At 47.7% G+C, this 143,044-nt stretch overlaps 1 protein-coding gene and 2 long non-coding RNA genes across 12 annotated transcripts; 1 reads left to right on the top strand and 2 right to left on the bottom strand.

Annotated features, from left to right (window-relative positions):
* Positions 1-29,183: 29,183 nt before the first annotated feature.
* LOC122456219 lies at positions 29,184-71,942 on the bottom strand. Its single transcript, XR_006274965.1, has 2 exons — positions 71,665-71,942; positions 29,184-31,429 (listed from the first exon to the last, which is right to left on the bottom strand). It is a non-coding gene; the product is annotated as an uncharacterized LOC122456219 (long non-coding RNA).
* Positions 51,745-71,041, bottom strand: LOC119862150. Its single transcript, XR_005295164.2, has 3 exons — positions 70,334-71,041; positions 67,914-68,004; positions 51,745-62,279 (listed from the first exon to the last, which is right to left on the bottom strand). It is a non-coding gene; the product is annotated as an uncharacterized LOC119862150 (long non-coding RNA).
* Positions 71,943-73,955: 2,013 nt separating the features above from the next.
* Positions 73,956-121,758, top strand: TLE3 (TLE family member 3, transcriptional corepressor). 10 transcript variants are annotated; one of them, XM_038418280.2, is made up of 20 exons: positions 73,956-74,683; positions 75,102-75,202; positions 75,864-75,927; positions 77,092-77,136; positions 91,779-91,841; positions 92,441-92,515; positions 102,689-102,890; positions 105,814-105,830; positions 108,750-108,869; positions 109,157-109,207; positions 109,919-110,071; positions 110,522-110,654; positions 111,410-111,600; positions 112,586-112,662; positions 113,181-113,430; positions 113,629-113,876; positions 114,600-114,747; positions 117,587-117,737; positions 118,628-118,704; positions 119,182-121,758. In XM_038418280.2, the coding sequence occupies exons 1-20, from the start codon at positions 74,660-74,662 to the stop codon at positions 119,287-119,289; spliced, it is 2,298 nt and encodes a 765-aa protein (XP_038274208.1). In that variant the 5' UTR covers positions 73,956-74,659; the 3' UTR covers positions 119,290-121,758. The 10 variants fall into 10 exon arrangements, with proteins under 10 accessions (XP_038274208.1, XP_038274205.1, XP_038274210.1 ...); XM_038418277.2 differs by having other exon boundaries at positions 92,441-92,545; XM_038418282.2 differs by having other exon boundaries at positions 73,957-74,683; positions 111,410-111,585.
* Positions 121,759-143,044: the final 21,286 nt, after the last annotated feature.

The raw sequence follows: 143,044 nt of genomic DNA, 5'->3' as shown, positions 1-143,044 counted from the left end.
CTCACGAGTGCCTGCAGTGCAGTCTCAACGCCTGGCTATTCCGCTTCAATCGTGTAAAATCAATGGGATGCAATGCAATGCAAAATCATATCATTAAAGTCAGGGGACATTCATCGCCACCTGGTGCCCCTCCCACCGTGGCGTGTGCCCCCAGCAGGGATAGAGATAAATGAGGTCACAATGCAGCCCGCAAGGCAGTAGCTGCGGAGACCAGGCTGCCACGTGGCTCATGCAATGTGCTGGTCTTATTTACCTCTGTCCTTGCTGTGCCAGAGCTCCTAGATTTTCAGGCTGAAATAGGCTCGGAGCTTGACCGGAATCTCAAATGTCCCATCTCACCTTTGTGCCACTTAACTAGTCGCAAACTGCCCTGCCATTCGTTATTCCTGCTGAACTAAACTGCTTGTAATTGATAAATGATGCAAAAGTGTCTGCCAATTCTGAAATGTTTCGCTGGTATCAGCCCACGTAGGGGGCCTTGGTCTTATTTTATGTGCCCCTCGCATTGTGTCTGGGCTGCTTTCTGGAAGTTGTATTGAGGTAACCGGGCTCCTGGGAATTGGTTGATTTTTCTAATTTTATCCTCCAGATGAAATTAATCTGATAGAAGTCTAATGACTCTATTGTCTGCCCCAGCTAGCATTGCAAGGCGGAAAGACGGGTCCTTAGTTTTTTCTGATGTCAACCTAAAGCATTTTGAGGGCAAACCCAGCCCTCCTTGTGCGTGTCGGGCTCCTCTTACAGGGCTGGGGAGTCTGATTTAGACTAGCTGAGGGGCTGGCCCACCTTGCAGTTCTGCTGCGTGGATTGTGGTGAAAGGGTGGGGTTCGGGAGGACCGTCGCCTTGCGAAGGGGCAGCCAATTGCCTGGTTGGCACTCAGCCCTGTGTGCAGCTCACTGTTTCCTCTCCTGCAGAGGGTTTGGTGGAGCAGCAGTGGCCACGTGCGGGGGCGGGCAGAGGGTCAGTCACTACATGGATGTCACGGAGCCTGTTCCCGTGGAAGTTGCTGGGGCTCTGCTGAGCTCCTAGGGATGGGTGCAGCTGGGCAGAGGGTTTAGCTCTGGAAGTCTGGATCTGCACTATCGTGGAACCACGTAGCCAACTCGGCAAAGCATGAGGGCAGCTCTGCTAGTCCCCATGGGCTCAGTGGGACGTGTGGAGTAAGGTAACTACTTCATGGGAGTAAAGGGGGCAGAATTGGGCCCTGGGCATTTATTTGCCCAAAGGGTTCCTATTGCTGGACTAAGGGCTGCCCCAGTGATCTTTGCCCTTTTACCAGTCCAACAGCAGAGATGATAGGTGACATCATGGTCAGTGATCATTTGCTGGGGCTACCGACTGAAGACATGTTGCTGGTTTGGGGTCTGTTTTCTGGACACTGCGCACAAGGCTGCTGAGCGCACAGCCTGCTCAACCCACACGTGAATGCCGCTAATAAGCTTTGTTTGTCTTTTCTGGACTCCGTATCATGGCCCATTCCATAATTATGCTGTGTTGTGCTGGTCTAGCATACTGGGTTAGTAAAATCTCCCAGCAAGGCACTTATCCTGCACTCTTCACGTGGGTAAAACTCTCATCAACTTAAATGGAAGCTTTTGCCAGAATACAGAATGCAAGATTGGACCTCCAAATAGTTATTTCTCATCTACTAGAGACAGAGAGAGAGAAAGATGCTTAAGTTGATCTGATGAGCCAAAGATGAAATTGGCATAACATAAATGTTAGCACAAAAAAGAAGCTTATAAAAAGACTAAGGGTTGTACTTTTTTTTATGCTTGTTCAGTTCTGCATGAGGATATTCTATTGACAGCATAATGGAAGAACTTGATTTGTGCAGCAGGTAGATTTTAATAATCTTAGAACTAGACATCTTTCACTGCAGCAAATCAAACGGTGTTACTCCCCCTCCCGCCAACACACACACACACACACACACACACACACACGTATTATGGGAGAATTTGAAAGGTTATTACATTCGAGTAGAAGGGGAATCTGAAAAGCGACACACTAATGCTCACCAATTAACGTCTGTGGTCCCACCTAACTGATCGTAGAAACGCTTGGGGAGGGGTGTGTCTACATTGTCAAAAAATAGTCAATGGATCACCGCTTGCCTGGGAGAGAATAACTGTGTTTAGCCCTGTAGCTTCTGACGTGTGGAATTCTAAGGGCTGGGTTGAGCCCACCTTGACCTGCATGATGAATGGAGAGGTTAGAGAGGAAGGCTACCCCCATTTGCACTAGTCTAGGGCTGGGTTCCGTTCCCTGCTTTGCCACATACCTCCTGTGTGGCCATGGGCAAGTCACTTAGGCACAAATTTTTAAAGGCATTTAGGCACCTAGTGGGATTTTCAAAGCACCTGAGCATTGGAATCCATAGGAGTTAAGTGCCTAGGTGCCATGCGAGTACCTACAATAGAGTTGCATAGATGCCTTGCTCCTAGAATACAGACTAACATGGCTGCAAAAAGAAAAGGAGTACTTCATGCATCCGATGAAGTGAGCTGTAGCTCACGAAAGCTTATGCTCTAATAAATTTGTTAGTCTCTAAGGTGCCACAAGTACTCCTTTTCTTTTTGCGAATACAGACTAACACGGCTGCTACTCTGTAACATGGCCGCTATTCTGAAATCTTGCTCCTAGAGCAGCCCTTGTTTGCCAGAGAGGATGTCACTAGCTGACCAGCCAATTTGGTGCTGGGGCATGGTAAATCCATAGTGGGAATCCTTACCCACTCCCTGCCCCTCTGCAGCCCCCTGGAGCCCATCACCTTCCCATGCATCCAGGGTTTGTCTCCTGACCAAGCCTGCATGCATCCACAATGCAACACCAATGGACGACCTTGCCCCGGGGGAATATCCCAGCTTAGTCCCAAAGGTTTGTCTGCCTCTGAAAAACTAACTGAGACGTAAGGATAATAATAGAGGGTGTTTCTAATTTAGCACTGATACCTGCTCATTCCTTTCAGAGCCCAGCCAGATCCCATGTTTCAACAAAACAATGAAAGCTAGTTTCAGCTAAGGCCGAACTCAGTGGCTGGCGATGGGACACAGCATCTATCTGCTGCAGGGTCAGATATTACTCACCCTCCTGACAAAAGCTCAGTGCCCATAACCAGTTCCTGGGTGCCCGTATTGAACAAAAGCACCATTGCCACTAATGGGCGCCTGCTTGCTAGACTTTTTAGCAAGACCATGGACTGAAGAAGATGGGCACTGTGCTATGGCACCATCTTGACCTCCGTATGGAAGTCAATGGGAGTATTTCCATTGATCTCAGAGAGAGCTGGGTCAGGCATGGAATCGCCAGCATAGAAGATTGGTGCCCAGTGGGGACCTTGTAGTGCCACCGTTTTCTGTTTATTGTATTATAGGGGTCACTCCCTGAGGGGTGCTGGGAGGCTGCAGTATTCTCTGGAAAGTTCTCGGCGATCATTAGATGAACGCCTTCTGTACCCGTGCAAAGCGTTGTTCATTATTAACTCCAGCAGTGCCATGGTGCAATGCTTTGCCTTTTTCATTTCATGGGCCTTGCGTGTCAGAGCAGAGGTAGTGTTTCAGAAGACATTGTCTGTGAGCCCTGGGTCAGGAAATAGGCACAAAGAAGGTACAGAAGGATCCTTTATTTCATCTCCGCATTTCATTGTTTCTGGGCCCAAGGTTTTAAGCTTAGATCCAGCCAGCAGGACAGATGGGCTATGGCAGGTGTCCCTCAGAACACTGTCTGGATGGTGCTCCCAGAAGAGGAAACACTTTATCAGCCATGAGACAGGACTCTCAGGCTCCAGCCAGGCTTTGGATCCATCCTGAGCCCCTGTCAATCCACCAGAACCATACTGGGATGGAAATGTAGCAGCAAGCAATGTCCTCTTCCTGTGATTTCCTAATCAAATGGGTTGGGCTGAGCTAATGCATGTGGCCAGCCTAGGACAGCCGTGCTGGCAGGAGGGAAGGGGCCAGTCTAACAGAACTCTTGTTGCTATGATAAACCCGGCAAGCACATTTTCATGTGAGAATTCTGCATAACTTGTCAGCGCATTAGGTAGAGTTACCCTGAGGCTAGCTCAGCTATTGTTTTTTCTCCTGTTTTAAATGAATGTGCATATTTTACTACTTAGAACTGGAATCCCCCGAACCCTGAGGGGTTGTAACTTGACAGGTTTCCATGTGTTAGTCCTGTTACATTGAAATATGCTAACTTTAACCATACAGGTTTCTGGAGTGTGGGGCAGTGGCACTCCGGACGGATGGAGTGAACTGGGAGTTTTCCTGCTTGGGCATCTAAACCCAGCAAAGGGCTCTTTATGGAGGGCTGAGTCAGGAATGGGGAAAGGCCTCGTTCTGCTTTTCCCTGGAGGTGTAGCCAGTCTGACTTTCTGCAGGGTGAAGTTGACTCCTGAGCAGAGGGCCAGCAATGGGCGCATGTCCCACTGTAAGTCTCACATACACCCTATTTAGAATTGCAATCCATGTATGCTGCACACAGGGCGGATCAGTTTTCTGAACTGGATGGTCTCTCTGGCAGGGGCTGTGTCCGATACAAGTCTCTTTCCTATTGATCAGAACTCCACTAAAGAACACACTGATCATGCCTTACTATTCAGATTCTGTTATGATCTGAAAATTGCTATACTCCCAAGAGCAGGCTGAGAATGAGAATTCGTGGGGTTCAATAAATATGATTAGAAAACTGAGTTCTAATTATTGTCTCTATTCCAGGGCCTGCAATTTGGGTCTGGCGATGAAAGTTCTCGTGTTGCTAATTGTCAGGGCGATGTTATTATGAGCACAGGTTTCCCTATCCAAAGTAAAAGACCAGGTGTCTATTTAAGAAAGCACCTGTTTTTTTGATGGCATATTAGGACCGTTTGTCTGGTGTGCTGGGTTGGGCTGGCTTGCAAGGGAAGATTTAAAAGAGCATAAATAAATAAATAAATGAAATAAAATCAAAACCTTCTGTGGCAATTCACCCCCGCCCCCTCCACAAGACCCTTTCTCTTCCAGACAGATCACAGAGACAAATGTCATGCTCGGTGGTGCCTCAAAGGCAGGTCCTGCGCTGGAGGAGGTTTGAAGGCAGGTGGTCTCAGCAGCAGAGCTGGGAATCATTAGCGGGTTCATGTCTAGAGGTTCCCAGCTGAACCGATGGCCCTGGGGCCTAGACCCTGTCCCCACACACACTATGGTAAGAGCAAAGCTCTGCTCCGATCAGCTTGTGAACTAAATGGACAAAGGAGGGGAAGAGAAATCGAGGTGTGCAGTGACTCACCCAGGTCAACAGTTGTGCCAGGAATAGACCCTCCATCTACCAGTATACTGCATTGCCTCTCCGAGCACCTCTTCCTGCTCCCACTGACTTAATTGCTTCCCTGAGTTTCCAGGGGACCAGTTGTTGCCTCGTCTTTGAAGAGGGCACAGGGTGCGTTCGTCTCTGATGTCCGCTACAGAGGAGTGGCCCTGTTTCTACCCAGCCACTCTCAGTGTGGCTAATGCCATGGGAGCCAGTAGCTAGCCGCAGTCCTTATTCTTAAGAGATCACAATGACATGTCTTGTGGCTGAGCCCTGCACAGGGATGCAAGGATTGGGAGAAGCTTCCCTCATGCTCCCCTTTCCTTGCACAGCTGCGAGAAGCTGAACACGGTCTGTCAATCAAGGGCACCAAAAACTCTCTTGTTTTTCTTGGTAAATAACTTCCTTGTGACTCCAGCTTGGAATGTGTCTGGGAGAAACTGCAGGGCTATATAGGGGAAAAACCAAGCCATGATTTATTTCCTGCTCAGTGTAAAAGATACTGCGCTGGGTCTACTGAGCTTTGAGTGTTTGTGTAAATCTGTCTCCTCAAAACATCTCAAAGAGTTGACTGATGGCCCATATAATTTAGAAGAAGGCTAAAAATTTGAATCTTACAACCTGCTGAGAGAGAGAAAATACAATACCATTTGTGCCATGCTCAGCACTACACTGCAGGAAGCAGATGCCAGAACTATACTTTGGAAGGTGAACAAAATACAGTAGATTTTTGCTCATTCTTTCATAATTCTGCAAATTAAGTGATCCTCACCCCAATACTAACGGTGAGGTTTTTCCACAGGACTCCTGCCTCACTCAGTGCATAGGATGGACGGTGCTCAATTCATGAGCAGCTTTTCAATATTTTTTTCCTCCTCATTATTCAATGTGTGGCCCCAGGCCTTAATTACTGCATGCTATTCAAACCCTGCTCTGAAGGCAGAATTGTAAATTTCCTCCTGGGCTTTTCAGTGGCACTCATCAGTAGAGCAGCTGAGTGTTCACAAACATTAATAAATGTGAGATGTATTATTAACACCTCCATTTTACAGCTGGGGAACTGAGGTACAGAGAGATTAAGGTCAAGTGTCCACTAATTTGGGGTGCCCAATTTGAGACACCTAGGACAAGAGGTTTTCAGAGTACTTACAATTAAACAGCACTCAACTGCCATTGACTTCATTTGCCGCTGTGAGTTCTCAGCACTTATGTAGATCAGACCCAGGGTCTGAGGTTGGATACCTAGAACATGAGGAATGCACAGTTAGTGACCGCCTGTGAAAAGTCTGGTTTAAGTGGCTTTCCCAGCATCAGATAAGGCCGCTGTGGCATAGGCAGAGATAGAAACGAGTTCCCTGACAGCAGTCAACTGTCTTAACCTGTAACCCATCCTTTCTCTTCCTGCAATCCCCTGTCTCATTCACTATGAATCTTCCAACTTCTGTCTGTAGGAACCCTGCCTCTTTCATTACAAACTGTCTCCTTCACTACACAGCTCCAATTCATCCCTGGGGCAGGGGTCCTGAGAAAAAGCACTGTGTGATCATGCAATCAAAGAGTGTATCACAATGCATACACACAAGGGGGCTGAATTAAGGTTTTGTGAGTAACTTAAATTCTGGCATCGCCTAGCTTTGAAGTGCTTGACTGTGCAATCTTAATAATGTCCTTTTAATGTAGCTTTTTATGTGTTGTTTCCTAGGTTTTTTTATAGTGCAAATAGAAAAATAAATTCCATTTTGTGGCCTCATATAGGCACTTACAAGAGTCACCGGCAGGGTTGGAACCTTTAGATCCACCATACAGACTTCTGCCACTTCAGCTAATGGGGTAATTGGTAGCAGTAGTAGGTTAACATCCTCTATGTTGTCTAGCACTAGAGGGGGCTGGGACTATTTTTTTTGTCCAGTGGGTTTCATAGATATTTTCTGGCAGCAGAGGAATGGTGAGGCTCGGGAATCTTGGGTTCTGTTGCAGGATTTGGCAGGGAATGTACTCTAGCGGGTATCAACTCTTCTGCTCATCTCCTCCCAAGCTTGACCCTCCTGCCCCATCTCTTTGAACACGTCTCTTGCTCACCCCTGGCTCCTCACCCTAGTCCCATTCTCCTCACCTAGCCAGTCCCCACTCCTCCAGCTTCTCATCCCCAGTCTCCTTGCTCAGCTTCCAGTTCCACACACTCTCCTCCTTTCCAAAGCCCCTGTCTCAATCTACTCCTCCTGTCCCCCCACCCATCTATCTCTTGTTTCAAGTGCCCGAGTCTGGACACTGTATGGCTCACAGCAGCTATGGGCTGGAGCATGCCCAGTTCAGACAGAATCTTCAGAGTTTTTTGTTGCAACACTGTAGAAAGTCTTTACTGAGCATGTGCAAACTGCTTTTTTCAGAGGCTCATACCTTTGCCACGCCTGAGTGGATTTTCATGGGGATAGCAAAAGGCACATCCCGGTCTCGTAGGCCACCCCCCTGCCAAATTGCAAGTCCCTGCTTCAAAGCATGGAGAATGGCAGAGCTTTCCAAAGAAAAAATTACCAGAATTTTTAACATAGGCGACATAATGCATTTTCCCTGGCCTTATTACTGGAAATGGCTGAGCACTTCTGTGTTGAAATTTTCCAAAAACAGTTCAGCCTGAGGCAGATCCATGGCATGGAAAATTTCAGCCCAAATAGTTAAGGTTTAGCGAAGTTATAAGTAACTGAAAATGGGGTCTTATAATGGGAAGTATCGGGTGACCTAAATAATGGGTGACCTTAATAACAGTTAATAATAATAATAATAATAATAATAATTAATAAACTACCCACTCTGCCTGTTACACTGTAAGCTTGCACAGAGCTGAATTGCTTTTAAAAAAATCTTTCATTTTAATTGGTCTGCTTTTGCTAGCCCATATGTTTGCCTTGAGATGGCAAGATTTCCCCCTATAAATAGACATTTCAGAACAACTTTTTGCTGCCAGTTATCCATCCACACAGCATTAGCATAATTATCACTGTGAATCTCTAATCTCTGCCATGACATATTCAGGTTTAAAATGTGGATTGGGTTTCATAAATTGTATAATTTGGATCTGTCCTTAACTAACAAATCTACAGGCAAATCACACTGGAAAGTTATGAACTTTATATAGTTTTAAGCCATAATTGCTTGCGATTTGTATAATGACAAGTGAGAAGGGAACTATGAATAATGTCTGCCACATATCCCTGAGGCAGAAACATATCACAGCCTAACTGATGGCTGTCAGGATAACTGTGCATTAATCTTTCATCTTCCTTATTTTGTTTGCAAATGTCTCTGAAGGACTGTGCTGTAATTGAGCTGGTGACAGTGGCAAAATTGTCAGAGGAATTTCTCTGACAACTTCTCTGAGTTGTTCCTCTGACAACTTTCTCGGAGACTTGGGCCCTCCTGTTTCGAGCCCAGCACAAATTGTTTCTGATGTTCTCCAGGGACCCATCTAAGGTAGGGGCCTATTTTGTTTTGCATTTATAGGCTGCTTCTGCATGTTGTTATCCAAGTTCATGGTCTCTGCTGCCACTGATAGCACCAGGAGATGTCTCTTGGCCCCTCAAGAGCCAGCGATGGTCTTCGCTGCGGGGTATAATTGTCTTTCCACAGCAAGGCTTGGCTATCTAGCCTCTTCCTTGCATTAAAATTCCACTAAGAGATTGCTGATTTGGGCCCCCTTCACTCCCCTTCTCTCCACCCTTAGTCATCCCCTGTCAGGGAGCTCAGTCTTCCTGTGTTCAAGCTCATTATCTTGGAACCTTAGAGGCTTCCTTTGGGGCCTCATAAAGACAGTGATTCTGCCCGTGCTTATCTGAGGGTTGTGTCCCAGCTGAACCTCCTGCTCTCTTAACAGGATAGAGTCTTTCTTTCCCAGGTTTCGCTGTGGGTTTACACTGAATGCAGTATGTTTTACTCCAGAGGCAATGAGGGTAATTTATCTCGCAGTGCAGGTGAATGGGCTCCCCTGGATTCCATGTGGACTGCTGCTGGTGGTGAGAAGTTTCTGGGAACAGATAAAGAGAATAACGAATGTTAAAGCTTTCAAAAGCTCCGTTATCTACCTACCTGGGGGGAAGGCCTACGTAAAATAAGCCTCCTGAGTTAATTTTCTCCATGTGAAAACAACCCAGCTGTTATCCAGAATTGGGTTTTGAGCCATCATGTTTGGGAGTGAGAGGAATTGCCTGTCCGAACAGTCAGTTTCTGGCAGACACAGTTTTGCTGAAGGATTGAAAGGCTGCACGTGTGCAGGCTTTAAATGGGCAGCGAAGAAAAATACATGAAGCCATAAAGGCATGTGTGTTCCCTGCCCAGCCTGTGAGTGATATAGGGCTTGGTATGATGGTTTTAGTGGTTAGGTGACTCACAACCTCCTCATCTTGTGGCAACATTTCTGTAGCACTCAGACTACAAATGAAGGGCTGGATCCTGCAATCACTGCTCTGGCAAAGCTCCCATTAACTTCAGATAGAGCAGCTGGTTTGTTTTTTCTGAAGATTTTAACTTCAGTGGGAGTTTTGTCTGAGTAAGGAATGGGAATGGGCCGAAGAAATGAAATCATGTTCCTTTCCCAGCCGAAGGTCTGGAAATGCACTAGTGTAAATCAGGAGTACTTCAGTTGAATTCAGTGGCCTTATGCTGATCTAAAACTGTGATATGGCAGAATCAGAGCATTGGAATGAGATGGAGGTCTCTTTAGCTCTTTCTATTTAATTAGGGGGTTATTCTGTCCCCGCTGTGCATTTGCACAGCTCTCGTTAGCATTAATGGGATGTGGGGGGGTGTGCGCGCACATGCAATGGGAGAAGAATGCATATTCCTACCTGGAGATCCCCCCAGCTCTGCTGCCCCAAATCACAGTTCTTGTAACTTGAACAGTGTTTGCGGCGCATTGCCCAGGTCTGCAGTGTATTGGCAGAAAGAAACCTCATATCATCAGGATTTTAACCCCCATCAAAAGATAAGGAACAACTGGGCTAAATGCATCTCTTCTGATCTTCCCTCTCCAAGAAAAATCAATACCCATCTGCATTTTTGCAGCGTTGATGCAGTGAAAATATGGAAGTGGGAGGGCCAGGTATAAAACCACTCCACATCCCAAACTCTCGGTGTGCGTTGGAATGTTTTCTGCCATACGAGGAGGGAAGAACATAATAAAATGGTTCTAGCAATAGCTGGAACATGAGCAAATGTTTATATTCAGGGTTCCAAGAGCCTGAGACTAGCCTGGTAGTACACAGCAGAAGATATGACTGTTCTCTGGAGCACAGATAAGAGACCAGGGGCTTTCCTGTATTCCAGGTGTTGTCTGATTGTGTGAGCTGAAAGAAGCGCTGACATGGCCAGCCAAACCCATGGGATAGCCCAGAATGCATAACTTGATTGCAATGTGCCGGCACAGCGCCCCCAGTGTTATGTCTGCCCTTCAAGGGCTTTGATCAGGAAACCTCCAGCTAATTTTAGAAAGGCTGCAAATAACCCTAGAGAGGAGCCAGCTGCAGCTTGCACAGACATGATGGCGTGAGAATGTGGCACCCCATGTGGAGCTGTCCAATAGGGGATCGCTGGGCCGTTGGTGTAGGCCGACATTGTGCAAGCAGGAGTTTATCCCCTCCCCCTCTAGGATTCATCTCCCCCCCCGACATATTCTTCACCTCCAACCCCTCCACCTGATCTGCTGACCGCATGCCCTCATGGTGGCTGGATAGCCTTCCCAGACTCTCCCGTTCTTCTCCCTCTCCTTCCCCTCACAATACAATCATGGCCCAGCCTCTCTCTGCCCTCAGAGTACGGCTACACTGCATGGCCCTGGCCAGCTGACTTGGGCGCTTGGGCTGTGGGGCTAAAAACAGCAGTGTAGCCTGGCTCTGAATCCCACAAGGGAGGAGTGGGTCTTGGAGTCGGCTCCAGCCTGAGCCCAAATGTCTACACTGCTGCTCTTAGCCCCGCAAGCCCGAGTCAGCTGATCTGGGCTCTGAGACTTGGTGCCATTGGAATTTTTATCACAGTGTAGACAGAAAGCCAGCCCTTGACCCCATCTCCCTCTCCAGTTTCCTTCCCACCTCTGCTCTTCCTCCGAGCTCATCCAGTGAGCTCCTGTCTTGCATTCTCTCCTGTAGCGCCATCCTGAAGCCCCTCTGATCCAGCTTCTGGCCTCTCCACGCCAATGGAGCTCCTCTGACTGCTTGCTGGCCACATCTCCGGGCTTATGGTCCATACTCAATCCCCCTTAACCCCTAGGCTGTTTCTGCTCGGGGTGATTTGTTTGCCCCTCTCTTGGCTCTGTCCTCTCCTGCTTCCACCCTTCTGGCTGTTCCTTCCGAATCTATCTTGGTGGGTCCTTGTCCTCTGCTCCCTTTAGGCCCTTTCCCTGGGTGATCTCCTTTGTGCAGGCAGTTTCAACCGCCATTTCCTCACTGGTAATCGCCAGACCTAGCTCTCCACACTTCAGCCTGCATCTCTGACGCCTCCTCCGAAACTGAAATTCTGGCATTTCCTCTGCCCCCAAGCCCATAACATGAGGGTCACCTTTGACTCCCTCTCTCCTTTGTACCTCACACTCAGTCCGAATCCTACCCAATGTTTCTAAGATCTGACCATTTACTTTTATCCTCGCATCTTAAGCTCTTGTCCAGGCCCTCGTCGCCTCTGGTCGTTGCTACTGCAACCTCCACCGACCCCAGCCATTCTGTGGCAAGAACCCATATTCAGGGCTGGTGTGTGTGCGAAGGGAGTTTTGGAAGCTGCTGCTACGGGAGCGATAGTTAAGTGGCCAAGGGAGATCCCGAGCGGAATCAGCAGGACAGCAATGTGCTGTTCGATCATGTCTTTCCAGTCATCCCGCTCCTTAATGATTACATCCATAATGCAATAATTAGTGAGACAAACATTTTTGCAAGTGGCTGGTTAAACACAGGGCGTGTGAGGATGATGACTAAGGACATTAAAGAAATAAAGATCCTGGAACATGAATTGGGAAACTCTAAGTTGCCAGGTGAAATAGAAGCCAGCCTTAGCATTAGCTGCTTTTCTTTGTTTCTGCCTGCCTGCTTGCAAATGACAATGACCCCTGACTCCACAACCACTTCCTCTCCCCTTGCAGAAGATGTCTTCCATTTTGGAGTACCTGGGCTCTGCACCAAGCAAACTCCTTCTCACTTGATTAGGAAATGTGACATACCCTATTGCAGCCATTCTGCTGAGTCTTACAAACTGAATTGGAAATAAAAGGAAAACAAACGACTTCATTCAAATCTGCCTGTGTATCCCAAAAGAGCATCTCCATAGATTAAAAAACTATTTGAAAGGTGTGTCTCCACCTCCCTGCTGCCAAGATACTGCGTTGAATCATTACAATTAGTCCTGTAAATCCCAAGGGAATTGATACCTTGCAATCCACTGAGACTCAGGCAGGTATGGCGCAAGAGAACCCAGGTCTTTCATAGGCATTACCTGCCTTTCCTAAACATGACACTTTTACAGCTTTGGTTTCATTTGAACTTAGCTGATCTTAAATTTCCCTGGAGATCTCCCCAACCTCACGGAAGCAGTTAATTACAGAAGTGGCTCACACAAACAGTCTGGGCAGCGATGCCAGGAGCTGGCGTGGCGTTCCTGACAGCTCCTGACACAATATGTAGCAATGATAATGTGGCAAAAAGGGGTGTGATGAGTTTTTATTTTTCTCCTTAGGGCTCGTGTAGCCTCTCTGGCATCTCTGACAACACCCTCTTCTGTCTGGTGCTATCATTCTGGAAACAAGCGGTAAATCTTCCCTTGATGTTATGTAGCTCCCGAATCTCTTGCCTCACCGGAGCAGCCGGTGTTAAGAAATAGAGTGTTGAACATATTGTGAGCACTAATTTTGGGAAGCCACTGTTTTAGCTACGGAAGTCACAGTCCGTAATTCTGTTGGTGGAGCTACTAAAGTCTGTGTAATGTCTTCTTTTCCCTTCAAACCCGGTTCAAGTAGCTTGATGTGCTTGTGATGCTGTCATCGTATTTCTTTTTTTTGTTATCCTCTGGCAAAGTCATCCAGCGGTATTGGGAGAAAACACCGCAGACGAAGGAATGCTGCAAAACATAAAAAAAGTTGCTGTTTTGATATTTTTGTCGTAATTTTGCTGACCCATATCCACCCTTGTTCACAAGGGCTCCCAGTCCTGTCACTTTCACACCTGCTACCATTTAATTCTCTACATCCCAACTGGCTCTGCTGGTTTCTGTTTGTCAGTTTCATCTGCTCTGAATGTTCCACTCACCCCTCTCCCGGCTCCGTGAAGCCTTTAATCTTTGGGAATTTTTTCCCCCCTGACATCTCTGATTCTCTTGTGAAATGCAAATTAATTAGATTCTAATTACTCACTGTGTGCTGTTTCTGTTTCACTCTCTTGTTAGGTTAGTCTAACATCTTTGTTGTCAGCTGTATGTTGTATGTATTCAGTCCGTTAAAAGTGAGCCTCGTTCAGCGGGAGACAGACAGAGCAAAGAGACAGTTTCTTCCCCTCCTGCTGGGATTTTGTCAGGAGCAGCTTTGTCAGCAGTTCCAGGCAGCAGCTTAAAGGCAAACCTTGGCTCTTTTTTTTATTGTTCATTTTTCTCCCCATTTTTTATAACCTTGTGAGTTAAGCAGTTTCCACATAACGTTTAGTGAGCATCAGTTGACACTACAAAGTCACCAGGCACAATTCAACGCAGTATTTTTCCCAAGCCAGTCTTTGTTTATTTATGCAGAGGGGACTTTTTTTCCCTTCAGCTGGAAACCATGATAATTCTGTGCTGGGAGCCCCACTAGGGCAGCCTGGTGGAGAGCCTTTAAGCATCCCAAAGCACTTTTAATTCTCTGTGTATGCACAGCCACTGGAGTGCAGCCACACTCGCAGTTGTAGAAGGCAGGCAACGGATACCCAGCCTGCAAGCAGCCATGGCATCACCCCCTCTTGTTGCAGAACGGTCATTGGATCCTGAATGCTCATGCAGAGCAGGTGGGACGTTTGTTCAGAAGGCTCCAGCCAGAAGAGCCTGACCTAGTAATAAACTAGACGCTCTTTGGTTTCTCTACCCCAGAAGGGCCGAGATGATAGTGTGGTGTTGCTGCAGTCAGAAGAATTCGCTTGCATGCTTTATTAAAGCTAACTTACAAGGTGTAATAGCAATGTTTACCCCCTCCCCCTTTTCTTGCTGAAGGTCCCTCTAGTGTTCCCAAATCTGTATTGCATTTACTCAGTCTGGTCTGTCTACCTAGCCCGGTACAGCCGTTGTTCTGTATATTTGTCATTTGTGGTAGTGTCTGACACCCGGGCATGGACCAGGACCCCGCTGTGCTAGGCGTTGTACAGACAAAAGAACAAAAAGCTTGTCCCTGCCCCAAAGAGCAGTTGATGCTCTCATGAGATGCAGGTGAGGTTCTAGGGAGTCTAGTTACTACTCACCAGGGACCAGACTCGGACCCTGCTGAGCTGCGAGGTCAGAGCAGGGCCCCAGCCCAGGGAGGCTCCATGCTGGTGAGAGATCTCTGGCTGAAGCTGATCTATATCCAGCTGGGTCCAGGTCCTCCAAGGTATTTAGGTGCCCCGTTCCCACTGAATTCCATGAAAGTGAGGTGCCTAAAGCCCTTCTGAGAATCTGGGCCCTAGCTCTATCCCACCCGCAGTGACAAACACAACCAAAGGACTGGAAACCCATTAGTGGAAGTCCCTTCCCCTCGCCATGGCTCCATACCCGTTCTCTGGACTCTTGGGATGTCAGTGTTGCACTCGTCCTCTTGTCCTCAGTCTGCCAGCTGAGAGGAACCTGAATTTTTAGAGCACAAAAGTCCAACAATCCCCCTCCTCTAGGCTCCCACGCCCACACCCTCTTTATCCATTCAAGAGTGCAAGGTGCTTTGATACTAGCCGATGGGTGCCAGAGACGTACCAGAGATGGCCAGATCAATACGTCATAAAGAAACAATGCAGGGCACAAGTCCACTTTATTTTCCTTTGCAAGTGGCCCTCAGTCCCCCACTTCAAGCCCAACTATCAGGCTCTCTTACTAAGCTAACTGGACTCTTGGCAGGTGGGGGCCTGTGGGATTTTCAGCGCACAGCCTGCTACGTCGTTCTTACGATTCCATGTGTCCAGTCATGGTCCTCGCAGCCATCAGTACAAACCGAACAAGAAATCACAGAGACCCAGAGTCTGGAATCAAAGCACAAACTGATCAAAACTAATCCAGACTGCTCTATATATGCTAGGCAGAGAAGCAAGAGAATACAAAACCTTGTTAAGGCTGGCTACGATACATAACGATGGAGGCTGCCAGTTGGTCTTTATCCAGAGCGCAAGAAATTGGAGCAGAGGAATATTTAAGAAATGTGCTAGGAATGGAGGCTGGTCAAATGGATTCGTTATATCCAGACGTAGCAGGTACATCTAGCTGCACTGAACAAGTGGAGAGAGTACAGCCGTCAGCTGTGAAGTGAATAGCAAAGCTGGCATGTCCGTGATCATAATTCGCCTGGAAGGTTCACACCCTTTCAGATCAATGGGGGTGAACGTTCGCACCTTGAAGAGCTTATTATTTCAATCTGCCTGGCTGAAAATGATTGGTTTAAAAATTGTGGGCTGAATACCTGCTACCTGACTATTTAGTCTCATTATGTCCTTTAGCTTTGGCATGATTCTCATTATGACACTTAAAGTTACTAAACGGGAAGGCCTAGCCTAAATTGTAGTTTGGTTCCCTACATTTTTGACCCTCATAAAAGATGTTGATAATTAAATGAGTGTTTATCTCTGATAGCGTTTTCTTTTTAAAATGGAGTACTGAGACATTTCTGTTTCTCTGTATTTATAAATTGTACATGTTTCCTACAGGCAAAATTGTTGAGACCAGATTAAACGAAAACCCAGGAATATTAATAAATGGCTTTCCTAGTTGCATCTGTGATCTGCATGGCCCACGGTTATGGGGAGATATTTGCCATCATTCGTATCATGGTAGAGCCTGAACACCCCAACAGAGATCAGAGCCTCACTGAGCTAGACACTGTGTAAACGCCTAGTAAGAGACAGCCCATGCACTGACGATACATAGATTATAAAACCAGAACAGATCACTGTGATTATCTAGTCTACCTGTTGTATAACACTGGCCATAGGACTTCCCGGAATGAATTCCTGTTTGAACTAGAGCCGATCTTTTGGAAATACATGTTAAATCAACTTGAAATGTTGATTTAAAAAAATTGCTGGTGATGGAGAATCCACCACAACCCTTGGTAAGTTGTTCCAAGAGCAGACAGACCCAGGCTGGGAGAAAAGGCAAGCTACTATGCCCATTTTACAGATGGGAAATAGAGGCACAGAGAAAATCAAGGATGAAATCCTGGCCCCAGTGAAGTCAATAGAAGTTTTGCCCTTGACTTCAATGGGGCCAGGATTTCATGCTAAGCAACTAACCCACTGTCAAAGAGGCAGCCCTAGGAGGTGACCCCAGATCAGCCTAGTGCAGTGGTTCTCAGCCTGCAGCCAATCAGCACACAGCTGCAGCCCATGTGACATCCTCCATACGGGCGGTATATGTATGGTGTGGATGCAGTCCACATAAAACAAGATTGGCAATGTTTAATCAACTGGAGTATTGATACAACAGCCTGTCCTGCTGCCTACTATTGTCCCATTGTTTCCCTGTGCTCTCTGTCTGCAGCCACCTATTTTGTCTTGTCTTTTATGTTTGACTGTATGCTTTTTGGGGTAGGGACTGTCTCTTGGTGCAGTGTCTGTACAGCATCTAGCACTGGGGCCCTGTCCATGAGCACCCCAGGTGCTACAGTAATCCCAATAAATAATACCAATCCAGACAGAGCAATGGCTTGAACATGTCCTGTTAGTGATGTGAGGTTTTTGGCAGGGCAAGAGGGAGACAGGCTGGGGCGTTGGGATTTTTAACTTTATGGGGGAGGTTAGGGTAGGAAGGGATTAGTTAAGTTGAAAGACTGGCCAGGGGAGAGAGCACTAATGGGACACGGATGGGGGGGTGGAAGGAGGGATGCATGGAGCACATGTGGACTGAGGCTAGGGGAAGAGAGGGAGAGGACAGGAATGCAGCACATTTAAAAAACCAGAAGGATGGTTCTTCGGCTCAACGTGTGATGATTGTTTGATTCGGAGAAGCATTCCAAGCCCGCTGGCAGTGAGTAACGGGCAACAGCTGCCGGCCTGGGGACACACAATCCCTTCCTTGTTGTGGCATCAACGGAAAAGCAAATAGTGCAGTTCTGTCCACGGGACCACATGTGCAAATTGCCCCTTGGCAGACACCTGCACTGCAGACACAACCAGCCAGTTCACTTCAAAGTCAAAAGGCCACAAAAATGAGAGCAGATTGTTCTGGGAACTGGAGCTGGCACGTTTCTCCCCAATGCGAGGTGAAGTGTTTGCTCAGGTCAGAGCTGCTATATCGAGCTGTGCTGCCAGGTGATCTCCCAGATGCATCCTACTGTGGAGATACTGGCGCAACTTGGTCCAGCTGGTTTCAGTGGGGGATCCTGATTCACCACCAGCTAAGAACGGTGGGGCAGGCACTGTCTGTCTCCTGTGTTTGTGCTTAGCACAGTGGGGCCCTGGTGCAGGGGTGAGGTTTCTATGTTCTGCTGCAATACAGATAATAAAGAGCAACAACTACTTACACTGCACTTGGACAGATTTTGTCCAAACACTAATTTGGGAGAAGTGGCTTGCAGAAAATAAGCACTCTGGTCCACTAATTACAGGCCAGTGGTTGAGTCAAATTCTCCTCTCTGATCTCTTATCCACTCTGTGAATTTCTGTCGCATACTGTGTGCCTCAGACTTCCCACTGGCACAAAGTGCAGGCTTTTCAGAATGTACGCTCGGGATTTGGGTGGAGGAGAGAGTAGTGAGGCAAGAAGGGCTGACTGTGAGCTAAATGGTGGTGGTTAGTTAGTAAATAAAATGAAAAGTGAATGGGAGGTATTTTTTCCGCAAGGCCTGAAGGCAAGGTCTCCCATCTCCAGCAGTAATGCAGTGGGGCAGACTGGAAGTCATTTGATATTGGTATCTGATGGAACTGATCTGATATTGACCTCTCACAAGGCAGCCAATGTCTAGGATCCAACGCACTTGCAGTGATGTGTACTGGGAGCTGAAAGCAGCCGACCCTGAGGTGGTATATCCTTTATTCTAACTATTTATTAGAATAGCTGGGCTTTGATTGCAGGGCACAAGAAGAAGTGCAGTGAGAAAGATACCCTGGGTCAAAACTTAGGCTTTAGTTTTGCTACTAGGCAAGAGCAACTTGGACCCAGAGCCTCATAGAGCTTCAATGGGAGTTAGGTGCTGAAATATCTTTGCAGATCTGGGCCTTGATGCCTGTCCAGGAGAACTTTAAGTACCGCAATATAGGCTCTTCTCTGCTCCCTGCCCAGCCACGTTCACCTTTTGCTTAGGCATACGACACTGCACACCTGTGCTGCGCTGCAGAAACCTCCAGTCCCTGGTTTTCAGGAAGGTGCAATTTCTATGATCTTGATTCCTGACCGGCCTGCTGAGTGGGTAACGGTAGCGGAGTACGCCCAAGGAGCTTACAAATTCCTTCCGAGTCCAAAGTGACAGCATGCCGACAAGACGCTGGGGGGCTGTGTTCTGCCGGGATTGCGGGCGGGGGAGGGTTTGCAATTATTCATGTGTTCAGAAAAAGGAGACTAAATCATTTTTCAGGCTTGTTGTTTGTCCTGCACCGAAGGACCTCCATTGTCAGGGGAAACCAAAGTCACTCCCCCAGTTTCTGCTGAAGTTTCCCTCCCACCATCCCCAGGGAGGGCTCTTGTTATGATCACTCCTGCCAGCAACTCCAGCTTGGGGTTGGATAATCAGAAGGAGACAGCAACTCAAAGCCAGTGGATGCTGTTCCGTTACCATCCCAGAGAGAGAGGTGTGGGCTGGGGATCTGAACCCAGGTGCAGGCATCAGCGATTCTTGAGCTCTAGCCCTGCCCCTGGCAGCAACCCCTTGGTGGCCTCCAGCCCCCCCCCCCCCCCCCGTCTTAGCGCCTGGTCCGCGGTGATCGCACAGGGGGCTGTAAGGAGCTTGGAAGATGAAGAAGTCCTGACAAGTCCTGCCCATTGCGCTGCCAACTTGCAGGATAACTGACAGGGTTTCTTGTGAAAGCTGAACAACGCGGTGACAGAGACATTTTTGATGTTGCTAGCACTGCCAGGATGGCCAGCCAGTGCCACTCAGGCCGACACAGCCACAAGGTACTCCTGGGCCAGAAATACTACAAGGGAAATGATGCTTAGTCCCTATGCGTGAACTACAATGTCTGTGCAGCAAAACAGATCAAAGTTTTGCAAAGGTTTTTCTTTTGAATATTTTAAAGTCCATAAATAATGTTAAAACCCAACCTGAATCTTCTCCCGCCCTGCTATTTTTCTCCTGGAGAAAGCATGGATACATCCTTCTATCCTGAGTTTGTTGCCCTAGGAGACACACTGACAAGCATCACAAGCTTTGAAAGTCAATTGCTCGCTGGAGTTGAAAATGTGTTTTCAGGTATCTGGCTGATAGATCCTCTATGAGGAGTATGTGGCTTGAATGTTAAGTGAAGTAACGTTGAGTGCAGCCCCTAGGGCAGCGAGAAGGGGAGATTGCTGGGCTGTGATTTTCAGTGATAAAATATTCCCGTTCCAAATGACCATAATCTCTGAATTTGAAGTCCTTGCTCAGTCACTTGATAAAGAAGGCACAATTTATATTTAAAAGCACTATAAACTTTCTGCTATTGCAGAAATTATTTCAACTGAAAATGAATGAAGATTAAAAGTTTCCATCCTCCCAGGGAAATGGTTGTGACTTTGGGTTTTACATTTACTGCTGCACACAGGTTGCAAAGCTTCCCAACGTCCGCTCCATAAACTGCAAAATTGCCAGCTAATGATCCAGGGGTTAATTCACCAAGAATTTCACTTTCGGGCCCTGTGGCTCCTGTAAGGTGCCAGGCTGAGAGCTCTGATGTCCTCTAGCCAGTGGTGAGCTGGAGCCGGTTCGCACTGGTTCGCTAGAACCGCTTGTTAAATTTGGAAGCCCTTTTAGAAGCGGTTGTTCTGGAGGGAGAACCGGCTCTAAAAGGGCTTCTAAATTTAACCGGCCAAAAGTGGCGCCTTAGGCGCTGACTCCATGGGTGCGCCAGCCCTGGAGCACCGTAGGGGAAAATTTGGTGAGTGCAGAGCCCCCACCGGCAGCTCCCCGCCCCACCCCCGGCCCCAGCTCACCTCTGCTCCACCTCCTCCCCTGAACGCGCCGCCCTGCCCTGCTTCTCAGCCCTCCCCGGCTTCCCACCGAACAGCGGATTCACGGGAAGCCGGGGGGGGGGCGGCGCGTTCAGGGGAGGAGGAGGAGCGGAGTGGAGGTGAGCTGGGGCGGGAAGCTGCTGGTGGGGGCTCTGCACCCACCAAATTTTCCCGGTGGGTGCTCCAGCCCCAGAACACCCAGGGAGTCGGCGCCGAAGGCGCCACTTTTAATGTGATCAGTGGGGGGAGCAGCCGCTCCCCCTGCTCCCCCCCAGCTATGCTCCCCCGCCCCTAGGAGCCAGAGGGACCTGCCAGATGCTTCCTGGGAGCTGCCCCAGGTAAGCACCACCAGGACTCCCCACCTCCCCCCCCGGCAGGTGCCTCTGGCTCTTAGGGGTGGGGTGGGCACCCACTACAGTGGCCCACGAGACCCTCCTGCCCGGTTCTGGGGGCTTTCAGGGGACAGGGGAGGAGGGTGGATGGGGCTGGGGGGGCGTCAAGGAATGCGAGGGGGTTGGATGGGCAGGAGTCCCGGGGGCAGGGGTGGGCAATGACCCCTTTGTGGGATGAGGAGGGAACCCATTGTTGATTTTGGCAGCTCATCAATGCCTCTAGTTACCAGACAGGTGCTGCATATCCACCCCCCAGAATGGAGGTTTCCCCAGTAATGTGACTCAAGCCTTTTTGGCAGGGTTAAGGAGATAATGTCTCCAGGGCCATCACTCCTTGGCGTCTCTGCTGAGGCTGCCAGTTTGGTTGGGAGTGTTGTGATTTCAGGCACTTGTCCACTAAAACCTGAACTGTAATTACCAAACTTATTTCACATGAGTCATGAAACACCTGTCAGACCCAAACAACTCAGGGGGGCTTCTGACCTGAGCTGGATTTGAACTGGTGATCACCAAGGCTATGTCTACACTGCATGCCCCCCACTCCCAGCCACGCATATAAATAGCAGTGTAGACGGTGACGCACTGCTTAGGTGAGCAGGACACAGACCCAGCTGAGCCTTCGGGTATGTACCCACATGGGCTTTCTACACACCCACGCTGTGCCTAGTGGAGCATTCCACTCTTCACTGCAGCATATAGCTACAGGTACCCTGCACGCCAACACCGTCAGTGTAGACAAGGTGCAAGAAGCGATGGTTGCTGCATTGCCTCAACTCCCATCTCTTTCCTATTTCAGGCATCTTGGTAGTTTAGGATTTGCTGTAGAGCCCCTGGTTAGAGTATTTGAACACTGAGGGAGAGATTTTCAAGTGCTTAAAGATGAAGATAGATTCCTGCTGGAGTTTACAGAAGTGACTGTTCCTGGGTGTTGGGCCGCTCATCAACTTGGGTCTTTTGCCAGTCCCACTAGCTGCCCATCTGCATTTGTAGGCCCTGGGATCCGCAATTCCTCCAGTCCTTCCATATTTCTATACAGTCACGGAATGTACCCCAAGACCTCTGCTTACCATTATTCCCAATAGTATTTTAGTTTGTAATCAGTGGGGAGAATAGAATAAAGGCTGGATTTATTCACATGCAGGGATGCACCATTTAATTAGGTCTATGGCTAATGCATAAAATCTAAAGCCGTGTACCAGAGTACTTGTGTTGGTGGGAAAGAAAATGCAAACAAACCAGCAGTGCATGTTTGATGTGGTTTAAATTAATCTCGATTGCTGTCTAATATTTTAAAAAGACACTTTTTATAACATGCAAGAATAATGTAGGAGAACTAATGTTCCCGTATGAAACACCTTTCAGAATAATGATAAAGGTGCTCTTTAATCTACTGTGAGAAGTCTTTGTTATGAGAGAATGTCATAGGAACAGGTGGAATCATGGAATAAATACAATAATTAATGAGGGATAAATTTGCATCTCCTGACTTTTGCACACCTGTTCTTAGTACAAATGGTTTGGTTTGGTTTTCTGAGTGAGTCAAGAGAATTATAGGGGACTCGAGCTTTGTCCATTGTTTATTTATACTTCCAAAGACAATAAAATGTCAGAGAAGTGCTGCATGTGAACAAAATGCTCCATTAAATTTTCCCTCTGAAATTAACCATGTTAGTCTAAAATAAGAGCTACAGCCTAATGATGGACTGATGCAAATTTAAATTTGCATAAATGTGCTAAAGCACTCATTCTTACTATATACTACAGGCCCAACGGGCAGGGAAATATTAACAGGGAGTGCCTGGACTTTCATTAACATACGCATCCAATAGGGAAGACTGGAGGGAGTCGATTGAATTCTTAATTGTTCCTTGAACAAATATGGGCTCCCAACACGACTGAGAGAGAAAGTGTTTCTTTCGGAGCCGGGGAGAACATTTACAATGATGTTCCGATACCGTGGAGGAGGCCTGTATTCCGAAAACATGCTGCATTCTAGATGAAGGTCTCCAGGGCCTGGCATGCTGATTCAAACACATGATGGCTAGTAGATGTGATGATGAGACCCAAGGCTCTGCTTGCACTTTCCTTCAGTTTCCCCCCCACAACCAAGAAATTCATGGGGCGGTGAGAGACACCTGAGTTTCTTGAGTTTCTTTAAAGGCATGCCAGAAGTGAGCACCCTTTAAGGAGCTGGCATCATTAATCAAGGGCCCAATCATGGCCCAACCCATCCGTGCAAAGCCCCAAGAACTTTGATGGTATTAAAAGGATTGAAATGGACCCTGAGACTGTTTTCGCTGGCTGGTGAGACGCTGGCATAAGGGTTCTATACCAGCCCTTCTCCCATCCCCTGATGTATGGGGCAGACCAGGGGTGGGAACAGTGGAGCAGGTCGTGACTGAAGCACAGCGAGGTCTAACCACTCCCTGCTTCCTAGGGCCCATGCAGAGCCGGGGAAGCAAAATGTTAGAGCAGCTCTGAACACTGGGAGTGCAATGGTGGCTGAAAGCCACTTCTGCCTTCCACCTCCTGAGCACAGTAATGGCATAACACATGAAAATCTGTGTGCCGGGAATACTGCAGCAATAACAACAATACCTAGCTCTTGGATGGTGCTTTTGAACAGCAGAGGAGGTCAGTATGATTATCTCCATTTTATATATGGGGAAACTGAGGCACAGAGCGGAGACTTGACTTGCCCAAAGTGGTCCAGCAAATCAGGGGCAAAACCAGATCTCCTGAGTCCCAGTCAAGTGCTTGTCCAGTTGACAACACTGTTTCTGCAGTTAACAGGTGGGAATCCATGCACTGCGTAAATATCTTGGCTTTTTTCTTTTAGGATTGTGACAAGGTCAGGCCAGATGGCTACTGGAGAGTAATAGAAGGAAGCTATATTAACCCCAGGTTAAGTAAGTCCCTTTTCCCTGGGTAAGGTAACAGGGAAGGTTCCAGAACAATCAGGAACCTTCTGGAGACAATTAAGACAGACAGGCTGATTAGACACCTGCAGCCAATCAAGAAGCTGTTAGAATCAATTAAGGCAGGCTAATAAGGGCACCTGGGTTTAAAAAGGAGCTCACTTCTGTTTGTGGTGGCTGTGTTTGAGCTGGGAGCAAGAGGTACTAGAGTGAGAACTGAGCTGAGAGTGAGAACACGGACTGTTGGAGGACTGAGGAGTACAAGCGTTATCAGACACCAGAAGGTAGGTCGGTCCTATGGTGAGGATAAAGAAGGTGTTGGGAGGAGGCCATGGGGGAGTAGCCCAGAGAGTTGTAGCTGTCGCACAGCTGTTCCTGGAGGCTCTCTAGACAGCTGCAATCCACAGGGCCCTGGGCTGGAACCTGAAGTACAGGGCGGGCCTGGGTTCCCCCCAAACCTCTCAACTCCTGGCCAGACACAGGAGGAGTCTGTGGGTTCAGAAAAATGGCCAAGCTGAGGACTGCCATGAAGCTCCAAGGTGAGTAAATCCGCCAATAAGTGCAAGACCCACCAAGGTAGAGGAGGAACTTTCTCACAGGATGTATAGCACTTTTGTGTTTGTGATGTGGATTAGCACCCAGAATTTGCTTGGTTTGTGATAAGAAAAAAAATTGAAAATTTGTAATTAGTGAATTTCAGCAGTGGGCTCAGAGAGCTCCACTTGGCCACTAAGAACACTATTGCTTGGCTCAGTGAATATGCAAACGCTAAATAAATGACTAAGAATAATATGAAAGTAATGGCATAACAGAGAATCAGAGATGTATGGCAAGATAGGCTGCTGCTAAAAGACAAAGACTGGATCTAGCCTTCAATAGGAAAGGGAGCAGTGCTCAAGTGTGCATTTTCTCTCCCTCTCTGGAAACAGCCACTGGTGTAAAGAATCTGCCTCACGCCCTGGGTGCTGTCAGGACTAAAGGAGGCACTGACTTGCTGGTGGTCTGAAGCTACAGCTCCCTCGAAAGAGCCGGGGAGTTCTGTGTCTCTGCGTGCATGAGCTGTAGGCTGGTGTACGGATAGGGGTGTTGTGATTATCGTTGTGTGTGCTTTTCTCCACCATCTTTTGCCTACACAAACGCAGCTGCTGGCGGCTGTTGGGAACCCCAAGCAGGGGATTAAGCAGAAAGTGCAGGCGGCATGTTATCTTGGTACCTGCCATGTCTCTCTTATACTTTCAACACTCTCACCACAAAGTCTAAACCCTCCCAACTAGCACAGAAACCTAAGGCAACACAGCAAGGGCTGTGGTTTTGAGTTGGGACTCTCAGAGCTGCTCCCTGGGCCTCGATATTATCGCTACAACGGGTCAGCAAATTTTCAGTGAAATATATTTTTATCGGAAAATGCCAGTTTATCCAAGCCAAAACCTGTTGTCCAAAAAGGTCAGCTGTAACTGGAAAGAACAGATTGTCCAAACGTTTCCTTTCAACCCTTTGGAAACGAAAAATTCTGGCTGGCCAAGACTTTTTGTTTAGAAATGTAAGCTCATGATCATACAAAATGACCAAAATTGAAACCTTTCAAAATGATCAAGATTAAGCATTTTGAATAACACAAACTGATTTTTTTTTCCCCCCCAGACTTTCAGTCAGTGAAAATTTTGGGGATTTTGACTTTTTGTCCCAATTTGGAATGGGAAAAATCTTCAAATTCTCCAAAATTTCCACAGGGACAGAAAAACGGTTTCCCAGCCAGCTCTGATTATTTCCTGATTTGAAGGGAACCTTTGCAAAGTATATGGGCACCAAGGAGTTGGCAAACTGGCTGAGCCCCATCGCCCATCCAGCCCTGTCTCCTGCAATAGCCAGCAGCAGACGGTTCTGAGGAATATAATGACATACCCACACTACTCCTGACTTGGAACTGTGGGAGCCTAAATGTTTGGGAAAGCTCTTCCCCTCCCTTCAACGCCAGAAGTGTGTGTTTTGGACACTTCTCTGCCAGGCTGTGGAACTCCTTGTTTTTTCTCTTGTGTTTTGCTAACCACAGCATTAACTTGATGCAAAGAACCACGTCATGCATTAGCACAGAAATGCTTCTTTTATCTGTCACCATCATAAGCTTGCTACATATAAGGTAGCAAAGCACAAAAGGCTACCAGTGGTTCTTGCTAGCTGAATCTCCTTCCTTAGAGGTTTTTAAGGTCAGGCTTGACAAAGCCCTGGCTGGGATGATTTAACTGGGACTTGGTCCTGCTTTGAGCAGGGGGTTGGACTAGATGACCTTCTGGGGTCCCTTCCAACCCTGATATTCTATGATTCTATGATATTTGACCAGCATATGGGGGCAGAATTAGGCAGTGGGCTATTCTAGTAATTGATCGGCCCTATGGATAGTTCTGTACCTCTCAGCAACATCCAGTAAGTCCAACGTTGTCACAAGTGACTAGTGACTTTGGGTGCCTTCAATTTTCAGTGCCCAGGTTGAGATGCATGAAAAGGGACCTAGATTTCACAAGGTATTGAATGCCTTACCTCTGAAAATTCAGGGCACTGGCTTTGGTGCCATTAGTGTGCTCTCAGAATGAGAGTCACCCCTGTTCAGTGGGAAGAGAGACTTGGAAAGCAATGTGGTCCAGTGGGTGCAACACTGGACTGGGAATCAGGACAGTTGGGTTCTTTTTCTGGCTTGACCACTGGGTGACCTTGCACAAGTCACATGCCCCCTCTGTGCCTCAGTTTCCCCATCTGTAAAATGGGGATAAGGATACTGACCTCCTTTGTTAAGCGCTTTTGAGATGTACAGTTAGCTAAGGGGCAGCGATTAGTGTTAAATGGAGAATAGGCCCTTGTGTAAGCTGTCTGCTCAGGGGTGAATTGCACCCGCAATCAGCGAGAGCTAACTTTCTTGGTTCTACAGAACTGTAAAAGGGTGCGTCTCTCCTCTCCGAGCAACACCGTACAGAAGCCACAAAGCTATCTTCATCCTGTTCTGACAGGAGATTCCGTAGTTCTTAATTATCTCATTAGCTTTCAATGAGCAGGGGGAGGATTTGTGTTAGGAATGCACTTTATTCATCATTATTAACGCTGACAATTGTGACACACTTTTCATTGCCTTGATAACACCTTCAAGAGTAAATATAAATGCTAATCTATTATTTTAAAAAAAAGCAAAAGGTGGCTCTAGAACAAAAGGTGGCTCTGAGAACTGTCACCTAAATATGACAGATGAATCCAACGGCGATGCACAGGCAGTAGAACACGGTTACACTCGAAGAACTGAAATAGCTGCCGCACCACCTGAGTCAGCGCTTACTCACAGCATACCTGGGCTGCTGGGCTCTGGCCCGGCCTGCCTGGGTGCAGTGTTTGCCACCCAGCTTGCGTACCCACCTACATAAATGTGTAGATGGGGGGGACTGAGAATTTGGAAGGGAGCTTTGCAAAATCTCTTAGGAGACTTACGTTCTAGCATGTGCAGCTACCACGAAAGTGCAAGTGGAAGCTGGCTAAGATGAGGAGGCCAATACAATGAAACCAAACTAAAACACCTCGTAGACCTCGATTCCAGATTCCTGTGCCCCACACATGATTGACTGTAACTGCCACCCATCACTAATTTCCAGTCCCAGTCCTGGGCTGAATGACTCTGGGGCAGCATTCACCCAGGATGCCCTGCAACGCCGCTCCGCGCCTGCCCGAGGCTCAGGGTGGGTGGGGGGTCTCAGGTGGACCTTAGCCCCCGCTCACCATGAGGCCTCCTGTCTTCCCCCAAGGCCCTGCTCCTGACCAGGCCAGAGCGGGGCAGTAGTAAGGACCAGAAGCCAGGGCCACTGTGGGGAGTCCCAGACCCCCCACCCGCCCTGGGCGGTGTATCCCAGGGGCAGGGACACGGGCCGGGGGCTGCTGTCAGGCATCCTTGCCCTCCACCTGCCCTGGGCTGCAGGGCTTCCCACAGCGGCCCGGGCTCCCTGGGCAGCTCGAACCACTTCCCAGCTCCTGCTTCCGGACTTTTGGGGGCAGGGCCTGAGGAGGAGGGGGTGGGGCCACATGTCCCACTTTTGCATTTTGAAAAAGGTGGTCACCCTCAGCATTCGTGTATGTAAATGTAGGGCCTCATGCCCTCTGCGGCTGAGCGTCCATACCCCCCATTCTCACTGATTAGACTTGAGACCTGAGGGGCTCATCACTTCCAAGGACTGCTCTTGCTGGCTCAGGCGTCAGGGAACTAGCTGAATGCCACCCTAGCTGAGCTGTGACACAGTCACCATTACCATCTGAAGATCGTTCACTGGCCTGTATGACATGCGGCGCTCTCAACCCAATCCCTGAAAGTGCCTGCCTCACCAAAAGCCTGGATGGGCATAGGGGTTAGACTACCCTCTGGCCCCTAGAGGTTGTTCCTCGTGTTTAAGGGTAAGAAATAAGGGCCAAAGGGAAACAGAAGGCCTGCGGAGGTTGCATTCTGGCAGCCTGTGTTGTTCCCATTGCTACAAGCTTCATGTCTCCAGCAGGGAAGGATTAGCTTCATGCAGGGAGAAGCTTTTCTTTTCTTCAAATCCAGAAGGCTTGCAAGTATAGGGTGAGTTTGCAAAGGTCATCAGCTTTAGACACTCTTTAAAATAAACGTGTGTTGGTGTTTTTAGCTAGAAGGAAGCTGTGCTCTCTATAAGGGACAGAAATATCCCCAACAGGGAGGCTGGCACAGCTGGCTGGGCTGCATGAGTTTGATCTGTTCTTTGCATTTTTCCAATTGGAATTTTTTTTTTTCAGTCCCTCCATACTTGGTCCCCATTCCACCTGTTCTTTGCCATTTCTGACCTTGTTTTTATTGGCTGTTTTCCTCTGCATCCTTTCCTTGTGCTCTCCTCGGTGTCTGAGTTCTAATCCAACCATCAAACTCATCATGTCTGAGCAATTTAGGCATTTTTTTTAAAAGGAGTCCATGGGCAGATCCAGAATTAGTGCTGGGCACAGATGTTACCAAGAAGAGATCTAAGACCCTGATTTGCAGGCACAGGCTCCAACTCCAGCTGAAGTCAGTAGGAAAACTCCCATTGACTACAATGGGAGCTGGAGCAGACCCAGATGTCTAAACTATAGCTTTGGCCGCCACTAAAATGGAAACTACTTATCAAAATCGGGCCCGGTGCATTTTCTCAGCTCTAGTCTCCAGCGCTACCACTGCTTCAGGAGCACTTAGAAGGCACATTTTCAGCTAGCTTGCTGAATAGCCTCTCTGACTGTGGGTGTAATTTTCTCCTGCGCGCAAAAAAAAAAAAAAAGCCTTCATTTATTTCCATCTTAAAATGAATTGCAAGTGCAAATCTTAGTAGTTACCCATCTAACTACCTGACTAAGGGTGGAAATTAAATGTTAGATATTTAAGATCAGTGACTGCAGTTCAATTGTATGTAGGGTGACCAGACAGCAAATGTGAAAAATCGGGACGGGGGTGGGAGGTAATATGAGCCTAAATAAGAAAAAGACCCCAAAATCGGGACTGTCTCTATAAAATCGGGACCTCTCATCACCCTAATTGTATGTCCAATAATGCAGGTGCATTTTTTTCCCCCACGGCATCGATAAAGGGGAAACCAGGTGATTAAAAATGTATCCAAAAAGACTGAGGGGGAAAGTGGTTCTTCTGGAATGTCTTAGCGAGAAATGTTGGGGTCTTTGTAGATGTCACGTATTAGTCTCGGTGTTCTGTATTAGTCTTGGCTCTGTTTCAACACCCTGCTTTGCCTTCTAGCTTGTAATTCAAAAGAGCAAATGTATAATCATGGAAATTCTCCGTGTTCATAGTATGTATTTTGCAAATAGAAAAGTGTAGCACTGTTCATTTCTCGTGCTGACTCAGACCTGCTTGTCCGAGACAATGTCAATGGCCACATTAAAGATGCCCCCTGAGAAGACAGTGCATGACAAAGAACTCGGGAAACACGACCATTCCATCCCACCACCATTGGCCACAGCTGGCTTCCCAGATCCCTTTGCATCAAAAATCCATCTCTTAGACCTTACAGGGCTGGCACTGTGTTGGCATGTGCTGCTGTTTGAGGCTGTATATGTATCTTTTGTTAACCTTGGTTCAGCTCTACTGTTGATTGCAGCAGAAGTAGCTCTAGTGTAGACAAAGCTCCTGCAGACAGTGGTGTTTACACCTTCTCTGAGCAGGTCTTCTTAACACAGTGTAAATGCCAGTGGCCTCTGACATCTTAACTAGCACTCCTGCCTCTGCCATTGGAGCAATGCTGGTGTTAGCAATAGCAGGGGAAAGTTCAGGAAAAGGCAAGGCCTGAGGTTCCGACAGATCCATCGTGAAAGGGACACCCCACTTGGTGCCAAGTTGCAAAGGCCACATGTTCTCCACATGCATGAGTGTTCAGAGCAGACAGGTCAGAGTGGTGCTTTGGCTCAGAGCTGGCTGTGATTGCCTCCTGGCTGGTTTCCTAGGTGAGATGCTTTTACCCAGAAACGTGAGCAGACCGAGTCCAAAGTTTCCTTTGGCAGGAAAAAGGTCTTCCTTTCCTGCTCTGTATGGCCCACATCCTGTCCTAAGTTGGCCCTGACACTTTCTTCCTTTAGTCAGTGAATGGTTGATGTGCCAATGCAATGACATTCCATATTCACACCCACCTACAAACAGTCCTGGTGAGAAGGCTTAGGTGGTAGAGTGGAGCTCCTCTCCAGGCACTAACCATTCTTTATTAGTTGGACTGTGTTGTGGTGGTGGTGGCCTGCGATGTGAAGAGGTCAGAGTAGGTAGACGGGTGGCTCCTTCTGGCCTTAAACTTTCTGGTTTGATGATTCTGGAATTATCACCAATGAAATACTGTCAGAGCTAGGAAACTTATGCATAAGACACTTATTAAAGGAGGAATTGCAGACTCTGTTTAACTTGGGCCTTCATAGCACTAATAATAGTGCCTCACACTCCCATAGCACTTTGCAAACATTAATTCTCACAACACCCCTAGGAGGTGGGGGCGTAACTATTGGCCTGGGTGTATAGATGGGGAAACTGAGACCAAGAAGTTGCCCATGGCCGGAGTGAGTCATTGGAGGAGTCCCGGTTAGAACTCTGATTCACCCGTCGCTGTTCTCAGGCAAGCAGGCTGTGTTCCCCGGCTCTGATGAGCTGTGCAGTCAGATATCTTAGGCAAGAATCTTGTTCAGTGCGTTAGGGCAGAGATGCAATTGACCTTGAGACTGCTGATCCATGATGATGCTTTCTTAGTCTTTCAAGGCTGTTAGCCCTTGTAATACAGATTGACTCATACACACAGAGGATAAGGAGAACCTAAGGCTCCAGTCAACTCCTGTCATGAACTAAATGGGGAATTTTCCAGGGACCATAAGTCATTTGAGTCCACAGATGACCTCAATATTTTCATTGCAAATCAGCAGTTCTACGTAGTTCAGTCTATGCTGTATTTGGTTTTCAAGGCTATGATGTCAGAAGGTATCAGCTGTCTGTTTGTTTGCCTTCTTTTGGGATCTGAGGTTACACTCTGAAAATGGATCAGAATTCTCATTTATTGAATGTTATGTGAGAACCTTCATCATTTTGTGTCCCCCTCTCCCCCCCCATCCCCACTCCAAAATTTGCTTTAGGCAGATAGCTATTTTCACATCGAAACCATGAACTTGAGTTCCAAAATGGGTCCTTCACAGTCAGATGGGTCTGTTTTCCCACCAATAAATGGCAAGCCTTAGAATAAATAGCAAACAGCAGAAGCAATAAACAGCAGAAATCAGAAAGCTTATTTTTATCACGGGTGTAAAGAAATTCATGGAAGGTAAAGAAAATAAACACAGCTAAGGAATTGAATTGATAGCCCTCCTCCTGCTCTCTGGGAGCTACTCAGATGGGGTCTCCTGTCCCTCTGTCACTGCTTAACAATACAGGAGATGTTCGAGCAGCTCTGCTGATTATTAACAAATAAGCACTTGTTGCAGCACCTTTTGTCTAAAGAGTGCAAAGTGCTTTAAGAACAGTTTGGGTTGCATTCTGCTCCATTCAAGTCAATGGGACTTTGACTTCAGGGGGATCAGGATGGGACCTTTATTTTTCACAATATCCCTCTGAGGCCCAGAACACCTCACTTTGCTGATGGGTAAACTGAGTCACGGGACAGGTGACAGACTGGCTCCAGGTTACACTGAGTATGTCTGTACTGCATTGTAAATATAGGGCTGTGGGACCTGATCCTGTGGGTGAGTTGTTTCCAAGCCCATGCTTGAGTGATCACACTGCATTGCTGGACCCGGGTCTCGCAGCCCCATATTGCACGGCGCAGACCTTCTGACTCAGGTCTGAGGCTTGAGCTGCATCCATACAGCCAATGATAGGGCTTGGACCTGAGTCATTGTGGAACTCTGGCTTGAACCCATCCCCCAAGGTGGGTCCAAGTCTTGGGTCCGAGCGCTTGCCAGAGTCAGACAGATTTGTGTGTGGATGGTAGGGGGGTTGGGGCTCAAACCTGAGTTTACAGTGGGCTGACAACACAGTGTAGACACACCCACTGAGTCAGTGACTAGGCTGGGAACAGAGCCTTGGAGATGTGAATCCCTACCTACCTGCCTGTGTACCTCAGGTATTTGGTAGCACTCATCTCCACAGTACCTAAACACCAGATTTTCAAAGGTATTTAGGCCCATGATGCAGAAAGGCACCAAGGGGGATTTCAAAAGCACTGGGTACCCAACGCCCATTGATTTCAAGGTATTTAGGTTCCTAATGTCCTGTGAAATCAGTGTTCCTGAGCCTAGGTGCTTACCTACATCTTTAGACTCTTAAATACCTTTGAAAATCCAGCCCTAAATTGTTTTCAGTTAAACGAGATCCACAGAGTCGACTTCATGGAGTCGTCTGTTCTTCCCTGGTTATACGAGAGTTTGCTTCTAGGAATGGTTAATAACCGATACCCACAGCCCCAGTTCAGTTTCAGTAGTCAGTCAGTAACAGCAACTGTCCCCCTTAGTTTGCTCTTTACATTTGCAATGCCCTGGACAAACCAGAATTAAACAATCAATTAACCAATTTATCCATTAATTGTGATCGGCATTTGAAGAACTGGAGACTGTTGCCATGTAACAAGAATACCGTCTCCACATTTTGTGACAAATGCTTTCATCTAGTAAATTACCAGTTATAATTTGCACGAGGGCTAAAATGCTATTTTAGGCATACGTGTGTTTCCAAGTGATTATAAAAAGCAGACATTATAGTGTTCCACTTAGACATTCTGTGACTGGTTCTTAAAAAAACCTTTCTTTTTGTAAATGGCATTAGTATCTTCGTTAGGTATTTAAAGCTTTTTAAAAAGTAACTGATTTCCTTGAAGTCATTAAAGTCTAACCTTTAAACTCCAGGAGTCTAATGGTTCAAGCCAAGCATAATGTTGAGGCACATCTGTGATAAATCTGCTTTTAATCTCCACAAAGTGCTTTTCATAGATTCCAACTTTAACGTATTAGGTGTTGGATGAACACACTGAGTGCTAGTAAAATACACTCTATTGTAATCTATTGCCTTTTACACAAAGCGGCATTTGGTTTTATTAACTATTGAAATATACTGAAAACTGTTTAAAAAGCACCATGTAAATCTTTAAGATTCATGCTGTTTAATTTTATAGAAGTGTAATTCCTTGCAAAAGTAATAGGCGAGTAGTTCTGCTGGTGATTTAATACATTGTACTCGATTAACCAAAATCTTGTGTCTAATTTCAGGGAAGCTTTGATTAATACAACTTCTTTCCTCCCTGAAGGAAGGCCACAGATGCCTAATGCAGAAAAAGAAAATTCCTTTCAACGTTTAGTAAAGAGCCTCAAGCTGACAAAAAGAGGTGCTGCAGTCGGAGTGAATAGCACTGGCTGCTTGCTTCCTATGGCTTGCACCATCGCAGGGGAAGGATGCTCTGCTCGGGATCCGTTAGGCTCCAGTTCAGCAAAGCTCTTAAGCAGGTGATTGACTTTAGGCACACACATAAATCTCGTTGAGTTCAAAGGGATGCTGATGACTTTGCTGAGCTGGGAGCTTAAATGGGCACCTCTTGAAACTCCAGTCTTCCCAGAAAGAAAGGAGGCACTGGGACAGCTCTGGTCTCTAGAAGTGCATGGGAAAGCCAGTCGGCTAGATGCAGAGCCAGAGTCGCTCTTGAATTTGTCCTGTTACTGAGAGCAAGATCCACCCTTCTACGTGCATATCTCATAATGAATGACTGAGACTCAATCCCACCCCAACTGCTAGGCGTCACTCAGAGGACATGTCAGAAGCGCATCCAGCACCAGCGCCATCCTGCTGGTGCATGGTAGGATGACTCAGGGCAGGTGGCGGTGACCCTAGGATGAGCAGTGAGGGTCTCAGCCACACTATGGCACAGGCGCTGGGATCCCAGGGGCCTGGCCCTGCCCCAGGAGAGCAAAGAGCACCCCCAAGGGGCCAGCCTTCCAACCTGGTGAGTGCTAGGTTGCCAGCTGGCTCTACAGCACAGCCCCTGCTTGTGCACTCTCACACCTCAGGGTCAGGATTAGGGTTAGGGCTAACAGCCTGCAAATGGGGGGAGGTCTTTGGGGGCCCTTCCAATACAGAAGACGCCAGGGTGTTATTGAAGGGAAGACCTGCACCGTGAAGGGGGAAGCCTGCCTAAGTCCCTTTGGCCTTAAGCTGTTGTAGGGGGAGCCCTAGAAGAGCCCAGCTGTCTCCCAGCCCCATCCACTCCTGCAGAGTTGGCACCCCACAGAGCCCAGTGTGATGGGGGACGGGGGCTCCGTGGGGTGAAGGGACATAGAGCTTGTCAAAAAATGCCCATTTTTTTCCCCACAGAAATATTGTTTGTAATTCTTCCCCTCTCCCCATCCCAAAACTTCCTCTGGACATTTGGGGGGGGGGGGGGAGTTGTTTAAAACAAGAATGAAAACACTTCAAAATTTTAATCTTTTTTTGTCAAAGTTCAAAGGAAATCAACATTTTCCTTGAAAAATCGTAGTTTCCTTCGAAAAGCCATTGTTCATCCAAAAAACAAACAAAAAAACCCACCAGCAAACAAGCCGTTATTTCCCCAGCCTATTCTAAACTCACAGAGCCTGTGACTCCCTCTGCCCGTGGGGAGATGCAGGCTCCAGATGAGAACAGGTCTTGCAGGAGATGAGAAAATGTCTCTGCTTCCCAGCACTCCTGGCTTATTGTCAGCTCTAAAATAATGGGCTCACCTGGAGCGAATATTTCCCATGGCGGTGTCGCCCAGAAGCCCCCGTGACAAACTGCGGGACCCTCGTGCTGTTATTTTCCTGGCTGTGCTGGGATCCAATAAGCATCGGAGGAAGGTTCAGGTCGGAGTAGGGTCGGCTGTCAAAGCCTCAGAAGCCCCCAAGTTTGCCTTTCATCAAGGAGACTAAACGAAAAATGGTCTCGAGCTGAGTGTTAAAGGGCTTTTTCCCAACCTGGCTAGTCTGTGACAAAGAAACCTTTTGGCTGTAAAATCCACTGAGATCTCGGCTCGCCTTTCAAGAAACCAACGTGGTCAATTTGGAGCCTGCGGCATTTCTTGTTCCCGCAGAAATGAGGCGGGAGAAAGAGAGCTCTGTGCAATACCTGTGACTGTTCTCCACTGTGCCGGGAATAACGTCAGGTTCCTGTCACGGAAAGCACAGGGCACTCTTGACACTAGGACATGGGGGATGCCCTAGTGGATATATGCTGCACCAGTTTGCGCTAAAAGCACTCAAAGGGGCTGATGCCCAGCGTTGTCACCTCTCGCCTAGCCTGTCACTCTTCTGCTGGTCTCTCAGCCCTGACACATCTTTCAGTTGCCTTGCAGCTTGTATGGGCAGCACTCGACTGCCTGATTTCTTATGCAGGCTAGAAATTCCAGTCGCTATCTCGGCTCACGTTCAGCTGTGGCCCAGGACCTGCCATCCCCTGGATTCCACAACATACTGGGCTAGATCCACTTCCAAAGGGCCAGTTTTAGTCGGCGCCTCAGCGCCTGTCTGGGAGAAGGAAATTGTTCTATGTGCACTGTGTGGGCAGAATTGTTGTCCTTCTTAGGTTGGGTCCCTTCAGTCTTTGGCTTAATGTAAAGGGCCCGATTTTTAACCTGGCCTCTAAAGTTGTACCTCCAGTGGTGATTGCACCAGGGTCTGCAGCCATGTGCCTATGGAGCTTCTGAACTTGAGAGTGGCTAGATTTATGGGGGCAAGTACAGGTCTTAGCTTGGGTGCAAATTTACCGGTGCAACTCTAAAAGAGGCCACAAAGTTGGAAAATTTGGTCCTAGGTGTATTTGGATCAGTATCAGGCCTCCAGAAAAAATCAGTTTGCTCCCACAGGCAAAGTAATCCCTGAACTGTGCAGGGCTGAGTTACTGAAAGGCTAGAAACGTGAACCATTTGGGTTAAATTTAGGGCTGCTGAAAAGCCAAAGAACGTGGCCAAAAATCCATGTTTGAGTTCCCTTCTTTGTCAGTGTCCAAGTCATGCCAGTCAAGAAGGGCTGGTGTAGTGGGGGAGCTTTAAAATAGATCAGACGAGAGCAGTGAAAACCAGCACAGGAATGGTAATTGGATTGAGGCTAACTGCCCAAATTGCCCAAACGCTTTGTGCTTAAGCCAGGGCTTCTGCACAGCCCATCATCTTTCCTGGCAGTGTCGGGTGACTGTCCAGCCACGTTCCTGATCACTGGTGAACACAGCGAGCGTCTCTACCCAGGCAAAACTCCCTGTGACGTCGGTAGGAATCCGGACTGTGTATGAACCCTCTGGGAGGAAAAGCAGAAGAGGAGCTGGGAGCTAAGGCGCTTGCATCCAGGCACAGATACCTTCGGGAATAGCAAAGGGAATGCAGGCAAAGGAGTCTGAGAGGGACTGGATTAGACTCCCTGTGGGATATTTCACTTATTGCTATTTCAGTGCCAGCAGGTGTCCCTGCCAAGTGACTTCACATGCCAGTCCCTGCTGAGTGGCTCGGGGCACAAGTGCCAATGCCTGGACTCTGCGAGCACTGCCTCTGTCACAGGCTGACTGCCCATCAGCGCCATGTGCCCAGCGCCAACCGCAGGGTGAGTGTCCATGCCTGCCAGGCGGCGGTAGCCTGCCCTCTCAGGAGAACCAGCCAAGAGTGACATAGTACTTGCAACGTAACAAGAAGATTTGTGGGGAAGGAGCCCCAGGTGAACCCATCTGGGCCGGTGTCTCCTCAGCAGCCATTTCTGCTTTCTCGGCAGCTGAGCAGCACTCTCTTGGTACAGCAGTTGTGTTTTGAGTAACATTGAGCAAGAGACAAGTATTAAATTAGAAGACAACAGTGTGGGAGACCACGCCACTGGGCTCATCTGCTGATTGCTCCGACATGAATCCAAGTCCCTAAAGCAGGACAGATGGCCTGGGGATCGACCACAGCCCTGGGAGCCAGCAGAAAGGGATCTGTTCCTGACCACAGGCAATCATTTAAGCCATACTTTTCAAAATTGGGGGCCAAAAGTTAGGCCCTTGGTCCGTCGTGAGGCACTGAGATGAGGGGCCTGATTTATTTCAGAGCTGTGGAGCTCCATGTTTGAGCTCAGGGGGTGCTCCACAGCTCTGCCAAATCAGGCCACTCTTCGCAGGGTGACTAAATGAAGATTCTAACTCTAGATGCCCGGCTGGAAAATGTTGGCTTGAGCCTTTCTGTGCCTTGGTTTTCTCTTTGGTGGCAGGGGGATAATATTTTCCTAGCCCTCAGGACTGTTGAAGGGGTTAATGAAACAAAGTTTGCAAGATGCTTTGAGTTGACGGAGCGATGGAGGTGAATGGTTGGCTGCAGAACATCAGAATAGAAAATAACCCCCTTACATGCCATTTGCCAAAGACAAAGTAACCCTGCAGCTAAGCTTTTATCTAAAGTGGATTCTCAGCTTCATTTGAACCAAGCTATATATCTACCAGTGTTCTCCCCTAAGCAGCAGCCAAGCCCAGATGTGCGGCACCTTCACACACTGGATGTCAGGCCACCTTTGGCTGTTTGCTGGGTAGGACTAACCCTTTCGCTCTTCATCTCATCTGTGTGTTTCGGATGCGAATAGAACGAAGGGGCGAGTGGCCTCTTCACAGATGATCTCCAGGTGGGTAACTTCCCACGTCGTGATGGCGTACGAGGTAGCTCAGACTGCGCTTCTTCCAAGGGCGCAAACTCATTTCCCGAGGGCTCTGACAACGCTGATGGCGGTGCTACGTGAGGAGCCTACACTGGACATTTGCAGTCCTGACTCTTGGTCCTCTGTACATATGTTCACAACCCACTGTGCCATTGCCACTGCATCCAGCTCGGAGGAGAACTTTGGGATGGCAACCCCGCAGTCCTCGTTTACATAGCCGCTGAGCCCCACTGCTGCTCATGCTGCTTGGGAGGCACCCACATGGAATACACGACTGCAGCCACTCGACGAAGGAAAAACGGTTCCTTCTCCGTGCTGTAGCTGTTCTTTGAGCTGTGATGCAGAGGTGTATTCCACAATCCACCCTCCATCCCCTCTGCAGCGGAGGCTGTGCTCCTAATGTTCGGGGTGACGGGAACTGAAGAGGTGGGGGCAGCATCGCCCTTATATAGCCAGAGGAAGGCATAGGGCCACAGGGGGCAAGAGCACTTGCTAGGCTTAAGTTCTCCAGGTTCGGTGCACTGGGCGCACACACACCTATGTGGAATACACCTCAAAGAACAACAGTTACCGGACAGACAAGTCACCATTTTTTCTTACTGCACCTCCTGGCACCATGTGAGCCCTTTTAAAAATCTGCAGGTCCCTGAAGCATCACAGCTCAAACATTCGCCCTCTACCCCAAAACCAACCAGACAACACACGTCCAAACACTTGCCTCTGCAGATATGGGACTCCCCCAACGTAGAGATGTCTGTTCTTAGGCAGAAGGGACCACTGTGATCATCTGATCTGAACTCCTATATGGCACAGGTTCAAGGAGTTCACCCAGTGATTCCTGCATCAAGCCCAATCAGGGTCATGGGTGAACTTGACGGTTTTCCAGACTGTGCTTGTAGCATGTGTTAATCAAAAGCAGACACCCCCAGAATACCTGAAATAGGGGGAACAACCCAAAAAGGAAAATATGGGTTGAAAAGCTGACCCAAGAATCTTGACTGTAAGTGGAATTCTGTGCTCTTATTAAAGCCTTGCAGATGATGTAAGTACACAATGCAGGGACATGCAGCCGTGTGGTGTTCTGGATATGACGCAGGCGTTAGGGGGTTGTTTACTGCTGCTCTGTGAATGGCAATTTATATCTGCCTTTCAGCAAAAGGGTCTTCTAAGGTCAGGATAACCAAAATACCCAGCTATGCTTACTATTGATGAAACGGCTTTTGTGCTACTTTCTGAAATCTGCAAGTTCAGTCCCTTCCAATCAAGGTAGAATCTGAGCCATCAACCTAGAAGTAAAAGACCTTTTATAGATAGAATCATTAGTCCCTGAGCCATCAGCTCTGCTTTCTGACTTTCTAAGCCACGTATTTAGGGACTTTCCAGCCTGTGAAATGTGGTGTACAGGATGTATAATGAGTCAATAAGAAAAACTGAATGATTGTGCTAACAATAAACTGCTTGGGGACAGAACTTGAGCCCATTTAATACAAGACTAGAGATGCCACTTTTTTTCTTTTTAACCAGATAAAATGGGCCTTGCATGGTTGAAATGGAAGAAAATACAAGAGAATTACAAAGTGTTGACCAAGAGCATCCAAAATGACTAGCTGATATTAGGAATCAAATATGATTTTAGCAAGGAGCTGGCAGCACAAGAAGTTTTGGAGAAAGATCGGCATGACAGGTGAGCACCCCTGTTTACATGACGGTCACTCTTGGCCATTTGAAACAACCATTGTTCTAGAGCAGACCAACCCAGACTGACATCCAAATGCACAAAGCCTGTGGAGTTGCTGGCTGCACAGTGATAAGGATAATAATGCCTAGCTCTTAGCTCTTTTCATCAGTGTATCTTAAAGCACTAACAAGGCAGAAACGGAACAAACTGAACATGCATCACATGGGAAAGCTAATGGCAAGGGACAATTATCACCAAGAGGCAGCAGTAGCAATCTGCAGCAGCCCACCTGGTTTGATAGCTCTTCAGCAGCATTATACACACATGATGCCGACACCAGCAGACCCCCTTTCTCAGTGTGACCAATTCTTACGATTTGATCGTGCTATTTAGGTGATTTTTCTGCTCGCCTCTACTCCAGGAGTCATGTGAATACATGAGACTCTCAACGTTCATTTTAAAAACCCCAGTTAGTTTCTAGCCTTCATAATTATAGAGAAAAGCTTGAAGATCCAACCCATGTGTGTCCCAGAGGCTCAGAAACCAAAAGACAAATGAACCCACCGTTAACTATTTAAAAACTCATGATTTGAAGCCCCTTCCTGGCTCTTTGAGGCTTGCTGCATGATCTTTGAATGCTTGGGGTTAGCAGTGCTTTATCCCACGGACTTGGGCCTTTCCAGAGAAAGGGTATGAGGCAATTGTTCCCACCCCAGTTTGACCATATATAACCTTTTTTTTCTAAGGCCTCTGCTCAGGCAGCAGTCAGGGCACTGGGAGATGCAGGAGATGCCGATGTAGCCCACATCCTTGGACTGCAGCATTTAGTGCTGTGGATAAGGGGAGAAATGGTAGGCAGGATACATAGCTCTTGGTTTTATTTTGGATGGCTCTGCCTGCCTGCAGACCTGCCAGAGCTGAGTGGAGGCACTCAGCTGGATGGGCCAGAATCATCCAGAAAATGGGTGTGGCATGGTCTAGGAGTTTGACACTACTTAAATGATTTCCATTGTGGGCAAGCAGCCTGCAGGACACACCTAGTCACTCTTGGAACTGAAGGAGAGGAAGAGGAGTTTATAAAAAGGAGGAGTAGGAGCCAGACTGAAGAACTCTGTGGTGGAGCAGCAACAGGCCCAGAAAAGTCTGCTTAAGGGTCGTGTTCCAGGGACTTTGCCTGTTCCGTTGGATCTAGATCGCAGGCTCCTTCACCTCACTGGAGAAGACTACACTTTCTGCAAGCTGAGCAAATTGCAGACTGTTGTTGCAAAGACTTAAAGGGAATTCGAAGGAGACAGTGGCATTATCCCTTGTTTTTCACCTTTAAGGAGCTGGCATGACCTACTGAGGGTTTGCACCCCATTCCTCAGGGACTGGGAAGGGGAAATCCTCCCAGAGAAGAGCCCTAGGGGATTGTACAGATGTGTGCACGCATAATTATATCTTGCACTGAACTTGTGAGAGTAAGAAGTACTAATGCTTGGGGAGAGCACCTGGAAAGTGCGATCTTCGGAGACTTACATTGACAATACTTGCAATTGTTTTGTGGGTTTTAAGTACACTGTCATGTATTTATATACATATTGCTACACAGAGAGAGCGTTAGTAGATATTTTTCCTTTAGCGACTTTGTGTCACTGGGTCTCTTGGACTGCTCCCTGTACGAAAAGATTAAACTCTCTTCTGTACCTCAGCAGAGAGGAAAGCTGAGGGACAGGAAAGAAAAAACTGATATTGACCTACTGCATTGCCCAAGCCCATAACACAGACATGTCACTCTTGTTCATAAGCTTAATTACAAACTTGCCAAGCGTTGGTTTTTTTTTTCATGGATCCTACTTCAGTGCATGAAAAGGGGAGCATGATGGGGTTTGGAAACTGGGCGCCGAGCAACTGGGTGTGGACTAAACCTGAGTCTAGTCAGAAGGCCTTATTTTACACACACACACACACACACACACACACACACACACACACACACACACACACACACACACACACACACCATATTCCCTCCCCTTCGCACTGTGTACAGACCCCTTCGCACCCCACTCCGGACAGCAGGGTTGTCCTTCTGCCCCCTTCAGAGCTCCATTAACGAGGCTCTTACTCAACCATGCAGCATCCCTGTTGCCAAGAGACTCGCGACTCGCTGGCTCTTCCCTTGTCTCCATGGAACTTCCTGCCACTGATGGCCAAGGCAAGGCTTGAAGCCGGGTCTCCTGTTTGGTAGCACCAACACGGTCACAGCGCTGACCAAGGCCATATCAATAGCAGTCCCAGCATCGAGGGGTGACTGTCTTCTAGAGACCACTGAGCCCTGAGGGAAGGTGTTCCCAATTACGTGTCACTGGCAGACAGCACTGAATGAGTGACCAAGCATTGGCTTTTTGCTTTCCCTAGTCAGTGTTTTACAGAGGAGTCTGCCTCTGGCAAGTGTGTGAATCTGGAGAAGGAGGAACGTCTCTGCACATAATGCTGGACATCTCCACGGTAATGGTGTCCGTGGGGACTGGCCTCAGGAGCTCTGATCAGAAATTACAGGCTTCTACCGAATGAGCTAAAGGACCAGGTCCTTGAGTGTGGTGGCAGTTAGCAGCCTCGAGATGTAGTCTAGCCATTAGAGGGGGGACAGAGAGAGACTGACTCTGCTAGTGTGGGTTATGCTTTTATATGCAGCAATGGCTGACAGAAAGACAACCTGTCCCCCCGCCCCCCCCACCACAATCTACCTGTCCCAACTCCACGCTGAGATGGATAAAATGAAGGGGAACACTCCCATCTCCACCAGGAAGAATGACCAAAGCGGCGCTGGAGCCCAATGGGCCTTTGCCACGAGGCTGTGTCCAGAGCTGAATCAGGGCAGGCAGAGAGAGGCGGCGTGTTTCCAACAGGCACCTGAGTGAAGGAGCATCAGGGGAGGCGGGAGTCCCTGAATGGGTGCAGAGCAGGGCTGGGTGTGCCCAAAAACTTGGCACAAGGGAGCATGTGGAGAAATACTCTGAATTTAGTGGAGTGTGTGAAGTGCTGGATTGGGCACTGAAGGACTCTATCTCCCCGCTCTACAGGCCCAGTGTGGCAGTGACAGCACGAGCCTCTGTCCCCCTGCCTGTGCGAGAGGGTAGCTAATTCCCCATGGCCCATTCAAACCTCGGTGCCATAAAAGGTGCCAGTCCTGGTGGTGCTATGGCCCACTTTGTTCTGCTGGGTAGATACATCAACTGGGCACTTGAGGCCCCCAAATTCATTAGGCCCCCTCCTGCTCTTATTTATGCTTCTGTAAATCAAGGTAATGCCACTGACTTTATCTGAGTTCTTCCGGACTTACACTGAGCTAACGGAGAGCAAAGTCTTGCTCATTGCATGTCTCTTCATGAAGGGTCTACTCATGTGATCAACGCTGGGTGCATGCTTTGCTGGACTGGGGCCTTGGCTCTCGCTATCTAAGAGGAGCTCAAGTGCCAGAGTTCAGGTCTGGACATGAACATGGACCTGGGTCAGAACTTCCCCTGGGTTCTGGGATAAGGGAGTGTGGGGAGGGGGACATTTGGCTACTGGGTTTTGGTTTGGGCTCCAGCTATAAGACTGCAGCTCTATAACCAACAGGAAAACATATATTTAAGAAGAAGGCCTCCGAAATCTGGAAGAAAGTGTTTTTGTTGCCGAGAATATAAGCACAAACTCAAAAAGCTTGGTACATTCTCCCAGGACCACAATGTTCCATGAGAGTTGGGGAACCTCCAAATTCACATGCTGGAGCTCTGTATGGTTTTCCTGGGACAGAATTATATTTCCTGAAAATTAAAATGGAAAGCCATTGTTCGAAAGACTGTTCTAGGGGGGAATAACCTCATTTCAGAGTTTATGAAGCCAGTGTATGGTTTGGTTCTTGCTGGCTTTGCAAGGACTGTCAATATTCCTTTTTCGCTCTTTCTTCCTTTGTGTGATTATTCATTTCACCACCAGAGCTGGGCCCAAACCAAAACCCCAGAGCCAAAAACCTTCGAATGTTAAGAAAATGTGGATCCTGATCTGGATCTCGATCTACATTTTGCAAGTCTGTGTCACAGCACAACACAAGGGCAGAGCACACTCTGCTCCTCCATGCTCCAGTAACAATTAGCCAAGAACATTCTCCTCCTCATCAGAATACCATTAGTCAAGGAACCAACCAGCATGTGGCCAAGCCAACAGCATCGGCCCTTGGGCCAGCAGAAACAGATGGCTCAGCACTTGACAAACTGGCCAAGAAGGACATGTTGTGTTTCAGCTCCTGCAAGGGGGTCTGAAGCAATGGAGGTGAACAGGAAGAGCAGGAGAGCCAGTGCCCTTTCCCTCTAACCCCTTGTTTCACGCTTCCATCGCCTCCTTTCTTTCCCTGTGCCCCACTTCTCAGCCAAATAGTTTTCATCCGACAGAGACTGTAAACAAGACCCATCCCTCTCTTTCTGCAGTCTGACCGGCGAGAACTTTTGGCCTCTCAGCTGAGCAGTACAAGGTGTTCCAGTGATTATTACCTTTTAAATAATGTGGCTTAACAATTAACAGCTTGTTTGAAGAACATTTGCATTTTCCCTGCTGCTAAACAAGAGAGACTTTAATCTCCACACAGCAGCTCTTGTTGGAACCAGCTACCAAAACCCAGGGCCGCACAGGTGAATGCAGTATGATTTGCATACCTCATTGATCTTGCTTTGTAGGTTTAATCATCAGTGAGCATGGCATCACCAAGAACTACTTTAATGCGCTCCAGGTACATCTGTATTTACATATTCCCCTTCAGAAAAGCAAAAGTCTTCTTTGTAAAAGAGAAGAACTAAGCTCCCTACAGGACCCGTACCCATGCAATCCGCTCTTGGCACAGATGGGAAGGGTGGGACAGTGCTGTTCAGTTTCTGCGCTCATTGATTGCTTGGCCTCCTTTGAACACACACACACACACACACACACACACACACAGAGTCAATTATCTCTAATGACATGGGGTGTCTTATGAGCCAGAATACTTTGAACCTAAAAGAGAATTGGTGCCATTTCAAGGTGAGGAGCAGCGAGCCGACTAAAGCCCATTAAAAATTTATACACCTCGACCCCAATATAACACGGTCCTCGGGAGCCAAAAAATCTTAACGCGTTATAGGTGAAACCACGTTATATCAAACTTGCTTTGATCCACCGGAGCACACAGCCCCCCGCCCCTCCGGAACGCTGCTTTACCGCGTTGTATCCGAATTCGTGTTATATTGAGTCGTGTTATATGGGGGTAGAGGTGTATTCTGAAACTATTAAAGAAATGCCTTTTAACAGTTTAATAAAATAATCAGTGCAGAAATGAGTACTCTCAGATGTCAAAAATCCAATCCAATAAATTATTGGTCTGACAACCAATCTCCACAGATGTATCATCAGGGAATGATTTTCTGAGATGTGAAGAATAATGGAGCCAAAAGAGACCTCACTGTGGGTCATTATTGCTTTTACCTGTGGCAATGAAGGAACTGAGCCACGCTCTGTGCTGTCTGAGGCTTGGGATATAACTAAGGCAGCATTTTGATCTCCTGCTTTCTCCTATTTTAGTAATTCTGTTTGATGGGGGCCTTGTAACTTTCCTGCTTTCAGCACCTTTCTCTCTAGTCTTGAAGAGACATGGGAACTGGTGTTTCAGCAGACGCTGGAGGCTGCAGCATATTTAGAGGCATAATGCTAGGGTAATAGTCCTATTTATTTCAAGGACATTCATGATCTTTTACAGATAACGCAGATAAATGCTAGACCCAAGCTGCAGCATTCTCGCTTAAACCAAGAAATAGAAGCATTAATCATCTGACCAGTCATTTATCATGGTTTGGGAGCATTAATTTGATGGTATGTCATTTTCCATTTGGTTTGTGTGTTGTGGAGGTTGCATTCCAAGCATCGTCAATTAAACATAACTAATGATTCGGAGCTATTTTTAGGAATGATGAGCCCTTTTAAAAAAAAGAAAAAAGAAGACACTAACATACATAAAAGGTTACAGTAATTGACGTGATTGTTAAAATGCTCACCTTTGCCACCTATTTAAACTATACTCCACTAGGAGAGAGGGCAAGCAAGCTACCTGCTGTGGTGTAGACAGCCTGAATGCACAGGCACTGTTGCTTTAGGTAAAAAGTCATTTTTAAGATCTGCACAAGAGATCTGCTGTTTCCAAAATCGTATTGTGGAAAAACTCATTCCAGGCTCTGAGTAAGTCAAGGATTTCCTGGGGGAGAGGATGGCAGAAGGTCCTGGCCAAGATCCAAAAAGTAAATAAATCTCCCAAGGCCAAGGAACCATTTAAGAGGTTCAGCCCTATGAACTGAAGTGGGACTTAAGTGGTTCCTGGCCCTTGTACCAGACCAGCTGTGTGAGGGCGAATTTCTGCCCAATGACATACAGGGAACAGCGAGAAAATCTGGTCTAGCCGTCTATATGTGGGAGTTTAGGTACAGAACAGAAAATTAATGGGCCACTTCACCTTGAATGGTCCCTTAGATAGATAATGGGCTAACTACTTAGGCTAAACTGCCTCTTCCCCCTTGTATTTATCTGTGATGCTCTGAGTACCTTTCCCAGACCTGCAGAAGAGCCTCTGTGTAGCTCAAAAGCTTGTCTCTCTCCCCAAGAGAAGTTAGCCCAATAACAGATATTAGCTCGCCCACCTTGTCTCTCCAGAAGAGACAGTTGGCATTCAGACCAAAAATCTTTCGCACTCCTAACCACCATTTTTGAGGCTAATTGAGGTGCAAACATAATTATTGCTTTCTGAGTCATAGGCTGTCCTGGCTTATCTGGTGCAGAGAAGATAGAAGCATGGGTCAAAGTCAGGGGGCCAAAGCACCTGAAGAGAAGAGCAATGGCCTTCTCCCCAAATGCTGCCCCACAGGGGAGGGGCTCTGTAGGTCAAGGAGACAGTGATGGGGTGGATGAGAGGGAGATGTGGTGCACCTGCTTTCTGCAGCTGGAGGCTCGGCAGGTCTCTTGGTTGCTTAGTTCTAGCACCAATACTGGAATATATTAGGTTCCACAGGTTATTTGAAGAAGGCTAGTCCAGTGGTTAGAGTACCATTTGGGAGACCCCGGTTCAATTCCCTGCTACACCACAGACTCTTTGCAAGTCACTTAGTGTCTCTGTGCCTCAGTTTCCTCCTCTGGGGATGATAAACACTGCCCTAACTCACAGGGGTGTTGTGAGGCTAAATGCATTAAAGACTGTGAGGTGCCCAGTGTGATGCTCTGTACCTTGGGGGAACACCCTACAACCCCATGTTCCTCTTTATAAAATGATTGTGTGGTATCCAATGCAAAGTTTGTCATGTTGGGTGTCTTCGGAAGGCTCATAATGCACTGAGCATGGTTGTTATAGTGATGTTAATGTTACAGTAATGTTATCGTGAGGTTATAGGTTGTAATTTCACGTATATAGTTATGAGGCTGAAAATGTGTCCTCATGGCTTAAAGCAAGCCCATGCAAAAACTCTCCAAGAACAGAGAGGCAGTTCACACCTCGTCAGGGCATAGATGGGACAAACCCAGCCCAGCCTCACAGGAACAATGGACACCAGCTCAGGCACCAACAAAAAAATCTGTTAGACCCTGGAGGGAATCACCCCCGTCCTTTGGGCAGTCTGGGACTGCGATGAGGTAATGCTCACCTGACTCTGAAGTGGGGGGAGTGGCGCAAAGCCAAGAGGAAAGAAAGGACATGATAAAAGAGAGAGACATTTTGCCATGCTCTCTCTCTTCCACCTACATTTACAGACACCACTAAGTGACTAAAACGCTGATCAAAAGGAAGAGCCTGGCTGAACAATAACCAGCCACCGTGCGGTGAGAAGCATCTAAGTTTGTAATGAGACTGAAAGTATTAAGATCAGCTTAAAATGCGTTTTGCTTTTATTTCATTTGACCAAATCTGACTTGTTATGCTTAGATTTTAAGTGATTATAAGTCAATCTTTATAATTAATAAATCTGTTTGTTTATTCTATCTGAAGCAGTGCGTTTGGTTTGAAGTGTGTCAGAGACTCCCTTTGGGATAACAAGCCTGGTACATATCAATTTCTTTGTCAAATTGATGAACTTATATAAGCTTGGAACGTCCAGCGGGCATAACTGGACACTGCAAGATGGAGGTTCCTAGGGTTGGGTCTGGGACCGGAGATATTGCCTAGTGTCATTCGCTTGCAGGTAGCTAGAAGCAGCTTACATGCCAGAGGCTGTGCGTGACCAGCCCAGGAGTGGGGGTTCTCACAGCAGAGCAGGGTCAGGCTGGCTCCCAGAGTCAAGGATTGGAGAGGCCTAGCAGATCACCGGTCCAGATAACACCAGAGGGGAACGTCACACCCAGATACTGTGGTGATGTGGCCACGTGCCTTAGGCTATGTCTACACTACAGACCGCACAGCCGTACTGCTATCGCTGCACCGCTGTCAGGTCGACTCTGCATCTGCTCTTTGCTGGTGGCAGAGCCTCTCTTGCCAGCATAGCTCTGTCCACACCAGCACTTTTGTTGGTGAAACTTACGTTGGTCTGGGAGGGGTGGTTTTTTTCACACCCTTGACCATCAAAAGTGTTACCAACAAAAGTGCTAGTGTAGATATAGCCTTAGACAGAGGAATCCCACCTTTTTCAAATGTGTCAGTGCACACACAGCTGCACCTCATGGACTATTGATTAGGATTGAAATGGAGGTTCTGCGCCTTGCTCAATTGACTTGCCAAGCTCTGTCGAGTTCTTACATTGCTGAATAAAAACACACTCCAAGGGGTAGGTCTTATTAATGATTGCTAGGGAGCAATAGCACCATCAGGCAGACTGGAGAGCAACACCTTGACATTGCATGTCACAGACAACCTGCAACACCCTTATCTTCCCCAGAATGGAACTGCTGCTGAGTAGAGATGGCCCACTGGGTCCCACTACACAGTGATGCAGACAAGCATTCGTTAGGCACTGGGTGGAGATGACCAAACCCGTATTCAGTGGTGACCTGGACCACAGCAAAGCTAAGGCTGGATATCAACTTGAACTGTCAGCATCAATGGGAATAGCCTCCCTGCTGTGGGCTTAAGTCAAAGGTTTGCCATCATCTGAGCAGGGAAAAGGGAGCACCCTCCTGTGGAAGTGGAGGTAAGTTACATACATGTCTCCTTGCTGTGCTTTCCAGAGTGCTCACTGGAGAGGCCTGTTGGAACTGGTCCAAGCTATTGACAGGGAGATGCAACCACAGGCATTTCAGAGTGGGAGATGATTTCATGAGGATTCAGATAGTGCTGTGTTAGTGATTTGGTCAGGGCCATCTCACAGGCTCCTTGCCAGGCTCTTCACTTCTTGTTGGCCCCAAACTCCGTGGGGGCCCTAAGCACTAAGATGTTCAGATTGGCCCCTGCTTGTGTGTGAAGTGAAATTTTTAACCAACATTTTCTGGTTTTAAACCCTTTCCTAGAGACGACAAAAGGGAAGTACGCTCTGGGGACCTGGCTAATCATTGGGTGCTGACCCCAGAGCACTGGCTAATGTACAGGATTTGGGAGTGGGAGGAGGCTGCTGGAAAGAGGACGAGTGGCTGCTCCTGGGTGGACCAAGTTCTACGTTGCCTCGCCCCTGCTCAGAACCATCCTCCTGTCCTGTCTCACAGATTAAACCTACCTGCTGCCAGCTCCTCCTGAGGGCTCCCTTAGGCTGGTGTGAAGGGAGAAAGAGGCAGATTGCATCAGGACAGATCCGGTGAAGCGGAAAGAAACCCATGTGGAGCCCTGAGTGGCTCGTGTAGGGGTGCAGGAATGGTGGCTGAGATGAGTGGGCAAGGGAAGCAACCTGCTGGCCTGCATTGGCAGTCTGCAGAGGGGGAGGTCATGGACCCCTCAGGCAAGCAAGGAGGAGTGAGCATTAGTGAAAGCCATTAGATTCATCCAGCCTGTTCTAAAGGCTTGTCTATGTGGGATAATTGGCCGGAATAGCTAGTGAGAAATAAGCTATTGCACAATAGTTATTCCGGTTAATTTCCCTGTATAGATGAGCCCATAGCCTTAATTCACGTTGTGGGCTGATGTGGTGGTAGTGGTGTTTGTTTGTTTTTTAAACAAAGCAACTTTGGATTAAAAGAACTGCACGTGTTCACACGTCTTGCACACCAGCTTCTGGCTTGTGTTCAGTAAACGTGGGTGACTTGATTTCTTTAACTAGACAGAAAGAGAGAAACTCACTCTTCTGTTGGGACATTGTATGCTATGTCTGGCCCAATGCAGTTGTGTGTGGCTGACACGAAATTCCCTGTGAACTGGGACTTGTCATGGGAACCATGAACTGGAGCCACCCTACATTAATGCTGATTTATCTTCAAAAGTAGGTGAAGAGTGTGGGCCAAGCCTCTGAATTTGTTCAGAGAAGTAAGAAATGGTTGTTTCCTGACTGCAAGAACCAGTCATCATAGGGCTGTACACCTGTTCAAAGACATCCTTCAGTCTCTGCAGTGGGCAATGTCTTACATTGGTAGAGGTTAGGTGTCCGTTTTCATGCTGAGATTTACATGGCATTTCCTGCAGGTGCCAGAATTAGCAGCAGCATGTTGACAAGCTAGCTCGGATGCATCTGCAACTGGATGCGTCAGAACTCAACTCTGAACAAGGCTTCAGTTCTCCTCATTAGCCTGAGTTTCTGCTTGTGGGTTTTCTTCATTTTAATTATGTTCACATAGCTCCAGCATCTTCATTCAGAAACTTGTGTGGCACCATGAAATCCCTTCTTCCAGAGGAATTTGTGACAGGTGGTTGAGAGCGGCCCTTTAAGACACTTGCACCAAATGCTGATGATTTTCTTAGGCTCCTGGCACCAGCCAGACTGGATCACTTGACGATTCCCTGTTCTGTTCATTCCCTCTGGGGCACCTGGCACTGGCCACTGTCGGAAGACAGGACCCTGGGCTAGATGGACCTTTGGTCTGATCCAGTCTGCCCGTTCTCATGTTCAGACCTAACCCTGCCCATCTCTGATGGTCACTAGTTTCCTTGGGCACAAGTTGATCAGGTACATTCTGCAGCACTGACTGTTCAAATCCCATGTTTGGGGGCCTTCCTGATCATGTATTGTAAAGACTTCAGCTGGTTCAAAACTCCACAATAATGCTGCTGCTGTTCACAAAACCACAATGTCATATCTTGCCCCTGCTCCAGGCAATGGATTGGCTCCATATAAAGGGTTAAATTGATTTTAAAACTTCCCGGTGAACATATAAAGCCCTTCATGATCCAGTGACCCCAAGTATTTGCTTGATCTTTTGTTGCCATGCATTCTTCCGAGCACAAACACCTAAACACACATGCATCATTCTTCTCAGGAAAGCTTGCTTGTTGTCTTCAGTTATAAACTAAAATTGACAAGTGTCAGACCTCTTGCCAAATTTACAGGGAGACTGTGGCATTCTCTCACGAGTGTTGGTCAAACAGTCAAGTCTATTCATTTTTTTAAAAGCAAACTGACAACATTCTCCTTGTCTCAGGCTTAAATTAAGTCCCTGCGTGCTTGATATGAAAGCATTTCATAGAGTTTGCTGGGCTGTAGAGCATCAACCCATTCTTTATTTGGAACCCTTTACATTAGCGAGTCCATTGAAGTCTGGGCAGGGTATTAAATGCAAAAGGCGAAAGGACAATGGGTTCCCTCTGGTTAAAAATGTTCACAGATCCAAGTTGATTAATGTTGGCAAAGTCCTTTGAGATTCTTATTTGAATTGCTCATGAATTAGGCCCCTGTGAGGCAGATGAATGTGACAATCATAAGACTGGCCAGTGGACCCTCTAGCCCAATATCCTGTCTTTGACAGTGACCAGTACCAGAGCTTCCGAGGGAGGGTACGGAACAGGGATATTTTGGAGAGATCCATCCCATCTTCCCCACCTGGCTTCTGGCAGTCAGAGGATTAAGGTCACCCCAAGCATGAGGTTACATCCCTGACCACCCTGGCTAATAGCTATTGCAGGACCTATCCTCCAGGAATGTATCTAATTCTTTTTCCAACCCAGTTTTACTTTGGGCCATCACAACATCCCTTGGCAATGAGTTCCATATGTTAATTGTGTGTTGTGTGAATAAGCATTTCCTCTTGTTTGTATTCAAGCTACTGCTCATTAATTTTGTGGGGTGACTCCCCCCAGGTTTTTGTATTTTGGGAAGGGGTAAATAACCCTTCCCTAGTCACTTTCCCCACACCGCTCATGATTTTATAACCCTCTATCATATCCCCCCTTAATCGTCTTTTTTAAACTGACCAGCTCTAATCTTTTTAGTCTCTCCTTGTATAGAAGTTGTTCCAGTCCCTTGAGCATCTTTGTTGCCCTTCTCTGAACCTCTTCCAGTTCCACTATATCCTTTCTGAGATGGGGCGACCAGAACTGCACGCACAACACAAGCTGTGGGCGCACCCTGGATGCATATAGTGGAATTATGATATTTTCTGTCTTATTTTCTATCCCTTTCCTAAGAGCTCCTAACATTCCGTCTTAAACCAACACAGAAACTGAGGCAGGGATGACTAGGTAACATTTTCATGATCACATAGGCTCAGCCTAGAACTCAGCTCTTCGACCCTAACGGCTAGGCATGTATTCTCTCCTTCACCTTAAGGAAGGAACTGAACCTTCCAACTGACAAATTCTCACTAAACAGACACTAGACTCCTCACACTGACACATTGATGCTTCTCCTTTCATTTAGCAAATGAAGCCAGGCAGGTGCTTTGATCTCGCCGACCACAGATATTTTAGGGAGGGTTGCGGCTCCATCCGTTTATTGTCGCAAATTATGTATGGTTTGCTTGAATCTTCATAAATGGCTTTGCTGACAGCAGACAACAGGAATCGATACTTCCTGCTGGAGACTGATGTGTTGCGCACCCTTTACATTTGATTCAAGGCTTTTGAAGAGTGAACTGCTTAGATTTCAAAACCAGCAACAGACTGAGCAACAGAAGCCCGCAAACATCTTTTGTACTGTGTATCCTTCCTGAGGTTTTAAGATGTGCCGGGAAGAGGGCACAAGTCGATGGAAAGTTCTCTTTTCACCTGGCAGCTTTAGCGAGCAGCTTGAGTTTAGCTTTCAGCTGAGATAAATTATGACTCTGGAGGCCAGACTGCCAGTCCTGCGGCTCTTGGAGCACTAGAGGTTGGGTTTGCATGCTTTCCTTGGAGGTTGAAAATAGTAACTGTGATAGGTGCAGGAAGACCCCATCAGCTTACCTGGCAAGCGGGAGATCTTCCTAAAGTGGTTATTGGGAGCACAGGTGCCAGAAGTGAAGTGGCTTGCTGCCCTGTCACTTGAGGAACCCACTAAATAAAAGCTAACACAGGCAGCTTGGCCCCTGGCCCTGCAGTACCTGGAAAGGAGAACAAGGAATTAATAACTAGAAACCCTGGGGGTGGGGGTCACTGGCCAAAGAACAACTGAATTCCATCAGCAGACCCCAGCAAGGGGCAGCACCCCTGTCCCAGGCCCCATGGGAGCCCTCAGGGGGTATTTCTGAGTGCCAACGGATACAGCAGAGCTGTTTCAGAAGCAGGGGTTCTCTGCGGGAACATTTTGACTTTTCATTTAAAAAAAACCCAAACCCTGAACATTTTCATCTGCCAGCTTTTCTCTGATGAAATGTCTCAGTTTTTCACCAAAAGCAGACTCTGGTCATGAAACACGTCATTTTGTTGAGAATCCAGTTTTCTGAGGAAAAACATTCCCCAGGATTGGCTCTCGTATAAGGTTTGCTCGATCTAGCAAAGTGGGAAACTGCTCTCAGGCCTGGGCCTGGCTTGGGTTCTGTCTTGCCCCTCCCCTGGGACAATGGGGCTGTATCTCTCCAGAGGGACATTCTCCCACCATGAGGGGATCACTGGGTGTCAGGCAGCTGCTGAAACTGTCTCCAACCGTCCCCTTCCCGAATCCTCGGAGCAGGGGGTGCTCCTAGGTGACAGATGGCATGACCAGAGCACCGCTGGTCCATCACTGGTCAGAGGGTCCCAGGACTGGAGAGCTGCACATGGCTTCTTTGTAGGTTACACTTAGCTGTACCTGCCAGATGTTGGGCACATCTGAAAAGTGAGCCCAGTATCTCTTATTTCAGCCAGTTGGCCCGTCAGCTCTTCAGAGAGCTTTCTGGTAAATGTTAATGACCCCTCCAGTTCCCCTGTGTGGGAAGGTAGGTACTAGCCTCAAAACAAAGGCAGAGTATTGAAGTCAGTTGACCGGTGTCCCAGAGATGATGGACCTCCGGGGCTCCCTGCCCCGTTCTGTACTCAGCCCATGCCTCTCTTTCAAGGACCAAATCCTCCTCCCTGTAACAAGCCCCAGGGTTTGCTGTGGCGAGTGCAGTGAGAGGGGGAAAACTATCAGAAAATTAACATTTTTTAAATAAGTTTGACTGTGTCCCTTCCACCTGTGCCCAAGCAATCCCTGCTTAATGCTGGAGGTGAGAAGAGAATGTATGTTAATGATTTGTTTGCACATTGAATTTGTTAGTCCCCAAACTTTAGACTGGGCAAGGCAATTAAAAATACCCAACTAGACCTCTCTGTATAAATGTCAGCTGTCTGGTGGATGTCTGGCCTGACTAATTGGAGATTCTTTGCAGACATTGCTTAGGGTTGCTTTAGCATGGAGGGGAGAGAGAGAGTGGATCTCTTTGGCAAGTGAGGTTAGAGCCATCGGAAGAAGGTACAGCTGATCTGTAAACACAGATTGAGGCCCCATGCAGATGGATCTCCGCCCTTATGAATAGCTATGCTGATTTCAGTTCCACCATATGATCAGTTGCAGGATTGAAGCCTTTAAATGTTTTTTCCTGCATAAGGAGGGAAGGATGAGAAACTATCCAGCAACTACCTGTTAGTTCATACTACCTCCTCTACGCTAAGGCCTTGTCTCTACACTACAGTTTTGCCGTCCAGACTTCTCGGAGAATTCCACCCCTTTGTTTAACCTTGCCGGGTGGAGTTTCCAATAACGCTAGCTGCCTGAGAGGGGCTTTCCTAATCCTTCGAGCCAACTTGGCGGCAGCTCATTCCGGGTGCAGAATCTTCAGAGGTTTACTTTTAAAGTCACTGATTCGTGGCACAGTAAAAAATAACCCTTGAATTATTGGAGCAGTCTGTGATTTCCCCCCCAAACATTTAGCAATGCCCTCTAGTGTTCAGCAGCAGCAGAGAGAGAATCCACGGTTGCCTGAGAAGAGAGAGAAGCCTTGGCTGTGGAAAAGCAACGGCCTCGCTGCCAGGGATTTGAATAGTCATTATTCCTTTCAAAGGAGACTGTAAAATAGTTGTTACCGGACAAATACTTGTGGAGCTGCACCCAATACTGAAATATTACTGACACCAGTTCTGCAGTCATAAACCCAGACGATTGTGTGCTGCTCACCTGTGTCAGTGGTAACTGTCTTCCTGTTTCAAAGCTCTCCAAATCACAGAGTTAGGTGGTTTTGACATTTGATTAGCCACAGAGAACAATTTGTGCGTGCTTGACTAAGGGAGTGGGCAAGCTCAGAAGCAATCGTGGTGCTGAATACTTGAGCCTGTTGGAGATAGGGCCCTATCAGGGGAGAGTCGTGGTGGGCACGGCTCCAAAGGGACGATAAGTGGGCTGCTGGGAGAGATGAATATGAGGAAAGGAAGTGGTGAGTGAAGTCAACTGAAAACAGTTTCTTATGCTCTCCATGACTCATACATTTCATTAACACACAGGCTTGCACCGGAGTGAGCAGACTATGGTTGCTAGAAATACTGTCTGGGGGCCGGAGGTGGGGAAACAATCCAGTATTCTTTAGCCTGAGCACCAACCTTCACAACAGCAGCGTGCTGCCCCACGCAGCCTGAGCCACTCTGTTGTTATTCCCATGGATTCCCAATGCAGTGCTGGCGGGGGGCCATCACACTATGCCAGATGCCAGCGGGCGATATTCTGTGAAGTGGACGCATTAACCCAGCCGGTGCAGCTGCTTTGAACCATCAGCACAGTCTGGGCTTAGCGCCAGCAATAGTCAGCTTCAGGGGAGTTTTTGGGTGTAAGGCAATTTCAGGGCTCTCACGTGACTCCCCCTTGTGAGGCTGACACAGCAGGGAAAGACGCATGGCCTGGATGTCCCTGCATGATGGTGAGGTCTGGCTGCAATGCAGGTCCCTGGGGGCTGTTTGCAGCCGCCACACACTAGAGCAGCCCTGCAACTACTCTAAGTTGGTTTAGTGGAACCAGCCCTGCACACAGCTATAGCTGAATTAGAGGAGTGTAAAGCCAAGCTTTTGTATGCATCCCCCCCCCCCCCCCCCCAAACAATGCACCGGGTGATTTGATTGTAGCCAAGGCCCTGTCCCATCGTCTCCTAAGACACAGTAATCCTTTCATCTTGGCCCGAAGGCCTGTGGGCAAAGAAAGGGAGCTCAATTCTCTCTCTGTGGGATACTTATGTGTGAGATGTTACTGCTCTGGAATCCCAGATAACCATGGCTGAGCCTCCGCCTGCTTTCCACAGAGCCAACCCCAAAGACAGGGACCAAGCAAGAGAAGAATCAGATCATTGGTGTTTCTTTGTGCTTCCTGGTCTAAAAGCCCATTTTGCTGCTGGCTTTGCTACTCTGATGTAACTCCGCCAGCATAAAACCTGTTGCACCAGTGCGTGCCACCTACCCTGTGAGCCACAAAGGTTTTAAAGAATCTGGGATCCCAGTTTCAAAACTTCTGTGTTCCCATGCAACTAATGCAGATGCCACCTGACTTTAAAACCCAGCCCGGGCGAGGAATCTCGCTCGTGTGCATGGGAGTGGTGGGGCGTCGGTGCTGGCCAGGGCCAGAAAGGCTTTGCTGGAGGTGGGAGGTAGCATTGCCAGGTCGCTAACTCAGGACTCGGTGGCCCAGGGCCTCTCCTGAACAGCCAGATCATTTGGCCACATGGCAGGCCTTTCACAGGCAAGACTGAGGCCTCCACACTCTTTCCCTCTCTGCCTTGAGCCAGTCAGTCGAACCTGGGTCCCATGAAGAGAAAAGCTAGTGCAGTCCCCACCCACGCTCTGCAGTCCCAATCCCCTGTGCTGTCCCTGGTCAAGGGTATTTTAAATGACTATTAAATGGATCTGAAAGCATCTCTGAATTCAGACAGCAAAACAGCCGCCCCAGTTCATCTTTACAGAGAGCGAGAGACTGATACGGAAAGTCCCTGGTGCAACATAACCAAACACCAGCCCAGACAGTCATGAACTCTGGCTCCCCCCACCCAACCTAAAGCCTGCTGTGTCAGGCTGGTCATGATACTGGAGGGTTGTTTTCTTTTCTCTTGCTATCGCTGCTATCAAGTAGGAGTTAACAGCTCTTGTTTATACAATGACTATCTGGCCAGAGGCTGATTTAATACCTCCCACTTCTTTTAAGTGCAAACAGACTCTAATGTGTGTATTAGGCTACTTGAATGGCTGTTCTGGTGAAATAGAAGGTTTCCAAATAATTTACTCCCAGTTAGTACTTGGGCTGGGGAATCTATATAATGTATCTAAACAGCTCTACAAATCCACAGTCTGTGTACCCTGAACAGAGGGGACCAGCAAGCTAACAGATTGTTTATTATCTTTTATCAGAATGATAAACTCACCAAGTCAGCAGTACACCATGATCCCTCCCATTAGATATGCCTCAGGCTAATGCACTGGTTTCTCTATACACCCCACTCATTATTATTTCTGTTCCATAATGCCCAACCAAAAACCTGGTCCCATTACATTGGGTCACAAACGGAGCTAGAGTTATAATATCTAGCTCCTGTATTGTGCTTTTCATCAATAGCACCTCACAAAATCCCCATTTCTCAGATGGGGAAATTGAGGCACAGGCCTTGTCTACACTGCCACTTACAGCACTGAAACTTCCTTTGCTCAGCTGGTAGCTATTCCGCTCACAGAGGTGGTTTTATTACAGTGCTGGGAGAGCTCTCTCCCAACGCTGGAGCCGCAACTACACAGCTACATTAAAGCGCTGCTGCTGTGTAGACATACCCACAGAAGGGGAAGTGACTTGCCCAAGGTCACCCAGTAGAGCAGGGACAGAACCAAGAATAGAACCAGGTCTCCTAAGTCCCAGTCTAGTTTTCTATCCACTGGGCCATGCTATCTGTTTCCTAGTAGACAAACCTTACCCTAAAGAGCTTAAAATGGAGACAGCCAAATGGTAGAGGAAAAGGATTGTAATATAAAAGCATAGTGAATAGTGTATGACCTGAGGTTGCAATATATCTATATAAAAGATATATAGCTTATGTGATGCAAATAAAATATTTTGGACATTGAAGCATAAGACCAAGAAAGGTCAGCAGAAGAGCATGATCCACTAAAGTCTTCTTTTGGTGTCCCACGTGATATACATTATTATGCACAGTTGAACAAACCTGCAATAATGCCACGTCACGGGTAAAAATGGTGCCGGGGTGGAGAGATGCAGTTACTGCCAGCAGTACTCCATCATGTAGTTGCTGCTGTTTGGTAGTGTGATTCAGTCAAAACATATCTTTGCGTTAAGCTTCTAAAGCCTTTTTTATTTAAAGTAGAGATTGAGGTCAATGCAGAAAAATGTTCATGCATTAAATTGCAGAACCTTACAGGATTCCTAGTCCCCTCGGTAAGCTTTTTCTCATGTAGGGCGTGATCTGGCCCTAAATAAAGTAACTCTAATTGCCAATAAAATGCATGCAGAAGTGACAGATTTTCACTTAACACATGTTTTAAAAGGTGTAATTTCTTTGCAAGGTATTTAGCTAAATTTTATAGGTATGAATTTTTCTTTCTGTTCCTTGGCAATTTAAAAAGACAAAACTGGGATGGGGGGAAATCCTTAGTAGAAGAGTGTAAACTCTCCTATCACTAACTTGTATGCAATTTGATAGACCATTATGGCTTCTTCAAGGTCACTTTGACCTATTATATGAATAGGAGGCTAGCATTAAAAAAAGCTAAATCTGCTCGATGATTCATATATGATAAAGCTGGTGCCCAGTAAATATGTGTATTGAAAAGCCTGGTAATACAGGTATTATGTGTGTGCTGAACACACCTCTTAAACCTTCCATGCCTCGATCATTGTATTTAAGACATCATATGCATATAAAACAGCCTCCCAAACTGGAGTGCCAGAGGAAGTTGCTATGGCGTGGTTAATCAGCCCTGAGCTAGTCTCAGAGTTGAAGAGGAATTTGCCATGCAACGTTTGTGGCTAGCATCGCCACAGAAGGCCCCAGTAACCCCGTCCTTTCACTAGCAAACTCTCACTGACTTCACCTTGTCTGATGTGCTGGTGTACAGACTGCCAGGGCCCAGCCCAATGTGTCTTTCTATCAGCAAGATCCCAGCCACAGCTGACTGACCTTCATGAGTGGATGTCCAACGAAACCTGCCCGAAGGGACCACTCGAGGGACTGAGGAAATAGTGGGTGCTTAGTAAAGGTGGAGCAGAAGGCCCCTTTCTTTGGCAGCATCAAAGGGTCATAAAACAGGTATGAATGGGATTTATTCCAGCTTTCAGGCCCCTTGGTGATGCCGCAGTGATGTAAAGGGGCCTTAGGATAAATAAGAATCAGACCCTAAAACTTACATTCCCTCTGCGCCTGCCCTTCCCCCTCTGGCACTTCCCTAGGGGGTGAATTTTTTTTAAAGGCGAGGAAACCCACCGTCCCCTGAAATACTAGGAGAGGGGTGATTTCTCCTCTCTCTTTAAGAGAACTCGCTCATTCCACGGTCTCCATTTTGCATGCGTGTCCATGCGAATCCCTCGTCTTCTCTCTGGGTGCAGCTCTGAGGTCCACTGGGATTTTGGAAAGGAGCCAGCTTTCCTGGCTCACACGAGATTCATTAGTTGTTACAGTGCATCCCTTTAGAGCTCTGAACCTACTGGAAGCAGCAGCTCGAGCAAGGATTACACTGTGTTGCAGCCTGGTCGCCTTTTAAATGGGAGCTTTATACTCCTCTTTAGCGAAAGCCATTGCAGGGAGGGGAGGATTCTGCTGCCCTTGCTCAGGTGGAAATCAACAGGACAACAACCAGAAGCGCATACTACCCAATGGGAACGAAGGTGGTGGAACCTGAGGGTCAGAATGTGAACCCTTGACTCCCATTGGTGAGCAGTTATCACATGATTAGCCCCAATGGCTTCAGTGGGAGTACTCTTATGAGCAACATTAGGAGCTGGGATGGATGCTCGCTCCGCTAATGTCAACAGGAGTTTTGCCTTTGACTTCAAGCCCAGGATTTACCCTGGCCCTTAGCAAAAAGTTCATGAGGAATGTGTCTCCTCTTGCAACCAACTCTGATGACTACTGGGGGGAGCAGAGGGGTGTTTTGAATTGTTATAACACAATAGGGACAGCATCTCACTTTCTTCCAGAATGCAGTTTCTTGCTGTGTACAATATACTGCCATTTCCTTAAGTGTGTGGGAATTTCAAATGCAATTAATTCAATTTGTGCCAGAAACAAAGGAAATCTAGCTCTGTGTGCCATTAAAATTGGGAGCACCAGGGTGTTTGTAGCCCTGGCTCCTGCCAGTTTTCTTTTCTTCCTTTCTCTCCCGTTGTTTGAGGAGGCTGCAGAAGGTCCTCTCAGTTTAAGGAGTTTAGTTTTTCAGCTCAAGGGAAGTCCAACATCTTGAAGCATAAACATCGTTGGGCTCAGGATGGCTTTAAGCCTAGCTCCTCAGAGCCCTTTGTACCCACTGCACTTTTGAAAGCCCCCCATAGTAGCTTATTTTGCTTGAATTTAAGTCCACCAAGATACTCCTCCCTGATAAAGTCTGGACCTTACCCACCAAAGTGTCCAATCTGCCAGGGAGCATGCATGCTCCTGGGTGGAGAACAGCGTCCTTTTTTACCCTGGTGCTGCAGCCAAACTGAAAACGATGGAGCACATGACTCCAGGCTCAGAGAGGCGGGTAAAGCCAACAGGTGTGTATACAACATTGCTAACCGACCGAGAAAATAAGGCTTGGGATCTGTGCCCTGAGCGTGGTGGAAAGCCTGGGAATAGAAGCACAGTGACACTGCAGAGGGCCCTCTCCGTCTCCACAGATCTTAACCTTGTGGCTGAGCCTCCACACACAGGTTCCTCACAAGGACAGCAGCTTATCTCATGTCCTGTGTACATACTGTGGGCCTTCCAGTGGATACTTCTCCCATTAAAGCCTCGCTCTTGCCAGACAACCCTGTAGGCTTACATTGGCTTGCCATGCAATGCCCCCCGAGAAGATTCAAACCCTCCATACGTTCCCACTCAATTCAGACCTTCCCTAGACTGCAGGAGAGAGGTTTGCTCTTACAAAAGTTCTCAAGGGGCTGAATTGAGTCATGTACTGACAAGATATCTCCAGACCCTGTTTAAAAACAAAACGTTAGTTTCATGCACTGTAGGAGGTGACTGCTGGATTGTTTTTAATCAATTGCATCAAAACTATTTGTACATTTGAGAATTCTACATTGTTTTTTTAAAACAACAACCACAACAAAAACCCAGCATGTGCAAGGTATGGGCATAGCAATCAGTTTCAAGTGTGTGTATGCAGCGGCCCCTCCCCATCCACCGAACCATTGTAAACACTCCAGCTTTTCACCGGGAATGGTGTCGCCCATCTGCAGATGCCTAGACACTGTACAACACTAACAAAGCAAGCTTCCCAGCACCGTGGGAGGCAGGGGGATATTGTGATCCCCCTGGAGAGAATGGGCAGGTGAGACTTGTTTTGTTGCGTGTCTCAAGTGGGGCCCCAAAGATAAAGGGGCTGCTCTTGAAAAGGTTGGGCTAAGTGACTTGTCCAAATCTCAGGAAGAACCAGGAGTGGAATCTAGATCTCTTGACTCACCTGTCTGTGCTCTCAGCATTTGATCCCGTGCCCCTTTCTTACGCTACCCATGACATTAGACAGTGGGCCTTCCGCCGAGCGTGACAGTGCACACTGGGCACCTTCAGATCGAGAGATCTAGGCATGGTTCAAAGACACAGTGAAGGACAAATGGAATTGTGCTGAGGACGTTCAAATGGAACCTCTCAGCACTGGCAGCTGCAGTGAGAGTAGAAAACTGGGTGCCAGGATTCCTGGAGTGTGTCCCCAGCAGCTGCCACTGACTCACATGGGGATGCTGAACAAGTTATTTAACCCCTACCTCATTTTACACATCTATGAAATGCCAGGTGTAATAATACCTCCCCTCCCTCACAGCCACATTGTGAGGCTGAATTGTTTGGTAAGTACTTGGAAAGCCTCAGTTGAGAGGCATTACAGTACACATGTGAGTTCAAATATCATTACTACACCTGAAGTCCAAAGAGCAACACTTCCTCGACAAAGCGTTCTCATAAATGTGTTTTGTCGTCGTTGCTGCAGCTCTTGGAGTGCTGAGAAAGAGGAAAGTCTTGCTAGATTCCAAGAGGAGATCAGGTTCATTGGTGCTCATATCCTGCAAGGCTGCATCTGGAATTTGGATGCACTGGATTTATTTTTCAGTCCCAATCGGAGATTTCAGCATTCCCTAAAAGTAAAGAGGGAAGTTGACTGGAAAATTTCAGTGGTATGGTACGCTGTGACTCAGATGCTGTCTGAAATTGATTTACTTCTGCTGGACTTTGAATTGGATCGGCTCTATATGGGATACATGCGTTGGAGCATCATTGTCTTGTTTTCAAACTGTTGACTGTGAAGTGTTAGATTTCGTTCACCCTTCTGGATCTCATTTATAGCTGCAGTGAACCTTTTGCCAAATGCTTGTGTGTGGTTCTGGAGTAACAATTGTTTGAGCTACATTCCTTTAGCTCCTGCACAGCGTGTAAACATGGCCAGACATTCAACCTGTGCGCTTCTCTAGGGACATGACTGGCTGCTCTTCGGAGGGCCAACGATCACCTGCGGTTTGTTTCAAAGTGAATAGCTCAGCTCAGTCTTTGCTGTATGTTGTCTAATTATAGAAATTATGTTGCACATGGCTTTTGAAGCTGTTAATGGTATTACTGGTGTTATTCTTCTAGCTGTTAACTATAACAGATTTGTTTGGGATGCTTTCCCGGTTTTCAGCTGTAATTGCTCTCCTTGTTCCCTGATGTCTTGCAGTTCAGGGTAAGCCCTATAGTTTTCATAGAGGATGTTCAACTCCCCTGCTGAAAATGGTTGTATAGAAAAAAGAAAAGGAGTACTTGTGGCACCTTAGAGACTAACAAATTTATTTGAGCATAAGCTTTCGTGAGCTACAGCTCACTTCTAGTGTTACTTGTGAAGAATGGCTGCCATGTTCCACCCCAGAGTTGGCTGCATTTCCGTATTGGGCAAGTGCTGCAGCTATGAGCCCGGATTCAGCAAGATCCTTATGCATGGGGCTAACTTTACTCAAGTAAGTCCCACTGCATTTTAAGTGAGGCATATGCATAAGTTACTTGCTGAATCAGAGCTGTGGTCCATAAAGCAGTATAGGATTCTTCCTGATAAGTCAGCAATCTAAGGTATTATTACTGAAGTGCTATTTAAGAGTGGGGCATTATTATTAGGTAGGAAAATGGGAAAATATTAGGTGGATAACACGGCTGCTACTCTGAAACCTGTTATTAGGTGGATTGTTTCTCTTTTATTGTCACTAAACTTTAAAGGGGTCTGTTCACTCTGCACAGAAACCCCCAGATTTATACAGCAAGCTGGAGTGCTTTGGTTTTGTTTTCTTTTGTTTTGTTTCAGACTTGCTCTTAAATTTCAAGATACCAATAAAGCAAACACGGAAGAAAAGGCTTTTGGAAATTTTGGGCCCAGTCCTGCATGCAGAGTTTCTGCTGAGCTCTCACTGGGATTTTAGTGCATGAAGATTGTACTTTCTCTGCTGTGAGAGGCTGTAAAGCTTTACTACCAAGAGCTTTACTACCAAATTCAACTTCAAAACAAAGCAAAATAAACTTGCCTTGATTGATAGCTTTCTTAGCTCTCCTCCATTGTCGGTCATTAGTATGCTTTCCCCTGCCTTTCCAGCTCTGAAATCCTTGTTTAGATAAACTTGAAAGCTAAAGGAAATTTGGCAGGCTGGGTCTTGCCCTATGGGAAGGGCAGATAGTGTCACCTTTAATGTAAATACGTCCTATTGACTGGGGCTGGGAATTACTTGTCAACGATAAAGCTACCTTATGTGGTGGCTGTGTACACACAGTTGCATACAATGAACGCAGCTTTTATGTTTGGTGAGCTAACCTATTAAAGCTGGTCAGGAAATGAGATGGGGAACAGAACTGACTCAGTAACTTGACTCAGATTAGTGTATGTGCGTGCTGTGCATGTGAGTGCATTGTTTGCAGTGTTGTAGCAGTGTTTGTCCCAGGATAGTGGAGAGACAAGGTGGGTGAGGTAATATTTTTTATTGGACCAACTTCTGTTATTAAAAGACACAAGCCCTTGAGCTCCACAGAGAAGATATTACCTCACCGCCTTGTCTGTGTGTATGTATAATAGATACTTATGTATTGGGACTTCTATAGGGCTTTTAACAATGAGTGTAATTAACTATTGGAACAACTTACCAAGGGCCGTGATGGATTCTCCATCACTGACCATTTTTAAATTAAGATGGGATGTTTCTCTAAAAGCTCTGCTCTAGGAGACGTGAGGTATGTCTCTGGTCTGTGTTACGTAGGAGGTCATACTAGATGCTCACAATGGTCCCTTCTGGCCTTGGCATCTATGGATCTATTACACTGTTTCCCAGCCTCTCTTGGCTGCATCCTAACAAGCAAATCAACTTGATCTGATGGAGCTGTGGTTTGACTCTTACCTGGCTTATACAAGGATGACAAGAAGAAACACGAATCTGAAGGCTAGTACAACTCGTGCAAAATAACAAAACTGTCAACACTATGCTTGAGTAAACCAGGAACTAGGCAATACAGACAGTGGAGTATCAGGTTTACACCAGAAGTACAGAGTCTGGGCCAGCCCCTCAGCTGGTGTAATTCAGCACGGCTCCAGCAGGGACTGCTTGGAGCTACGTTGCTGTGTATGAGCTGAGGATTTGGCCCTTACACTTTTGGTTCTCCATTCTTTGGTTGGGGGGCTTTCCAAACTCTCCCGCAGAAGCCTTGCCCAGGGCTTTCATTCCACACCAGTGGTGAATTTAAAATGTCCTGTTGCCATGACTCCGCCCCGAGGGAATGATTTCAGCAGGCCTTTGTGAAGGATACTGAGTTGAGTAGAAAGAAAAGGAGTACTTGTGGCACCTTAGAGACTAACACATTTATTTGAGCATAAGCTTTCGTGAGCTACAGCTCACTTCATCGGATGCATTTGGTGGAAAAAACAGAGGGGAGATTGATATACACACACCAATCTCCCCTCTGTTTTTTCCACCAAATGCATCCGATGAAGTGAGCTGTAGCTCACGAAAGCTTATGCTCTAATAAATTTGTTAGTCTCTAAGGTGCCACAAGTACTCCTTTTCTTTTTGCGAATACAGACTAGCACGGCTGCTACTCTGAAACCTGAGTTGAGTAGGTGTCTTGCCTATGAGGTGGTGGTTGGTGTCCCGTTTGGTGAAAGCACCTGCCGGTGCCGGAGCAGCTATTGCACTCCTGTTGCTGCCAAATGTTTTCATGATGCAAAGACCATTTGCAAATGGGAAAAAATGCTCATGCTCTCTGTCTCAAAGGGTTATTTTGTCACGAGAACAGTGCACTGGGTGTTGCCTCAGCCCTTATTCGGTCTGCCCAGCGGCTCCCTGCAAAAATCCCTAATACAAGGCTGCACATTGCTGTTTCAGAGAACAGAAGTAATAGGAGAGGATTTAGGTGCACAGCAGCTGTGGGTGGCTCTGGGTGTCAGCCCACTTGTTTGAGAGTAATTGAAGGCTTGGTCTACACTACAGACGTGTGTGGGTGTATAACTATACTGCAGCTATACCGACCAAACTCCTGGTATAGACAGTGCAGTATCAATGGGAGGGCTTCTCCTATCCTCACAGCTACCGCCTCTCAGGGAGCTGGAGTTCCTACACTGATGGGAGAAGCTCTCCTGTTGGATGGAGTAGGTAGCATCTTCACTAAGTGCCACACCGGCGCTGTATGTGTAGACAAGACTGGTACGGGCGCAAAGAACCCCTGGAGAGCATGATGTGTGAACTCTGTCCCCTTTGCCAGTACAGGGGCATAAATAAAAGCTCTTACCCCATTGTCTGCACCCAGCTCCTTTCCCCACGTGCCTGGAGAGGTCAGGCAGAACAGAGCTTGCTTTTCTGGGTTTAACATTAGGCTGTTTTATGACTGAAACATGCTGGCTTTTCCTTGATTGAAGTGACTCACTCCTGAAGGCTGCATGAGCGCAGGCAATTGGTTAGGTGCTTTTCTTCTGCAGTTACGCCTCTGATCCTGGCCCTCACGTTAGAACCACCATTTTTTCTGTCTTTGTTCCTTCCTGAGCTCTGTAAAGCTCTCTATGGTGCACTGGTTGTAAGTCCAGGCTAGATGGGAGCTGAGCAAACACCCCACACAGCTCTCTCAATGTGCTTCAATCCAAACTTGGAACACGGCTGAGCGTCAAGCACCAGACCAGCAATTATGCAAAATCACAGGCAGATTGTCACACGCCCTCTCCAGGTATGGACACAGCTCTCCAGAGACTAAAAGACACTGAGTGACCCCCCGTATCTCCATTTCCCGACACTGACATCTGTGGTGTGTGTAGGCTGTAACTGTTATGCCATTATTTTCCAAGTGCTGTGCCTTTACATTTCTACAGCATCTTTCTGGTTGCCATTTTGTGACCGCCGTCCCATGTAGACTTCACGTTTGCTCTTCATTGTGCGTTTGCAGTTTATTTAATCCAAAATAAGCCATTTGGGCTGGTTCTTCTCTGTCTGTGGAAAAGCGTAACAACCATCCCCTTGACCAGGTGGGAGTCAAACTCTGAGTCTTGGCATGCCATGGGCTTCAGCTATTTAAAGGCAGAATTTTTATCTGGGACGTCTAGACCCTGTGCCACATCCTGCCTGTTCACTCTCTCTACTGAGATCAACATCCAGCTGGAAGAGAATCTTCACCTATTTGTGCGCCCGGCAAGTCTTGCTCTTTCGTAAGCACTCTCCTTGGATACCCCTTGAACCTCTCTTTGCACTCTGCTTTGACCTTCAGATGCCATTCTTACCTCTGTCAGTTCCCTGAGTATCTTCCAAACCTCATCCTGGCCAACATCCACTACCTCTTGCTTGATTCAACCAAAGAAAAACCCCTCCAGTAACAGTGCACTCTGCAGAGAGCTAGTTGGGGTTGTTTTATTTCTGGTTTTGTTTCTTCCTTCAATGTCAGGAGTGCTTACACACTGTCGCAAAAGAAGGGGATCTTTTCGAACGCCTTACTCTTTTCCGGGTTCAGCCCTGTTTGTGTAGACTTAAGAACCGAAGATGCGACTTCCCATGCTCCAGTCACACTTGTTCACATTATGTGGGCTAATCACATCTGTTTCATATTGCAACCCTCAGAGCTTGACTTTGCAATAACCCAGGAGCTTTCAGGTTAAGGGAAACAGTATGTTACTACTAATCTGAAATGGAAGGAGTCTCATGGCCCAGAAGAAACTAGAAACAAGTTGACAGTACAATTCACATTGTCATCCTCTTATTTCCTGGGTGTAGGATTCCCTCCCAGAATCCATATCACTTTGTTTGGCACAGGAGAGAACGCTGGGGTGCCTTTAGGCAGAAAAAGTGAAAGTTAAAACTGTTATTTTTATTGATATTGTTTTGAAAGCTGCCATCTGACGCACACAACACATTCAGTTAAAAATGTGAGATTTTCTTATCATGCTAACTTTTTGTCTGGTCACATGAAAACACTACACAGAAAAAGAAAAAATAATGTACAGGGAAAATGGTAGGGGGAAAGCCTGATTTATAATGAGAATATGAAAGCACTCATTTAAATAGACTTTTAAATCCATAGGTTTCAGAGTAGCAGCCGTGTTAGTCTGTATTCGCAAAAAGAAAAGGAGTACTTGTGGCACCTTAGAGACTAACAAATTTATTAGAGCATAAGCTTTCGTGAGCTACAAGTGAGCTATAGCTCACTTTTTTTTTTTTAAATCCATGTGAACCAGAACACTTCCTTCCCTCTCCAATGGCTTTTTTTGAACCAGGTAAATTTTAATAACTTACAATCTGCTATTTCAGTACGGCCCTGGTGTGCTAAATATCAATTAGCAACAGACATTCTTGGTCACTTTACCACATCTCAACAGGACTGGAGCTAAGATGAAATGAGAAAGTGATGAAAATAATAATAATTTTCGGGAAACCATTAAATAGAAACCAGAATTGCTATGTAAATACCATGGAGCGGTTTGTGTAATGTGTTAAGCCAGTGATAACTAACTCTCAATGCAAAAACATCTTGTTTCCCACCCCTTTCCCCCACTTTTCCTAAAGAGATGAGCTCTTCAATCAATGTTGCCTCCCGATATCCCTTGGAGCTAGGGAAATATCATCCTTGTTTTACAGATTGGGATACTGAAGCACAGAGAGATTAAGGCCAAAACTTTCAATCCTGAGTTCCTAAAATCATCTGTCTAAATCCACATTTAGGACCCAATCTCACAAGCGGACCTTACAGCTACACTGAACCCCACTAAAGTCAATGGGTCCACTTTGCAAGATCAGGGCCTTACGCACCTATATGAAAGTGACCTGATGTCCAAGTACTATATATAATCTTCTGATGCTAGGACAGGGACACAGGGAAAGCTACTTAGCGTGTAACCTCTTTGGGGGCAGAGCCTGTCTTTTTGTTCTGTGTTTGTAGAGCACCCAGCACAATGGCGTCCTGGTCCAGGAGACAGTAATACAAATAATATTATTATTGCATGTTAGGCCCTGATCCTGCAAGCACCTATCTGCTCACAGGGTTACACTGCTGTATGCATAACTGTTTGTGGGATCCAGGCCTTCATTTAGTAAGCTAGCTCTTCTTACTTCTAATACCCTTAGATTCTAGATGTTTGATTCGCAACAAAGAGTCTGATCCTACTCCCACCAGTGCCAATAGCAAAAATCAAACCGTCTTCAGTTGGAGCAGAATCAGGCTCTGTGAAAGCACAATCACTTTACTCTATTTCACCTGTTTTCAGCAAGGTGCAGGATGCTCCCAACTCCAGTCAAAGTCAGTGGGAAGCGAGGCGGTTCAGCAGGCTCTCACTGACTCTGCTGGACCAAGCCCAAAGGACTGAAACACGCTGGATATTCAGTCCCACTGAGTTCAGCAAAACAAAGGGACCCTTCCGGAGGAGTATCTACCATAAGCCTGCCTGCTGTAAGATCAATTAACCTTTCCTATTCGTGAAAAATTAACAAACATGTGCAAGCCCAAAGCAAGCACTGAGGACAAAGTGCAATTATTTGGGGATTTATCATAAATCATTACTTCCTTTGCTAGGCAGCAGAGAAGCTTCTCCAGCTTTCTGAAGCAAGCTGTTCTTGGTCGGTATCTTTTGCAGAAGCCTAGGGAATACTGAATGTGGCTAAGGGTAGTTTTTCCTCTGGGCTGATCTGAACACTTCAGGATAGCCCCCAGTACTTCTGCATTACCAGTGACAAAATATGTCATTGCTGGGGGGGTGGGTTTCAACTCATCATCTTTGCTTGGTAATATTCCCACCTAGCATTGATCAGATACTATTCTAATACCGTAAGGTTGTTGATTGAAGTGTTGTGGTAGCCATGTTGATCCCAGGATATTAGAAAGACAAGGTGGGTGAGGAACGATCTTTTATTGGGACCAACTTTCAGTGGTGAGAGAGACAAGCTTTCGAGCTTCTGCAGAGCTCTTGAAAGCTTGTCCCTCTCACCAACCAAAGTTGGTCCAATAAAAAATAGTTCCTCACCCACCTTGACTCACTAATATCTTGAGGTAGTATTGACTGCCTGTTTTTGGTTTATGAGTGTGGAGTAACATGAGTGGAAGCACCCACAAACCTGGTTTACTACTGTCTTAGGGCCCGATCCTGAAAGCAGTTACTATACGTATACTTGCTTCAAAGTGACAACAAGCGGGAGTAAGCAAACGAATGGGAGTAACTACGTGGTAGGATTTGGCCCTTGGGTATCATTCTAGTGCAATAATGTTCTCTCATTGGTAAGAATGTAATGCCAACCACACCACCCATGGGGCCAAGGTTAATCTTTTTTTAAAATTTATAATAATTTACACAGCATGTTTTATCTGAAAGCATCTGCCTGCATCAGTCAAACTACAGGATTGATGCCTATAGGCACAGTCCCTCAAACAGCCATACAGCACTGCTCAGAGGAGTAGTCCCCTCATGATCTACTCAAGTGCACAATGTTTACAGCACTAGGCCATGCAGGAGGGAGCTGAGTTTTCAGAGGTGCTGAGCGCCTATAGACTTCAGTTGGAATGCCGGCTGCTTCTGACAATAAGGCTGATAAGTGCAAGCGAAATGCAGTCCCATCTCAGACACGGAGCAGCGCGCAGCACACAAACTGCAGTGTGCACAAAGCCAGACTTAGCGAAGGCACAAACAATCCCCGCAATAATGATCTCAATACATAATTCGTGATACCTGGCCCTTCCTTAGCAATTTCCTGACGAGGGTCGCAAAGTGCTTGTCTCGCCCTCTGCGAGAGAGGGAAGATCGCCTCATTTGGGGATGGAGAAACTGAGGCACAAAGCGTTGGAGGCCAGCGTTTTCAAACCTAAAGGCACCTCAATAAAAGGAGAGCGCGCTGATTTTCAGAGTTCCTGTGCAACACCAGCAAAGTATGTTTTCCATGTGTCTCTCCGCTGCTTCCTGCCCTCCAGGGTAACACCCTACTACTGCTACCAGCCAGTGAAGTTGCTCCTTTTAGCTCAAGCTGGCACCCGTCCCCGGGGGACAAATCCTTCCCAGCCAAAGCCCCCCGGGATGCCAGGGCAGCCAGGGCTCCTGACGTCCTTGCGCGGGGCTTGGCGGCAACTCCTCGGCTTGAGAGAGGCTGGGGGGGGCCACGCGGAGAGGGGGCGGCCGGGAGACAAACCGCAGGCAGCAGGTGGCGGCCTTGACAGGCTGCAGCCGCTCCGGCTCCGGCGACTCCAGGCCGGACTTTCCTTCCCGCTTTGCGGGACGGGGGTTTGTTTGGAGCGGGGCCGGGAACTCGGCTCCCACGTGGGGCGGGCTCCCAGGGGCGGCCAATGAGAAGTCAGCGCTCCCGGAGCGACTGACCCGGACACTTCTCGGGTCGCAAACAGGGGCGAGGCAGCCAATGGGAAGGGGAGGCCGAGACGCCGGGACTTTGGGAAATCACTGTCCGGCGCTTGGGGGTCAGCCCCCCTCCCCCCCCGGTGATGCATTCCCCGCCCCCCGTGTCCGGGGGCTGCTGTTGCTGTGAGGCGAGGATGGGGGGGCCCGTGCTGAGCCCCACTCGGCGGGGCGCAGGGCGGGCAGGAAGGGGGCTAGCCCGGTCCCTGGGATTCCCTGCTCTCCGGCCGGCGGGAAGGCACGAGCCGGCTTTCCCCGGGCCACCACTGCGGCCCGCGCTGGGCGGCCCAAATGGCACCGTGACGGCGAGACACCTGCACGCGGGGGCGGGGGCGGGGGCGGGGGGGGATCCTCTACCCTCCTCCTTTCTGGGGCTGGGAAGCAGCGACCGGACCCTGTAGCCGCAGGCCAACCACCTCCCGCAGCGTCCCCCCCTCCTCCGCCCCACCCCGCCTTTCAACCAGATTCCCCAAACCCCAGATTTTGCAAGGGGAGACATCTGCAATGGGGCTGTGCGTGTGCCACAGGGGTGCGCGCGACTTCTTCTTCTGTGCGTTTCCCTTTTATTATTTAAATTGATACGTTTCATTACGAGGGAGAAAAATAAAAGATTCCTTTGATGCACAAAATCAAATTGATATTTAGCCTCTGCTTACTTTTCTGTGCATGGCTCCTTTTCCCCGCACGGTAGTGACAGATTGTTTGAGCTGGAAGGAGAAGCCATTCCAAGCTAATTAAGCAGCCATTCCAAGCAGTATTTGCAAGCGGGACGCTGAGAAGCGGCGGCGTTTGTCAGCGCTCGGCCCCCGCGTGGCTTTGACTGACAAGCCCGGCGCTGGAGTGGCAGCCCGGGCGGCCTCCGCCAATGGACGGAAGGCAGCCGGCGGTGCCCCTTGCCGATTGGTCGGATGGATCTGTTTGATGGAAGGCTGCTTTTTTTTTTTTTTTTTAAGCGCGCGGGGGGGGGGCGGCGCGCTGCGGTCCCCACGTGGGGGGGAAGGCGGGGCGGGTTGATGCTGTGACGTGGGGCGCGAGGAGCCATTTTGTGCTAATAGCGGCGGCCCCGGCGTGGAGCTGGGGGGTGTCTCTGCGGAGCCCCGGGGCAGGGGCGGGCCGAGCGACGCGGGGGAGCCCTGCAAGCGGGGGCTGCTCCGAGCCCTGCCCGGCTTGCACGCCTCCCTCCCGGGCAGGTGCAAGCCCCCCTTCTCGCGTGGGCGGGACCTCGCCCCGCGTGTGTCTCCCTGCGGGGGCCTCAGCCGAAGCCCCTGTTCCGCGCGTGGAAAGGGCCGGGCCGGGGCGCCGCGGGGGTTGGGCCCGCAGCCTGCCCCACGGCGAGGATTATTCCGCGGGGGAGCCAGGCCCAGCAGCCCCCTGGGCAGGGCGTTTCCGAGGGGGGGCTGGGGAACTGACCCCAGCCCAGAGCGCCTAGTTGATGGCTTCGCCCCCGCAGGCCGGGCCCAGCCGGACCGAAAGGGCTCCCGACGGCTGGCCGGCCCCAGGCGCGTTCCCGTCCGCCGAGCGGACTGTATTGACCGTGTCCCTGCAGGAGCTCGGAACAATCTTCCGGGAGGGAAACAAGGGTGGGCCCCCATCCCCGCTTTGCAGCGTTAGGCGCTTTCCTACCTGCCTTTCTCCGTGTTGCACTTAATCGGCCTTGGAAGGGGGAGAGGCTCGAAAGCAGAGTGGGCGAGCACGGTGCGTTTAAAGGCTGCTGCAGATCAACCCTCTGCTGGGGGACCCTCTGCTGCTGGGCTCTTGTTTGATGTAAAGCTCAACCCCCCCCCCCTTCACTTCCCCCCCAGCAGTTGCAATAAACACCGCTTTGGATGGCGTGTAAACCCCGTGATATTCCAATCGCGTTCGGGTGCGTGGGTAACTTTAGTGACATGCCCCGAGTTCTTCATTAAAGAGGCTCCGAGGGGAGGCAGAGGGGAAACGGGTCGTGATGGCAGAAAGGGCCGATCCCCTTTGTAGGGGCACCAGGCAGAAAGCACCCAAGGAGATGCTGGCACGTCTGGTCGTTTGGGGGGGAAGGAAGGAAAGCCATTCCGTGAGTCCCCCGCAGCCTTTCTCGCTGGGGCAGGCTATTCCCCCCTCTTGTTCTTGCCCCATTTTATCGCTGCTCAGTCTTAAGAAGTGAAAACATGCAAGTGTCGGAGCGCTCCTGTGGGCTTCATAGCAGCTAATTGGCCCTGCTAACGCTGCTCTCTAAGGAGGCCGTGGGGAAGGTTCTCGTTCGCAGGCGGCGCATCATAACCCAGAGCTCTGGGGTTGGGGGGTTCCCACCCTCCTCCCGCGATCCTGAACTAATGGGAGAGGCCGGCCCCTTGCAAAGCAAAACCCATCCCCGGGCTGCTGCTTCCCAGCTGCGGCGTTTGGGCTCGCGGCAGACGGGCCGCCAGGAGCGATGGGGTGTGCCTCCCCCCGGTTCCCGGAGGGACATTCCGAATTGGAGCCGTGCACACGGCGCCGCTTTCTAGCTGCCGAGCGACGTTGCAAGGCCAAGGCGGCCGAGGGCTGTTTCCCCGCGTCCGAGGGCCAGTCCGGGCCCCGGCTGCAGCCGAGCGGGGTGGGGCGCTCCCCGGCAGCCCTGGCTCCCCCCGCCCCCGCCCCCGCCCCCAGCAGCGGGGCAGGGCCGGGCCGCGGGCGCCTTCCCGACACAAGCTGGCATTGTGACGTTCCCGCTGCCGGCGCCCATTCGCCGGCCGAGCTGCCCCGCCCCACGTGGGCTCCCCGCGCTGCCATTGGTCCGGCCCGGGGAGGCTGGGGCTCCTTTTTGTTACACTTCACTCCCTCTTTGGAGCGCTCTCGCGCGGCCCCTCGTGCGCTGCCTCCTGCCTGCGGAGTCCGTGGGTGGCATCGCCGGGGTCCCGGGGCGCGCTGGCCGCGGCGAGAGGGGCAGGGCCGGGCCGGGGGGATCCAGCCGCCGCCGCCGCCGCCCCTCCTCCTCCTCCTCTCCTCGGGAGCATGGGTTCTCCGCCGGGCTCCGGCTCCCGGCGGCCGGGGGTCCCCGCGGCTTGAACCCGCCCGCGGCCGAGCCGGCGAGGAGCCCTCTTCGGAAGCGGAACCCCGCCGCCGCCGCCGGGCTGTGGCGCGATGGGGCCGGCGAGCCGCTGAACGGACGCCCGGGAAGGGGAGTTCGCAGCCGAGCCCGAGCGGCCGGCGGAGCCCGGCTCGCCCTTTGCCCGCCCGCGAAGTGGCCTGGCTGGGGTCCCCCCCACCCCCTTCGGGCAGCAGCGTTTGGGGGTTTTTCCTCGGCGCCGAGCCGCGGGGCTGGATCGTGGAGAGCGGCGGGCGGGCGGCCGCCCCGCGGGCTGAGGAGCGGCGGAGCCCGGGTTGACGCTCCGCCTTCGGGGGCCGGAGCCCGCAGCCCCCCGGGGGAAGCAGGGAGCGGGCGCTGCTCCGCGGCCCCCGCCATGTGCGCCTTTCGGCCGAGGGGAGCCCGGCTCCTGCGCCCGGGGCTGGCGAGCCTGCCCGCCTGCTAGGCGCCCCGAGCTCGCACCGCCCGGGACTTCGCTGCTTCCTTTGTTCCAGTTTTGGCCCCTCCGGGGCGGCTTGGTGGCCGAGCCGCGGCCCGGCCCGGGCTCGCCTGAGAGCAGAGGGCGCTTGGGGCCGGTGGGGGAGTGACTTGGGGGCCGGTGAACTCCTGCGATGTACCCCCAAGGCAGGCACCCGGTAAGTCCCCGCTGCCCCCGGGCGTTTCCCTTGCAACCTATTTCCCTCCCCCACCCTTGATCTCTAGGTGGGGGGGAGGGCAGAGGCGATGGGTGTGTCAATCTGTCCGTGCAGCGCGGTGATGCTTGTGCACCCTTGAGACCGGAGTGTGCCCCCGGCTCCGCGTCTCCAAACGAGCAGCCAGCCGCGGGGAGCCTCGCGGGGAGGCAGGGGCTCTCCCGGTGCCAGGAGGCGCCCCGACGCCCCTGCCATCCAGCCTGGGAAACTTCAGGGGTAACGGGGGGGATCTCGGATCCCTGTTGGAGCCTGTTTATTTGGGGGAGGGCTGGCTCCTGGGGTAGGGACTGGAGGGCCAGGCATCTCCCCCTGGTCTGTAAACGGCTTGTTTTCTTCCTTGTGCGTCTGTCTGTACCCCTAGGCTCCCCACCAGCCTGGGCAGCCGGGCTTCAAATTCACAGTGGCTGAGTCCTGCGATAGGATTAAGGATGAATTCCAGTTTTTGCAAGCCCAGTATCACAGGTAACTCTCTCTGTCTGCCTGTCTCCCTCCCTGCTTCCCTCCCCTGCTTAGCAAAGGTTAAATGTTTAATGACAGATTTTAAGTGCACACTAGAGCATGTATTAAAATGTCTTTAGAAGAGCAATTTATGGCTCTGTGTTGACTACCATCAATCGCCCGCCAAGGCTCCTTTTGTTCCTCCCTGTTTGTCATTTCGGAACTGCCCCAGTTTTTAACCCTCTGCCTCCTGGGCTTATCGGAAAAGCTCTAGTAACCCCTCCAAATCCCTGCTGGATGGAACCTTTATTTGTCACTAGGGTGCCTCCCCCGCCCCCCGCCAGGTTCCTGTTTTGCCATGAGGCGTCCCCCAGAAAAAAAAAATTATTCTCTTGCTCTGCTGAAATTTCCCATCTTTCTAGCTTGCAAGACATCTGGTAGCCTGCCATTGATTGACCAGAAACCTGGCAGTACTAAGGGGTACATTTCAGGAGCTATTAAAAACAAACAAACAAAAAAACACACAAACAAACAAAAAAAAACAAACCTACTGATCTGGGGTGATGTGCTTCTAAGAAGTGTTCTCAAGATGGTGTCTCTTCTCCCCGCCCCCCCCCCCCCCACTTGACTTGACACTTCATCACTGCGGGTTCTTAAACATATATTTATTGTTTTATCCTCTTAGTCTTAAAGTGGAATATGATAAGCTTGCGAACGAAAAGACAGAAATGCAGCGCCATTATGTTATGGTAAGAGACTTTAATCAGATTTTGCATCCGACTGCACATGGCATTCGCTGATGGAGGAGCAGTGAAATGGGCCACGGGGTGGTGGTGATGCGGGACCCTTAAAATGAGTATTGCCCATTCAGAACAAGTTGTCTTCATTCTATGGCTTGCTTGGGGCCAGATGGTTCCTATCTCTAAACATTACAGCTGTCCCTTCAGTGTTATCTGGCTGGCGGGTTGTGAACCATCCTCTAAGGAGAAAAACAATACTTTTGGTGACCAGTGTTCCTGCCCTGTTTTGACAGGCATTGATCATCTTGTGTCCTCCCTTTATATTTACCAAATATCTGACTTGTGCCTGAGGACAGCAGACTTAAAAAGATTGGAAACCTAATACAAGTCTCCTGTTAACCCTCTTCTCCTGACACTCCCAAAGAGGATTTTGAAGCATTTAGAGGCAGGAGTTCTGCTGACTCTGTATCACAGGAATCCATGTTTGTATCGTTGCCTAGTTAAAACTTCAGCCCCCCCTAAGCACGCATTTTGCAACTTGCTGACCCTGGAGTGTTTGGACTAACTTCTGATGTTAGGAGACAGGGGTCAGACTGCTCCTTGTTTTGCCTGAGGCCAGAGAAGGCCTGTTACGACATCATCTCTCCCAGTTGCTTTGAGGAAAGTGGATTCTTTTGTTGCTACAGGAATCTTTTCATTCTAGTTGCATTACAGGGGCAATAGGTGAGGAGATTCTTTTGATTTGTATTGCTAATCAATTTAGCATGACCAGTGTTCATTTTCGAAGTACAGGCCCATTCCCTGACTCCAAAAGACCAGATGTAGGACATAGTGCACAAATAATTTTTAAAGGAAAAATTACAAGATGTTTGCCAAACGGCAGTATATTAACTTTTCTATTCGAACTTGTACATACTGGTCTTGCACACCTCTGGGGAAAGGGTAGGCTGCTGTCCTGTTTCTTCTAACTAACTTGTAGGGAGAAGATGAACGAAAAAAGGAGTATCCTCTTTTAAATGTGTGTCTGTTAAACCCTACATGCATGTGGCTATTACTTATGATTTAAAATTTTCTTGTTTAATATGCTTTAAGCACAGTTCTGTCCAGCAGGCTTTTCTGATGATGGTCTTATGCAAAATCAATGAAAAAAGTCTTTTTATTTTTTCCCCCCAGTACTACGAAATGTCATATGGTTTGAATATTGAAATGCACAAACAGGTGAGTGATACTCTTTCATATCCTGTCTCCTTTCCCTGAACCATGAAAATGAAGTCCTGGTTTTGATAAATAAACGCTTACTGGTCAAATTGTTGGTGTTACACCCATGTGGAGCTGTTGACCATGAGTATATATCAAATTGAGTTGATGGAAGTCCAATATTTTTGCATATGTTAGGGAAGATTTCAGATTTTTTTATTTGTTTACAATATAAAGAGATGAGAGTATGAGAGATGAAAAGAGAGATGAAAGTAACACTGTGAACTTCTCATACTGAGATGTGTACCTGGCTTAGCATATCTTGTGTATATGATTAAACATGAAAAACACAGCTAATTAATACAGATTTGATTGTTGGTGCAACTCAGCATTCTTTAAGGTCATTCTTCTAATTAATACAGCACTGGAATGTAGGACTTCAGAACAAATTGTCTTGTAGGATTTTAGCAGCCACTGCAGTGTGGCTCAACGCCATGTTTTACATCCTACATCTGGAAGGTGAAGAAATGTTTGCAACTTTTGTCTGCTCTAATGTATAATTTGCCTAAAGGGAAAACATGAAGGACTATTGCAGAATGTGATGTGCTAGCTTGATAAGATTAAAGCTAAAGAGCCTAAAGGCTGGGCACATGATGGTAAAACTTAAAGGAATGAAGTTATTATTGAGATTAGACCTGATTATTTGTGGTGTTGCTGCTGCTGCTTATTGGTTTTAAAAGTAGTTCTAAGAACTTAAGATAGATATAAGGTGACATCATCTTTGCAATTCATGAATCAAACCAGTCTGACTCAGTGTTTTTGTTAATAGCAACATAAATCGTATTGATGCTTTCCTAAATAACAAGGTACTGCTAGTGGACTAGATTCAATACACGTTATTTAAATACACAGAGGTACATGCTTTATTTATCTTTTCTCCCCTTCAGTTCATACAGACTTGCTAAGTATATAGAATTATTTAAACAGTGACAAAAATAATTAACATTGGGTTTAGTCTTGCAAAATTTCTTCTTCCCATGCTGACTAGCCATACTTTTTTTCCTTTTTCTGCTTCCCCTCTGATGGGATCATTGCCTGGCAAAGAAGCACTGTGATTTACAGACTTATTTTGATAGTTTTATATGCATTCATATAAAGAGAGAGAGCTGTAGATTAGCTAATATAGCTAAGTGTCCTCTTGTTTGGATAGTGACCTGTGTAGGGGGAAATGCAAAGACCTGTGAGATTGTTCAGATTGACTTTCTGGTGCAGTGCTTTAGAGAACCTATAGCATTTTCCGGCTTTATAAAACCGAAGAAACCTGTAAGGATAGAGTTTCTACGTAGACCTATTTGGGTGATAGGACCTTTCGCAGTTATATCCCATTGCTAATGGGAGTCGTATGCCTCTGTCAAAAGGACAACAGACCCTGAACATTTTTATGAGAATACATTTAGGGTCATAGAACAAAACAAAATGTGCTGCTTTTATTACAGGATATGTTCTTTCTCTACAACGTGTTCTATAATTCTTTTCCTCTTTTTGGAAATCTGTGACGTATGCAGTGACATAAAATGAAATGCACCTTCTTTCACAGCATTTAGTGTGGCAAACTGTATGAGGTGTTCATCCCGGCTATTGTCTTTAAAATGCCTAGTGGCAGAGCTGTAGGGTAGAGTTGGAGTATGTTGCTAGACTGCCGTTTTCTGTAACATTGCGAGCTGTGTTACAGTTTGTGTTTTAAGGCAGCCTTCCCTTTGGTGGAGTTTTGCATACTGATGTTATGACAGTGCAACAATGTTAGTTATGTACAAGTGTTTACATTTTGGGGCACTGTTCAAAAACAGCGAACCCTAACAGGGAAGCCTGGGTGGATCTGGTGTTCCCTGTCTTGTGTTCCACCATTTTAAAGGTCTAAAAAAGAATATTCTTCAGATGGTTCCTGAGTGGAACCTTTCTTGGCTGCTTTTATCGTCACTGGTGGCTGTATGTCCAGTACCTTATATTAGAATTGGGCAGGGTCTCTGAGGAGAAGCTGTTTTTGTTGTTTGATCACCAATGGTGTGCTTGATGCTGCAGAAAAACAGAGCCACCATCCCTGCCTGAGCAGCTGTATAGTCTGTTTTCTGAATCTCAGAATTGGGTGAAATGAGCAAAGAGGACAAGGGGGAGGGAGGGCGTGAGAACTCAGGAGAGAAGAGCAAGTATGATCTAAAAGGGTTTGTCACTCTTCCTGACTGCAAGGGCTTTACAAAATAAATCCTACCACTAATTGCAGTGTGGGTCCTGGGTGCATCTGGCCAAGGGTGGCTAGTCCTGAACAAACAAGTTTATCAGCTGACCTGTTTAGTGGTTGACTTGTGTTTATCTGCACACAATCAAGTAGACTGGAGTGCTTGAATTATTCATGCAGTGTCCTGCCCTCCAGACTTGACTGCTTGTGATTACATCTGCCTGAGACAAACACTGATGGATACTTCATCTTTAAGCAAAAGGGGATTGCCTGTCTGTAGGCTTATATAACAGATTATCTCTTCTACATTGAATATTAAAAGTGTGTGTTTTTTTCTCTTTACCAAATCACAAAGAGAAATAAGAATAATGGTGATTTCACGAATGACTCCATAGGCTACATGTGAGGAATTATGTATGACAACTCACTCTATTGCATATGATTCAGGGAATTACTTCCTAGTGTCTGCCACAATCTCTTGTGGTAAGAGCTATGTTACCCAAATTCAATCTTCTTAAATACAAGTTTTACCTGCATAGGATTTAAATATATATTTGCTGCCCGGTAAGTTTTACTGAGGGTTTTTTTTTTTCTTTTCAACGTCAATTTTGCATTGCATCCATTTTATTTGTCCTATCTTGCTTTTTATCATCTAGAAAGATTATTTCATCCAAATCTAATTGAATAATCCAGAAAAGCAACTAATCACGTTTTGGGAGACAGAACACCTGGTGGTAAATACGGCTAGTTTCTAGTCTCGATGGCTAAGAGCTCAGCACATAAGCATTTCTTGTTTTTAGAGTTAAACTAAGACTTTGGCCTTGGAACACATTTAAACCATATTGACCCTTTCATGAGCGAATCCTGCTTCTTCTGGAATATTCCAAGAACACGGAATACTTTATCATTCTTGTTAGCAAGGCGTGCCAGATAATTCGCTAAACACTTGAGAAGCCAAGTAACTGCTTATTATGATACTTTCTGACATCTTAAGGTAGAAACAAATAGTTTCCAGCTATTTTAACCCTTAGTGACAGCTGGCTCATGAATTACCACCTTTAACTCCTGTTGTTTTCTGTATTAATGTCAGGAATCCTGGCAGCAGATCTAAAGATACCTGTTCGGAACTTTATTCCCTAAGGTAGCCTTGTTTGCCTTCTGCTGTTGCAGATTGTGGCTCGCCCCTCCACACCCCCTCCCTGAATTTAATTCTCATCAGTGAAGCTCTCCACTTTGCTAATGATAGCAGCCGCAAATAGCTTTCAACATGCCATTGACAGCCTGTTTGGAGAGAGCACTTGAAATAGTGCTAGACAGCTGAAAGTACCCATAATTGTGTACCAGAGTGAGAACCACACTGCTTAAGGACCTTATTTTCATGTGCTTAAAGAGACAATATCCTGGTTTCAACAAATGCTTCTAGTGCTTCACTGGCATTATTTATTCACCCCTCCCTTTTTGATTAAGGTTTCATGGGGTGGGAGGGCACAGATAGTAACAAAAATCCCTGATTACTGACTAGCAAATGATATAAAATCAGACCAATCTGAATTGTATGCTATGGGTAATTGAGAATGTTTCTTAAGCTAGACCTTTCAACAAAGGTGAAAACATGGCTTCACTTAAACTGGAGAACCTCCAAGTTTAGACGGGAGTTTGAAAGATCATTTAGGAAGACTTTTTTTCCTGTGGACATCTCTTTGTCTCCGTGTTTTGTTAGTCACTGAATAGCGTTGGTTCCATGTTACAGCATAGCCAGCAGAGCATATCGTGAGAGACTACCCGAGTAATCCATGGAGTTTACAGGGTTTAAATGCCAGGCTGAAATCTGCTATGGAAAAAGCCAGTATTTGGCAAAGCCTTCTTTAAATTGTGACTGGTAAAATAAAGTGGAGTGAATTCTGCCCTCAGTTGTACATATGACGACGTCGCCCCCCCCCCCCCCGCCCCATTGAATTCAGTTAGGGACCTGATCCACGTGGGGATCAAAATTCCACGTGGCGTGCTCCTCCCCAGGGCAACTCCACTGACATCAGCAGACATGCTCACCCCAAGGATGAATTTGATCCAGTATTTATAGTATCCTAAATCATATTCCTTTCCCGTCAGAGTTTTTGCCATAAGATGCAAAGTGTCGTGTCTGTTCTGGAGGAGAGTCCACTGTGATGTTGGAACAGTCTGGCTTGGGTGCCTTCACTGGCTGTGCGTTGCTAACCTGCTATATTTTTACAGAATATTCTGAGGCTAATTGACTTGGTGCTATGACGGTTTCTATGCCAGTGGTACTGATTGCACTGGAATTGCTTGGGTTGTAGCCATGGTTGGCTTTGCAGGTGTATCGGAGGGGTGCTCAGACGTTCTATGTACTGACACAGGCTGTGCTCCAAGATCTCAAGTGGGTATCTGTGGATGGTCAAGCCAGTGCAAGGTTAGACCATTAGAAATGAAGCTTCACTTGCACTAAAGTGAAGACAAGGTTTGGGGAAAGAAACTGGCTGCGGACAGATGACGTCCTGGGCTGTGGAGTATTGCAATGTCTGTGCCGGCATCAGTACAGTGTAAGATGTTACCCTGTTTGTTTAATGCTCTCATTGCACTGGGTGCAGAACGATGACACTGACACAAGCAATGAGATTCCAGGTTGAGACGGTTGCTCTGCCTTGAACTTGCTGTGTAATGCAGAACGGATCAGGGAGTACAGTACTTTGGCAGAACTGGCCGAGTTAGAAACCGAATGCCTTTTGAGTTTTTTAGTTTGGGTGTTAAGTCAGTTTATGGAAGACTTTCAATGTTTCAAATCCAATTCCACGTATTTCGTATGATAAAAGGTGATTCATGTATTTTAAACTTCTCTGCCTTGTCCATTTCTGAAGATGGAGCAATAGACGGGTGTGTCTGAAACCAGGAGCAATCACTACAGTGCAGGTTTAGTCCCTTAATGCAGTAACAGCCGATCCTGCTCTCTCCATACTGTTTGCACGAGAGCCCTTTGATTTCATTGTCTGTGCTCCAGTTGTGGCCTGTCTGTGTCCTAGAGTGTTGTGGGTTCTGGTAGCCTAGCTGGAATAGCTGTTTAGCCCATTTTCAGAGCGGGTGACTCTAACCGCCCCTGAGGTTAAAGCATACCGATCACAGGGCCAGCTGTGTGTTCTTGATGGGGCAGGATTTATAACTTGAGCAAATGTTCTCTCTCCTTCTTTCGTGGCTCCAGCAACCACCACCCTGCCTAGAACCTCAAACCAGAGATGGGACTTGTGCAGCCCGGTCATGTTCCTGGAAGGACTGGGGAGAATTCATTAAGATTCAAGATTTGCCTGTCTCCTTGCCCTTTTTTAACAAGCCGTTTGGATTTGTCTCTGGCATTGTACAGTACAGCCCCATGTGAACGTCCATATACACGTTTCCCCCTTCCTCTCCCACCCACACTCCCAGGCCTTCCATTCTGCTGCATCTCCCTCAAGTCAGATGGGGCTCTGCTGCTGCCCCCGCAGCATCCAAAGGCTATCCCCTCCTCTGGCAGCACTGGGCGTCCCCTTTCCCTTAGAGCCAGGCTGACTGGTGGCTGGTTCAAGGAGTGGCAGGAGCATTTGCCCTCAGGAGAGGGGGCTGGAGAAGGAGCCCAGCCTCGGTGCTGTGAAGGACGTAGTGTCTCAGGGCCTGCTCTCCTCCTCTCTTGGGAACAGTGTATCTGCTTCAGCTTTTCCTTCCCTCTTCAGAAGCAACAGGTCGCTTCTGGGCAGCGTGGTGCCCCCTCCCTCAAGCTTGTGCCCCCTCCCTCAAGCTTCTGTCCCTGGAAGGGGGCAGAGTAGATCCTGGGCCTCAGCCTTTCTGTGCAAGGGCAGCAATGATTTGCGGTGAACCTGGAGTCTGGATTGCATGCCAAAAAACTCATCTCCCCAAGTAGCCGTGACGGTGGCCTACCTCTGCCTGCTGCGGGCTCATGGAGGGTGCGATTCAGGGTCAGCTGGATGGAGTTCCGTGTGGTTCCTGTGAATCTGTGTGCCGGTTCCCGGGGCGAGGCTTAAACTCACTTTTGCATTGCCCTGGTCTTTTTGTAACTGGGCACCGTGTAAAAGCAGCCAATTAACTGCTTTACTGTAGCCCAGGCTGCAGGGTTGCAGAAGATGGCTGTAGGCCAAGTATCTGACCGTGCCTCCCCCCCCCACCTTCAGTCGTCTCTCTCTCCTGCACTGGCAAAGCAAAGTCCTTTGGAGTGTGGCTCAGACTCGCCACTGGCCAAAGCCGCAGTAGGGCTGTGCTTGTTTACCCCAGCAGTGACTCTGGCCCTGCACACGTAGTGATCACTCATCTGTGGCTGAAACATAGCTGTTGCTCCGCAGTGCTGAGCTGGTGTTCTCAGAAATGAAGAATAACAGTGCCAGTCAAGACTGCAGAGGAAGGTGGCTTTTTATTTTTTTTTTTTAATTTTTTTGGACAGAGTTTAACTACCCAAACTAGGATCTGGTCTGGATGGAAAATGCAATGGGCTATGGAATGACCACATGTGGTCAGGTCCTTGACTGATACCTCTCCTGGAAACTGCACAACCCACGCCACTTTGGCTGCACTGTCTGAGGTCTCCCAACCAAGATCAGATCAGACCCTCCAGAGCCTGTCTTAGCTAGTGAGACCACAGTCCAAGCTCATGTGGCTGCAGGAAAGTACTACTGTGGGTTGAAAATCAAGACAGTCTTTCTCTGTGAGTCCTGCTAACTTTGTTGGCACACTAGTTACCCTCCCCCGCCCCCAACCCTGTCTAACAAAAGGGCTGTATGGAAGGTCATGAAGCTGCAGTCAGGCATGGAAGCCGGGGAGAGCTGCCCTGACAAAGTCTCTTAGACTTGCTGTGACTCAAGGCTCTTTAGCAGCTGACACGGCTGTCTCTTTCCTCGCCCACTCTCCTCCAACCACACCCACCTGCCCTGCAAAAACCCAGGTCCTTTTTATCCAGCGTTAATTTGTGGAGCAGATCAGATTGGCAGCCCGAAAACTCGGCGTAATGACCTGCCTTGGCATGGGTAATATGGTTTTACGGCCTGTTGCGGTCAAGCAAAGGCACAATTTGCATAACGTTCTGAGGGGATTAGGTTGTTGAGGTTGCCATGGCAATCTAACGGAGATGAATTGAGATTTTTCTTGGCAGGAATTGCCCGGTGGCACTCGGGGGAGGGCTCCGTTGCTTTGGAGGGGAGTTGATGAATGAGTAGTGATACTGGGAAGGTGTAATGCATGAAACCTTCCCCTGTTCTAGGCCAGCCAGTGATCCCCTTTAGAGCCCGATTCAACCTTAACGGGGACAAACAGCTTTTAATATGCTTGGGAACTGCAAAATTAAAGTGAACAAATATTTAAAGATTATGGAATCTTATGTTAACAGGAAACCTAGCAGTCGTAAACATAACGTTTCTACAGATACTAGTTTTCTTTTTTTCCTTTCTAAATTCCAGAAGGAAAGTGTCCTTTTTTTAAAAACAGAACCCAAGTTTGATTCCCAAATCCTTGCTGGAAGTTTAAGCAAAACTTGATTTTTAAAGTACTGGTAAAAGCAAAAACAAAACAAAGCCAAGCTCTGAAGTAGATCTGAGTGAAAGCAAGTGTCCCCTTCTTTTTCCCTTATACAATGCCCTCTTTGAGAATTGGGTGAAACTGTGAAGGGTTCTTTATTTTGCACAGAGATGACCTTGCAGTAACACTACAAGCTTATGCCCAGAGGGGTGTCTCTTCCTGGCTGCAGTGAACAATTGGGTCCATGTCAAATGAGGATCCTGTGCTATAGGATTTGTTAGAGCCAGGAAAAACAAAGCCGAACCTGCCCCCGAGAAGTAATCGCACCAAAAAGAGCAATACATTTAGTGCTCGTTGCAGGAAGAGTTCAATAGGCTTCATTCGAAGGCATAAATATTTAATGGAGTTGTAGTTTATGTATAATTTGATCAATAAGCCGATGCAAAAAGGGTCTTTAAAGAGGCTTACCTATCACATAGCAATTTGTGATCTAAGCGGAAACGTTGCTGCAAGGCCCCACAGTTGTTACCCGCAGCACAACCGACGCGAAGTAAAACATTCACTCCCTTTCTGATTGAATTCCACAGAGTGCAAAGCAGGGCAATGGAGAGGCTGCCCAGAAGAGTGTAAAATGTCAGCTGACTGTTAATTTCACTCTTCTGCGTCCTGCGCTGTATACCGCATACAGTAGCACCTCAGAGTTATGAACACCAGAGTTACAAACTGACCGCTCAACCACACACCTCTTTTGGAACCAGGAGTACGCAATCAGGCAGTAGTGGAGACCAAAAAAAATGAATGCAAATACAGTACAGTAGTGGGTTCAACGTAAACTACTAATAAAAGGGGAAAGCAGCATTTTTCTTCTGCGTAGCAAAGTTTCAAAGCTGCATTAAGTCAATGTTCAGTTGTAAACTTTAGAAAGAACTTTTGTTCAGAATTCCGAACATTTTACAGTTATGAGAAACCTCTATTCCCGAGGTCTTCATAACTCTGAGGTTGTACCGTATGTACCCTGTTGTGACATCACTTTTGTAACAAGAACAAAGATAACCCACAGCTAGGGAAGATAGGGCAGGTTAGTTAAAGGGATTGAGAGACTTTTTCCATTGGACCATATGAACTGGAACCATAAACTCACTGAACATTAAATCCCACCAAATGAGGGTAGATCCATCCTCATCATCATATCCACTCATTATATTCCACCACCTGAACGGAGCCATTATATGGACAACATACCCCCATATCTCAATATCTGTACTTTGACCAGTTAAACTTTTACCCCCAATCGGGGATATTGCAGATTATGTATTCCCTACACCACCCATTCCTAAACCAGATTTCACACCTCTTGATAATCTGTAATTTATTCCCTGATAACAAGAAACTTCTGTTCTTTGAACTCTGTACCGCTTTCTTTTTACTTCAACATTATCTTAATAAAAGTATTAGAGGAGAGTGGATGGAGACCCAAGACTTCTGAGTTCTAGTTTTAGCTCTGCCTTTGGATAGATTTGTTGCTTTGGGCTAATTGCGGACACTTCTGAGACTTCCTTTACCTTCTGTAAACTGGGCATAATCATCTCATCCCCCCCCCCACACTCCCTTGCAGGGGTGGTGCGAGGCTTAATGTTAGCAAAGTGCTGTGGAATCTTTGGGTGAAAGGTGCAAAGTGATTTCAGATTAGTCAACTGAAATCACAGGTGCTTACAGAACCTCTTTGAGGTATGACAGTGTTGGAAAATTCAGTGGGCTGACTGCTAGGCAATGTGTTGTCAAGCCATTGGTAATGTACTTGTATGCACAGGCTTCAGAATGTATTCACTTCAAGAGATTTCAAAACAAAGAACCAAGGAGCAGTGACGACCTCTGAAAGAGCTAGTAAAAGCATACGGTGCAATCTGATCAGTGAGGCTTTTCAGAAATAAGAAAAGGAGTACTTGTGGCATCTTAAGAACTAACAGATTTATTCGTTAGTCCGTAAGGTGCCACAAATACTCCTTTTCTTTTTGTGGATACAGAGTAACACGGCTGCTACTCTAAAGCTTTTCAGAAATGTCACTGTGGCTTTGGAAGTATACAATGGTGATGCCAAAAAAAGGTAGGCTTTTTTGAATGTGAGGGGCGGGGGAGAACACGGTTAGTAAAATTATTTGCAGTGCTACTGTCACTGGGGGGGGGGGGGGGGAGACTTTTCCTTGAGACAATCTCACCAGCTGTCACTGGGGGGCATATAGTTACTTTCTGGCTCTTTGGAAAGGAAAGAGGGACCTATGTTAAAATGATGCAAGTCTCTCTAAACATCTGCCTGCTGTAATAATCTTCACTGATTTTGCTCACTCTGGGTGCAGCAATGGCCTGCTAACAATGACTCCTGGAAACGATCACCTTCATCTGTAAAATTGTTGCCCAACTACTTTGTGCCTGTGGTTTGTTGTTTTTTTCCTAACTAAATATTTTGGAAGTTGTTTAACTGAAATCTGTGTGCAAAGTACATAAAAAATGAGGGAGCCCAGGATTCAAATATATGCCCCTTTAATGTTGTGAAGCTATAAACTCTGATCACCCATCTATTAGAAGTCTTTGAGGATGCCAACAAGCATGTGGACAAGGGGGATCCAGGGGATCTAGTGTACTTGGATTTTCAGAAAAGCCTTTGACAAGGTCCCTCACCAAAGGCTCTTAAGCAAAGTAAGCAGCAATGGACTGGTTAAAGGATAGGAAACAAAGGGTGAGAATAAATGGTCAGTTTTCACGATGGAAAGAAGTAAACAGGAGGTGGGGGGTCCCTGAAAGATCTGTACTGGGACATGTGCTGTTCAACATATTCCTTAATGATCTAGAAAAGGGAATGAACAGTGAAGTGGTAAAGTTTGCAGACGATACAAAATTACTCAAGATAGTTAAGTCCAAAGCTGATTGTGAAGACTGACAAAGGGATCTCACAAAACTGGGTGACTGGGCAAGAATATGGCAGATGAAATTCAGTGTTAAGTGCAAAGTAATGCACGTTGGAAAACATCATCCCAACTATACGTATATAATGATGGGGGTCTACAGTAGCTGTTACCACTCAAGACAAAACTCTTGGTTTCATCCTGGGTAGTTCTCTGAAAACTTCAGCCCAGTGCACAGCAGCGATCAAAAAGGCTAATAAAATATTAGGAACTACTAGGAAAGGGGTAGAAAATAAGACAGAAAATATCATAACACCACTAAATAAATCAATCTAGAGTGCACCCACACCTTGAATACTGTGTCCATTTCTGCTTGCCCAATCATAAAAAGGTTACAGTGAAATTGGAAAAAGTTCAGAGAAGGGCAACAAATGAGCAAGGGTGTGGGACAGCTTCCACAGGAGGAGAGACTAAAAAGACACGGGCTGGTCAGTTTTTAGAAAAGAGACGATTAAGGGGTGATATGATAGAGGGCTATAAAATCATAAATGGTGGAGAAAGTGAATAGAGAAGTTATTTATCCTTTCCCACAATACAAGAACCAGGGGTCACCCGATGCAATTAATAGGCAGCAAGTTTAATTCAAAAGGAAATACTTCTGCACACACTGCACAACTCACCTGTGGAACTCATTGCCTTGGGATGTTACGATGGCACAAAGTATAACTGGGTTAAAAAGAGCTAGATAAGTTCCTGGAGGATAGGTCCATCAATGGCTGTTAGCCAAGATGGTCAGAGATGTAACCCCATGCTTGGGATGACTGTCAGGAGCTGGAAGGGGAAAACTGGTGCATCTCTCCAAAATTGCCCTGATCCATGTACTCCTCCAGAAGCTCTGGTACTGGGCACTGTTGGAGACAGGATACTGGGGCTAGATGGACTATTGGCCTGATCTGCTCTAGCAGTTTTTATGTTCTTAAACTGCTATTTTAAGTGCTTAGATACCACATGACTGAGTGCTCTAGAAAAGCATTCGCTAGATGGAAGATACGTGAGCTGAGTCTGTGCAGTTTCAGGGGAGATGGTGAGTTTTCTGGAAAACCTGGGGGAAAGGCACAGCGATTCTAGAACATGCCTGTTTGCCTTCATATTGCTTTCTAACAGTGAAGGTATTTTCTGGCCATCTTGTTGCTAACGGAGCAGCTTCCTGAAGAGAGGGTGGCAGGGAAGGGGAGATGCAAGTTGACCTAATTAATCATTTCTGTTTTATTGATAACAAGCGGCTCTGAATTATCAAAAGGAATTTTTAAATGTTTGATCGTGTTCCAGTGTGTGCTTTTGACCTGCAGTATTGTTGAAGCAGTATTTCTTGAATTCTTACTGATGTTTAGACTGTGTTTAAGTTGGATCAAAAGCTGTTTTAACAGCTGTCTTAATGTGCAAGGCTGCTGATATTAACCCTTGGAATACGGGGTGCCCCCCCCCTTTGCAATCTTAAAAAGAGCAGTTGTTTGGAGACCTCTCATGCCCCGTTTAGGTTTGAATGCTAATGTGTTTTGGCATAGTGATGCAATAGTATAATAGGTGACTGACTGACATCCATTTACATTACTATAAACTTCCTTGGTCAGCAGGAGCTGGGCTTGCTGCAGGGGCAGGTAGCCGGATCAGGGAAAGCTATCTCATGTCCAAGCCCCTGCTGCGAATGGAATCCCATCCAGTCAACAGAAAGGATGGTGCCTACAAGTGCAGGCCTTCAGCTGTGGGTGGGTGGATGGACCATGACTCTTCCTCAGGGCTTTGCTGTGGCTGGGGCAGAGCACTGGCTCTTCCCTGCTGTTTCAGAACAGGCCATGTGCCTGATGGGCAGGTCTAATGCTGATGTATTTTCAGTGCCTAAATACTTGGGGGATCCTCTGCCTTGGCATTTATGCTGTTCTCCTTCTCTTAGTACGTGAGCACTTGACTGGCACTTCACAAATTGCTATGACTGGAAAGTTGCTCATGAGTTCAATTTTCAAAAAGGACCAGGTCCCATTGGTTTTTCACTAAGAGCTAGGATCTGAGTTGCTGTTGAAAATGGATGTTAGACCTTTTTGAAAATTTTATCTGTAGCTTTTTTCCCTTGAGTGGGGGTGTTGTGGCAAAACCCACTTTCCTGAAACATCTTTAATGTGACGCTGCAACTATTTTGATATAGGGGTTTGGCATCTCCTCTGTGCTGCCTTATGATCACACAAGGTCTGGTGGTGGTTAAATAGTCTATCATTTCCCCCACACACCAGGGCCCTAAGTGTAGCTGTGCTTGGAATAGGCACATAACTTTGGAAAGCTAATGCAACATTTGGTTTACTTTCTGTTCCATAACTCCTTTGCTTGACATTGAACTGCCCTATAGCTAGGATTTCTCCTTTCTGGAGAGCTAAAAGTCTGTTATCTGTGTCTTAAACTGAGTCTATGGCCTACTTTTCAGCTGTTCTAAGACCCAGTGCTTAAGGCCCCTTTACACTGCCAAATGTGGATGTGCATTACATTTACTCTCACTTTAAGGTCTTCTTTCAATGGCAGAGTGGTGTAAAGGGATCTTAGTGAAGAGTCAGTTCTATAATATTTAAGTTTAAAATATGAACTGGTGACTCATATGAAATCTAGGTTTTCACTTAACCTAAAACATTTTACTCAACAGAGACATTGCAAAAACCACAATTTGACAGTGGAGAACATTATTAAACTTCTGAGTTATGTGGTCAGCTGACAGGTGCAAATGGTTTTGGGTTAAAGTTCTTGAATGTGATGTAAGTGCTGTAGAATTAACTAGAATGACTTTAAAAAAAATTGCAGATGAAAGTTGAGATCAGAGTAAAATGTTTGTTGTTCACAGCACTGCCTAAGATTCACCATTGACTAACCACCTGCGCAGGGCTTTTATGTGAAGCTTTGCTTTCCTTAAAGAAAGCCCGTAACTCTTGGAAATAAGCGTGCATGCAATGTGATCTCAACAAGCTGTCATACACAGATCTGAGCTGAGAATGCAGAATTCATTTTACATTTGAAAGAAATGAACTGTCATAAGAAAATTTCTTCAAAAACTGCAGAAATGTTTAGATAAAGCTTCAGAATTATGTTAATCAGCATAGCTCAAACCCACCTCCACTTTGGAATTGTATATAAGCTATCTGAACGCAACGGTGATCTTTTAAAGTTCCTTTTCAAATAAAGTAATAACCTAAAATGAACTGATGAGTGGAGAACGTCGATTTATGAGTTGAGAAATGCCATGGTGATTAGATGCTCTGTTAGATGCCTAGAAAAATGGACAAGGATCACAACTTCATGCTGTGATGAGGATTAATTGCTAAAGTGTGAATAAAACCAAGCTGGTCTTTGTGCTACTTTACAATCTAGCTTATTTAAGGGTCTGTGTGACTGGGTTCCATAAACCTGTGATGTTGCTTTTGCTTAAGTGATCTGCTAGAGTAACCACAATGTCCTTGCAACAGCTGCAGGGAGATTGATATGAAACTGACACGTTAGGCTAATAAATTTTTTCACATGCTCCCTTGCTATTTGGATAACATCAGTATTTTAACCATTTAGATTATTTTTTCTTGAGACCATCGTGGTAAAAAATACAGACAGACATGAAACTGGTTCAGTTTATCCCAATCTTGTTTTGCATCATTTAGCTCTTGTCAGGAAAAGGAATTCAAAATTTGCCAGATCAATAAAACATCATTTATTTCCTCCATGAACCTGGCATGAAGAATTTAGAGAAGGTATATTTGTGTGCTCTTGATTCCTCTTTAAAATTAGCTCCTTATTATGTGACTTGATCAATGGAAGGAGGGAGGAAAAGGGGGGGGGGGAAATGGTTGGTTTGGGGTTATTTTGTTTATTTTTATTCTAAGAAGAATTTTCTTTCATTGATTGTTTCTAAATGCTTTAATATTTCTGACATGTCCACACAAGGTGATTTTTTGACTAAACTAAATGTGGTCTTTTCTTTTTTCTTTTTTTTTTTTTAGACCGAGATTGCTAAAAGATTGAACACAATTCTAGCTCAAATCATGCCTTTTCTGTCACAAGAGGTAAGGGAATGGATGTGAATTGTTGTTGTATGACGGTCTTTCATTCACATAGTGCTGATATTGATAAGAACAATTTGGAAAATCATGTTGGGCCAAGGGGAGGTTATGCTAGACGCGACTTGCTTGTGCTACAAGTCTTTAGACTCGGGTTCAAATTCGGACTCGTGGCACAATGAAAAAGGTTTCAGACTGGCTTAACAATTAGTTTTGCAATATGCACAATCATAATGTGGAAAGACTGTCTGCCTCTGTTTAACAGAGGCCACGGGTGCAAGCACGACAGACAATGCATACGAGTTGTCAGAGCGGTAAAAGGAAACTTGCATAGTGCCCAACTCTGTTGCATGCTGTTCAAAGCTTTCTGGACCAATGCAACTCCCGGTAGAGCCAGAGTGTCTTTTTCTATTGATTTCAGAGGGAGCTGAATCTAATCCCTAGCTCCTCATTTTCATGAGCAAACTCCCCAAGCAAAGTGATGGCAGATTGCTGAGGCCTTTGCCCCTTGACTTGGGTATCCAGGCTTTCTTTGCTCTTTCTTTACAGTCCCTGCTTGGAAACATTCCTTATTCTAATGTGCCTTTGAAATTTTGTTCCCTTAGCACCAACAGCAGGTTGCTCAGGCTGTTGACCGTGCCAAGCAAGTGACAATGACAGAGCTGAATGCTATCATCGGGGTACGTGGACTTCCAAATCTGCCTCTCACCGTGTGTATACCCCTTTTATTCCTATCATTTACCATGGCCAGAGGCAATCCTGCACTTAGTTGGCTTTGAAGAATGGCAGCTTGCAAAGATACTGACAATCAGGAACATTTCTCTGAACCTTAGTCACTTCCAGAGGGCTGCACGTTACTAATTGAAATTCCCAGTTTGATCGAGTAGGTCTCAGAATCAGAAAACTGATTCCGGGCTGGGACCAGGTCTCTGTAGCCCAGCACACAGTGAGGCCCCGATCCTGAATGAGGTCTTTAAGCATTCCTGCAGTGCAAATAGGAGTGTCCTCTCTAGCCTCTAAGTGTTCTAACTGATTTTAGAGGTGGGTTTAAACAGCATGAGGTGCTGCCAATGTGATGAAAACACCTTTTCTTAGCGCTTTACTTTTTACTCTTCTTCTAAAGCCTCATCAGCCATGGGGAAAGGGACTGATTTCTCCTTTTAGTAGCTGGTGATGATGCTGCTGCTACAGATCAAGTCACTGAGATCAATCAAAATGCAAAATTTTTGTAAAAAATCTGTAAGCACAATGTGGGAAACTAGCTAAACCTTTGAGATTTGGGGCTGTTCTTGATTGGTGGTTGTTCTTTTAATTGGTCTGGATGTGTTAGCCCTTCTTCTGGCCACCTGAGATCAGATATGTCTCTGTTGTATTGTTTATGTGAAATGTGCCGTAAATACGATTTGACTTGGTGTTCCATGCATTAAGTTACTCATGTAAATGTTCCGGGTGTTTATCATTAAGATCCCAAAAGTTGAACACTGCAATGGTTTTGTTTCTAGCAGTGATAGAATTACCTTTGCTAATTGTTCTGCTTGATCAGGCCTCAAAATAGGTGTTACATTTGATGTACTTCAGGTATTTACTCAAAATCCCAACAGAATGTGCAGTAATTGAGTACTATTCCGCTCCCATCTGTAGACCGAGCCCTTGTGTCTGTTGGAGCTAGAACCAGGGGGTCAGTTAGAAGGCTGATTTTCAAAGAATAAACTCCAATACTTTAATTTAAAAAAAAAAAAGTAATTATTCATTTAGCTCTTAAGCAAAAAGAAAATTTCCCCAAACTGCTTTGTCACGTCCATTGTGCCAGCACTCAGTTCTTTCCATTGTTCTTAACGGAGCAGAGGCAAACCGGGCTCCTCTTCCCTGGTAATAGCTTCATCGTTGTTGTCTTGTGAACTGTTGTCAACGTGGGACTCTCAATAATTGGTGTGTCCCATGAAAACGGTGGCTCTCAAAACCGAGTCTGGATTGATGGTTTGAACTGGGTATTTGGCCCCAATAACATCTAAGGTAGATCAAAGCTTTGGCTGGACTCCTTGACGTTGCCGTTTAACATGTTCTTGCAGGGGCCAAGTTTGAATTACATGTGCAGGGACACATGGAAACGCTTTGATAGACTCAAGAATGTGTCTTGTTTGTTTGGCATGGGTGTCTAGTTCTCAAGTGTGTTTAATGATTTGCAGTGGGTGTTTGTGCTTTTGCCTCAAATGGCACAGAGCAATGCAGGCAATTTGCCACATCGTTTGCAAACTTTCCTCATTAGAGCTCCTCTTAAATTAGGGTTTTAAGATGACTTTTAAAGAGATGATCCTGCTGTGTTGTCGGCCTTGCTGCTGACTTCCCGTTCTTGGCATTTCTGGTGCCATCACACTGGAGTCGTACGCTCTTGCTCCTCTCTGGCCAGGGCGCGGGGTGAACCTGGGGCTCAATAGTGCAAGTGTGAAAATGGAGACGTTTCTTTGATTAGCTGCTTTTAAGTAGTATTTAGGAGGCTACACAGCAGATCAAGGCAGCTTGAGGCAGATATTGGAATTCAATTAAGGTAAATGAGTGGAGCCTGTGACCCCCATTTCCAAGGTAATTGCTTCTTCAGATCAGAGTGAATGCAACTGTCGTCCCATCGTTAAGCAGGCAGCCATTTAATCGTTTTGCCTGACACACTTTCACAAGGCAGGAATTATGGGCAGTCGCGCAGTGCGTTCACTGTTCACTCGGGGGCCATGCTTGACTGCACACTTGCAAAGGATAAAAGCTAATCCAGTCAAGCATTTTTATCTTGTCAAGGAAGGAACCCAAAAGTGGCTGCTGTCAAAAAGACAGCAAGAGATCACCATGAGCTTTGATCGTGCGAGAGGAGAGAGGGTTCGGCATTAATGCAGTGCGTGGCCCGCCTCCGATGGCTTAGCGGATACGCGCTGCAATGTGGCAGATCTGCTTGGTATTGACCTCTGATTAACTAGGCGTTGCAGAGGGGGGAGGGGACCACCCCAACCTCTGAGGGGCAGACTGGTCGTGTAATTCCCGCTGCTTTTTCATGCCCATTAACAGTGAGCCACAGAGCAATACTGCTGCTTTGGAAGGAACAAGAGCATGCCTATCCAGCGGTGCTGACCGTGACACTTGGAGGACTTGGGTGGTTCTGTAGGGCAGTCGGCCGTCCGAGCATGAAAGGCTGTTTGAAAAGGGCACTTTGGCCTTTCTAATGTGGGGCACTGTCCAGCGGGGGAAAGCCAGTCCTTCCTGGATAAGTTCTGCTCTTGATTCCCTGGGACAAGGTTCTAGAACTGCTCAGCCATTGAAAGGAGCCAGCTAGTGTCGTTCGCAGCCTCAGAGCTCCTTCAGACACACGAAGCTGAGAGTTGGGATCTTCAGCAAACTTCCTGTCTCTCCATTGTGTGCACACCCCCTGCTTATTGCTGTTTGTGTGGGGCAGGGTTGCTTGTGCTGACTTTTGGGGGGAAAGCATGTGTGTGCATGTACATAAAACCCCATACCTAAACAGTGACACGGGCTGTGCCAACAGAAGCGGGAAAGGGGGAGGAGATCTCTAATTTGATGCCTACTAAACTTGACAACGACACTTTAAGGACATTTTTTATGGGGAAACAAGTTTGTTATAGTATGCAAGTAGGACTTTCTTTATAAACACCAGGAACGTGTCTCTCTAAGCTAGTGAAGGAATCGGCATTTTTAGTTTAGATGCTGTAGATAAAATTGACAAGTATGAAAATGCAGCAGATCATTAAAACCTCTCCCCCCCCCCCCCTCCCCCTGAGGTCAAGAACTATTAATTTTATGCGTCTAGGCCATTGTCTTACAGTTCTCCTGCTCCAGGCTTCTGTGAGCCTCGATTTGGTTCTAGCTCTGGAAATGATTAGACTATACTAAATGTAACACAAATGGTGAACTTAAGTGGTGAACCATTAAATCGGTTAACAAAGGCATGAAGTATGATGTACATAATCCAATTAAAAACATCAACGTACAAGATACTCCTTGCCAGACTCCCTTGTAAATTGTCACCTCCTCATATCTTAACCATATTTGTTAAGACCCCAGAAGGAAAACATCTTTGTGTCTGGTTTCAGAGTAGCAGCCGTGTTAGTCTGTATTTGCAAAAAGAAAAGGAGTACTTGTGGCACCTTAGAGACTAACACATTTATTTGAGCATAAGCTTTCGTGAGCTACAGCTCACTTCATCGGATGCAAATGCATCCGATGAAGTGAGCTGTAGCTCACGAAAGCTTATGCTCAAATAAATTTGTTAGTATATTTGTGTCTGTGCATCTCCAGCAACTCCTTTTTGTTTGGGATTAGGATTTAAGTGAGAGAAGTACGAGCTCCAACAGCCATGCTAAATTCCAAACTTCTGCTTCTGGAAGTTTTCAGCCTAGGTGTTAATAGTCACCAGGGATAAAATCAGCAGCCTTTCCATAGGGTTTCTCTTCGCCCTCTCCAAAGGCCCAGTACGCAAGAGAGGCCTCTAGTTTTACTTCCTAATTACTCTCTGCTGTCTTTACCACCGGGTTTGGAAGACATCTCTCTCGGTCATACTTTCCATCAGAGATTTAATTCTGAAGTGTTTGTTTCCAGTGCCCATGTCACTGCAGTGACGGTCATTCCAGCCATTCTTTTCTAACCTCCCTGTCTGGGGTACAGGCCATGTGATGCACAAGCTGCACCAGTGCAGACTTCACGGTGTAGTGAAAGCCACAGTCCCGCTAGCTGGGTGTCACCATCTCAACCGCAGCCCTGCTAATGCACACCAGCACGGCTGTGCTGTTGCTGAAGACAAAGGTGTGATCCCTCCACTCACACCTAAAGTGCTAATTTCAAAGCTTGGGTAGGACCACAGAATGGCTAACCTCAGCGTGCACACTCGGATACTCATAGCTGTATCTGCTGCCATGTTAGGAGGTAGACTTTAACATGGCTTCTCTCACCAGGCTCACGCCAGCCATGTGGGCAGAGACTAACTCTCTTCAAACTTACTTTCAAGAGCATTTTTTAAAAACAGTCACTTTCTCCCCAAAGCGGAGAAGCTTTGGGGACAATTCAAATAAAATAGGAGGAAACCCCCACATCTTAGTCTCTTGTCTACTACATTTATCAGCAAGTCTTTTTAAAAAAAAAAAAAAAGAGGAGAAAACCCCTTACTAGTATAACAGAGAAACAAAACACGGTCAGATGGAGAGTTCATTAGAAATGTTTTCCCTTCTTTTGTCAGTCGTGGGCTGTGTTGGGCTTAATCTCTCTCTGAAAGGAAGTTGAGTCGTATAAATAAATGCAGAAAATTTCATCTCATGAAGTGCCTAGATACTACAGTGATGGATGCTATCCAGAACCTCCAAGGCTCCAGCCTTGGAGCACCCACGGAAAAAAATTAGTACTGTGTTTAGCACCCACCAGCAGCCAAGCTCCTCCTCTCCCCAGCACCTCCCCCTCCCCACCACACCGGCAGCCCCGCTGATCAACTTCTCCCCACCCCTCCCAGCGCCTCCCACCCACTGCAGATAAGCTGTTCCCTGGCATGCAGGGAGCAGAGCAGGGATGGGCATACTCCAGGGAGGGGGTGGGTTGAGGCAGGGCTGGGGTGCGGCCTTGGGAGAAGGGATAGAGTGGGGGTGGGGAGTCGAGCACCCCTCCCCGGCTAGAGAGGAAGTTGGTGCCTATGGATTTACTTAAGTCATTCTTTAGAGGTGAGTGCTTGAAGATAACCCCCAATACTCACCACAAACAGGCCATGTTGGCCTGGCTCAAGAGGAGATGGGTTTGTGGGGAATGGGAGGGCACATGAAGGTTTGGGTTTAAAGAGCTTCATTGATTTCGGTAGCCAATTATGGTTCATCTTTGTCTGTCAGTCCCTCGTAAATCGAAACAAGGGAGTTAAATATACCCAGTGTGGCTGCGAGGGGCCCGGCCTGACAGCCTGCAGGAATCGGAAGGGAGTCTGGATTTCTGCAAGCAGAGGAATGACTGAAGAGGGTGTAGCTAAGAATAATAGGATGATGCTAAGAACTGCTAGTCAGTGGGATAATCTGCCGAAGGAAGCTGTGGGGGTGCCATCGCTCTGCACATCTCCGACTCAGTCTGACCAAACCTGCAACAATTCAGCTTTCTGGGTTTCGGGGGAGTGGGGGTAGCACAGATGCAAGCAAGATAGGGTTCGAGGAGCTTTCCTGCAGTCCTGCCCCAAGTATCTTCGTACCCTTGTGCCCTGGCTCAGCAGAACCTCTGTCCTAGTGCTTCAGAAAGAGCAGGGGACTCTAGCCCATATGACAGGGTGAGGTTGTGCCTCGAAGAGCTGGGGAGAGGGTGGGGTGCACGTTGCACCCTGAGGAAAGCTGTAACAGGTATCTACAGCTCTGTGTGTTCCCTGCAGCCCCAAATGCAGACAGCATCTGGGGACAGGCTAACCCAGCATGTAACTCTGCCTTCAGTGAATTCTGGAGCCTCGAAGGAGAATACTTGAAACAGCACAGATCCTTAGGGCTGCAGAGGGCCCTGACTCCCTTCCCTTTCAGCAGCCACTATCCCTCCACCTACTTTCGCAGTTGACGCAACAGGCTCTAATGGCTCCTTTCAAGGAGTTACTGTGTTTGAGTAAATAACTTAAAATGGCTTAAAATGCTTAAAATGGCCCAAACAAATACGGGAGATGGAAGCAGGCAAGTCAGACTGCAGTCAAACCCCTGTAATTTCCCCTTTGTGAATGGACAATGCGGTGCAAGGATAAAACAACCCCATTGTTTCCAGGACCCCAGCAGAGCTGAGCTCAGAACTGCACAACTAGGTGTCCCCCAGCTGTTGTTGGCTGAAGCCAAATTCCTCACCCTTTCTCATGTTCTATAGTCCATGGACCAGCGTAAACTCAAAGCCAGCCACCGCCTTCAGAGGAGTTTTCTCCAGTCCTTTGCCTAGCCACAGGGAGCAGAAATTGGCCCTGCAACTTCATCATTTCCAGCACTGACCTATGAGTCCCTGGCCATGCAGCGGCCCCACAGCTGTCCCTGGGAGGAAACGGTGTGTTAGGCTTTTCATTCAACTGCACCTGGGATTTGCTTCTGAGAGAGGCCCAAGTCTGTGGCTGTTCTCCAAACTGAAACTGGGACCTCCTGCAAGGGTAGGCAGTGGACACCCTCTCTCTGCCCCCTGTCTTCAGGTATACCTGAATATTCAGGTCCTTCTTTCATTGGGTACCTTGTGTCCAGATCCATCAGGCCTGACTGTCTCTGCTGCACTGAAATCCTTGTGTGCTCTGAGCCATTCCGGGAAGCTTGGCTGGAACAGGCCCCGGCAGAAAGCCTGATGGATTAGACCTTGCAGTGGGTTCTGCCTCAGTTGGGTGCAGGATGTCACAGCAGGGAATTGTGGCTTTTCTGATGTAGCAAAGGGAGGGTTAAAGGGAGGTATTTGGCTGAGGAAGTGGTAGCTTCAAAGGGATTCGGATAAACATCAAAAGCCTTGAATGCTTCTTCACAATCACCCCACCCTTTTCACCAGTGCTAGTATTCACCCACCCCTCAGGGCTTATAACTTGGGTCGCAGGGGGAGTTTATAGACACAGAGTGGCGCTGATGCAAGGCAGCATCTCCACAGACCCAGCAGCAGGTTCGTGCTGAGGGTCCAAGCTCAGACAGCTCGTGTTGTTGTGACAGGCACTTGCAAAAGTCTGCTTGGGGTGCTTTAAAATAAAACAGAGGGAAAATCCTTTGCCAAGAACTCCCTGGGGTTCCACCTCCTCTCCCTCGCAGCCACCTGGTGTTTTAAACAGTAATTCAGGAAGTGGGAAAATTTCCTCCCCCTCACATCCCCTGGCCATGTTTTTATTTAGCTTCTTCCAGACAAAAAGGAGCGAACTGTTCCCATCCCTGGAATGGCACCTGCCTGTACAGGTGGGATTAGTGACTTTCCAAACACAGAACAAGGCAGAGCAGAGAAACATGTGTCCACTGCAGCCTCTGACCTGGCCCTAGCTGTGATGTGCACCCCCATGACATACAGTCAGTGACCCTGCTGGCTAATCTCCTGTCGCTCTTGCTAGTAGCCCAGGCTGCTGTGTGGGTGTCTTCCTGGTTTGGCCAGTCCTGTTTCCTCCTGCTGAGCCATGGCCAAGAGCTGTTGGTGCGGCACTATGCACATATCCCTCTCTAGGGCCTGCTGATGCACGATGGGTCCGCTGCCCAGAGCACCCCACCAGTGGCTTGAGGGGTGTGGCCACAAGACGTGGTTTTGCTGTGAGCACACGGCCCAGGGGAGTGTAATGAACTAATTACTAGCCCGTCGCTGTAGCATGCACAGGGCCTTTGTTCCCCCCACCCCAAACCAATGTCCTCCAGGTCAGATCTCCCCCCATTTCCACCCTCCCCCATCTGCAACAGGACCTGGGGAGAGGATCCCTCTCCCAGCTGGCCGCAATTACTGTGTATTGACGGGATCTAGTCCAAGCCCTGAGCAAAGGAAGTGCGCATAGTCGCGGGGCTGGAGGAGCACACCAAGGACTGAGTTGTGGCTGGTCATAGTTTGACCCCTTCCTCCCCTGAGTTATGGGGAAGCAAGCGTTGCCAGGCCTTCCCCGGTGCAGATTGCTGCCCTCTTTGCACTGGCTCTGCCCACAACTAGATGCCCCTGTGGGAGGGGAAGTGCCCCCTGTGCTGCAGCTCACCACAGGAACACCGTCTGCCCCCTCTCTCCCCGGGGCAGGAGAGCACCAGGGTCCTTATTTGGCGCAGTGGCTGGAGAAGCCAGATTGCACACCTCCGCTCCCTTTCGGAGTGACTCTCCAAGGAGCCCGAGCAAGCCAAGCTGTGCCTGCCTGCTCCCATCCAAGTGCCAGTCCCTCTGGTGGCAGCGCCTCCGGCACCCTGCTGCTTAGGGCAGACTTGGGGGGGGGGGGGAAGAATGATGCTTCCTGCCTGACCAGCCCCACTTCCTGCTGCGCCCTGGCCAGGCCTGCCCCTGCTTGGCTGCTGAGCTCACAGCCTTATGCCTGCAGGCACTTAGCAGTGGTGAGTAATGCTTCGTGTTCCTTAAAGCTAAGGGAGCTTGGAACGTCTTCCGTCCTGCGAGCGAATGGCTCCCCTGCGTCCGCAGGCTGGGCTGTAGCTCTGGTGGGGGGAGAGAGCTGTGGGGTTAGCCTGGCAGCAACTGACGGGCCCCTCCTGGGCTGCTCTTAGGGGAGATGCTGCCACAGCCAAGTGGCTCCCCGCCAGGGCAGGCATTGAGCAGGGCTTGGGGATGTGGCTCGAGCTCTCTGACCCGCCTGCCTTGTGAGCTGACCTCGCTCTGGGTGCCGCAGAGCCTGCGCACGGGGGCGTCTGAACCCCGTGACTTGGTGGTAGTGCTATGGCAGGTGGGGGGCCCCGAGCGGGGGGGTTGGGAGGTGTCTGTCTGCAGGGAGCTAAGGAAAACAAACTGCAGGCCCCTGGCACCGCTGCTGGTTTTTGGTAGCAATGTCCTCTCCAAATGGGCAACCTGGGGTGTCGCAGCGAGCAAGCCGGTTTCATCGCTAAGGGCAAACACCGAGGGGCTGCTGGCTGGCTCCCCGTCCACCCACCTGGCTGGCTTTTCCTTTCTCTTCTGCACTTGTCTTATCAGGTGGGAACTGATACCTTGTCAGCAGAGCTGCTTAACAAGCTGCAGAGATACAGCCTGCCGGGCATTACTCCCGGGGGTGCGACGTTTCCAGTAAGAAGTAACATGTTCTCCTTTCTATTGCTAAACACAGTTAGCAAAAACCAGATCCGTAACCCACCCCAAAGCCAGCTTCCCTGCGGGCTGCCAAGGTGGAGGCAGCATTAGCCAGGGCGGAATTGGCCTGTTTGTTTTAGGGTTAGATGTTGTCTTAGAGTTGCAATGAATCTGGACACTAGAAATGTCGCCGTTTTGTGGGGGCCTGGGGTGTTTAGGGGAACGGTGGCTCTTCCTTGCTAGATGCAAAGCTCATAACAGTGGTCCAGTTCCATGTGGAAGTCTGGGCACTTGGTTAATGGGCTAGCTCAGAGATACTCAGACCTCAGGGTTTCAGGAGCCAAATTAGTGATCAGCATTACCCAAAAGGGCCGCAGTTGAGGGAATTCATAGTTTCATTTACTATAGAACTATCTAGTCCTATTTAAACAGTATGACATGTATATAAATAAATAAAACAAAGACATCCTGATTGGTTAATATTTAAATCACGCAGTGTTTTGCAGCAGATGACACTAAAGAGCCGCAGGAGACGCATTAAAGAGCCACTTGCTGCTCGCGCCCCTCAGTCTGAGTATCACTGCACTGGCTAGAATACTTTAGTACAAGTGCAAAAAGACTTTACCACCTGTTTTTCTTTTTACTGCCAAATACCTTAAAATTACGCCCCAGCAAACAAGCAGGAACTGCCTTCTGAGGCAGCGTAAAAGGAAAGCTGGACCCTTCCTTTCTTCCCAGATCATGTCAGTTTTAACATCTGGCAAAAACAAGCCTCAGAGTTGTTGTGCTGGGTGTATTTCCCCCCTTGTTCTGTTTACGTCTCAGAAATGCCAGGTTCTCTCGGTAATGTGCATTGCCGGGAATGAAATGGAGCCCCCCCCCAAGTGATGTCTTTCAAACACCTACGCTATTTATCCCTGGCTCAGAGGGCTGCAGTTGCAAGCTCTGCCCTGCGTCTGTGCCTGCCTCCCTTCAGTCTGTTTCTTGCAGACAGAAGAATATGGAGGTTTAATCCAGTTTAATATTCCCCCATGATGTTCTGAGTGCATGAAGCAGGCTCCGCCCCTTCCAGAGACGCCTCCCAATGTCACATGACCATTTAATATATGCATAACATGCCGTTTCCCATCAATTGCTTACCGCTGATTTTATTGCAGCAGCAGCAGCTCCAGGCCCAACACCTCTCCCATGCTGCTCATGGCCCCCCGGTACAGCTGCCTCCTCACCCTTCAGGTCTTCAGCCACCAGGAATCCCTCCCGTCACGGGGAGTAGCTCAGGACTGCTGGCTCTCGGCGCCCTGGGGAGCCAAGCCCACTTGACCGTTAAAGATGAGAAAAACCATCATGACCTGGATCACCGAGGTGAGAACAAAAGGCCTTAAAGATACATATTCTCGTCTCCCTCTCTCTTCATCTCTGCCCCTCGGGGCTCTTCAGAAACGCTCCTAAGCCTCTGCCAGGCGATGCTACAGCGAAAGCATTGATGGGCTTCTGTGACGCCTCTAACAACCAGGGACTGAACCCTGGGGCACCCTCTGCTCCTGCAGGAGATGCCAGAGCCTCCAAGCACAGAGACCGCTCATGTCACGGCACCCTCCAGAGATCTCCACAGCTTCCCACCCTAGGGGACTTCTGCAGTGCAGCTGGTTGGTCTTTGCACTGATGGGATCCCCCTGCATAGGGGAAGCAGTGGACCGTCTCTTCTGTTCCTCCTAGGCCTTGTAGTGGCAGCTCTGACCTGGCTATCTAGGTGGTAGGGGCTGAGGGTTTGTTCATTAACCTTCTGATGTGCTTGTATGGAGCAAAGCTCCTTCCAGGTGGTCCCTGATCCTTTCCCCCCAGGGGTTGGCCCAGCTGACTATAATGGATCTGGGCAGAAAAAATAGAACAGTGCAAGGCAGCGCTTAAAAATGTGTTGGAGGAGAACATGCACTGGGATGCACTATTCGTTTTCCCGACCATTGAACATTTCTGATGCAGAATTGGATCGGCAGCGTGTGCAGACTAAGGGTGAATTGCAGAGAGCGTGTCTGCTCCCCAGAGTTCAGCAGCAGGCGCTAGGCTCTCCCAGTGAGTGGGTTGGGTGGAGACATTTAACGCCAATTAAAAATAGACTGGCATCCACAATGGGTCGTGCTGCAGAAGTCGGAGCAACCATTTGCCCCATAGGGAGTTTGCTACATCCCATATGTGTATTTTAAACAAAAAACAAAACAAAAAAATCACTGCAAAGATGTTTTATTTTTGTCTCCCAAAGGATAATGGGAAAAGAAACTACAGCACTGCAGTTATATTAAACAGGTACTTACCTGGCGAACTCAGAGTTGGCTCTAGTATAGCTTCATGGTAGCTCTGGCATCATGCACCCCGAAGTTTCATAGCGGAGTAACAGGTTGGAAAAGTCAGTCTTTTATTTTTATTCTGACTGTATGCCTTACGCTGGAAAATAAGTGAGGGTAAGTTTTATATGGTGACTCATACCCATTGGGGATAAGCCAAGCCAGCCCCAGAAATTTTTGGCTGGGCCATCAGGGCTACCCCATTTGTTACATAAAGGGCCATGGACTTGGTCCTCTGCCCAGAGCAGGAGACTCTGTTCCTGAGGCCTTGTCCCAAAGGCGCTAAGCCAGGGGGCAATAGTTGTTTTGTCAAGGTCCAGACTCCAGAGAACATTCAGAAAATAACAAAACAATAATAAGTAAAAGATTTTGGGGTCTGTTCCAAAGCATCTGGCGATCCGGATTTGGCCCATGGGCCACCTATTGACTACCCCTGCACTAAGCCAATGTCAAGTTGACTCTGTGGGGACTAGTGTTTTCACGGAGTCTGGGTATTTCCAGTGTGAGCCCCCAAGTCAGCCTGGCTGGCTGGTGTAGAACATTCTCTGCAATTCACCTGTTGTTAATGACAATGACAGCACATTTCAGAGACCTGGATTGCTCGAAGGTGCCTTTCTCCTCTTACTAGCCCAAATCCTGAGTTCGTGTTTGGAGCAACTTATTTCCAATGGGGGGAAAAAAAAGTTTAATTTTCTTGGGCCCTGAGATGTTTTCTTTTCCCATGTGTAATAGTGAGCATGGTTTGGTGACACGCTTTTGTAGCAATTTGACTTTATACTGCCCGATTTGCCCCTGCTAATAGTCTGATTTGTGTCCATAAGTTTATATGCAGGCCTATTTTTGGAGGCCTAGTTGATGCCTTTCCTAAAATCAGAGCCTCTCACTCCATTTGTGGGACCTAGTCCTAATTGTGTAATCTATTTGAGGATCCAAAACAGCTACACTGTACACATTCAGATGCTTTGCAGGTGTCCTCCTTACGAGCTCCTTACAGGTGGCAGTGAGAAAACACTCCAACCAGTTTTATATCTGGATATGGACATAGCAAGAATTATTGCTTAAAAATGGCTGCCAGGGCTTAATGAGTCATATGAAACTGCACAGTCTCTCTCTAATTGCAAGAAATCTGCTTGGAAACTTGCACTCATCTGGAAATAAACAATGCTCCCTGCCAAAGTCATTTTTTTTAATCACTAGAGATAATAAGAGAATCTTTGTAGAACAAAAAATGGTGGCATCAAGTCAATTACAAACCAGTACAGTGCTGGAAGAGTTCCATGCTTCTCTGCTCTCTATTAATATATCAAGATCTCAGGTCTCTTTCCCCCTAGATATATCAACTTTTAGAGTAGTTATCTTGTGCTTCTACTAACCTAGGAGTTTCTATTGTCGTGGGTATTTTTTCCCTGTGAAAGCTTCAGGAAAAAATTATTGAAAGTTATTATCAAATTACATTCATTTTTTTCTACACGAGTATAAATTATCAGGCAATCTAGTGGGCAAATGGGCCTATTTATATATAAATTAATGACTAAACCTCTGACCACATCCCTTTAAAGTGGCAACACTTATCTTTGTAATTCTACAAAGAGGATGAGTCTGGATGTTCAGTATCTTCTTTTCCTGGATTTATGACTTAACACGTGTAAATAGTTTAGTTCCTGCCGTTTCTCTTTGTATTTCAATGCGTTTCCCCTTAGACACTGTTTATTTTGCCATATAATTCACTTAAACAAAAAAAAAAAAAACGGGGAGGGGGTGGGGGAATATTGGGGGGGGTGATTGAGCAAGGGAAACGCTTTGATTGAATTAAGCCAGAAGTCACATGTGATGAGGAACTGCGAGGTTTATTTTCTGTTAAAACTTATTTGAACTTGTTTTATTTTTCTGTCTTCTCTTTATCTTGGCTGGGACCTTACCTCTGACACGGGCCTCATTCCTAACAGAGCGAGACTCAAATGCAGTAAGTTCTGTTATGTTCTTTTTCTTTTTTCTTTTTAATCTTGGTTTCTGATCGCTGTGCTCTTCTAATTTATCTATTGTTTTTAAAAGCAGACTTCCGGGGTTAGACTCTCGAGTGATCTCTGTTGGACCAAAAAAAAAATCCTATGGGTGGTGCTAACTAAAATAGAATTTTTTGTTTGACTTTGACTATGTTCCGCTTCGGTTCTGCTGAAGTAAACATTAAGCAAATGCACATTGTCTTGCCGGTACACTTCTGTATGCCAGTTATGAGATTTGGTTTAAATCTTTTTGATTGCTGCACAGCTTTAAGATTCTGTTTCAATTGAATAAGCTTTGTGAATGAGTGCAGTCAAGTCTGTAGGGATAAAACTCCTTCAGCGATTAGGAAAGCTATTTTATTCCTGATCACTGTTCTATTATCTTGGGTCATCTAATCTGTTGGGATGGCTTTGGCTATTACATTGTGTTAAGTAGGACTTGGAAGGTCAAGCAGTTAACTAACCATCTAAATAGCAATGGTTGTGGGCAATTGTTGCCTCGAGCAGCTTTTTAATTCTTGTTTTGACTTGGTTGCATCTTAGAAGACGCTCTGGCAAGAAAAGGGGAGGATGATTCCAGAGAGACTTTTTTGCATGGGCAGAAACTAACACAAACCTGCTGCCTCACTTATTTTTTCTTCAATATTTTTTTTGTTAAAGAACAGTCCATCCTCCTCCCCTCCTCCTCAGCCCTCTTTAATTCTATCCCCTTCCTCCCCCCTCACTCCCCATGGCCCTTGCTTTGGGCCTTATCCCAAGGTACACAATGCTTTCTGTTTAAAAGAAAAGCTGGCAGGACAAAAAACAGTTGAGTCTTCACTTTGCACTGATTTCCTGTCATCCGTGCATAGCCGACTTTCACAGTGCAGAGACCACAAATGGGCCTTTTGAGAGTCAAATGCAGATGGAAATAAAAGTGCCATTTAAGGGGGGCTGACGGGAGGGATTGGCCATCATTAAGTTTCTTGTTAAGGTTGTAGGGAGCGGTCAGGGCGGGTTTTGTACGAAATATACAAATGTTTGGGCTCCCTTTTCTTTGGAATTGGGAAAATGTTCCCGTTGGGGGTTTAATGTGAACTATAAGCAAAACTAGATTCATTCATATTTCCTAGCCTGAGCGATAAAAAATATTTAGTTTCTTGGCTGTGCACCAAGAAACAGCTGAATGGATCGATGCCTCTAAATGCTTGACATGATTCTCTGGTAGCTGCGAGCTTTTTCAGCATGACTGCCTGAGAAGAAAGGCCCTGGTGTTATCCAAAGCTGCTTATTGGGTACTGAGGAGAAACATGAACTGCTTTAGTTCTCCTTTTCAGACACCAAAGAAAAGGAAGCACAGGAGCTTAAAAACATTTCTATGTAGCACAGGGTGGCAGACACTCCTATAAGAAATGAAATGATGGTAATTTCTGCTGCAGCTTGTAGAAACTAATTGAATTGCGTCTGTCTGAGAACATCCCCAGTTTGCACTGCTGTAGTTAAAGGCCAAGTAACTGTTTTTGGGTTTTTTTTCCATGCTAAATTCCGCTCTCGGAAGGCGGTTTCGCTCTGCCATTTTAGCTCTTAGCTAACACTTGGCATGCAAGAGGCCTTGTTGGAGGAGCAAACGTATTGAATGATGTTTTCTGAGATCGGATGCTGTTGCTTAGAGGAAAAACAAAACAAAGCCCACCAACCTGACTACGTGATCATATTGACATCATGTCAATGTTTATTTTTAAAATCTTTTCTGCATGTCTTGTGGCTTGGCAGAGATCAGTTCCCAATGTGGTCCAGTTGCAATTGATGTAAAACAGTTCCAGTGCAGCGTGTTGACTCTTTTTTGCAGTTTGCCTTCTAATAAACCTAGCAGATGAAATCCTGGCTCCACTGAAGTCTGAGGATTCTGCCACTGACTTAATGGGAACCAGAGTTTCATTCAGAATGCATAACTTCATCAGTATGACACTGAAAACCCTTTAGCAAGTCAGTAACCTTACTTGTGCACATAATTAAGGACTTTAGTGAGGCTCCTAGCCAGAGGAAAGTTATTCACATACTTGCGTGTTAGAGGAAATGAGTTTCCAAGTACTGGCTAGTTTTGGTGAGCTTTTTTCAATGCACTCGAAACTCAGAAAGTTGTGCCACAAAGCTGTAGGCTGCTTTGCACCGACAGACCCTCGTGCTCCTCACAAAGCCCTGCTCACGTCCAATGGGCTCCATGCAGGCTCAGGGTCTGCCCACGTGGCACTGTTTGCAGGATCAGGGCCCTGGTCATTGAAAGCTCAAGACAACTGTCCATAGTCCTACCCTACAGCATGTCATGGTGCAGCTTCAGGCGTCGTTGTCTTTATCTCTGTGTAGAGCTCAGTAGTGTCGGATGGTCGGGGCTAGCCGGGCTGCTCATCTGCCAAAGTCTGTCGTGTCAGAGCCAGAGTGGGTTCCCAAGTGGAGAAAGCTGTAGTGCCCACTTCTTCTGACCTGGGGGAGAGCAGGGGGCCAGGAGCAAGCCCCTCTATTGGTGCCACATGGCCTGAGGAGAGGGGCACTCAAACAGGCAGGTCCCTGGCCCTGAAGGGCATGACCCCTTTAATTAGGCATTCGACATCCTTCTGTGTGATTGTAAAGAAATCCATTGGATGGTGCCCTGAGCTCTCTTCTGGCTCCCATCATAGTGTAGCTGCTTGCATTTTGCTGGGCTATAAGAATAACATAAAAATAGCGTGTGTGTGTGTGTGCGTTTTGAGAAGGTCAGGGGTCTGCATTTAAGAATCAACCCTGTTCAGAGACAGTTTTAGCTGTGTTTTAAAAGCTGCCACTTCTGAAATCACTTCAAACTGCGATAACCCATTTAATGTGGAGCTGAACACCTTCTTGGATTTTTTTTTCTGTGATTCCAGAATAATTCTGTCTCACCATCAGACAGCCTGAGAACTAGTGAGAAACACAGGAGTTCTACGGACTACAGCATCGACGCCAAAAAGCGGAAAGCAGAGGAGAAGGACAGCATGAGCCGCTATGTAAGTCACGAGCTTTCTTGGTGTTCCCTTAACACTTGTGCGTGTCTGAAAACTAGGTGTTCCAGCCAGATGGTGTAACATGGGGAAATGATCTCGTAGTGCAGGATAAGAGAGATGCTTCTTTATAGTCATCTTGGCTACAGTTTTCAAAAGCACAGAGGTCCAGTTGCCTTTGAATGAGGTCTAGGCTCCAGAATCCCATGGGTGCTTTTGAAAATGCTACCCCTGACTTCTGGATTGGCGGAGTTGGCCCTTCTCGCAGTAGGGTGACTTGCTGTTTGTTTCAGGACAGCGATGGTGACAAGAGCGATGACCTGGTGGTCGATGTCTCCAATGAGGTGAGCATGGGTGTCGTTTTTCAAGGCTGCTGCTTTTGCTCTGGTTTAATGCTGACTTGCGGGGGGAACTAAGGCACCAGACCTGGTTTGCAGACCCTAAATCTCCATTGCAAAGCACGGTCTAGTGCTAGGAGGTCTTGCCTTGCCTTTCTCCGCCTCCTTTTTCTTTCCGAGACCGGCCATATTGAGACCCATGAACTGCGTCCCCACAGGCCAGAGATCACTCAGGCAGTGGAAGGCCCAGTCCTGAGCTGGAGAAGGCTCTCCTGTTCCCAGGCCTGTCCTTCCCTTGGCCTCTCCTGGCTTAGCCCCAACAAGGCGTTGATCAGTGAGACTTGTCAATGCGTCTGTGGTGCAGACACCCACTTGCTACGCGTTTGTATTGAGGCCCGTCCTGCCCTAGCTCTCTTCACACAGCCACTGCTTTGATATCGGCTTTGAACTGAAGCCCAGAAGTGAAAGGAGCTGTGTCCCCTCCCACAGCCAGTCCCTTCCCCCCCCTCCCCTTAGTTTAAACGTTCTCTCTTTGGGCTACCTTCAACTCAGGCCATTCCCGCTGTATCTGAATGTGACGACAGCATGTGAAACAAAGAATTGCGTGGTCGTTATGGCCATGATCCTCCTGCGCTTTAAAAAGCCTGACAAGTGGGCACTTGAAAGCTTTCCCCCTCCTCTGCCACTGGCCGGTGCTAAATGGCGTCCTGTCTTTAGGATCCGGCTACACCCCGCGTCAGCCCAGCCCACTCGCCGCCTGAGAACGGGATAGACAAAACCCGAGGGCTGAAGAAGGATGCTCCGAACAGCCCTGCTTCAGTCGCCTCGTCCAGCAGTACGCCTTCCTCGAAGACTAAAGACCTGGGCCACGTAGGTGGATTGGCGCCAAGTACACGGCAGCCAGGCGCTGTGGGGAGGGCTGGGGCAGCCCCTGCCTTTGGAAGGAGGCTGGTCATGTGGTGTGCAGAGTTGGTGTCTAGACCTCTCGGCCATGTCTTCCCAATGGAAAGGTGCGTTCTTAGCTCGAGCTCGCTGGCTTGAGGCGATACCACAGTGAGGACAAGGCAGCATGTTGTTGTCCCGAGAGACTGGCTTTTAATGTGACCCTGTGAACTCAGTGACAACGACACGCTGCCTTGTTCTCACTGGGATTTCACCTCCAATCCGTGAGCTTGAGCTAGGCACGCACCTTTCCTTGAGTTGCTCCTCAGCACTGCTGGGGCCTGGAGGCATGGCAGCAAGGCGCAGTGAAAGGAGAAGGGTCTCTTTGTGCTGATCACTAAGCCACATCTCTTCTTGGGTTTTCTTCTTTCTGGCCAGAATGACAAATCTTCAACGCCTGGGCTCAAATCAAACACTCCTACGCCAAGGAATGAAGCCCCAACTCCCGGGACGAGTACCACTCCAGGCCTTCGGCCTATGCCGGGCAAACCAGCAGGCATGGACCCATTGGGTATGTGCTCTTGGGGGAGAGGCCCGGATTTGCTATGTGATAGCTAGCACAGTGTGCCCTAATTCTGACCGGGATCTCCTAGACTCTAAATGCCAGAGGGTTCGATGGTTTATGGCATTGGCCGCTGCAGAGCTGTATTACCACCGTTAGGGTGCTGGGCGCAGAGCTCTGGAGGAGTTTGCAGGCCTAACGGGAGCTCTTGCTGCGTCTAGTGTGAGAGAGGAGAGCTTGGCAAATAGGCCAGGGCCACCCCAGTTTCCAGAGAGCCAAAAGGAAGGACGCAGCGTGTGCACGCTCCTTCCTGCTGCCGTGGGGGGGAGGAGAGCTTGGACCAAATTCAGACCTGCTACAGCTCCCCCTGAAACCAGTGACATCTGCACCCGCCTACGCCGGGGCTGAATGCCGAGAGCCGCACTGCAGTCTCCATTGCCGAGGCGTCACAATGGCGGTGGTGTGCTGCCATGTGACCGAAACGTGCCGGGGAGGTTGGAGGCAAGCATGTAAGAGCCTTTCCTGGGCTTCGCTCCTCTGGCAGGTGGAGCTCCCCAGCTCTTCACCCACCACACGCTGCTAGTTTGTGACTTAACGGTCATCCCGTTAGAGCCGCCCCGTCCCTGCCCGTTTCCAGGGAGACAGGAGCACAGGGGGGAGGGATGCCCCAAGGAGTCGGGTATTGTGGATTTGGTTTAGCAGGCTAGAACTTTCCCAGGTGTCTGGTAAGTGAATCTAGTGGTGACCAATTTTCTCCTCTTCAGCGTCTGCCCTGAGGACCCCCATATCCATCGCTGGCTCCTATGCGGCTCCCTTCGCCATGATGGGACACCATGAAATGAACGGCTCTCTGACGAGCCCGGGGGCCTACGCGGGGCTCCACAACATCCCGCCCCAGATGAGTGCCGCTGCCGCCGCCGCCTATGGCCGATCGCCAATGGTGAGCTTTGGAGCTGTACGTAGACCTTTTAGCTCCTTCTTTGGTCACGCCGGGGCCGGGAGGGTGGGGGGACTTCCCTAGGGGCTGCCTTCCCAGCCCAGGCAATCTAGAGTGCAGCAGTCAGCTGCCGGTGTGCTGAACTCTGGGCTCTGCCCCATAGGGAGCGAACAGCCAGCTCTGGGCTCTCACCTGGTCGGCGTCTTACGAGAGGGGAGGGCGGTGGAGTGAGTCACTGCTATAAAGCCAGATGCTTGCAGACAGCTGCTTTTGGTTCTGCTCCTCTGATGGGCTTTCGGAAAACAGCCTGGCTTCAGTGCCAACGTCTGCAGCGTAAACCCAGCAAACCTCAACATGGGGACTGCGGGTGCCAGGAGAAGCCACCTCCCTCTGAACTGAGAGCTGCTGAGCACTGGCCTGAAGTTAGCGGAAGCTGCCGGGGCACCATGCTGCTGGGGACCAGCCCCAGCACCTGTTTGCTGGGGTGTGTAAATCCGAGCACGGGCCTTGATCTCAGCTGTTTCGTGGGGCCATATTCTGGGGTCCCTGCCCAGTTATAACCAGTGCAGACCCAGGCTCTCCTGTAAGCTTGTCGGGAGCTTGCCTGAGTATGGGCTGATCAGCACATGGAGAAAGGACCTTGGCTTTGGCCATGGGGGTCCTTACCCATCTGGAAGCAGCGGGACATTGGAGAGCATCTGTTTCCACTGGATTTCCACTCTAGTCCGGCAGATCCCCAGACCCTGGGTAATCCTGGCAGTAACTTCCCATTTCTGGAGAGACAACAAATCCGTGTGGAATTATTATTGTTTATCAGCTGTCCTAGGGGCATGAGGAGTGATGTGAAATGTAAAAAGCCAGGGAAAGCCTGTACTCCTCTGTTTCCCTCCGCACACTCCAATGCCATGTGGGAGTTGGGTCAGGCTTGCTGCTAGTGTGCGTAAGAAGCAGGGACTTTTCATTCAGCAGCCAGCATCTGAGGCTGTTTCTGTCTGTCTTACAGGTCGGCTTTGACCCCCATCCGCCCATGAGGGGCCCCGGTCTCCCCACAAGTCTTGCGTCCATACCCGGCGGGAAGCCGTAAGCCACCCTTTCTGTTCCTGTGCTGTGTTATGGTTAGGTGACAAGGGGCATTTGCTCCCTCCCCCTGCCACCACTTTCATGCTGCTTTACTCCTCTGTGTGCCCCTTGTCCCGTTCCTGCCCCACCTCCCACCCCCACTCAGAAACAGTGCAGGCAGGTGGGTGCTGCCCAGCCTTAGTGCGAAAGATACTTGGCTTCTTCCAGAGTGCTCAATGCCTTGTCACAGGGTGCCCAGCTGAACGTTTTCAGAGCTGCAGGGACCATCAGAGATTCCCAGGCCAGAAGGGACCATTGTGATTGTCTAGTCTGGCCTCCTTAGTGCCCTCAACATCCCCATGGAAGTCAGTGACTGGCAGATTGCTCCCTGGGAAAGGGAGCACGCAGCCCAGACATCAGAGCAGTCAAGCAACTACATGATGACTGCAGGTTTTGTACCTCTGTGGCATGTGTATAAACCTCTCTCCTGGCCTAATTTTCCCCCTCCCCCCCCTCCCGCCTTCGTCGTCCTCCTACAGAGCCTACTCATTTCATGTAAGCGCTGATGGGCAGATGCAGCCGGTCCCATTCCCCCACGACGCCCTTGCTGGCCCCGGCATCCCAAGGCACGCTCGGCAGATCAATACGTTGAGTCACGGGGAGGTGGTATGTGCTGTGACTATTAGCAACCCAACCAGACACGTGTACACCGGAGGAAAGGGATGTGTGAAGATCTGGGATATCAGCCAGCCAGGCAGTAAGAGTCCCATTTCGCAGCTGGATTGCTTGGTAAGTTGCAGGCGGAATACGCATACGGGTGCGAGTGTTCTTGCTAACCTGATCCGTTCCGACTAGTTTCGGAACCGTAGTGAGCTTGCTCATGCTGACCATGCAGAAAGAATGTCAGTTACTTTCCCCAGTGCCTGTTACAAGACGTGTTGGACAAGAACCTCCCAGTAACTCTAGCACCATCGCTTATTCCTGCAGAACAGAGACAACTACATCCGTTCCTGCAAACTCCTCCCTGACGGCCGCACGCTTATTGTGGGAGGGGAAGCGAGCACGCTTACGATCTGGGACCTGGCTTCCCCGACGCCAAGGATCAAGGCTGAATTGACCTCCTCTGCCCCAGCATGCTATGCTCTGGCAATCAGCCCTGATGCAAAAGTCTGCTTCTCCTGCTGCAGTGACGGCAATATTGCTGTGTGGGATCTCCACAACCAGACACTGGTTAGGTGAGTCTTTAGAAATGGATGTTGCCAAGACACCAGTGTGAAAGTATGTAAGGTCGGTGTTTGGAATTGTGTGCTTTTCATACCGAAACATTAATTTTTGAATAACCATCTTGGGTTATTCAAGAAGACAGATGGCAGAAAGTCTGGCAATAAGTGAAAGGAAATAGTGTTGGTTTAGGTTATGGGTGCAATATGTAAATAGTGATCTGAGCTCAAACTGGGCCAGTGTCCACTGGCATCTCTCTCAAGCTTCCTCCTTGTTCTCACGTCTCAGCTTTCATTGAAAAAGGAAAGTGAGTTTCTAGCTGCTATGAAACCTTGAAAATGGGAACTGAGTGTAAACCCGTGGAGGTGTCAGAGCCTGAAATGTTAGCTCTGAGAGATGGGAGAGGTTGATTTTGTGGGAAGAGCTCAGGAAAGCGCGACTACTTCTTTCCCCAATTAAGTCCCTGCCAGTACTTGGCCTGCAGAACAGACTGGAACTGGTGCAACTTCATTTGTTAGATTGCATTGTCTCACACACAGAATTTTCTTTTATATAAACATGGCGTCCAGGTTCCTTATCAGTGACTGTCTCGATCTTGGAGTGACTGTACAGATACTGATGAGCTGTTGTTGATCCCTGAATGTAACACAAAGCAACACAAATGTTGAGAGAGACAAATGTGTTTGATTGAGATTTCTAAAGCCCTTCTTCTTGTGTATTGGATTTTTGCTTCTCAGGCAATTCCAAGGCCACACAGATGGCGCAAGTTGCATAGATATCTCGCATGATGGTACAAAATTATGGACAGGTGGTCTGGACAACACAGTGCGTTCCTGGGACCTTAGGGAAGGAAGACAGCTCCAGCAGCATGACTTCACTTCCCAGGTAAGCACTGGGTTTCTCTTGGCCTCTAGAGGAGGGAAGACTGCCTGATACCGGGCTATTGCAAATTTCATCGTCTTGTGGCTTTTGGTGAATGGGGTGTTTCCTTTGGCACTGAGGTGGGCTATTCTCTCATCAGTGGGTTTAAAGTTATCTGGCATCACCAGTATTTGGCTGGAGTTTGTGGCTGATTCTCTTTTGTGTGTTGAAATGTCATTCAAGGATCTCCATGGCAACTGGCAGGGTGCATCTTAATATTCTTATCAATCTAAAGGGGAGGGTGCCACAACCCTGGCACTTCGGGTGTCTTACACAGGTGGGGCAGACCCCACTGCCCTGCTGGAAGGTTTGCATCCCTAGCAGGCTGTGGGTGGTAGGGGAATGAAGCTTTTCCTTGTTAGTGTACGGACTTGCAATGTCTTAATTAAACCCCGTGGTCGTTCCTTTGTCAAGAAGTCAATGACATGAGCAGTGGTTGCTATTAAGAAGCCAGCATTTGTCAACAGGTGCCACACAATTGCCATAGTTAGGAACATGAGACTGGCCACACTGGGTCAGACCAGTGGTCCATCTAGCGTGGTACCCTGTCTATGACAATGTCAGGTACCAAATGCTTCGGGGGAATGAACAGAACCGGGCAATTTATTGAGTGATCCATTCCCTGCCATCCAGTTCCAGCTTCTGGCAGTCGGAGGTTTAGGGACACCTAGAGCATGGGGTTGTGTCGCTGACCATCTTGGCTAATAGCCATTGATGGTCCTGTCCTCCATGAACTTGTCTAATTCTTTTATGAACCCAGTTATACTTTTGGCCTTCACAACATCCCTTGGCAGTGAGTTCCATAGGTTGGCTGTGTGTTGTGTAAAGAAGCACTTCCTTTTGTTTGCCTTAAACATGCTGCCTGTTAATTTCATTGGATTACCATCTTTAGGGGTAAACTAGTACGTCAGCGCTTACTGTTGGTAAATGCTGTTGTCTTAATGGTGAGCAAACCTATGCTGGATTAACCTGGTCTGCTACTGCTGTAAGTGATACGAATTCCCAACTTCCTATGGGATTTCTAGTTTCTATTTAACTGCAGTACCCTGAGGCTGGACCACTGTCACTGCGCATCCATTTCCACAGACCCCATATCACTAATTACGCTTATAAATAAGTGCCTGATAAGGGAATAGAAATGATGCGTTTCTGACTGCTCTGCTGAATGCACTGTCTGTCAGGAGTTCCCACTGTGTTGATGCTTGGCAGAGGGAATCTAGCCAGCCTGATGCCATGCAGTCAGTGACGTCGTGGCTTCCAGGCCAGGAACAGGCAGGACTTAAAGCCCAGTTAATCTTGCTGCTTTCCAGGCAGAGTTTTCCTATGCTGGGAAATGTTGGAAAGATGCATTCTGTCCACCTCCGTAAATACTCTGGCTAGAAACCTGTCCCTGAAGTAGGTTGCATTTGAGGCTGCAGTGCTGGATTCAAAAGAAGAAAATCCCTTGTAGTTTGTTCATGTGGATCCTGGTTTTGTTGGACTCAAAATGTCAGTAGTTTAGGAGATTGAAGCAGACTCCTTCCAAACTCAGCAAATCACTTTTGTTTTCAGTTGTTGATTTTGCTGTCAGTTGTGGTAGCAAGGACACGCATTTAATATCAACCCAGGGCATATGTGCCCCCCAGAATAGGAGAGAGCAGAGGCCTTAATTTTTATTCAGTTCTACTGGAACTTGAAACAGTATAAGACTATAAATGAAGAGCAGGGAATTTTCTGCCATTCCAGGAAAACAATGCTCCTGACCCACTCCAGCTCCATCAATAGAAGGACCAGAATCTCTCTCTGAACAAATCTGTGTGTGTTTTAAATAAAAAGTTCCTGTTTCATGATGTGCCTTTTGTATTGATCCTCTGCTTTCAACAGAACTGGAGTCAGTAACGCCTGGCTGCAGAAGCCATGGAAAATCCAGCAGTGCAGAAGCTTAGTCTTGTATTTAATTGCACTGAAGCTTACATTAGGAAAAACAGGATAATCAGTGTTTAGTTCCTGGTTACTAAGAGTGTGCATAGGAGTATGGGAGAAAGGGCCTGCAGTTTCCTGGATAATTCTCCATTGATTTTTTTTTCCCCTTTCATTTAAGTAGATCAATTCATATGTTATGTAAACGGTTTTCTTCCGCAATTACTGCTACTGGACTCACTGTCACCAGGGCTCAAAGAATTTGTAGCTTTGGGTGGTGATGTAAATGTGTACTCTTCTGGGGTGGGGAAATTCATTGTATGAAACCGGGCTTGTGTTTCTGCCAGCCCCAAAGTGTGCAGTTATTTCTGTTGCTGTTAGGTTAGGACTAGTCGTATACCGAGCAGTACTCAGTCAGGAGGAAAATACTTATACTTCAACAACCTAGGAGAGGCATTCTTAGGGGACTAGGTAGTTCCGGCTACAGAAATCTTCGCCTCTAGGTTGCTTGTTTAAATCTGGGTAACATCTGCAGTGACTAAAAATGGGACAGTTGATGGTGTGAGTTCAGGCCCTAGCAGATGGGTGCCCACATCACAACGGGCATTGGAGTAACTCTCTCAGCTACTTCCTTGTTGTGACAGTGACCCCAACATGTTCGCGGCCTGCTGCATGGGCAGGGTGAAGAAGCATGCCATGCATATGAGCATACCATGGTTGCTCTCGGGGTAAATGAACACCCTGGTGGTCTCCAGCACAGCCTGTGGGTCTGTTACCTTTGCTCTTTACCAAAACCATATCTGTAGCAAGATGGGTTGCAGAAGGTTTGGCAAATCCAGGAAACTGATTGGCTGGCGAGGAGATGAACGACTTGAGTTTTGAGACTGTTTGAATATCCCTTTAGATCTTCTCGCTGGGTTACTGCCCCACTGGGGAGTGGCTTGCAGTGGGCATGGAGAGCAGCAATGTTGAGGTGTTGCACCACACCAAGCCGGATAAATACCAGCTTCACCTGCACGAGAGCTGTGTCCTTTCACTCAAATTTGCCTACTGTGGTAAGTTACCTCTGGGTTAGTTAAGAGCTCTGGTCCCATTGACTTTAACAGGGCTGCTCGTGTGTTTAAAGTGGGGCATATGGGTAAGTCTGGCTGAATTGGGACCTCTCTGAATTACCGTCCTGAGCTTGTATAAGAGATTGTATGTTTGGTCCTTGGTATATTCACATGTGTAAACGACTTCCAATAGGATTTGTAAGGAGGAAGGTTAAATTGTAGGTTCCAGTTGGAAAACAACCTCCCTGCTCAATCAGATTGAAGGTGTGAAGTGCTAAGCAATATCACTGAAAACTCTGTTAATCAAAGTCCTGCCTACACGTTAACTCGCTAACCAAAGCAGAGAGAAAATGCACTGATTGGCAGTCAAGGCTTGGGCATGGTGAATCATCTTACTAAAAATTTCACATTTTAAGCTACCCCAGTTTGCTGCTATCCTCAAAGCCAAGCCAGTTGCCTTCTGAAGTGAGAAGGCAAGCAAATGGTGATGGTAACTTTATCGAAGCGGTTGATTAAAAGATGCTAACAATAATAAAATGGCCTTTTCTGTTCTATAACCCTACGCTGGTACATATGTAGATAGCAAATACAAGGAAACGTAGTGTCACTTGCTAGGGTTCTGCCAGACGTTTTCATTGGTAGGTATTGTTAGTATATGCGTGCTCAGCTCAGAAATGGAGAGGGGCAATGCGTGACCTTCCCTACAGTGCATGCATTGATTTCACAGTCACTAATAATCTCCTGCTTGGGAGCTGACAGAGGCTTGGCTCAGAAAAGCCCCGCCGTTGGAATAATGTTTCCATTGTGAAACTAACCTACACAATAGAAGTTGCAGCTTTTGTGTCTGACCTGCCCTGGTGTGGGGGAACTGACATCATGCTTTGTGTGTTTAGGTAAATGGTTTGTGAGTACAGGAAAGGATAATCTTCTCAACGCCTGGAGAACGCCATATGGAGCAAGCATATTCCAGGTAAGAGGCTGCTCTTGCTTGGGCCTTTCAAACCATCTGTCCCTCTTGTATGCAGGGAGCAGGGTTTGAGAGTGACCTCTGGTCTCCAAGCAAGGAGCTAACATCATTGTCTGTGCAGAAACTAAAAACTGGGCTCACCTACCACGTGAACGGGGCAGATGTAACATCCCGCTCTTCTGTAGTGAGGATAGGGATGTCTGCAAGCCATCGGGTCAGTGTCTCACAGAAAACGTGTGGAGCTGAAAGGAGAACCCACTGGCTAAAAATGACTGGTAGTAAATGTATGTGAATGTGGCTGAAAGGAACTTGATAGAAAAGTGTACTTTGGTGCCTCTGAAACTTTTAGTGTATCACTGTTTTGCATGTAAATAACAGTAACTGTCTCATCACAAAGAAGCTTTTCTGCTTAGTCAAATGCAGTTGAAAGTGGAAGATCTAGAATCTGAACTGATTTTTTTCTTTTTTCTTTTTTTCCAGTCAAAAGAATCCTCCTCTGTCTTAAGTTGTGACATTTCAGCAGATGACAAATACATTGTAACAGGCTCTGGTGACAAGAAGGCCACAGTCTATGAGGTCATCTATTAAACAAGGATTTTAACAGGGCTGTCAACTCTGAATATTAGGCTTGAGTCTGACAAGACCATGGCAAAGTCCTTTCATTTTCCTACATCCTTCAGAAGAGCAGCCATGCATTGAGAGAGTGTTTCCTGCCAGGCTGTGTAATGTGGATCTTCATGGACTCAGAGTAATGTGCATGGACTGATGTATTTCAGCAATTTTTATTTTAAGCCGTGGCGTATATGGATTTATTTGGCGGTCTGCGAATATGGCGCACATTGAAACCCTAAACAAGTTCCATTTTGCTTTTAGGGTTTTCGTTCTTTTGTCTGCGCTTTGGTGGCACTATAAAGGACTTATTTTTTATTGTGACTTTTTTTTTTGCGCTCTATATAAGACTTGTGAAAAATGTAAATAATGGACTAGTAAATAGAATTGAAAGGGTGAGGTTAATCCTCCTGGTACACTAGTTGTGTATTTTTTTTATTTTTTTTTTATTTTTTTGTCTGCTGTAATTGTATTCCACTGATGGGTTTGGTGGTGGCAATTTCCCCCTTACCCCCCTCCCCCCCAAAGTATCCATTTGAGATGCTACTTTGACCTGCAGCTTGTAACCAGATTGAGCAGAGATGTCCACTGGTGAAAGTTGTTCCTACTGTCATACATGTGAATTGTTCATTGTATTAGTCAAATGTTTGAACACTGTATGGACTGAAGTTCAATTGGTCAGATCTTCAGCTACATCAGCAAAACAATCAAATTTTTATATGGATTTTTGTGCTCATATGTTTGAAGAAGACAGGAAGTCCATGTTCTAAGAAACTTCTGCTCAAGCCCTTCTTGATCTTCGGACATAAATGATGAGGAATAATTTCAAAGAAAGCGTAGTAAAATTCAGCTCAGGGAGCCACAAAAGATAATAGCAACTTATGTGTTTTGTATTCAAATGAAAGTAAAGAATTAGAATTGATAACCTTTAAAATACAGTTCTTTTTTTAAAACAAAGTTTACTAACAAGTAGGGTTTGTGCGAGGTGGGGGCGAGGCGCTGTCTCTGGTAGGGGTCCATGGCTTTATGGTCTTGTCACTTTTGGTATATTGGTTCCAACAGAGCAAAACCCATCCCCACACAGGCCAGTGTGTCAACATTTTGTATTAAAAGGTTAAATAAATAAATGGGAAATAAAAGTATTTGTGTAGCAGAAGTGCTCACCCTGTATTGTAGCATATGGAAGAGAATTTTTATACTACATTTTTATGGATTATTTTTTAATTTTTGATTTTAATCTGGTCAAAAATAATTAGGGTTATGGTGAAAACTACCTTTTTGAAAGCGATAGTACAAAAGAAGAAATGGACAATGAAGTTGGAGATGTTCAAGAACAGAATGTTAAAGAACGTACATTCAGCATCATGTCTGAATTGCAAGTAATCAGCAGTACCCTCCAGCAGTAGCTATTGGTTTGGGGTGGGGGAGAACATAGATTTGGGGATGAAAGTAAACTTCATAGGAATTTTTTCCCCAAAGTCTCACATTTTAAGGTTGGACTTTTTCCCCCCAGAACAAAAACAAGGGAAATTTCAAAGGCAAAAAGTATGCACCCCATAAGTCTTATTAGAGGTGATGTACCTCTGATTCCAAGAAACTTGCCTGTCATGCAAAAAGTGTGAATTTTGATTTATGCACTGTCACAAAAAGCTCTTAAGTAAAAAAGCATCTTTTAAAAAAGAGTGGTTTTTTGAAGTGCAGTTATGTTTAGAAAAATGACTGTGTAAAGATGGCACCATGTTCAGTGGATCCACTTTCTATGCATATGCGAGTCAGATCTGCTTATTTTTAATGACTACACATTTTTACTCTTTTCTGTTCACTGTATTGTTCCGCAGTGTGATAGCAGAAGGAGGCGGATTCTTTTATGGCCTGCTCATCATCCGCGGAATGATTTTAGTAAGTTCCAGTTGCAGGATCATTATTACTGGTGATAATGTGAGAGTGCTAATGAACCCAGCTTGACTCTCAGACCCCCATGTGAATTAATTCATTCAGAATCAATGAACACAGAGCCAGAGAGTACCATGTTTAGAATCACTTCTCAGTGTACAAGCCACACTTTACAACTAACTTGGAAGGAGTTGGAAAGGCTTAGAGGGTTTTGACTTCGAGTGAAAATTCCCACTTTAACACCACAAGTTAATGTCCCAAAATGGTGATTTGCAAGTTGGTGCTTTTTAAATAATAAAAAAAAAAGATAAGCTGGGTGTAGCTAAGTAGGTGGAGGGTTACTAAGTCATACTGTCTCAACTTTACACCAAAGTATGTAGCAGAATATGTACAGCTGTTAATAACTACAACTGTTTTTGTAAAAAAAAAAAAAAAAAAAAGTAAAGAAAGAATAAAAACTAGATGTAATGAAGCTCAAATGAAAATCAAGCGTCTATAAACCATTTGCTCTCTGAAAACCTGCACTGAGTTGTTAATAAAAACAAACAAACAAAATGGCCATTGTTGTTCTTACAGGCGATGAGCCTGGCAAGTCAGCTGATGGAGGAGAAACCTAAGTTCAGGATCTCGGTTTCCTACTCACCATAGTCATGGGCTGGGCTGCTGCTGCTAAGATTGGGCCTGATGCAGAGTCCCTTGAAGTCAATGGGAGTCTCTGCATTGATGTTGAAGAACTCTGGATCAGTCCCATAATGCTGGGGGACCCCCAGATGAATGTGCACTGGGGACAGGCTACATTGCTCTGTCTCCGGTCATGAGCACAGTGGCTGGGAAGCAGGACTTGCTGGGACAGTGAGGAAGAAGAGATCAAAGGACCAATCCCCTAGGCCAACTCCTGCTAATACACAGTGCATAGCGTGGTAGTTGCTCCTTCTCCTGCTCTTGATACTGTATCCCTGTTGCCACCCTAGAGTAGCAGTTCAGAGTACATGGCTCATGTTGCCTCCTCCCAAAAGCCTGGTGGGTAGTGGGTGTGACTGTTCAGTGTTATGATATGTAAATGACTGCTGAAGTCAGCTGTGAAAGACAAACCAACAGCAAAATATATTAGAGCTGCTAAAAGAGACTTCAAAGTGCCTCTGCCAGCATTTTACTTTGTCCTTTTCCTGTGACAGATGTTTCTAAAATGTGTTTGATTCCAAACGTAAGTCATGAGAACACTATAGCCAGGCCCCGAAGCTGGCTGTGTGTTCTAATCCAATAGCTTTGGTGATGGGATTTCCTCCTCCACATTATTCTTTTTTTTTAAAAATTCAGTCTTATTTTGGAAAACATCTGTTCTGTACAGAGCTCCCCGCCCCCCCTGGATGAAGAGACTAAAGAAGTAACCTGGGAGGATGATCACAACTGCTTCTAGTATTGGCAATACAATGGTACCTGCTTCAAGAGACTGATGGAGAATTGGCCACCTACTAGAGTTTGCCTTTAATTAAAGGTTGAACAAAAATTAATACAGAAAATTTGGATACTTCAAAGTTCTTGGTGTGAGTTTCTCCTTAGAACCATCTTGCCCCAGTTCTGCACTGATCAACCCCAAGATGATCTTGGTTTTCAATCCTATGGATGTAGAATTAAGTTGGCAATTTAATTTTGGTTGATTGGTTCTGTGGCCTTGCACGTGGGCAAACAGACACTACTCTGCCCCTTTGATACATAAATACCTGCTGCACTCCATGTGTTCTGTCTGGGTGGTGAACGAGGCTGCTGTTTCCATTGACAAATGGAGTAATGCAAGGCTCAGGGCCATTTGCAGGGAGGGATCAGTCTTTGGGTTCTATAAGCATGCAACCGAATTCTTATTTCTCAGAGGGGTGGGGATATGTTGGTCTCCTCTGTGGAAATTATTTGATGCAAATGTCTAGTGTTCCATTGCTTTCAGAACAGGCCACCCCTGACAGAGATAAAGTACTTTTCTTGAACTAGGACATATGTAACATCCTACAGGGGTTTCCCAGTGATGTATTGAACATGACAGAGCCTGCTGGGAGGGAGAAATAAAAAGCAGGAGCAGCACTCTAACGGCTTGGATTTCCGATAATGTACAGCAGTAAATGGTTATGAGTGCATTAAATCTGATTTTAAGCTGAATGGAATGAGGCACTTGCACATGGGGCCATTAAACGACACAAAAATCACAAGAAATACTTTGTTGTAAACTTTGGAAGAATTTAACACATAGACATAAAAATGTGTTTGTACTAGGCCAGTGAGTGGGGTAGCTACTAAAGGACCAAGCTGATGTTGCACTATTGATGATGTTGTATACGTATTGTGATGTTCTCCTTTTAACAACTTCCAGCAATCTGTTGGCCTTTATAATTAATTTGGCTTGACTGTAACCTTTCAAAAAGCACTGACTAGAGAAGGTGATAAATTTTTGAATAAGGTAATTCTGTCCTGCCTATACTCTACAAACAAGGCCCTCTTCATGAAGCGGGCTTTCTCCTCGCTTTCCAAGCTGTGTGCACAAATTTATTATCTTACATATTAATAAGGGCTTTTAGTTCAGCTTTGCACTGATGTTGCTATAAAATACCATAGAGTAAAGTGAAGACATCACTACTTCATTTGGCAGCTTAGCAAATGGTTTGACCATGTGGAAGCCTAGCGTGTCCTATTTGTCAGTTACTCCAGTCTGGGTTTTGCTCTGAATACCTGAGTTTAAAAGAATAGCTTGTTTCAAGTTAGAGCCATCCGAGGCTGCTGAATTAGACTTGCAGCGTTTTTGGTCTTTGTTTTGATGAGGTGCTTCATTGGGGAAGCTTTATGCTTTGATTTCAAAGGTCAGCTGTAGCAACTGCTATTTGTTTTACACTCTCTGGTTCAAGCAGCCCCCATATGAAGAAAAGTAAATAATTGTCAGAAAAGCGTCACATTTCCAGGGGAATGGAAGGAAAAACACTCGGGGGGGCAGCGAGGAATCTCTGTTCCTCAGGATCACTGGACTTTTGTTTCTATTTTCCTTTTGTTTCTATTTCAGCTCCTCTTTGCACTTTTTGTGCCGGAGGATTTATCAGGAGAAAGCTCACATCCATGGCCTCTTGACTGCTGACGTATTAAATTGGCCTGATGGATTTAGTTGTGTCCTGTTATGTTATGGATTTAGTTGTGTCCTGTGTGGGGTGTTTTTGTGGTTGTGTTCCCTGGCAGGGAGGGAACTGTGCCGCCCCGCTGGAGAGATGGCATGCAGCTTGCTTTTCTACAGGTTTCCTGCACTGTTGCTTGATGAGATGCTGCAAAGTCATCTGTTCTGTCTTTCAGAAGTCCCACGCCGGCTTCTGGCTGTTAACTAAGCTAAGCAAGTGCTTGCTGGAGCAGTGGGAAAAGTCAGACCCAATGCTACCAGGTTTAAGCACATGCAGACTTTATTTGGTGAACCATAATTGTTTTCGTTATCTTCATCTGCTCTCCAGTCATGCCATCCTCTCATGAAAGCAGCAGCAGCCGCAGCAATGAGAGAGACATGCGCATAAGGGCTCCGCAAAGAGTAGAGAACATAAGAATGGCCGGACTGGGTCAGACCAAAGGTCCATGTAGCCAGTGTCCTGTCTACCAACAGTGGCCAATGCCAGGTGCCCCAGAGGGAATGAACAGAACAGGGAATCATCAAGTGATCCATCCCGTCACCCATTCCCAGCTTCTGGCTAACAGAGGCTAGGGACACCATGCCTGCCTATCCTGGCTAATAGCCACTTATCCTCCATGAATTTATAACAGGGTTCAGAAAAGAACTAGATAGTCTTGGCCTTCCCAATATCCTCTGGCAATGAGTTCTACAGGTTGATTATGTATTGTGTGAAGAAATACTTCCTTTTGTTTTAAACCTGCTGCCTGTTAATTTCATTTGGTGACCCCTAGTTCTTGTGTTATGAGATGGTCAGATGTGTGATGCTGGCAGCTTCTAGACATTAAAACTGCCATTAACCTTTTGAGCATGGTATGGATTGGCACTAGCCCATTTCCTGCAATAGCCCTGCTACAGGAAACTATTGTAGGCAGTGGGTAATGACGCATGCTCCATCAGTGAGGTTGCAGCGATTCAGAGACCAGGTCAACATTCCTACGTGGATAGGAGCAACTGTTGTCTGCCACTCAGCCTTTGCACTCCAGCTAGCAAAGCCTGGAAGTCTGTTGAAATTGCACTCCTAATAACCAGTCATTAGCAAGCTATAGTATTTAAGTCCTGGAGCCAAGACAAAGGTCATTAGATTAGTTTAAAATAAAAACATAACCAAGGCTCAGGATGGCTTTTCAATACTTGAGCCACGAAGATGCCCTCAAATCATGGCCCAGAAGCACAGCCTGTTTATTTAGTGCCGGCCATTGAGGAACAAGATAGAGCTCTGGCCCTTTGGCATTTTCTGTGCAATTTCCTGTGCCCAGTGAGGCAGGGACAGGTGGAGGAGCAGCGGCCAGGGGTCCATGGGAATTCCCAGCCCAACACTGTAGATTCCCGGCCTGCTGTCCAAGCTGCTTCCCCTTCCCTCCCCAAAATGGCAGCCCCTCCATGTGCTTCCACTAGGCCCTGAGTTGAGGCTCCCTTCGGTGTGGGATTGAGCATGCGATGGTCTGATTAATGCAGCTGATACCAGCCACGTGTTCTAAGTGAGATTTAATCTGTACTGAAGGGCAGGGCACGGAGGACTGTCTTTTGGACTGTCTGTGATTGTACAGTCTGTCCATGCTGGGGCTCCTAGGTGCTATGGTAATAGACTAAATAATAACAAAAACTTAGAACAACCGTTTCTGAGCTCCTCCTTCTCTTTCTGCGAACAGCTTCCAGAGGAGAACAGGCTCCTACAGCGCTGTTCTTGGAGACGAGATCCCACAAAAACCAGTGAAGCAAAGTTGTGGCCAAGGAGTTCCCAGCTTCAAAGCACTGGCTGACACAATAGAGAAGAACATAACCATGGGTTTGACTAAAATAAATCCGTGTTGCATTGGTGTGCACCGGCCTGAGGAATTAAACTCTCCAGGCACCTTGTTCCAACGTGCAGGGTGATCGGTGTAAAGTCTGAGAGAGACTGGTGGTGGCTTTGTCATGGGTGGGTAGCTCTGCCATTGTGGTCAAGACTCTGGAGGGGTTTGGCCCAGGCGGTTCCATCTCTCAAGAGCCTGGAGCCATGAGGAAAATGGACAATAAACAGGTTCAAGTAGATGGGGTTGAATGATTCTGTCCAGCCTGCACCTCTGCATCATCACCGGTGGCTCTGCCAGTCTATTGCTGAGCAGGGGGGTTGATGTTACTTCAATTCTACTTCTCCGAACTCTTTCCGTGCTCGTTCTGACATCCTCAGACCAGGCAGCAGGAGACCCCACCACTGTAGCTCAGCCTTGACCTCCCAGGACCTCTCGAAGCGGGAGCACCTTAGTTTCATCCTCCTGTTCAGTTAGCACCGGACTCTCCTTCCTGGGGATAGCTCATGTTGAGCAGCACCTTATCCAGTGCATTAGCACCAAGCCAGGTTGCTCTTGAATGTCAGGAATACAGCTGACTTCTGCGCCCAGCTGCTGAACCCGGGGTGGGCGTCTGTCTGGCAGGGATTGGAGCAAGACCTTCCCCCAATTCATTTTTCATCAGTCAGTGACAATGGGCATCGGCCAGTGCCAGCTCTGTCTGCTCTGGGCTGGATTCAAGCTGGCATCCTGCAGGAAAGTTCCCGGTCCTATTGCCCTGCCGCCCCTCTCTTCGGGCGTGGTGGTGTATTCAGCGAGCAGGACCCAACCTCTGGAGTCCAGCAACTCCTCGCTTAGAATGCAAGCAGCTGAGCGGGTAGAACACCGGGCAGGCCAGGTATCACTGCAGTCTGGTCGAATGTTTGCTTATTGTCTCTAATTTGGCTGTTGCCATGTCTTGGAAGTTATGAAAGCCCTTTTTATCCACCATACGCTCAGTTGCTGTGGCACCTAATGCCAGTCTCTCATCCCGGGCTCTCGGAACAGATGGCATGAGGATGCGCTGGGACGCCATCAGCTGTTGTTATCTCTAGCTGATGACACGGAGTGTAAATTTTGTTGGCACTACTCCCTTCATCTGTTCTGCCGCTGCATCCCACCCATTTTAATGACTGTAATTGAGTTATAATGAATGATTGTGCATTACCATTGTCTGGGCTGTGGCGGGGAGTATTCTGTTCGTTAGACACTTCATTTAACAACATGCCCCTCCTCGTTGCTTTGTTTATTTGGTTGAAGGGTGTCATCACTTCAAATGGCAGAAATAAAACAGTACTCCCAGTGTCTGCAATTCGATGTTTATCGTCTTTCTGTTCCCAAGAGCTAGTGCTTCACTGAATCCCAGCGGAAAATTGCAATACTAGATAATTAATTTGGCTTAATCCCTCCAAAAAACTGCAGCTTGCTTTGCCTACTGAAAACTATTAGCTGCAATTGATACATTTACATTTGTGTATTTTTATACAAGCGCCCCCACCCCCACACACACTCTATCTTGTTTGACTCTTCCCAAAGCAACAGAATAAACTGGCTGCAAGTACATTTTAGCTGCATCACCCCTAAATCATCCCTGGGACAGTATTCAGCTTATGCATGGCTAGGCCTGGCAGATTTTTGGCCTTTTAACAGGTGAGACTGACTAATGCACATGGATACCTCCTAAATACCACTGTGGGCCCTCTGCCCCAATGCTGCATGCTGAAGATGAATTTTTAATGGCATTTAGGGGTATTTCTGCTTTTCTCATATCACTGCAGCCCTCTGCAAGTGCTTCAGAGGGGCTTTCCTCTGGGTGGAAAAAATAAAAGCTGTAGCCAGGGCTTAAATTACTGGGGGCGTGGGGGGAATTGGTGGTACTCACCCAAGTTCCAGCCCTAAGCTAAATTCCATCAATTTGCAATACAAAAACGAGCTGCCACGCTCAGCAGATTGTGTGGCTGGGCTGGCTGTTTGGAAGACATGGAAGCCCTGAGCTCGGCAAGAATGGCTTCCCCTCGGGGGACCTAGGAGCCCTGCTGGCATTGGCTTCCCCTTCGTGGGGCTCAGCTGGTTCCTGCGCTCTGTTCCTCCCATCTGGCCTTTGGCTACATGGTTCTGATGGGAGAAGGGGCTAAAAACAAGTGGCCCTTCCCTAAAAATCATCCACCATGATGATTGCTACTCATGCTAGCTTGTGCAACCAGTGATCCTCCCTCCCCTTTCACACTGATCAGCCATGAAATAATTTAAACTTCCACATTTTAAACTATCATCAGTGGTGTCTGAGTTAAGCTCCCTGGAGACAAATGGGGCAGTTCACCTTTCCAGAGCTATCGTGTCAGGCTCTCTGCAAATGCAGGCAGGCAAGGCTGCATCAATTTACACTCATTTCACAGTGTTAAGGTTCTCTCTGTGAACCATAAGGGACAGACTTTGTCTTGTGTTTTTAATGAAAGCTCAGATTCTGGAGACCAATATGAGACCTTCAAAACTAAATCCCAAGTACATGTAGCTGGCCCAGTCCAAGCCCTGACCAGGGCTGAGCTTTTTCAAAAGGAATTAGTGCTTTTAGCGTGCCTCAATTTTAGGTGCCCAACTAGATGCATTTTAAAGGCCCTGATTTTGAGAGAGTGCTAAGCACCCACCCTCTGAAAATTGGACCTTTAACAACATCTCTAATTGGACACCACAAATCACTAGTTTATTTTTGAAGCTCTTAGTATTACTAAGTTCTTCATGACTTTTGGAAAATAAATATTTTTTCCTAGGAAACCAATAAAAAGAGAGAGGATCTTCTGAGCCTGCCCTTCCCATGGGACAGTGTCTGATTGGCTCTTAAATATCCCTGTGTTTTGGGCAATTCTGCCACACCGGATATTCCCCATACTTAGCTTCATTGCTGAATGGCAAAATTGTGTGTGTGTGTGGATGCACTTGTTTATTTTAATCTCGTACCATCCTTGGTTTCATTCCAACTATCCTCTCATTTGGCTTGGGTTGACACAATCGATACAGTTTCAGGTTTTACAAACTGACATTGTTGGGCTGTGGTCTTCAGGTTATAGTATTCTTTTTTTTCCAAGTTAGTTTATAATCTGTCTTGATTTCAAGTTTAATGACCATGTGCTCGTGCTGAAATCTCCTTGTTAGTGAATGCTGCATTGGCTCTAGTATTCAAGTTGCTTCTGTTGGCTACACATTTTCACTGAATTGTCTCATGGTACAAGAGAACACATTGCATCACATCACACAGTATAACCACATACTAAAATGCCACACATTAAAAGCGTTTCTCTTTTTCTTGGCTACATGTAGCGAGTACAGTAGCTGGCAAGGAGCTGCCTGCCAATTCTGAGCTAGAAAACTATGTTCTTTCAATTCACAAGCCATTCAGTTCACTGATTATCCAAGCCACCTCCAGTACCTGCTGAACTGTTTATAACTCAGCCAAGAACAAATAAAGGCTATCTGCAACCTGGGAGTTATAGGTCACGGTGGTTTCCTACAAGTGCCAGCATGTACTGTGCCTGCTTCTATTAAAAACACCACTGAGTATTGAAAGGATCTGTGCTAGCTCAAGCAGAACTTATGAGCTTGGTGCAGGAATCGCTGGGTGAGGTTCTATGGCCTATGTTATGCAGCAGATCAAACTAGATGGTCATAAAATGAATGCCCTATTTTTTTTGAATTGCATTGTGTTGAAGAGGCATAAACCCCTCATGACTAGACTGCAGTTGAGTTGGAGAAGTTGCTCTTGTCCAGAATCCATGTGAAGGTCCAAAAAACTCTGCTCCAGCTGTCAGAGACACTAGCTCATACCAATACAGTTCTAGCTCGGAGCTGATCAATGATAAGATGTTCGCCATCAGTGGTGATGGGCCTTGGCGTCAAAGCCAGTGAAAAACTTTGCGTGGAGATGTGGTTGAATTAATTATCTTGTAGCCTTAATGGCCCACATTTCCCATTCGCTGACCCTTCTTGCAGGTGGTGAGGGACCAATCAAAACTATTCTCATAATGTGCAGGATGGTTGCTGAACCAGCCGCCAGTCTGAGCTGCAGGATCGTGGTTCTGCGGATATGAACATCCAGCTGAAGTCAATCACTAGCAGCCTAGGGCTGCATTCTGGCAGAAGTTTAGAAAGGAAGATGGATAGTGAGGCGGGGTTTTCCCCTGCAGCTCTCCTGGGTGCAGTCCCCACTGACAACTCACTAAGAGTCATAGATGCCATCCGAGTGCAGGCTAAGAATGCACCACACAAGTCCTATGAGTTGATGGCACATTTTCTTGTTTAGGGCACTAAGCTCAGTGACTACTAAGGGCTTATCTACACTAGGGAGATTTTTAATAATGTCCCTACTGTTGTCAGCATGTGCAATGCTGAATGCCCTAGCAGAGGCAAGGCTCCTGCAGCTGCTTTCAACATGGTGTCCAATAAACTTGCTCAGAGCAAGTCTAGTTGCGATGATGTTAAAAATGGCTGCGGGAGCATTGGCTACATAAGGGCTTTCAGGATGGCCACCACTGGTACCGCAGTGGGAAAGCTGAGTGCCAGTGTGACTACTGATGTGGATGAGGCCTGCTAATATAAGGAAAGGGGCTTCTTCAAGTGTGGTCCCTGTTGTAGTTGAGGGGTTGCACACGTGCACCATGTGGCCAGAGCTAGAGGATTTGAAAGGAGCTGTGTCCGTTGGTCTGCACACGTGTGCTCGCCTCACCTCAGGGTTTTGTCCGAGGATCTAAAGGGCAGAGAAGATGGATCGCTTCTCCAGTTCCTTCTTACCACCACATGGTCTGAGTTCGAGTGCCTAGTGTCCTCGTCTCTGACACACTTTTAAAAGAAAAAGTTTTAGAAATTGTATAGAGTTTGTTTTTATTCTACTGGTTCTTATGTAGTTTCATTTTTAGTAGGAATTTTTGTAGGATTTGGACTTTGGGGGAATCTGCCCCCTCCTCCTAACCCCACCAGCCACACACAGTTTCTGGATTATGCTGAAGACACTAGGATTCTAGCTCTGTGCCGCCTGCCCACGTTATAGGTAAGTAACCCCCTCTTTGCAGGGCTGGGCCCCATTTGCTGCCTTCTATTGGCTATTAGAATTTGGGATCTGCCATTAATATGCTTGCCTTGATTTCTTTGCATTTTCCCAAGGTTTGCTAGTTTGCAGTTTCCTAGCTCAGGTCCTGGTTTTGTCACATATGTGGATGTCTTCAGAAAGCATCCCCCCATTGAAACAGAGTTAGGGAGCTGTGCATCCTCGAAGGAGTCATAGAATCATAGAATATCAGGGTTGGAAGGGACCTCAGGAGGTCACTTATTCCAACCCCCTGCTCAAAGCAGGACCAATCCTCAACTAAATCATCCCAGCCAGGGCTTTGTCAAGCCTGACCTTAAAAATTTCTAAGGAAGGAGATTCCACCACCTCCCTAGGTAACGCATTCCAGTGTTTCACCATCCTCCTAGTGGAAAAAGTTTTTCCTAATATCCAACCTAAACCTCCCCCACTGCAGCTTGAGACCATTACTCCTTGTTCTGTCATCTGCTACCACTGAGAACAGTCTAGATCCATCCTCTTTGGAACCCCCTTTCAGGTAGTTGAAAGCAGCTATCAAATCCCCCTCATTCTTCTCTTCCACAGACTAAACAATCCTAGTTCCCTCAGTCTCTCCTCATAAATCATGTGTTCCAATCCCCTAATCATTTTTGTTGCCCTCCGCTGGACACTTTCCAATTTTTCTACATCCTTCTTGTAGTGCGGGGCCCAAAACTGGACACAATACTCCAGATGAGGCCTCAACAATGTCAAATAGAGGGGAATGATCACGTCTCTCAATCTGCTGGCAATACCCCTACTTATACATCCCAAAATGCCAACAAGGCCTTCTTGGCAACAAGGGCACACATATCCAGCTTCTCGTCCACAGTAACCCCTAGGTCCTTTTCTGCAGTCCTAAGTGATGGGCCTTCTGTCTCCTGGATGGGTCTGTAATCTCTGTTGTTCTTCCCAGGACTAGCACTCTGAGGGCAGACAGTTTCCTTAAGAACGAGCATCAAGGACTATGCCTCACTGAGAGTGAAATCCCATCTTTTACTAATGGGCCGACAGCCAACATCAAGTAATGACACTGTCAGGCTTTTCTCTTCGGTATTTATTAATTTCATACCAGAGCTATATCTGGGCGTTTTCATTTCCCTTTCCGCACAAGTCCCGCCGCGAGTGATGGTTTGTGCATTGTTGGGAAACCCATCAGAAAAGAAGAAATTTGGCAGAGCTGTTGGAGGTGGAAGTGACTAGACCTAGGGACTAGATTCACAAATCAACCGGGCGTGGCAGGGGCAGCGTTAAGGACAGCAGCGGCTTCAGAGCTCCCGCGCCCGCTCACGGTCTGCCGGGGAGCCAGCTGGAAGGCAGGGCAGAGCGTAGCGCGCACATGGCGGGGGAGCTGCTGGGCGCAGCAGGGATCAATTGCATCCCGCTGGAGCCACTTGAAGGGCTGGGAGGTCTGCAAAGCCAGCATGCTAGGCAGGGGCCACCGAGGCTGGCCAACAGGAGGTGCGTGCTGACCCCGGCCCCTCTCTCAGAGACAGGCGCCTCTTTCTGGCTGGGATTCGCGGCTGAAAACCCTCTCTTGGCATTCGGCACCTAGGCTGTTTTAGACGAATTCTAGAGGGAGGGGTGGAAGGCGGTAGAGCTCCCTCCTAACTTCTAGCCCAGTGGTTCGGGGACTCCCCTGGGATGAGGAGATCCCTGGTTCAAATCTCTCCCCCCCCCGCCTGCGGAAGAGAAGGGATTGGAATGGTGCTCCAACCACTGGGCTATGGGATGTTCTGCAGGGGCTGCCTCAGTCTCCCCTGTTGAAGCTGTTCCACCCCAGAGCAATAAGGAGAGAGAGCCATTGTGCCAGAGAGAGAGCGCTCACCAGCTGCAGCCTGGTCATTCAAACACTCAGCTGGGTGGGGAAGACCCAGGATACAGTCCCCCTGTGCCAATGACTTTTATTTGTTTACTATCCACAGTGGAACGGCTTCAACTGGCAAGGCCAAGGCAGCCACTGTAGCATTTGCCACAGCCCAGTGGCTTGGGCCCTCACCTGAGGGAGGTCCCCCTTCCTTCCCGCTACCTTTTAGTGCCAGCTCCCCTGTCTGGGGCCCAAGTGAGGTCTGAGCATGGTGACTGGCGTGGGCCCTGTAGGCGAGGTCGGCGGAGGAGCACCTATCTTCCCCTAGTTCACAAATCACTCCAGGCCTGGGGCGTCTGGCTGCCCGGCGCGGGGCAGCACTGCAGACAGGCACAGGAAGAAACGTATGTGCCTCGGGAACTTCACTGCAAAAACATAGGTGCTGAGAGAGTTTAGGTGCAGTCAGGGTTCAGTGGCAGCTGAGCAGGACTTTTGTGAATCCCCTGGGGGCCTGACTCTGGGATTCAGGCACCTGAAGTGGCCATTAGACACTGAAGTTTTGGTCTGACTCTAGGCCTTAGTACATGGTGCCCAACCCCCTTACAAGTGCATGAACCAGAACCTCACTGGCGGATGGATGAGCTCTGAAAATAGCACTACCGGTGCTATGGGGCTCCCCCCAGCTACCCCTAACTTCACTGCTAATGCCCGTACCATGTGTCAGGGGGTTCTCTGGTTAAAGAGAGCCCCTCGCTGGCCAGCGAGCCTTTCAATAACGATTTCCCTCAAAACCCAGCCATTTAGAGTCCCTGCCCTGTGCTTTCACCAGGGGCGTGGGTAGCTGTTGCTAACTATGAAAGATAACTGGTGATCCAGGCAGCAGCGCTTGAGAGGACATGAGATAAATGAGCACATTCACTACACACGCTCAGAGGGGGATTTTCATTTCTGGGGCAGAGGCTGCGATTGTATTCATTTTGGTTTTAAGCTAGATCTCTAGCCCTGTGCTCTGAGAGCATCCCATCACTCTTCTGGGCTTTTAGAGGAGAATAACGTGCTTGTGTGCACCTAATATTTCTTTTAGGCTGTGGTTGGCTTAGAAAAAAAGTGTGTGAGCTTTTTTTTTTTGATGAACGATTTGGCTCTATCTATGCCCTTTCAGTAAATGGATGAACTAACGAGCATGTTGTAATGAATGGTGCCATTTGGACGTTTCTCCCCTTCCCCTGCCTTTATTTTTTTTTAAAAGGTAAATTCCAGCAGGCTCAACACGACACAGGAATTGCCCCAGAGGAAATTGGCTGGTCACCAATTCGTCTTGTAAAAAAACAGAGTCATTATTGCTCTTGAACTGAGATGAAACAACCCTTCAGAATTCAAGTGTCTAATTTTGACCAGCCAACATTCTGCTACAATGCAAGTTTTTATTGTTGCAAATAAAAGTGAAAATGCAAAACCCTCCATGCCCTGGGTTTGTGATGGGCGAGCTGATAGCGCGACTCACTCACACTCACACACAACTGAAACTGAAAATGGTCGAACACTTGCCAACCTAAACGCAGTTAAAAATAGCTCCCGTGAGAGAAACGGTTTAGGAGAACGCCCAGAAGCTGTTGATTGTTTTGCTGACTTAACTAATGAAAACCTAAGGTTCCACTAGCTCTGTGATTATATGTACAAGAAAAAGACCATATGGAGCATCAAGCCCACAGTAAGCTCTTTATCAGTTATGTAAGGCCCAGAGGTGTGCCAAAAAGTGCAGGTGGGGGGGGTATGAAGAGGCTAGGTGCACAGTTGGGCGCTTTTCACTTTCTTCTGCAGCCACAGCTCTTGGCCATAAGCTAGAGCAGAATATTGGGCTTGATGGGCTGGTCCATAGAGTGGATGGTCTGGGCCATGGAAAATCCCAATTCTCTTTGTAAAGCCAAGGTAAGCAATGTAATGAAAAAGGCAGTGTTGTCTCGGGGGTGGAGAACTGGGCAGGGGGTGCAGGTGACTTGAGCTCCACACCCAGCTAGCTATGACTGGCTACAATTGGTGCTAACATTAAATTAAGCCGCAAAACTATCCCTATAAATACGTCCCCTTTCCCTGTGGCTCACCTCCCCTTTCTTCCTTGCCTACAATGCTCGCCTTGTCTCCTGTCACACATGCAGAAGTTGCTCATCTGCTCTCCTGCTCTGTCCCCTCCACCTGCCTCAGCGACCCCATCCTGTTCCATCTCCTGCTCTGCCCCCTTTCCACTCGCATCCCTTCCCTTGCTCTTCTCCTTAACCACTCACCTCCTCTGGCTCATCTCTCTCCCCACACAAGGATGCTCTAATCTCTCCCATCTTAAAAGCCCACCCCTCACCATCTTGCCTCTCCAGCTACCGCCCCATCTCCCTATCAACTCTAAGCTCACTGAACATGCTGTCTACAATCCCTGTCTGGGGTTCCTCTGCTCTCATTCCATCCTGGACCATCTCCAATCCGGCTTCCACCCCTCGCACACCTCTGAACCTGCTCTTCCCGAGGTCATTAATGCCCTCTAGCTAAAGCTCAGAACGAGCACTGCACCCTCATCCATCTTGACCCCCTCAGCCATCTTTGATTGACCACACTCTTCTGGAAATCTTCTCCTCCCTGAATGCCTGTGGCTCTCCGCTCCTGGTTTGCCCCCTACCGCTGATCATTCCTTCAGCGTGCCCGCTGGAGGCTTTTTCTCCAGACCCTGTCTGTGGAGTTCCACAGGGCTCTGCCGTTGGTCCCCTTCTTTTCTTCCTCCACATCTTATCCCTGGTTAAGCTTATCTGCCAACACACATTCAGCTACCATTGCTGTGCTGCCAACTCGCAGTGCTACCTCTACTCCAGACCCGCCTCATTCTGACCAAACTAAAACCTCGGCCCATCTCTCCAACACCACCCGCTCAAGTTCAACATGGTTAAACTCCCCTAACCCCTGCTGATACCTCCTTTCTCAATTCATGTGGGCAACACCATCATCCTGCTTGTCCCCCAGCCACAACCTGGGCATCGTCTCTGACTCGGACCTCTCTCTTGGGCCTCACATCCATGCTATGGCTAAATCTTATAACCTCGCCATGATACGGTCTTTCCTGACCATCCACACAACTAAAACTCATCCAAGTTTTCCTCATCTTGCATCTCAATTACTGCATCATCCTGTTCTCTGGCCTTGATAAATGCCATCTTGCCCCACTCATACCCAGTCAAGCCCTTGAAATCCCAGGGCACATTGTTTATGCATTCAATGGGCTTTGCTCTCTTCCAGCACTACTTGACCCCTCGCTGGTGTGCTCTGGTGAGAGGTGCCATCCTAGCTGGTCACATGCCTGAGTTTACAGGGACAAATATCAAAAGTGCCTAAACATGCATCTACATAGTGCCAGCTGACTTGGGCTTGTGGCCTGGTGGTCCGGTTCCCACCTCACAGGGTCCTAGAGCCCAGGTTCCAGCCAGAGCCTGGAAGTCTACCCAGCAATGCAACAGCCCCGCAGCTTGAGTCAGCTGGCATGGGCCAGCCACGGGTGTCTAGTTCCTGTGGCGACATACCCTATTAGGTGTGTGTGAAATCCCACTTCTCCTCAATCGTGTTGGGCAGCAAAGGAGAATGGTCAAATTATCAAAATGCTGCTCCCCTTCTGGAGTAAATTGGAAGCTGAAAAGCCAGAGAAGCGGAGAACATGAATCTCATAGTTACTTCTTTCTAGCAGGAACGCAGACATTTCACCCATCACCAAACAGCAGCCCCCTCTGATGTGGAATACAACAGCTTAAATGCATCACAGGTGAATTTAATTCCCCATGTTGGAATTGGAAGACACCAAGAGTAGCCCTCTTGTGACATGTAATCCAGCAATTTTGTGCCCAAGCAGTCAGGCTCTGTGGTTTATATCTCTCCTACAAATGGCCCTTTGGCCAATCTCTACCCAGCACAGTCCCCTATATCATCACACTGGTTCAGTACTCATTCAGGCAATGTCTGCACTTAAAACACTACAATGGCACAACTGTGCCACGGTAGCGGTTCAGTGTAGACACTACATATGCCAAGGGGAGGGGTTCTCCCATCAGTGTAGGTCCTCCACATCCCCAAGAGACGGGAGCTAGGTTGACAGAAGAATTCTTCTGTTGACATAGCACTGTCTACACCAGGGGTTAGTTTGGCTTAACTATGTCTCGGGGGGGGAGGGGGGAACTGAAGCAAGCGTCTACTGGGAAGTGCTGCAGCTGTAGCATTTTAAGTGTAGACATCGCCTCAGGAAGGCTTCTAACAGCATCTTACTTGGGTATCTTCTGCTTTCCTCCAGTCCTTTTTCCATGAGTAGCCATTTCACGGCTGTGTTGCTTAATCTGTTTCAGAGCATTCAGCGCAGGATTGCCCAAGTTTTCATCCTTGGTGATGCGTGGAGTGTGCTCACTTTGTTGACTGTTAGAGCCTGTTCTGCCGGTGTTTGCTTTGACTAAGTTTGCAATTCACAGTGAGTTTGGTTTGTGGAAACTTGGATTGTGTTTTCATGTAGCTGAAGGTGGGAGGGGTTTGTTTGCATAGGGTTTCACTGACTGGAGTTCACCTAAGCTGGATTTAGTTTGTATTTCTTGTTGCGCAAAAGTCCATTTTTCTGTTGTTCCTATGGCTGAAGTGGTGCATAGGGGTAACTTTCTAGCCCACATTTCTGCACATATAAAACTACACATGGCATGCATCCAAGTTTTGCAAGTGCAAACACCTGTCCATCCCCTTGGACACTTCCATCACTTTTGCATGCACGAATGTTAGAATTTGTACCTGTAAAACCCCCGGGCAGATGTCAGAATAAAAGTTGGGTAGCATATAAACCCATTCCTGAGTGAAGGATGAGCAGAGACCCCTCTGAGAAAGTGGCCTATAACCCATTGTGAACAATTCCTCATGTGTATTGGGCACCAGTGAGCTGCCATCAATATCAGGCATGTGTCCTTGTGCCATGTTGGCTTTTCTTGAACAAATTTAAGCCTAGTGGCCAATGCACAGGAAATCCCTCTCAGCGTTTCTTTCTGATGGAGTAGTCTTTCATAATTTTCTTTTGCACTAAGGTAGAATAGTGTGGGAGTGCATGGTCAGGGTGCCTTGACGCTGCCACAACGCTCTGAGGAACCATGGTTACGACTATTCCACCAAAAGCAGCTGGGTTCCCAGCACAGGTCCTAGCAGGTGGCTGTGCTCACCACTGCATGATCATTCCTGGAGCTGATCAACCAATGTCCATTCTTTCTTTCAATTACAAAAACCCCCCAAGAAAAAAGCGGGGACCCTCTGCCTCTGCTTTTGCCACTGGTCCCTTCCCCTGTTTCCCAACGGTCCCAGAACCATGGTAGAGCCAGCAATCGGGCAAGCTGCTGCAACCAGCTAACAAAGTGTGTTAACTAAATTGTGTGGGGAAGCCCGCATTGTGTTGACACACACAAAGCCTAAGTCACACACAGGGCTGGATGGCTCTTGTTTTAAGAGTGTTCAGAATTGTACACCAAGATCACGTGAATGAAAGGCTTCAGCTCTTTCTGAAAAACCCTTTTGGCCCCTCCAGTGTCACCCAGCTCTCGCCAGTGGAATCAACGTGAGCCAGAGAGAGGTTTTCAGGGTTGGCTGACAGTGCTGGTTTACGTCCCAGGAACATAACATCTCTCCATCAAAGCTGAGTGGAAGCTAGACTGTGCTACTGTAAACGGAGTCCACACGTCTCTCTGTACCTGATTGAGTTTTGAGAATCAAGTAGTTTGGCGCAGAAGGAATGCACAACACTTCCACAGTCACACACGCCTGAGTCATTCTGCGCAATGGCCCCACGGTGTTTAATACAAGATTGTTTGGCCTAGGATGATTTGCAAAGTCTCTGGCACAAGAATGTCATGGTTCTCACTCGTGTATAACCCCTATGTCTTTTTAAATCTATTTCATTACCCAGGTAATGTATTAACTACCTGCATCTATCATGGGAAGCATGAATAGGAGACATACAACTCTAGCTCATTAATGTGTGTTTGTCAGGGAAATAGGTTAACTTAATTACTCCAGACAAGAGCCCCAGCTGTCCACGGCTCCTCATGCACATCCTCTCTCCCGTGTTAAACGTAATGCAGTCAAGAGTATTGAAAATGGAGTGGGTATGACTTAGAGGGGTTCTGAGTACTAGAGACATCTCGGAGATCTGATGAGCCATAGTGAAGGCAGATCTGCCAGGGAAGAGATGCTGAAGGCTCTTAAGAGGTGAGAGAAAGTGTGGGGGGCTTCAGACCCCCAAGTGGTAGGGATGGTGCATTGATGTTTGAAGGAGAAGAGCAAAGATGTTAACAATTCCCAAGGATTTTTCCTGTTGACTTTGATAGGAATGTCCCACTTCTTTGCTGCTGTACTGCTGAGACCAGCCATAATTATACTATAAGATCCCTTTAAGAGGCTCAGTAAGGCAGCATGCTAATAAAGAGCCACTTTGGCTGATCATTGGTATTTCATGCATGTAAATTTGACAGCTTCTGCTGAGAGGTTAATTATCAGTGCATTAATCCGATGCAAGTACATGGAAGGGCTTGTGCACTGAGGCCGGGGCTACGCATCAAGTGGGCTCAGCCTAGCTCCATCTCTCGGTCTGGGGAAAATGTTGTGCCCCCGAACACCAGAGTTAAGTTGACCTGACCCAAGCTTTAGATGTGGTGATATGGATGGCAGAATTCCTCTGGCAAGCTAGCGACTGTCTCTCAGCGAGGTGGAAACCCCCTTCCACCTCTGATGGAAGCAGCGGCTCCATGGGGCCGTGACGGGGCAGTGCCGAAGTGCAGCAGTTGTGCCGCTATGGTGTAGCTAAACCCAGCACGTTCACAGTGGCATGTGGAGTAGGTTCATTGCATGTGCTCCTCGCGTGGGCCTGAGCGACATGCTAAAACTATTCCAGAACATACACGTCTTGTAATTGAACCGAGCAATAAGCAAATTGCGTGTCTTACCCTGATGCTCTGCACCCCGAGCAGTTATCGTAGGCTGCAATGCAGTCTAACCGGCCTGACGGCCTTTCCTCTACAGCAGCCCATGACCCACACATGGCTTTGGTGAGGCCACGCACATGCGCAGATGACAGTTCCTCTCTTTCCCTCGCTCTCACTCACTTTCCCCATAGACACAGTAATTGACGTCTCCCCCAGCTCATTGAAAAGCCTGGAAGGTCAATTAGCCATGGTCACACCTTTGCTTATGATGTCTGGAACCAACCTCTGTAACATAGCACAGACCCAATCTTGACAACCCCCAGCCAGGAGCACCGCCCAGAAATTTTCTCCATTGTACACATGGTCTAGCCCTGGGGAGCCATCCCACTACAGCTGCTGGCCCCAACATGGCTCCTGTAGCCAAGCATTTCTCTGCACCCACCTAGCAGAAAACTGACCTTGTGTAACGAGCCCTGAGCTGCCCGTGTGCTCCCTGGCCTGCAGGTGCTGCTGCTTTATGGCACCCCCCCCCACAAGCCACATGCTAAGAGCACGCAACACAGCGTTATTTCTATGTACAGCACCTGACACTGACTGCCCCCCACACACACACTGCTGAATAAGAGCAGTTCTTTAACTGTGCCATGCCATTGGGTGTGGCCCTCACCCTGTGCCCAGCCCCATGCCCTTCATCACAGAAGCAGAACAGCTTAAAGGCCCCCTAAAAGCCCTGATCGGGGCTGGGGAGGCTCCCTCTGTCGCAGGCACTGCTGCCCTCTGAGGAACCCCCTCAAGCTGCAGTGGATGCGTGAGGGCAGGGTTAGGGCTGCCCAGGGCGGGAGGGACTTGTAGTGGGGCCCTGAACTCAGGGCTGCCCCGAAGACTGTTATTTCTGTGCATTTAAAGTGAACTGGGAGCAGGGGGAGGGCTCCCGCCAACATGATGGGCTGGGGCCCCAAACATCGTTCACTGGCCCTGGGCACTAGTGCTGCACAGCTGGATGTTAGTTAGGAATGGGGCCACAGCATGCAGCAGCTGGCGCATAGTGGGTGGGTCCTTTCCAACCCCAGAGCAGCCGGGAGCAAAGGTGGCTTCACGTGGCCAGTGCCTGGGCTCTGGATAAATGTAGGGCTCGAGTCCCACGCTGGGCTGCGTTGCACCGCGGCTACAAGGCGGGCCGGGTACGTCAGCAATGAGTTTGGACCTCTGTTTAGACCAGGAAACGCGTCACATCTAATTTGTTAGCCGAGAGCATCATCCTCCCAGCCCACCAGACACTGCAGTGTCTGAGCCACAGCACCCATGCCAATGGCCCAGCAAGTTTAAAATGCTTTATGGCCGCACACAGCAGCTGTGCCACGCTCAAGGCATATGGAAGTGGTTTAATTACAGTTTGACACTAAGAGCTGTTTTATTATCCCAATTTTTGCTGTATAAATAGAACAGGCAGTGACTTGCCGTGGTGTAATCCATTAATGCTCACTTGGACTTATGGCCTTACCCCTCACTTGTAGCTAAATATATTATTCCGCTGCATAGCCTAGCGACAAGAGCCAGCGAGCTGGCGACACACGGCTGGAGATTATTTATGAATGCTCATTACCGCCATCAAACAGTGGTCAATACACTGTGCGTTTAAGTGGTTGGTACATTTAAGTGACTGTGGAACTCGGTGCATTTAAGTGGCTGAGGGTTTGTTCTAAGACAATATTTCAGAGCAAATCAGATCACATTTTCCTACAGCTGAGGGTATGTGTCAGTCCCGGCTCTATGGCAGGGACACCAGCAAGGTAAAGAACAACAGTAGCACAGGGGAAATCAAGGCACAGCTGTGAGGGGTGTGTTTATTACAGGTTAGCTATGTGATGAGCTGGGGAGTCAGCTTAATTCTGTATTTTGTGACCTTAGCCTCCTCCTTCCTCCCCTCCCCCCCAACCCCCATGCACACATGCTGTTTGTCATCTGTTGTGTCTTGTGTGACACCTAGCTTGTGAGCGCTCTGGGGCCAAGTCCATCCTGTTGGTTATTTCTATGTACAGCACCTGACACAACTGGGCCCTGATCATTGCATGGGGCCATTACAACTTCTTCCAGTGCTGTTACATGCCCATATTCTGGCTTAGAAAAAAAGACAGGTGGTATACTTCCTCAGCGGGGAGGGGGGAGAGTGAAAATGTATAGGGTTGCTGGCACTTTAGGAGGGTTTCTGTAGCATATTTAGGACTAATAATGGGCCCCTCTGTTTTGCTCACTTCTGAGCACTAAGGCACTTTGAAACCAAGACGTAGAACCAAAGGTCTACAGATTTACCTGTTCCCAGGCCAGCTGCAGACTCTTGAGGGGCACCCACTGCTCGCAAGCTGCATAAAACCCTGTATAAGAGCAGGGGCAACTGTCCCCAGAGCGCCCAAGGAACATCACAGAGGGAATTAGGGCCAAGATGCCAGGTCTGCAAAAGCTACCATAGGGCTCGGCCGCTCATTGCAAGCCCTGCTGTGGGGACGCCAGGGTCCTTGTGCTTGTGCCTTCAGATGTGAAAGCTCGCAAGACATTGCTAAACCACCCCGATTCTCGCTAGGAACCAGAGCCCTGAGATTTCGGGCTGAACCTGCCCCATGTTTGGAGAGGTGAGGCTGGGTTTGAATCCAGGGTCTGGGGCTGAGCCCTTCTCTCCCCTCTCTGGGCCAGATGCTGATGGCCCTGCTCACTTTTACTCACACCTTCCAGCCTCTGACCAAGCTCCCATTGGAGTCAGTAGCCAGAATACAGGTAAGGAGTTAGGCCCTGACTCAGCAAGGCATGGATGCGTGTGCTTAATTTTAACCGTCGTCAGGGCTTAGTCCCATCGACTTCAGTGGGCGTTAAGCAAAGCTCTCCTGAAATGGGGCCTTAGGAGGAAATACAGGAGGGTGGGGCTCAGGTTGAGTGAAGCGACGGCAGAGCACAGGGGACTGATCTTGTGTGGGTCAGGTCGGTAGCAGG

Source organism: Dermochelys coriacea, chromosome 10 (genome assembly GCF_009764565.3).
Source record: "Dermochelys coriacea isolate rDerCor1 chromosome 10, rDerCor1.pri.v4, whole genome shotgun sequence".
Lineage (NCBI taxonomy): Eukaryota > Metazoa > Chordata > Testudines > Dermochelyidae > Dermochelys > Dermochelys coriacea.
This window is presented reverse-complemented; position numbering and strand designations above follow the sequence as displayed.

Coding starts and splice junctions, on each gene's coding strand:
- TLE3 (XM_038418275.2), top strand. CDS start 74,660: ATGTACCCCCAAGGCAGGCACCCG. Junction 108,870..109,156: donor AGGACAGCATGAGCCGCTAT/GTAAGTCACGAG, acceptor TGTTTGTTTCAG/GACAGCGATGGTGACAAGAG. Junction 114,748..117,586: donor AGCATGACTTCACTTCCCAG/GTAAGCACTGGG, acceptor ATATCCCTTTAG/ATCTTCTCGCTGGGTTACTG.